Here is a 142,515-nt window from a genome sequence, read left to right on the forward strand (position 1 = left end):
TCCTCCCCACCCTAAGCCCAGGGGTTAGACCTGGATGGGCTGCATCAAGGGACTCTCCTGCATTTTGGCTTCTGTGGGTGCAACAGTTAGTTAGCTTTCTGTGTCAACATGGCTGGGCCGCAGCATCCAGCTCTTTGGTCAAACATTATTCTGGATGTTCCTGTGAAGGTGTCTTTGGATGAGATGTACATTTAGATTAATGGAGTTTGAGTAAATCAGATTGCCGCCTCATAATGTGGTGGGCCTCATCCAATCAGGTGAAGGTCTGAATAGACCAAAAGACTGACTTCCCCTGAGCAAGAGGGAGCTCTGCTAACAGATTGCCTTTGGACTCTTTCCTGGGAATACATATATTCTCTATCCTGTTGGTTCTGTTTCTCTGGAGAACCCTGACCCATACAGTTGGGTTTGGTCGTGGGGAGTGCCAGCAGGCCTGCAGAGGGAAGGTGTAGAGAAATATCCAGGGCAGCGCCCCCCTTTCAGAGTCATCAAGTGTTGAATGTGTCCCAGGAATAGAGGTGCCAGCCCCACTTAGGCCTCTGTCCCTCAGAACTTTTGCTGGGAGGTTCACCCTCCCACTATTGAGGACTTTCACTTTCCCTCCTGGTTTTCCTCACCCTCTGCCCACACCTTGGAACTAGGTTCCAAGCTTCGTTACTAGGCTGTCCTCAAATTAGTTAGTCCCTGTGCTTACTATTTCCTTTGGAGACCGTGCCTATGACATCTTACCTCTCAGATCAAGAAACCAAAGTCCAAAACATAAAGGACCTGCTTAACGTCACACGGCATGGGAAGACCAGGAGTCCCAAGTGGCCACTGAACCCCCACTCAGTGGCTTTTATTCATCTTGGTTTTCATTTACCATCACTGGTTCCATTCCTGTCCACCTGCCTGTACTTTGATATATGCGCCAGAATATGTATGTGTGTGTCCGAACCTTCCACCGACCTGTTGCTCATCACTTCTGTGTATTGTGGTGTTTTCCAGAGTGTGTTCCCGTGTTTCACTTAAATGCCACCCCCCCTGGAGGTCACCTAGGTGGCATCCAGCTCCTGGGTACCCCTGGCAACAGTGGCCTGAATATCTTCCTACATCGTCTCCATAGTGACTGTGGGACAATTTTGCTGGGATGTGAACCCAGAAGTTGGAAAAGTGGGCCACCGGGCATGCAGGTTATAAATTCCCCTAATTACTTCCATGCTGCTTGCCAGCCTGGCTGTAGAAGGTCGTAGTCTCCCCAGGAGTACAGGAGGGGGTCAGTTCCCTCCCGTTCCACCATCACTTATTGTCCTCTTGCCTCACTGCCGCTGGTCAGATCAGCGTGTTGTTGGTGGAACTTGCATTTAGCTGAGTTCCCCTTGAACCAGGCCAACTTTGGACTTGAGTTGACCAATAGAATGTGGCGGAGTTGAATTCCCAGACTCCCAAGGCCAGTCCTTAAGGGGCCACATAGCTTTTGCTTTTGCCTTCTGAGAAGCCCACTGTCAGGTTCAGAGGTCTGGCCTAGACTCCTCAGAGGCTTCACAGTCATCGTGTTCATTCAAGCTCCAGCTAAGCTCCCAGCTGCGTGGCCCCGGCCACATCACGTAGAGCAGAGATAAAACCATCCCTGCAGAGCTCGGTCTATATGCAGAAACATGGGGTGCCTGGGTGGTTCAGTGGATAAAATGTCTGATTTCAGCTCAGGTCATGATCTCAAGGTCATGAGATGGAGATCCGTGTTGGGCTCTGCGCTGGATGTGGAGTCTGCTTCAGACTCTCTCTCTCCCTCTCCCTCTGCACCCCTCCCCCTCCAGCTCATAGTCTCTCTCTCAAAAAAAAAAAAAAAAAAAAAAAAGGCAGAAACTAAAGCCAATAAGTTGCTAGCCTTTTGGGGTGGTTTGTTATGTAGCCACAGACTGAAATAGGTATTTTGCCTTGTGTTTGTTCTTTCTGACTTCTGGATGTTCCTCTTGTATTCCAGAGATGAGTCTCACGTATGTTTCCAATGATCCTGTGCCACCCCTGCCACCCACCTCTCTCCCATGCTGCCATAAGCACATGGCTGACTCCTCTGGGTCTCAGTCCAGTGCCACCTCCTCAGAAAAGTCCTCCCTGACCACCCTGGCTGAAGTCTCTGCTGAGTCAGTTTCATTGTCCAGTTTCATCTTCTTCTTAGCCCATATCCTGACCCAGAGTCATTTATTGATTAGTTTACCGGCTCACTGCCTGTCTCCTCAGCTAGAAGGTAAGTTCCACGTGGATGGAGACAGTGAATGGGCACATAACCAGGTTTTAAGTAAATGTTGTTGACTGAATAAGTGGAAGAAGGCATGAGCAAAGAAATTAATAGGACAGACCCCAGATCAGAGGGCAACATTACTTTCTCATAAATTCTGGTATAGATCCACTGGTCAAATATTTACCGAGCACCTGCTATGTATCAGAAACCATTCCAGGTACCAGAGTTAGGGCCCTCGACAAAATAAAGTTCGTGTTCTGGTAAGTTGGTATTCTAGAGGGAGACAAAGTTAATAAACAAGAAAATACATAATACAGTGGCCTGACTAAATACTAAGAAGAAAAATACAGGCAGCCCCGGTGGTGCAGCTGTTTAGTGCCATCTGCAGCCCAGGGCCTGATCCTGGAGACCCGGGATCGAGTCCCATGTCAGGCTCCTGCATGGAGCCTGCTTCTCCCTCCTCCAGTGTCTCTGCCTCTCTCTCTCTCTCTCTCTCTCTCTCTCTCTGTCTATCATAAATAAATAAATAAATCTTAAAAAAAAAAAAAAAGAAGAAGAAGAAAAATACAGCAGAGTGAGTAGATGGAGAGTGAGGAGGGCAAGATTTTACACCACATGGTCCGGGAAGCTTCTCTGGGGAGGTAACATCTGAGCAGAGACCTGAATAAAGTGAGGAAACAAGCACATATTTGGAAGTGAAGTATTCTTGCCAATGGGAACAGCATGTGCAAAGGCCCAGAGGCAGGACAGTATAGGCACGTGGCTAGAGCGGAGAGGAGAGAGCGGTAAGGAAGTGAAGTCGGGGAAGTCAATTCCATGGAATCTCTAGCTCAGGCATTCAGGGCTTTAAAGTTCTCTTATGTTCAGAAAGCAAATAAGCTGTAGGCCCAGTGTTGATTACCATTCTTTATTTTATAGTGTTTTCAATCAGAAGGATTTGAAATCACGATTCATCTGGTTACAAGTCCCTCAGGTTTCTCTGTGAATGGACTTCTTTGTCCCCTGTTTTCCAGAAGGACAACTCCCAACCCCCACGGGCTGTAACTGTGACTGAATACTAAGGTAGTCATATGGGAAGAGGTGGAGCCCAGCCTCCATCTCGGGGGACCTCTCCTGTCTCTTCCCTGCTGCTCCCAGGGAAGCATCCATGACTCACTTGTGCCGTACCGGGGACCAAGGATGAGTTCAGTCTCTGGGTGCCACCGTCCCAGCCCATGCTGCTCGGGGAACTTCATCCCTCAGAGATGTAGGAAGGGGGTGGGGCGACAGGAGGCTTCCGGACCTCCTGCTGGCACCTTTTCTGGTGCCAGGCTAATGGTGGGCCGTTCATTGCACTTCTGGGAGTGCCCGCTGGGCCTCATACTGTGCTGTTCACTGGGGCTGCCCAGATGCTTCTGCTGAAAACAGGGAGGGATCAAATCTTCTAGCACAGCCCCCTACCAGCCACTAGCTCAGGGGAAGTCTCAGTTGGCCCCCTCTGTAGAAGGTGGCTATGATATTTTCCCTGCCTGAGAAATTTTATCCTGGCCTTTTATGAGGCCCCAATTTATCTTCCGACTTTTTTTTCCCCTTATTCCTGAAAAATGGTGGCCTTTGCTAATTAAACATGCTTACCCCGTGGGGATGGGTAGGGAGGTAAAGACTGGCTTCTGGAACAGGTAGCAGCTGGCAGCCACAACGGCCCCTGTGGGCCACATGTAGGAGAGTCCTCCCTGTTGGGACCTTGGGTCACTTGTAAGACAGTGGGGCCGGGGCTTGGCCTGACCCCAGAATTATGGTCAAACTAAATCAGATTAAACAGGAAAATCTTAAAGGGCTCGGGTAGAGATGTTGGCTGGGGTTTCTAGAACTCCCCTGGTGTGCTCAGCACCCAGAAGAGCAGCAAGGAGGATTTGCACAGCCTCCATGTCCTCAGGAAGTCATCGATCCCTTCCCTGTTTCCAGGGATTGAAAATAACCCTGGCTGCTGGGTATCAGCAGGGGTAATATTCAAACAACGGGCACAGAATGGGCATCAACCAAGCAAAACCTACACTGGCTGTGAACAGCTGGAAAAACCATACTGGATCATTGCAGCCCCAAAAGCCTCTCTGAGGAAGGTGGTATCTAAGGGCACGATGATCTCTCCAGAGTGTAACCTCAAGTAGGCCATGGGGGATGTTAGCTGTGCCCAAAGGAATTGATAGCCCCCCCATTCCAACCGTTTAAGACAAATGCCATTCTGGATTAGCTTCCTATTGATGAAATTGGGTTCTCTTGCATCCTAGCCATAAAACAGCTCAGAGACAAAGGAGCTTGTTTCCCTGGCAGCAGATCTGGGAGATATCTGGGCCCTGACCTCCATGAAAGAGAAGGAGAGGATGTCCTAGATGATGAGCCTGTGGGCCCAAGTGGACCACGGGAGGTCACCCTTGCTTCCTGCATACTGGATCACAGAAAAGAACTGCTTGATCGTCCCGTAGAGTCCTAGCAGCAGGTGATGGCAAAAGCCTTCTGGGAGGGCCCAGCCCAAAGAGAGTCCCGGGAGTGGGACTCAAAGGGTCCGAAAGGTGTTGTTGGCCAAGGCGGATGGCAGAGCTGTGATGTTGGCTGAGTGGATGTCGGCCCAGTCCGGGAAGGTGCCCAGCTGGAAGATGCTCTGTGCCCAAGTGTTCATGGCTAAGCTGAGCAGCAGGACGCCCATCAGGTTCATTGGGAGGCCTGTCCGCACCTGAAAGGGAGCCCAGACGAAGGGAGGGGTCAGCTCAGGGCCCATCCTACAGATGGGAAAACGCATGCCCAGAGTCAGGAAAGCATTCATTCAAGATCTCCGTGCCAGGACACGAATCCAGGCTGGCGGAGGCTCAAGACCCTTCCATCTTTACACTACCCTAGGCTGCCTCTCAAAGACCTGCAAATGCCTCTCCGCTCGCTCCCAACCCTGTCCACCAGGTGGTTTCTAGGTGCCAGGGTCTGTGCCATGGAGTTGTCATGGGGATGTGTCATTCAACCCATCCCTAGGACACCCTCGAAGGGTCATTATTACTTACTTCCACTTTACGGAAGATGAAAACGAGGCTCAGAGAAGTTGCTTACCCCCATCACACAGCTTGAACATAATCTGGTTTGATCAATAACACACATGCACACTCACACTCACACACAGGCTCATACACACACCTATCCACGCTACTTGTCTACTTAAGGTTATATGTATTTGTTGTGAGAATTGGTCTCATGGAAATTTCAACCTTTTTAAGTAGCTAGAATAGGTCTGTCCATTAGCTTCCTGCCCCCCCCCCCCCACCTCCGGCTAACCAATTGTGCCATTCAGTCCAACCTTGGGCTGAAAATCCCAGTTTTGCATCTGGGTTTCCCCATTGGTCTACTTTAGCATCGCAAACTGCACAGTGAGAAAAGTCACTCTTTTCAATCCCTTTTTTGGATCACTCACAGAGACAGTCTCCCTTAGGTGCTATCATGCCCTTAACACTTCTCTCTCTTCCTTGCCGATTGCCCTCTGAACCTCTTGAACAGGGGTCCAGAACCTTCTCCAGGCCACCGTTATCAGAGCGAAGGTAAACATTTTGCCTTTTTTTTTTTGGTCTTTGCATTAATTTTTCGACTTACCTCCTATGGCGTACAATACCAGTTTTCCTTGTACAGATACGTCAGAAACTCATCTCTTTAAATACTCTTATTTAAGTACTTTTAAAATGTCAGTAGATGTAGGAAAATTGTTAAGTCCAAATGGCCACGGATGGCTCATGGAAAGGGCATCAGTCATGGAAGGGAGCATGCCGTCCTGCCTCTGCTCTGGGGTGGGGATGGGGGTTCTCCAAGGCCTGGTAACTTTGGAGGATTGGAAGGGGACTGGCCAAAGCTTTGGGGTGGCTGGGAGGAGGGCTGGGCTCCCGGGGGCCTGGCTCCGAATGCCTGGTGAGTCCCACATTGGTCACTTCAGTTACCAATGTCATCGCTCTCAGGAGCGGGCCCGCAGGTGGGCACGCGGGCTCCGGACTGGCTGGCAGCGGGCGACTCTGAAACACCTGCCCCTGCTCCCCGCCCGCCCCCCTGCCCCGTGACCTCCAGCTTCCTCCTGTTCTCAGGACAGGCGTTATGTCTGCATCTCCGGCCTCTTGCTTCCTCCCTAAGCGGCCACCCTGCCCCACACCCACCACCAGCCCCCAACAATCCAATCCACCCCGCCTCTGCTGTTTTTCTGCTCTGCCCCATTTACTCATGTTCCCTACTTTGCCTCTGAATAAGCCCAAGATGTTCCCACTTCAAGGGGGAAGCATGAAGTTAATCATTCTCAGAGTTCTGTCCTCAGCCCCAAACACCTGACCACCCCTAAGATGAGCCAGATCCTAACATGTTCCAGGACATCGGCTTCGAATGAACCCCGGCTGATGCTGGCATCAGTCCCCCCACCTTCAGTGATTTATGCAAGAGCATCTAGTGTTCACCTGACTCCTTTGAACGGACCCTGCCGTGGATTGCTAAAGGAACACGGACGTTCCCTTTTCCAATGTAAACCCCGCCTTCCCTTCCCAGTTTATCCTGGCCGGAGTCTCTGCACCTGGAGATTCTGGACCAGGAATTGGTTTAAGCACATCCTCCTCTGTGATGCCAGCTTAGGATTTGCATTCCCTGAGTGCCCCGGGCAGCCAGTGGAGGGGGAGTGGCAGCGAGGCAGGAGGAGGGAGGGAGAGGTGGGTTCAGCAGGGGATGGAGGGGAGAGAGAAGACACTGGTGGGTCTCCCCCCGCTGCCGCTGCCACCCTGGTTTCTGCCTCGCCCCCAGGGTGCAGCCTGCTGCCTGCCTCTCCTGAAGATTCCAGGCACGGAGCAGTTGGCTGACCCAGTAAGAAAAAGAAAGCAGTGCCCGGAGAGAGGAGGAAGTCCCTGTTCCCTGAGGCAGACTCTGGAAAGTCATCACTAAGGCAGTGTTTCCTGAAATTGTCTGAGCATAAGAATCGTCCCAGAGTATTTACTAAAACTAAAATGGATATTCCTGGTCCCATTCCAATTCTCTCTCTCTTTTAAGATTTTTTAAAATTTATTTATTCATGAGGGACACAGAGAGAGGTAGAGATATAGGCAGATGGATAAGCAGACTCCCTATGGGGAGCCTGACGTGGGACTTGATCCCAGGACCCCAGGATCATGACCTGAGCCAAAGGCAGACAGTCAACCACGAAGCCACCCAGGTGCCCCTCCAATTGATTTAGTTAGAAACTGGGTGGGGGGGTGGTGAAGCATGAGCAGGGGTCCTGCCCAGATGTCTGGCCCAGCACCTGCTGTCCACCCCACCCACGGCCTCTGCTAGGACGTGCCCCCACTCACCATGTCTTTTACCAGCAAGTGTCCAGAGGCGAAGGCAATGGAGTTGGGGGGCGTCGAGACCGGGAGCATGAAGGCATAGGAGCAGCCGACTGTGCCAGGAACCATTAAGTAGAGCGGGTGCACTCTCAGGCGGATGGCCTGGTCCGGACGCCACGACAGGGAAACAGAGAGAGGCCACAGTGACAGATGGAGGTGGTTGCAGGCCACAACAACAGACAGAGACAGAAAGAGACGCGATGACAGAGACGTGTAGACAGAGATTGGCAGAGGGGCGGAGAACAACCGCAGCCGACCAGAAGACAGGTTTAGAGGCACAGAGAGACATGCAGATCCACAGGCGAAAGCAGAGACAGACAAGAAGAGAACCAAAATCAAGGGACACACAGAGAAGACATTCCCAAGGTTAGTGACATTCCCCAGGGCCACATTGCATGTTCACCTGCAAGGATGGGCCGGGGAGATTCATCTAGGACACACCTTCTCCAGCCTGCGAGAGCATCTTCATACCTGGAGGACTTGCTAAAACACAGCCTGCCGGCCCCGCTTCACCCAGGGTTCTGACCCAGCAGGTCTGGGGCGGCCCCGAGAGCCCGCCTTCCTAACAAGCTCCCAGCTGATGCTGGTGCAGAGAGCCACGGCCCCGAAAACCAAGTCACCTTCCTGGTCCTTCCCTCACCAAACGGTCCCCACAGCCCGTCCCTGGGCACCTTTCGTTGGGGCCTCACTAGATTTTGGAGACACAGAGAGCTCGAGGTAGCATCTCTTAATAAACATTTCCGAATTTTTAAGACTGCGTGAATCAAACGTGTCTGTGTGTTGGCCCTGGGTTCGTCACCTCTCCCAAATAAAGGCTTCATCTACAATTCATGTTGGCCTCCACTCTACTAGTGTGTTTAAGATAGGATATTTTTGGCTCCTCTAGGGAATTTTTATGACCTAAAGCATATACATCTTCTCAGAAAGTGCTAAATTCACCCCCTTACATCTAAAACGTTTTAGTGTTGGTGATAAGCAACATTTAGAACCCTGTGTCATTCCCTAGTGTCCTCTCCAGTAAGAGTTGCCTCAACAGACCCGGCTGGGTCCACACTTCCCCTACCCCGTCACCCCTCAGGGACCCCATCTCGCTCAATCGTCGGCTCCCTCAGATCCCCGGAGAAGGGTGTGATTAAGTCATATCATAGTTGGCAAGGTTTGGGGACCCCGCACCCCAGACTACTGGTGGGGATGTAAAATGGTGTGCCCACTTTGGAGGACTAATTTCCTACATGGAGCAAAATTATAAATGCACGTGCTCTTCAGTTCTGGGATCTCAGCTGGGCATGTATGTAGATGGAATCAAAGGTGCACAGCCACGGAAAGGTGCAGGCAGCGTTGCTGGATCACAGCAAAGGCTGGACGCAGCCTACGTGTCCCTCGTAGAGATCTTAAATAGACCCACTGCTATCCACTCATAACAATATCCTCTAGTCCCTGGAAAAGGGTAAATTCATCTCTGTGTGCTAACACAGTGTGATCTCCATTACAAATTCATGCAAAAATAAGCCAGCTAAAACCCAAACCAAAGTGGCTCAGATAAGTGTGCCCGCCATATCACCGTTGGCATACAAAGCACGTAGTTGCAACACTGGCTTAATGTGACCAATTCTGGATTCTACTGAGATGATCATGTGGCTTGGTCTTCTTTAATCTATTTAAATATAGGACAATGCTGATCGGTCCCAGTGTTGATCTGTTTTGAAATTCCTCCTACAACCTCTATTTGAGCGTGATATATTCGTGATCCCGGATTTATTTTGCTATTTGCATCTTTGTTTACCTGTGAGATTGAGTTGTGACTTTTTCTCCCCTCCCTTTGCGGTCCTTCTTTGCTTTTGGTTTCTGGGTTCTGCTAACCTTATTCCTGGATTGAATGGCTTTCTCCATCTTTCTCTGAAATCGTGTGAGTGAGGTGGGAGCTAGCTGTTATTTGAAGGTTTGCTAGTTCTCACCTCACCGACCCTCTGAGGACTGGCTGGTGATTTTTAGGGTGGTGGTTCTCAACTGCGGATGATTTTGTCCCCCTCCCTGCCCAGGGAATATTTGGCAATGTCTGCAGACATTTTTGAATTAGGGTAGTGCTACTGGCATCTAGTGGATATTGGCCAGGGATGCTGATGACTGTCCTGCAATGTACAGGACAGCCCCTCCACACAACAGACAATTGTCCCAAAATGCCAACAGTGCTGAGAAACTCTTCTTTAGAGGGAACTTAGAACTTTGCCCACCATTATAATTTCTTCTGTGGCTATTTGTCTACTCAAATTTTCTACTTTGTCTTAATCTGCATTTGAAAATTTATATTTTCCTAGAAAAGTCTCCAAAGGAAGGAAATTTGGTACACTTTGAAAATGTTTACTCTGCATTCTTTCATAAAGAAAAAAAAAATAGTATTTTTTTTTTTTTAAATTGGGGTCTGACACTTTCACGCCTTTCAGAAGAGGGCAAAGGCACCTGTAGCCCCTGGTGCTCCTTGGGGTAGGGGAGAGATTTCTGAAGTACCCTTCACCTCCTGCCCCAGGACTCTCACCAGCTCTGCCAGGACAGGCAGGAAGATGATGATAGTGGCTGTGTTGCTGGCAAACTCGGTGAAGAAGGCGATGACAACAGTGATGAGCAGCACAGCCAGCACGGGTGGCACGTTCTCCAGGGGGTGCAGTTGGCCACCGATCCAGGCGGACAGCCCCGACTCCTATGGGGGTGAGGGGGGCATCTGGTCATACCCCCCACCCAGCGCCAGCCATGCTCCACAAGGGCTGGGGCTAGGAAGGAGGTTAGGATGGATCACATGATGACAGCAGTGACAACTATGCTTCTTCACAGACAGGGAGACTGGGGTTCAGAGAGGGTAAGTGACAGGTCCAAGGCCACACATTTGAGCTGACTGGCATCAGCTTCTCTGCTTGTTGAACTACAGTCTACTCCAACTCTGTAGGCCCAGGACCCAAACCCCTGGATCCCCAGATAATCCATTTGCTCTAAGAGCACCCCTAAGCTCCAACTTGAGTGGGAGAGGGTAACTGGACCCTCTGTGGATCATGATTAATTGTAAAATATTAACACAATTTTGTATACAAAATATTCATTGTTAATCTTATCATTACATAATAATATATACAAGATATACTATATATCATCTGTAAAACAAATATCAAGGAGCACCTGGGTGGCTCAGTGGTGGAGCGTCTGCTTTCGGCTCAGGGCATGATCCCAGAGTCCTGGGATCGAGTCCCACATCGGGGTCCCTGCAGGGAGCCTGCTTCTCCCTCTCCCTATGTCTCTGCCTCTCTCTCTCTCTGTGTCTCTCATGAACAAATGAATAAAATCTTTAAAAAACAAAACAAAACAACATGTATCAGATATACATTAAATACAACACTATCATCATGATTATCAATAATAAAGATATTTGTGAGTAATGCTAAGGTTGATTATTACAATGATAACACAATATTGTATTATAAGAATCATCATTGCTGAGGCTTTACAGGTTGCTTGGCACTTGCATGAATTACCTCCTCAAGCTCTCTCAGCCTTCCCTATGTTACAGAGGAAGACACTGAGCCTGGCAAAGTTTTCTGACTTGCCTGCAATCCCCAAAAGTAATAACTTGAGATGTATTTCACACTCAGGGCCACATGCTTCCTTTTCTTCTTCTTTTTTTAAGATTGTATTTATTTATTTGAGAGAGGATGAGCAAGCATGGGCAGGGGAGGGGCAGAGGGAGAAGCAGACTCCCTGCTGAGTGCAGAGCCTGCTGTGGGGCTCCAGCCCAGGACTCCGGGATCGTGACCTGAACTGAAGACAGACGCTTAACTGACTGAGCCACCCAGGCGCCGCCCCGGTGCCATGTACTTCTGTAAGCAAACACAGTCCTGCAAAGTTCCCTGTCACTTGGGCACCGTCCTCTGGACACAGCAGTTTGCCCCCCTTAATGTAGGGCAATGCCCAGAGGTGCTGACAGCCCTCCAGGACAGAGAAAGGACAGGTTAGATGGTCCCCTCTCTGGCTCCAGACTCCACCCCCACATCAGTGGTGAATTATCTCTCTGCTCTCTCTACTGACTTCTCCAGGAGTTACTCTACCGAGGAGTATTTAAATAATCACCTGTATCCTTATTATCTTATTTAATCCCCGTAAGAACTCTGTGAGGTTATATAATTACCTCCATTTTGTGGCTGAAGAAACTGAAGCACAAATTAGTGATGATTCACCTAAGTGAAAAGTGAAATGACTTGCCCTAGGATTGCAATCTTGAATTTAGAATCCGGCTCTTACTTCATTAGGCTGCCTCTCCAAAAAGATGATAATACTGATCACCACCACCATCATCATCACCATCATCGCCACCACCATCACCACCATCATCAACACCACCATCATCACCATCATCACACATCATCATCACCTCCATCCTCATTGAGGTGACTCTCCAGCAGGAAATGAGGGATGGGAAGGATATAAGTGTTTCTACTTGCTACAGCATTTGCTCCCTTCTCACTTACTCTCAAGTTCCTATAACCCCAATGTATTTGTAGGTAAGTTTATTTTGTTGGAGATTAAATGAGATACACATGAAGGTGCCAGAAGAAGACCAACTTTTTAATTCATGAGATAATAAAACTATAATAATAATGAAAGTAAGGGGGTTGAAGGTGGTCCTGGTTTTAGCACCTGGTATGTATCAGCTCTGTGCTGGGCACTTTCCACACCTCATGTCATCAACCCTCAAAACAGCCAATCTCATGGGTCATGGCCAACAAATATTTATAGAGCATGTTATGTACCAGGACTCTTCTAGATGCCAGAATAGCAGTGAGTAAGACAAATATGACCCTTGCCCTTGTGGATCTTACATTCCAGTAAGAGAGACATCAATAAGCAAACAAATGAGCAGGATAATCTGGGGGAATGAAACAGGAAGGAAATAGTAGGGTGGCTATAGGGAAAGTGGCTGCAGGGGAGGTTGCTTTAGATCTGCCAGGAAGGGCCCCTGAGTCCCCGTGGGACTGACCAGAAGGGCCAGGACTCAAGATCTTGGGGAAGAGCATTAGGCAGAAAGAAAGCAGATGCCAAGGCCCAGGGGTGCAAATAAGTCTAGTGTGGCTGACATTAAGGGGCCAGGGGGATTGGAAGGGAGCCAACAAGGAGAGAGAGGTAAGAGCTGACACCAGGGAAGCAGGCAGGGGCCAGGCCATGCTGGGCCCTGTGTGTAGACCAAGGAAGACTTCAGACTAGATTCTAAATATATGGGGCATCAGGGGCAGTTTTACAGCAAGAGAAAGTGTACCGAGGACACTAAGCAGGTTTAAGTGAGTTGCCCAAGCTCGGAGCAAGCACTGGGATCTCCTTCCACCCCTTCCGAGTCCACGCAGCCAGGCTCACCCTGGACCCCATCCAAGGACCTGGCCTGGTGAGGGCACTGGGCAGGGGCCAAGAAGCAGGATGTGCCATGAGTGCTCTGGTCCCTCCTGAAGCCGGCTGTGCTGGCCTGGGCAGGGGACGGTACCAGCAGGGGTGGGGGAAGGGGGCAGCTGAGACACAAAGCCCTTGTTGAACAAAACCCCAGCGGCTGCCCAGGGCTGGGCCAGAAGCCAACCTGGCCTCCCAGCGTGCTCAGTGGTCCTGCAGCCCAGCCCCCACTGAGAGTTCCCACCACATCCTGAACTCTCCGAGAAGCCTCTGGGGTACTGGACCATCTCCTTAAAGGTAAAGGGGTAACCCCCTGTCTCAGGGTCAGGCCAGGTTCATACCATCCCGATAAATGGCACCACTGCCCCCGAGTTGCTCAGGCAAGCACCTCCGTGTCACCCCTGAATCTGATTCCCCCTCTTCCCTCACATTCAGTTGTAATAACCAACCCTGTCGGCTATATTCTAAGTTCTCCAGATGCATCGGCTCGTTTAATCATTGTAACCAGTCTATGACACGGCACCATTATTATTCCCATTTTACAGATGAGGAAACCGAACCGCACAGCTAAGAGGAACAAGACCCACAACTCCTGCTCAGGCAGTCTGGCTCAACAGCCTCTGCTTTGCATTGCATGGCCTCTTCAGGACCTGGGTAACAGGGCACTTCCTTTGGGAAGCCTTCCCTGATACATCCCTCCGTAGGAGGCAGTAGTTGGAAAAGTCAGACAGGAGCCCAAATCCCACCAGGCTCTGCTACCTATGAGCTGTGTTACCTAGGATCAGTCAACCTTTCTGGACCTCGGGATTCCTAAAATGGAAATGAAGAAGAGTACTTTTGCTCAGCCATCCTTTTGCTTCTTTTGAAGTCTATACTATTGTGTCTGTATGTGTTATTTGTTGGGGGAAAATGAGTAAAACAAAAATATACGTCATAAAAAGGAGTCGTTGTGTAGAGAACTTGAATGTGCCACCTTGATCACCTTCAGGGAAGGCCTTGTGGCTGCCCCGGCATAACGGTTGAGCAGACCCCGGAGGCTGGCTTGCCCCAGCTCAGGGAGCACGAGCAGCAGCCAGCCTTCACTGTCAGCCCCTGAGGGCCTGTCTCAGACCTGAGAGTCATCTGCCCAAGGTCACACTCGCTCCTGGCACAGCTCACATGCACACACTGATGCAGGGATGCCAGGGTAGGGCCTGGCCATCTCACATCTCAGACCAATCGGGACATCTCTGAAGGGCCAGCTCGGCTCCGTGCTCCCTGTGGGGTTGGTGGAGGTGTCATGGGCTCTGCTTATGGTCATGCTTCCCCTACCCTCATCCTCTCCTGCTTCCCCTCCCTCCAGAGAGGGGAGCCTCGGGCACAGTTGAACCCCTTCTCCCTTATCTCTGCATCTCTGAGCCTGCTCCCCAGAAGTGGGACCCCAAAAGCCACGGGATGAGGATTTAGAGAGAATGCACACAGAGTTCTCTGTGCTTCCTATTTGCTGTGTATCACACCAGCTATTGTGTTCTCTAATTACTTCCAAAACCCCCAAAGGGTAGGAACTTTGATCCAATTCATAGATGATATAACTGGCGCCCAGAAGGGTTTAGAAACTTGCCCCAAGTGCCCCAGCAAGGAGTGGTGGACCAGGGATTTGAATCCTGATACTCGATTCTCAAGCCTGAGCTTCTTACTAGTATACACTTTATGGATGTCTTTTACCATATCGCTGTTGGGAACTGAAAATTAAAATTGAATTAAAGAAAGTTATCTGAGAAGCAGTTTCAGTTTTCCTTCACCTTAATTTCAGATTGACCCTCAATTGGTTGTGTTCTTAAATGCCTTGGCTTGCAAGGAGAGATTTAGGGTGGGGTGGGGCCCAGCATCGTGTGCTGGAGGTTCAGATCCCAGCTCCAACAATCTCCTGGCTGCACAGAGGTATGCACGCTATTTAGCCTCGGGTTACCTCCGTTCCCTCATCTTTGAAGTGGGGGCAGCAATCACATCTACTTCAGCGCTGTTTATGAAGACTAACCGAGTCCCTATTTGCAAAGCGCTTCACACAAGGCGTGCACTTGGGAAGTTCTTGAAAATGAACCATTAAGGGGCACCTGGGTGGCCCAGTCTGTTAAGCATCTGCCTTTGGCTCAGGTCATGATCCCGGGGTCCTGGGATTGAGCCCCACATCGGGCTTCCTGCTCAGCCGGGAGTCTGCTTCTCCTTCTGCCCCTCCCCCCACTCATGTTTTCTCTCTCGCTCTACAGTCTCTCTCAAATAAATAAATACAATCTTTTAAAAAGGAAAGGAAAGGAAAGGAAAGGAGAGGAAAGGAAAGGAAAGGAAAGGAAAGGAAAGGAAAGGAGAAAAGAAAAGAAAAGAAAGAAAAAAGAAAAGAAAAGAAAAGAAAAGAAAAGAAAAGAAAAGAAAAGAAAAGAAAAGAAAAGAAAAGAAAAGAAAAGAAAAGAAAAGGAGCTGTTAGGAGGCTGGACTCTGAAAGCAGACTGGCTGGAGTTTGGAACCCCAGCTCCTGAGCAGAGTTCTATTATGTGACCTCAAGAGAGTTGCTTAACTTCTCTATGCCTCGGTTTCCCCACCCATAAAATGGAAATACAAATATTACCCAGCCCCTAGGGTCAGCCTGAGAGTTTGAAGAGATAACCCGGAGGCCGCACCTCCTCTGAGCAAGGCCGGCTGACTCCGCACCTGCACAGCAATGGGAGCCAGTGTTTCCTGAGAGTCTGTGCTCCCCTCCCCTCGCTCTAGCCACAGCCCTGCCTCTGAGCCCACAGAGCCCTCTAGAACAACATTCATAATAACACTAGCCAATTAACATTAGGAATCTCTAACACTTACATCATAGTGGTTAAGAGCATGGGCCGCGGCACCAAACTCGCTGGATTCTAATCCTGAATCCACAGCACTGACCTTGGGCAACTCACTTTACTTCTCTGTGCCTCAGTTTCTCAATCTATAGAATGGGGATTGTAATGGCACCTCTTCCATAGCTGGTTGGGAAGTTTAAGTGGGTTCATGTGTGTAAAGCGTGAGGCATGGTGCCCGGCCCAGGGGGAGCACCATGTGGTGGGATTCCTCTGTGCTCAACGGAACCCCTGGAGCCAGGCTAGTAGGAGCCAGGATAGTAGGATGGATAGAAGCCCCGAGCTCATCTTGAGCTCCTTGAGAGTCGGGATCAGGCCTCACTCCTCTTTTTTTCTCCGCAGCACCAGGCCCTGGGTATGGGGCCGTGACACAGGAGCCAGGATTATCCCGATCTGGCAAAGGAGGAATGTGCCGGTGTAGCCTGTGCGCTCTGACCCGGAGCAGCTGGGCCAGGGCCCTGCGCCCACCCCCAGGCCTGCAGCCCGCTCGCTGCTCTTACCTCACAGCCTTTGGCCATGGCAAAGCCCCCGCCCAGGAGGAGGATGACGTTCCAGGGCACGGTGTCCTGGGCCTTTTTCCACGTCAGCAAGGGCTCTGTCTCTGCGTTGGAAGCTGAGTGGAGAAAAGACGCTTAGCCTGAAGACGGGACATGGGTCCCCTGTGACACACACTCGGGACACTCAGCCTGTGGAAGGGTCACCGGGGGATCCCTGGGTGGCTCAGCGGTTTAGTGCCACCTTCGGCCCAGGGCGTGATCCTGGAGTCCCGGGATTGAGTCCCACGTCAGGCTCCCTGCGTGGAGCCTGCTTCTCCCTCTGCCTGTGTCTCTGCCTCTCAATCTGTGTCTCTCATCTCTCATGAATAAATAAATAAAATCTTAAAAAAAAAAAAAAAAAGGAAGGGTCACTGGCCCCCGCAGCCCCATCTTTGCGGGGACACTTGATAGGAGGGAGTCTCCAGGAAGCCACAATCTGGCTCCAGTTTTTGATTTTGGAGCTTTAAGGGAAAAAGCCCCACGAGCATCATGAGGGGCCTCTGTTCTCTGCAGAATGAAAATAATTGTCATGGTTCCCACAGCGTGAGAACCTCCTAGAACCTGGACCCCCACATGTCCGTACAGGACCTCCTTTCAATTTCCCAAAACCCCTTTTGGGGCAGTGCTGCCTTCATCCTCATTTACAAGAGAAAAGGCTCTCTTTGTCACTGACCATGTGCAGAGAGGAAAAAAGTGGAAGGAAATTGGGGGAAAAGAGAAGCTAAGAGTATCTTTGGTTTATGGAATTCTGGGAGGATTTTTATTTCCTCAAAAGCAGCAGTGTCTGCATGCAGTGGTTAGAATGGGGACCAGCAAACTTCTGTAAAGGGTTAGGGAGCAGATACTTCAGGCTTTGCAAGCCTCTGCTGAACCAGGCTGCCACCAGAGCAGCCACAGGCAAGATACAGGTGAGCGGGGCAGCGGCGTTTCCAGGAAACCCTACTTAAAAAGGGGTGTGTGTTTGGCCACTCCCGTGTCGGGAGTCTAGGCCTTGAGACAGACCCTCCGGGGTGTTGGCTCACTGCACGCCCTTGAACGTGACCTTGCCTGCCTAAGCCTCCATTTCCTTGGCTGACACATGGCACAGAAACAGTCCCTGGAGGGCCCTTGTGAACACTGACGAGGCAATGACGGAGCAGCTGGTCTAGAGGGACGGTCCCGTCTAGTTCACATCTGAATCCCTGCGTCACTGCCTGGCACCTGGTGTGCACTCGGAAACGCTTGTCTGCTAATGTGATGTGATATGCATAGCCCAGTGTCCGGTGCAGAGTGAACACTCTTGAAATGGAACTGTCCCTGCAGGCAGCCACCAGGGAGGTGGGGAGGACAGGTCTGGCCCATGGTGGCAGTTCCCTACTTCTTAGGACAATTCCTTAAATTTTTTTTTTTTTAAGATTTTATTTATTTATTCATGAGAGACACACAGAGAGAGGCAGAGACACAGGCAGAGGGAGAAGCAGGCTCCCTGCAGGGAGCCCGACGCGGGACTCGATCCCAGGTCTCCAGGATCAGGTCCTGGGCCAAAGGCAGTGCTAAACCGCTGAGCCACCTGGGCTGCCCGACAATTCCTGGTCACATAACTGTTGATGTTTTGTTTCTCCAGCTTTTTCCAAATTTCGAATTCTAAAATCAAAGCTGGAGATGTTGGGTGGCTCGGTCTGCTGCCTTTAGGCAATGAAGTATTATTTCATTAAAGAGGCAGACAAGGCCTGAAAAAGCAAAGGGACTTGCCCCACCTAGGAGGTAAGGGTCAGAGAGGGTGGGAGAGGCCCTGTCATCACGCAGATTGAATGAGGGACATGGAAAGCACTCGTGAGGCCACCTGTCCCACGAGAGGCACTCCACCTTCGCTCTGATTGTTTTCACTATGTTCCCATCCAACCATGCCCTTGCTGCTGTTTCTTAAAAGCACAGCCTCTAACTATGTGAATCTCACACTTCCAGCCCCACTGTATTCGAGTGAGCTGTCTGGAGCAGTGGCCGAAGGCACAGGCTCTGAAGCTGAACTAGATTTGAACCCCAGCTCTGCCCTTTGGCTGTGTGATTTGAGCTGCTGACTCTCTGAGCCTCAGTGTCCCCATCTGCAAAAGGGAGCAATCATGCCTCCTTGAAGACCCACTGGGGAGAAGAAACGGGTCCATGTGAGCAAAGGATTCAGCTCTGGGTGTGGCCCAGAGCAAGTCCTTGGTCATTCATTTCACAAATATATATTGAGGACCTACCATGTATTAAGCACTCCTCTAGGCACTTGGGGATTCAGAAGTGGCCAAGACAGAGAAAATCCCTCCCCTTAGAGAACTTACATTTCCAGGAAGGGAGGCAGATGAGAAACCAATAAATATCTCATGTCAGGAAATTTAATGTGTTATGAAGGAAAGAAAATAGGGTCGCGGGGTGGAGAGTGACAAGGGAGGGATGCTCTTCTGGGCAGTGCAGTCAGGGATGGAAGGCTTCTCTGGGGAAGTGTCATTTGGCCACGGTCTAAGCAAAGTGATGGGAGTGAGCCATGCAATATCTGGGGAAAGACTTGGAGGACAGAGAGGAAATGGAAGTCACCAGTGTCATCATCATCATCCACGGGCACAGTGCCCAGCACATAGTAGGCACTGCGTCGATACTTGCTGAGTGACCACAAAGGGACAGAAATGCAAGTGTAACTCCAACCCAGGCAAGGATGGAAGACAGTGGGTATAGTAAGAAAATCAAGGTTGTCCTGGACGCCTGGGTTCTACCCCCTGTCTCTGTTTAGCTAGCTGTGTGACCTTGATCGAGTCACTTTCCATGGAAACCGGCCGCTCCCAGGCTCCATGTGAGTCCTGAGGGCTGAGCGCTAGAGCGCATCATTTCAAGGCTGTGCGAGCCCACTGGTGGCCAAAGCACAGGCGGTGTTCGTGGAGGGCCCCCTCTCTCCTTCCACTGGAGGCAACACCTGAAACTCCAGCCCGAAGAACCTTCTGCCGAAGTGGCATGCTGTGCCCCACAGACGGGCCAGACCCAACTCCTGGATGGGCTTTAACGCTCCTGTTCTGGGTCCACACCGTGTTTTCAATTCGAGTTAGTTGCCAATGTTTAAAATCAGGGAGATTGCATAAAGTGTTTTGCTTGTCTTGATAAATCAGGAAACCTGGCAAGATTAGTCCTGCTGTCCCGCATGGTGACACTTGGTGGAAACTGAGTCACAGCCGCCCTTTTATTTAAAGGGCATTGTCTTGCCAGTTCTCCACGGACCCCACAGCACCCTGACCCTGAAGTGAAGGGTCTTGCCACACACGAGCAGCCTTTGCTGCTCTTTTCCTCATATTGACGCTCTTCTCTGTTTCAAAAACTCTAAAGGAAAGCTGGGTGGGGGCGAGGCAGTGCAGGTGGTGGGTGTCATGAAGCACATCTTCCTGCCCCCAGTCGCTGCACCCAAAGCCATTACCTCCCTGTGGGCATCTGAGTTTGCAAGCTTTGTTCTATCAAACCACTAAAGCAAGAGGTGAAGAGTGTCCAAGGGACATGTTCGTCCTCTAAGTGGGAAGACAAGGCCCAGACAACCAAAGAACTTACTCAGGGCCACCCAGCAACTTAGTACCAGGGCTGGGCACCAGACGTCCTCGTCACAGGCCCTCGCCGCAGCCTCGGCTGAGGAGGAGCTCTGAGCCTTCTGAGCCCACCCACAGGTGACAGAGCCGCGGATGGGACCTGACCAGGGCAGCCAGTCCACATGAGGGCTACGAGGCGGCCTGGTGGGAGAGCTGGCCAAATAAAAACAAGGCCGACCAAGCAGATTCTTACTCTCAGAGGTATGCATGGCAAGTGGAGCGACAGCAGGTGCACAGAAGTGAAGCTAAAAGTGAAAGGACATTAAAAAAAATAAAAGTGAAAGGACAGAGAGAAAGGGAGGCCTTGTGCTACGGGGGAGGGGGGGATGAGCAAGTGGATGCCAGGAGAACGTGGGCATCGTGACAGACGAGACATGGGAAGGGAACCCAGGTTCTAAAAAAAGCAGGAACTATACAGAAGCAGAAGCTATAAAGAGACCCAGAAGCAGTAGAAACCGGGGAGAGGCCAGGACGTGGTCTTCGGGGAGCATGATGAAGCCAGCTGGGAGGAAGACGGAGGAGCAGAGACGAAGCCTGCCCGGTTGCCCAATCTTTACCCACAGCCCGAGGCTCCCTGGACCCAGTGTTCCCTCGGCTGCAATAACTATTTCCGGGGCCCTGCGAAATCATCTACCTACTGATCCCCACGCCCAGACCTCCTCCTCCTCCTCTGAAGCTGGAGCTAACCTGCCCTAGACTCTAGATGATGAACCTATTTCTGACTCTGGGTGCAGAGCTCATCCCACTGCCCCAGATGGAGCAGCCACTGTCACAGGTGGTAGGTGACAGCACCTTGTCTGGCAGACACACCTGCTGGGGACTCAGTGGGGGCACAGGCTGGCCATCTGAAGGCCAGCTTGCAGAGGTTTTGGTTTGGGGGGCTCAGTGGTCCTTTTAAACTGACCTGGAACGCTGCTAGGCTGTTGTGCCTCAGTCCCCACCACTTCCTATATCTAGCTTGAGATTTGTACGTCTGGTCCCTTAGGCGACGGAGTCAGAGTCCCAACTCCTGCCTTGGGCCCTGGTGTGGTGTGGGTTTTCTGTAAAAGAGTCAGAAAGTAAGTATTTTTTTGTATGGGTTTTGTGAGCCAAGAGGCAAAATCGAGGCTTTTGTGTAGATTCTTATGTCACTGAAGAAAATAAATGTCCACAAATTTCTTACTGAAGAAATAAACTTTATTTGTGGACACTGAAATCTGAATTTCGTGTAATGTTCATGTCATGAAATAATTTTCTTCTGATTCTTTTCAACTATTAAAAAATGTAAAAGCTAGTCTTTCCTCACAGGCTGTACAAAGCAGCCATCTGGATTGGCCAACTGTAGCTAACTCCTACCCTGGCCTGTCACCTCTGGCAGCCCCAAGCGCCCAGACTAGCTAACGCCTTGGACAGAGAAGAGGGAAGAAGTGGGACCACATAGTTAGTACAGTGGGGTTCAGGTCCCCGGCAGGGGCCCCGCCTCGAGGTCACTGATTACCATGTTCAGTCACAGTTCTCGCTGAGCCCACTGAGACCCCAGCCTTGACACCTTACCTTTTAAGTCAAACCACCACTTGAAAGAGGGCCTTTGGGATGGGAAGAAGAACAAGATGGTGACAATGGCCACTCCGGTGACAGCATCAGAAAGAAACCTACAATGACAAGGCCCCAAAGCATGTGACCCTCGGGCATCTCAGCAGGCTGCCAGTTTGGCAGATTTGCAAATGAGGATTTGTGGGAAGGGGGCATTGTTGGGGGCCACTCAGCACTGATACAACAGCCCCCTGGGATGCTGGAGCCCTCTCTCTATCCAGACTCCCTGAGGTGCTTTGAGGCTGCCTGTGACAAACAAAGGCTCATCCTCCTAGGAAGAGAGACTTGACCAAAGAGGGAAGAATCTAGGCATCTCCAAATATGGGATCTATGGAACTCCTGCCAATCACCATAACCAGGGCTTCTCTAAGAGCTTGTACGGATTTGCTCAGCTTCTGATTGCATCCCTCCTGGGATGGGCAGCCTAGTCCACAGATGCAGCCCCTTCACACCAGCAGAATGAAGATGGAAGCAGGCTCACGGCCCCACAAAATCTAATTACTGCCTTTGAAGGATCCACTGCGCATCTTATGGAGACATTAAGCTCACAGAAGTCCCAGAAACATCCCTCTGGGGCAGGCAGCTTTGATCTCAGATGAGAAATCTGAGGCTTAGCTCGCAGAAGCAACTTGCTCAAGGCCACACCATGGTCCATGCAGGAGACCGCCATTGAACCCAGATTTGTCTGGCTCCAGGCCCAATGAAGCATAGAGCCCCATGTCAACAAAAGCCCTTTCAGCCCACACATTTGAGAAGAGTATTCCAATGACCAAGAAACTGGAAAAGATAGTCAACATCACTGTATCAGAGAAATAGAAGCCCACTGCTAATGGAGCATCACTCGTCTGCTAACAACAGGCAAAAGTTGAAAGGGTAACGATAATACCTAATGGACAGGTTGGAAAACATACACTGGTGGTGTGAAAATAAACTGATTTAACCTGCTGGAGGGCAGCTGGCAACATATTTCAATATTTTACATGTGAATACCCCTTGATCCAGGTGTTATACTTCTAGGAATTGATCCTCAGGAGAACTGGCCTCCGATATACAGATTAGGTGCAGGGATATTCATTATGGATAAAAGGGGAAAATAATGGAAGATTTTTAGTACAGACATGTGTAAATAAATTGTGTATGATAATGTATATGTAACAGTGTATCTATAATGAAATACCCTGCATCTGTTTTTTTTAAAGATAGATCAATCTTTACGCATTGACATAAAAGTACAACCAAGATATTTTGTAAATAAAAAGACAGTTTTATTTGCAGTATTAGACACGATCCAAAAGGAATTGTTTAAATAGATTAAGATACTCTCATTCTATAGAATACTATGGAGGGTTTATTTATTTTTATTTATTTTGTTTTTTGTTTTTTATTTTTTTATTTTTATTTTTTTACTATGGAGGGTTTAAAAAGAGTGAAGTAGGTCAGAAATAGCAAGTTGCTTGTGATGATGTATTTGTACTTGCTAGTTTTTTGTAACATGTGTACACATGTCTGTGTGTGTATATCCTATATGTTAGACACCAAACTCTTAATTTGATAATCTCTTCATTTACTAACTTTTACTTTTTCAATTCAGCATTGTTTGAATTTTTTATAAGGAGTGTGCATAACATATAGTTGAACAAAAAAGAAAAAGGCAGATCACAAATAAATTGTCTACAGTAATCACATTTCTTTAAAAAAATCTTCTGTTTAGATAGGTTTCTTTTTAACTAGTTTGCATGTATTTTTACAATTAGCTTTATTGAAATATATTTAACATGTAATAAAATGCACCCATTTAAAGGACATAGCTTAAATTTTGGCTAATGTATACTGTCCTGTAACCAACCACCAATGGGATTAAGATATAGAACAGTTCCTGGATAGGCATTTTTAACTCAGAATTGGAGACTGAGTTTCTAGGTGATTTTTGCTTTCTTTGTATTGTTGGAATGTTTACAACACCTACTTTTCATTTGAAAAAAAAATACAGTATCTACATTTTGGAAAATAAGACAATAGTAGTAAGAGCCACTTCTCTTGGCTCTGTGAAATGACATTGCTTCTTCCTCATAATAACTCACATGAGATCAGAACCTTATTCACCCATTTACCTGGGGTTGTTTGAGGCTCCAAGAGTCCCCTGTGTAGAACTGCTCTATCCAACAGGGCAGCCAGTGGCCACATGTGGCTAGTAGACACTTGAATTCTGGCATGACCAAACTTAGATGTGTTACCTTATAAAAACACACACCAGACTTTGAAGATTTAGTATGAACAAAAATAAAATATCTTGATAATTCTTTATATAGATTCCATGTTGAAATAATATATTGGGTTAAATGAAATATATTACTAAAATTAAGCTCATTGTTTCTTTTGACTTTTTAAATGTGGCCACTAAAACTGGGAAATTATGTATGTGGCTGACATTATATTTCTATCAGATGGTGCTGATGGAAATCATCAGATCTCACTGAAACCAGAGGACATATGTCCTATCTAATTCTGTTCTGACACACCAGAATCTGATGTGGTGGCTCACTCACTCATCTAAAAATGCTTCCCAATCTTAGCCTTTGCTCATTTGTTGCACGGGGTTTTCTACTTACCTCACTGCCTGCTTCTTCCAGGTCTCTCCTCTACCCAGCCCCTAAATGTTGGGGGTCCTCAGAGTCTTCTACACTCTCCCTTTACTCTTCCCTAGCTGATCCCATTAGTTCCTATGGATTTAAATTTCAAATTTATGGGATGACTCCTGGATTTATACCTGCAACTCAATACCTCCTTTGAGCTCCGGGCTTGTGGTTCCAGCTGCCGGTTGCAGTATTTGAAAGACATATTTGACTTGACAAGTCTAACCCAAGTCCAAAATCAAATTGTTGATAAGCTGCCCACTGTCTCCTAAAGAAGGTTCTTCTCCAACTAACCACCACCCATGTAGGTGCTCCTTCCCTCACGTCCCCAAATCCTATTGGGCAGCAAGAGCTATCATTTCTAACTTCCAAACAGATCTTGATGGTTGCCTGTCCAGTGCTACCATTTTTATCATGCCGGCAAGACCCAGTGAGCATCTTCTGTAAAGGGGCGCACAGTAAGGCACGCACAGTAAAGGGGCACACTCTTGACTTTGCAGGCCATGTGGTCTTTGTCCTGACTCCACTTTAATGTTGCAATATGAAAGCAGCTGTGAGCAATACCTAAATGAGCCGGTGTGGCTGAGTTCCAATGAAACTTTATTCATAGACACTGACCTTTGACTTTCATATAATTTCTATGCATCGTGAATATTTGTCTTTTGATTTTTACCCATTTAAAAATGGAAAAGCCATCCGAATACAAGTGGTGGGCCAGAGTTGGCCCATGAGCCTTAGTTTGCCAGCCCTGTCCTAGATGACAGAGGGTCATCTAGATGGTGTTAAAGCTCTTACCTCTTTTCCCCAATCCATCCCCTAGCAAGTAGAGCTAATCCTTTATTGAGTTCATTCCTGTGCCATTCTAATCACTTGACATGAGCTACCTCATTGATCCTTGGAACAATCCAATAAGAATTGTACTTTGATAATTCCACTTTACAGATAAGAAAACAGAGGCACAGAGCCTCCCTCACAGAAAAGTTTCCCCCCCCCAAAAAAGAAAAGTTTTCCTCATCCAAGAAGACTCTCCAGGACCTGGCTCTTGCCTGCCCTTTCTGTGATGTCTTGCTGATTTTCCTCCCTTCCCACCGAGCCTTGGTCACATGAGGCTTCCTTCCGTTCCTCAAATTAAGTTCCTGCCCTCTGGCTCTCAGTAGACATTCCCAACATGCCTCCAGTGCTTATTTCTACTGGGAACTTTGCTTCCTCCCAGAACTAGCCACAGTCAATGCCCACGCCTCATTCCTTTATAATATAGTCCTCTTGCTCTTTCTTTCTTTGTGCTCATTGCAATCTGCAGGGGTTTGCTGTTGAACTATTTGCTTTTGTCTGCATCCCCAGCATCTAGCACAATATGTAGCACACAACAGGTGCTCCATAAATGCTGACTGATTGAACAAACTCATGAGTCAATGAATGAATGATGTGCTCAGGGTACCACCATTTACAAGCTGCAGAGCTGGCATTTGAACTTAGTTTTGCCTGACTCCAAAGGCAAAGCTCCTGACACATGAGAACCCAAAATGTTTTATCATCAGAACCTAAATTTTTTAGAGGGTAAAATTTATAGTCACAGGGGACCAAGGATATACGCCTAGCCCAGCCCTTTCCCCTCACCCCCAGCTACACTGTCTCTCCAGCTCTTGGTGGCCCATCCCAGAATCTTCCCTGTTGGGGCTCCACCCTCAAGTTCCCCAAGTCTCACCCAGGGGTGAAGAAACTGGCCCAGCCAGGGATGAACTTCGGATCCCGGGAGAAGAGGAGGATGGCGAACATGCAGAAAAGGGTGAACACAGCCTGTTCGGCAAACCTGTGGCACAGATAAGGCAGGCGCTATGCTGATGGCAGGCTTTGGGCGGACCACCGCGTGGGGAGGTCTGAGGCAGGTGCCTGCTGGCTGTGACCTGGCCCCTGGCCCTGCCTCTGAGAAGCTGCGAGAAGTAATCTACTCCTCAGAGTGAGGGGAAGGGTATCCTGAGAAGTAATCCACTCCCCAGAGTGAGGGGAAGGGTATCCTGGGGTGTAAGGGGATTCCTGCAAGGGGCTCCCACACTCCCCCAAGCTCCTACCTGAGCATCAGTCACCACCTTCCCCCCAGGTTATTTATATCATTCCCACCAGGAATTTCCCAAGGTCCTAAGGAGAATCACTAGAGAGAAAGGAAAAGCAAAGTAGAGGCAGAGTCAGAAAAAAAGGAAATAGAAACAGAGGGAGGCGAAAGAGAGAGGAACAGTCATACATGCAGGGGAAGATGGATGTGCAGAGGAAGATGGATGTGCAGAGGGCAGACACAGACAATCTTCAAAAGTCGGAGTAAACATCTACCCAAAGTGGCCATTCCACGGACTGGGGAGTAGGGCCCAGAGAAGGTTAGTGCTTTGCCCGAGGCTACACAGCAGTTCGTGGCAGGGCCAGCTCCTGGGCGCAGACCTCCTAACTCCTAGGTATTCTCACTGAATGGAAAATGTGCTCTGAGAAAGGTCCCAGGAGGTTGTGTTGGGGATCCTGCGTGCCAGGAGGGAAACAGCGCCCAAGCTGGACAGGTGGCAGGTCCCCACCCCAGGTACACCCTGAGGGGCTTCCTGGGCCAGGACAAGAGGCTGACTGGCTAAGCCACCCTCTTACCCTCCATCTTCAGGCTGCCAGGCCATCGTCTTGATTCCCCTGGAACTCAGCCCCCAGGGATCCAGAGGTCGGGGTGGGAGGTGGCTCTCCTGAAAGTCTACGCTGGGCTCCCCCCCACTACCAGGAACCCCGGTACCACGCACTTGATGGGCCCCAGGTTCTGGAATTCCTCCCGAATCACAGCTCGAGCCCTGTCTTCTGCAACACTTTTGATCTCAGATTTCTTCTTCCTCCAGCCCCTGAAATGGAGTAGGGAGATTAGGAGCAGCCACTGCAAATGTGAATAACCCCTCGACTCCCCACCACTCCCTGGCCAAGCCTCATTTTCTCTGTTCTGGAGATGAACAGCCTGCTGCTGAGTGGCCTCCCTCCCTGTGTCTTCCCTTTCTAAAGTCTGTTCTCCCCACTGATAGCCTCATTGCCCTTGTAAAAATGTGGATCTGCTCATAGGACTCCCAGGCTTACAGTTCTTCAGGGAGTCAAAAGGACACGTGAATAAAACCAACGGAACAAAGTCAGAAGTCCAGAAATAGGCTGGGGATTTAGTCTATGGTCAAGTTGGTATCTCAGACTGGTGTGGAAAAGATGGTCAGTGGTGGTGACATACAGATCAATGGGATGGAATTGGGAGTCCACATATAAACCCATACTTCCATGCTCAACTGGGTTTTGGTAAGAGTACCAAGACCATTCAACCAGGCAAGAAAAGTCTTTTCACATATGATGCTAGGGCAACTGGATAGCTACGTGCAAAAGGATGAACGTGGACCCCTACCTCAAGCCATATAAAAAAGTTTTAAACTCAAAATGGATAAGACCTAAATATAAGGGCTCGATGTATAAAAATTTTTTTTCTTTTTCTTTTTTTATATAAAATTCTTAGAAGAAGATATGGGGCTAAATTTTTCTGGTTCTGGATTAGGCAACATTTCTTGATATAATAATGCTAAAAGCTCAAGCAACCAAAGTAGATAAATTGGACTTTGTCAAATTTTAAAACTTTTGTGTGACAATAAATAGCACTGGAAAACTGGGTGGCCACCTGAAACAAAGAAATGAAGTTGGATCCAAACCTCACATTGCACCCTAAGGATAAACTCTAAACAGGGCAGCCCTGGTGGCTCAGTGGGTTTGGCACCACCTCCAGCACAGGGCGTGATCCCGGAGACCCGGGATCGAGTCCCACGTCAGGCTCCCTACATGAAGCCTGCTTCTCCCTCTTCCTGTGTCTCTGCCTCTCTCTCTCTCTGTGTCTCTATGAATAAATAAATAAAATGTGTTTTTTTTTAAAGGATAAACTCTAAACAGGTAAAAGATTTCAGTGTAAAAATCAAAAAGCAAGCAAAAAACTAGATTAAAACATGAGATTATTTTTTTACAACTCCTGTAATGGGAAAATCTGGTACTGAAAATTCAGAAGTCACAATGAGAAAGATTGAGAAATTCAGCTATAAAAATTTTCTAGGGGCACCTGGGTGCTTCAGTTGGTTGGGTGTCTGCCTTCTGTTCAGGTCATGATCTCAGGGTTCTGGAATTGAGCCTTGCATCAGGCTCCCTGCTCAGCAGGGAGTCTGCTTCTCTTTCTCCTTCTGCCTCTTTCCTGGCTTGTGCATTCTTGCTCTCTCTCACACTCACTCTCTCTCTCTCTCTCAAATAAACAAAATCTTTTAAAAAAGTTTTTTTTTCTTTTTTTGAGAGATTTTATTTACGTATTCATTAGAGACACAGAGATAGAGGCAGAGACATAGGCAGAGGGAGAAGCAGATCCTTGTAGGGAGTCGGATGTGGGACTAGATCCCCAGACCCCAGGATCATGCCCTGAGCCAAAGGGAGATACTCAACCGCTGAGGCACTCAGATGTCCCTTAAATTTTTTTTTTTCTAAGAAATTCTTCATGGAAAAAGCACCATAAGCAAAGTAAAAAACAAATCAGGAAAAAATATTTGCAACTTATGTTGCAGAATAAACACTAATATTTCAATATATAAAGAGTGCTAGAAATCAAGAAGATCAGGACCAATAACCCATTTGAAAAAATATACAGAGGATATAAACACACAGTTTAATAAGCCACAAGAAAGAAAATACCAGTGGCCCTAATGAAGATTGGAAAACTTTTCATGTTGCCCTCCAATATGAAAAGTTACTCAAAAAAAAAAAAAAAAGAAAAGAAAAGAAAAGTTACTCAAGTGACTCTTAATAAAATGAATGCAAATTGTTTTTCTCTTATCAGATTGGCAAAAATCCACTGCTGCATGGAAGCAGATACTCTCATCCATCATAAACAGGAGAACAAATTCATATTTGTACAAATTCGTAGGAGAACCATCCATCATAAATAGGAGAACAAATTCTCCAAATTCTATGGATAATGACTTGATAATATCTATTAAAAGGAAGATGTGTTTATAATGAGACTCCAAAGTCTCACCTATGGAAATTTACTTTAGAAAAATACGCGCTAATATACAAAATCGTATCTGTATTGGGAGACTAGTCACCAGAAAATATACTACATCTGCTTCTATTTATTTACAGAAACTCTGGAGGATTACCCAAGAAACCAATAAAAGTAGCTGCCTGTTTTGGGGGAAGTATTGGGTGAATGGGTAAATGAAGACATGGTTGGGAAGAAGAATTCTCACTGCCTATCTCTATGCATCGTTTTGATTTTTGAACCATGTGTATGTGTTGCTTATCCAAATTAAAACAACAACAACAAATGAATGTATTTTTAAAAAATCCTCACTATGGCTCTTTTGTATGAAGATCAAACCTCCACAAGCCTCTCAATGATCCAGCCCAGGGTTTCTCCACCTTGGAACTAATTAATATATTGGGGCGGGATCTTTCTTTGTTGTGGGGTGGGATGATTCCTTGCTGCAGGAGGCTGACTTGTGTTTTGTAGATCCTGTAGAATTGCAGAATGTCTACTCACTAGACGCCAGTAGTACTTCCTTAGCAGTGACAACCAAAATGTTGGTAGATACTGCCGAATATCCCTTGGTGAAGGAGTTTGGGGTGGGGGTTTGGGGTTCATTTCCAGGTGAAAACTTCTGCCTTGTTCCCTGACCTCATCTCCCACAGGTCTCCCTCACCCCCTCAACTCAGTCACTTTAACCTTTCAGTTCCAAAACATCCCTCACTACCTGCAGCCTCAGGGCCTTTGCACTCACTGTTCTGTCTCCTTGGAATGTTCTTCCTCATGCCCACATATCCTTTCCTTCCTTTACCGAATTAGGTCTATTCATTCTTCATGTCCCTTCCCCAAAGAAGCTCTCCTGACCTCCCAGTGAGGAGAGAGTCCTCCAGGGCATATCTTCACATCTCACTGTCTTTTCCTTCACGGCACTTCCAACTGGCATTCCTGCTACACTTGGCTGTTCCCTGTCTGTCTTCCCCACGTTGAGTGCAAGCTCCCCAAGGGCAGGGATGTTTCTGCCTCGCCCACTGCTACATGCTCGACACCCGGAACAGTGGTAGGCACACAGGAGGTGCTCAGTAGATATTTGCTGAGTGAAGATGGTGTCACGACATTGGCCTGAAACTTCTCTGTCACCCAGAAACACGTCTGCCACTGAACTTCCCTCTACCTGCGTTTCGTCCATCCTCTCGTGGCTGAGTTCTGCAGATGCCTGCTAGATTGAAACAGGTAGACTGGACAAACAGGCTCTATTTCTGGCTCGCTCCTGGACACTTTGTACGTCCTCCCTCATTCAGACTTGACTTTAGCTGAAGCTAACTTTTAGCCCCAATCTAAAGTGAAGACATTAAACCTCGGGGGGGGTTACCAAATTGCTCGAGGTCACATGGAAGCGTGATTTGAATTCTGATCCATCTGAGTCCAAGGTCAGAACTTGCTTCTCTGAGCTAACTTGGGTCTTGAATCCCGAGTTTCTGCTCTGAGGATTTCTGGAAGGCATCTGAGTCAAAGAACACCGTGATCAGAGCCTTCCTATTCTCAAACATCTACACATCCCTTTGATCTAGAGTAGCATCTACTGGTTCCATTTAACAGATGGACAAATGAAGGCCCAGAGAGATGAGGGGATGGAGTCGGAGAATGACTCCACGACATACCTGCTACCTTCAGCCCTGAACTGTGTAGTTCCTACATTAGGATGCCCCAAACTCCAGGCATCCGTAGCCTGCCTTCACAAATGTTCCCATAACCACATACCACCTGGGCTCACATTTGCTTAATATTTTCCTCCAAATAGATTCATCATTTTAGATTCTTCATTTTAATGAACGAAATGTATGTAACCAGAAAACTTTCTATCACTCCCATAAATGGAAAACAAGAATCATTTGTCATAAAAAAAAAGTAATCGTAAAAATAAATACATGATAGCAAAGCGATTATTACACTCTGCCTAGACACCATTGCTGGCTTAGGTCTCTAGAACTGACGCTTGCTCTTTGTTTGAAAAGCTGATTTGGAAATGTTAGAGAGGTATTACAGTTTCCCCACCACCCAACTGAGACTCGTTCCATTCTATGAGAGTTGATAAAGGATTCTTTTTCTCACAATACGAGCTGATGTTATTTAATACCTTGTCCTCACGCCACCCCAAATTATCTCCAGTACCAGGGCCCCATAAAACGGGAGAGAGTGCTCCTCTCTCTCCTCCCATAAGAGTGTTTATCATACTTAAAGGACAGGGCTGTCTGTAATTACCAATGATGGGTGGTCTGGGTGTAGGAGGCAGGTCACATCATCCACAATCCTCACATCCCTGGGAGGTGAGGTCTACTATAGTCACCACATAAGAAAAGAACATGAGGGTGCCTGGGTGGCTTAGTGGTTGAGCACCTGCCTTTGGCTCAGGCGTGATCCCTGGGTCCTGGGATCAAGTGCCACATCAGACTCCCTGCAAGGAGCCTGCTTCTCCCTCTGCCTATGTCTCTGCCTCTCTCATGAATAAATAAATAAATAAAATCTTAAAAAAAAATAAGGGAACATTAAATTGCAGTGACGATCCTCCATTTCCGTAGGAGGAAACTCGACTTGAGAAGACCACTCTCTACCCAACGAGAAGGAACCTGGAACTCCAGCTGGGCTCAGCGCTTGAAGTAAGCTTGAAGGGTACCTCAAGGTCATTCCTCCATACAGGAAGGAGATCCACAGCCAGCCCACCAACAGGAACAGCACCATGAGGGGGAAGGCGAAAATGAACCAGGAGCCGAAATTCACCACATCGCACTGTGGGAAGAAACTGGGGAAAGGGGAGCGATGAGAGCCAGCCCAGGCCAGCCAGGCCGATGTATAGCGCATACATACAGGTGGCTATTTCCGAGCTAGAACACCGAAGTTTATATATAGAAACTAGAATATGCTTAATATTAACAGTGGATTGAAGGTATTTCAATTTTTTTCCTGACATTTTCTGAGTGTTCTGTAACGTACCTATATAATCAGAGTAAAGTAACAAAATGTATTTGGGGAGCAAAGGCCAAGGGGGTTGCCCAGGGTAGCTCTTTTCCCACCTCCCCACGCTCCTGGCTAGAGAATCAGAACCCCCTGTTACTTGGCATTCATTTTAAATCCCCCCCCTTCTAGACCAGAAGGTCCAAGCTTATGCAATTAAATGTTGCATGTGATTCACATGTGATTTGCATGTGATTTGTTCAAAATCCTTCACATTTGATATTTTTACTTATACCTCCAGCATTTTTTCCTTAATTTCTCTTCAAGCTGGAACAAAGTTCTGCTCACATCAGGGTGGGCAGGCAACCTGAAAACCCTCTGGCAGCAACTGCTCCCCTGCTCTGTCCATTCCTTCCTATGTCCCAACTCGGTATCTGCCCCAGGAGGCCCCAGAGCCCACATCTTTCCTGCCCAACCCTGGGGATGTGCTCCAGCTTTGTCCTCTAGGCCGAATGGCCCTTTGCTGGCACTTCTCACTGAGGACACTAAAAAGCCAACCCAGATTGTCTCCACGTCTCAAGCAGGAGGCCCATCTTGGCTTCCGGTTTTTCAATCCTTAAGCAAAAAACACAAAGCACAGCCAGACCTTGCTCAAAGATGAAAAGACACCAAAGGTGTGCTGTGGGCTTAAGTCAATCGGGGCAATAGTGATGCCTGGCCCCCATCCACACCTCCTGAATCAGAATCTCTGCAACTGAGGCCCAGGCATATTTTTTTCACCCTCCAGGCTAACTCTAATATGTACCCCTGGCTGAGAATCACTGGCTTCTATCATCAAGTCTGAAAATCAAAAAGATTTTAGAACGTGAGAATATGGTGGAAAATTAAGGTTTTAAAATTGGCTCAGGAGGTACCACATGGGTGTACTTAGAATTTCTCATGAAAATCACTTGATTAAAAGTGATAACGAACCTGCTTTCAGGAAGTCCAGCCTTCCCTCATCATCCTAGGAAGTCCTTGATTCTTTGGTTGATTACCGGGATAAAGAAGTTGGCCAGAGCCTGGGGCCATGTTGCATATTAAATACTTCTGTTGTGTTTGTTTGCCAAATGCTTACGTTTATATTCATGTGGATTAAGTGAACACATGATGCATCTCCACTGCAGGGGAATCTTAGAATCCCCACTTCTCAAAATCCTGGAATCTGAAAATCTTAGGAACAGAATCTTTTTTTTTTTTTAATAAATTTATTTTTTATTGGTGTTCAATTTGCCAACATATAGAATAACACCCAGTGCTCATCCCATCAAGTGCCCCCCTCAGTGCCCATCACCCAGTCAGTCACACCCCCCCCCCCCCCCCCCCCGCCCACCTCCCCTTCCACCACCCCTAGTTCATTTCCCAGAGTTAGGAGTCTCTCATGTTCTGTTAGGAACAGAATCTTGAAATACTGGAATTGTTTACATCTGCAAATGAAGAGGCTTGGGATAATAGAGTTGACGACTCATGCCATCTGAGAATCCTTCTCTTTTATTCTCCTGCCCTGACAGCCAGCCATCCAGCTACTATTTGAACCACTTCAGTGCTGGGGAAACATAGCTCCTGGCCTGTGCACCTGGTTGCGAAGCTTCTTCTGGGACCTTACAGCCACATCATGTCGTTTCTTTGCTGCCAGCTTTCCACTGACGCCCCAATCTCACTGTCAGGAAAAGCTGGGGTCCTAACAACTTACCTTATCTCCTCCCACAATTCCCTTTGCCTCTTGAACCCCAGCCTCATCGGTTTTGTGTGGCTCACCTTTGAACAGGCTAGTCCCTGTCTGGAATGCTCTTCCCTCCTATGCTCACATAGCTCCTAGGTCTCAGATGTCACCCTGTTAGAGAGGTGGCACATCCCTGACCAGTCTATATAAAACAGCACCCACTCCTGTCCCTTCCACACCCTCATCCCCACTTTATTTTATTTCATAGCTTATCGCACCGACATATTATATATCCATTTCCCATTTCCTTTATTGCTTGTCTCTCCCACCCAAATGGAACTTCCCCAGGGCCAGGACTTTGCTGAGTCTGTCCACTGCTGGGTCCCCAGAAGTCTGGCCAATAGAAGGCATTCAGTACGGATTTCCCCAATGTTGAGATGGAGAGGGAGAGAGGCGGGAGGAGCAAGAACTCGAGTGCCAGCCAGGGCACACTTGCCTTTACCTTTTGAGCTGGCCAAGTAGGATGAGGTTGGGGGCCGTGCCTGTGAGGGTCGCAGTGCCCCCAATGCTGGCCGAGTAGGGGATGGAGATGAGGAAGCCCTTCCAGATGTTCCTGCGGTATTCCTCCTCCTTCTTGCAGTCTGCCAGAAGGTCCAATGGAGCCTCAGCTTCGGGACAGTCTTTGCTTTAAACAAACCCAAAGAGAAGCCATTCAGAACACAATCAGAATTCCTGGCCTCCTGGGGAAACAAACCAGTCGGGTTGGGAAAAGGAAGTGGTCTTCCTTGAAGGCAGGTCAGCAGGGCATCAAAAGCCTCTAAAGATGTGCAAACTTTCAGCTCAGGTAGTCTAAGAATTTATCCTAAAGAAGTAACTGGGCAGGTGCCTCAGGTGTGGGTATAAGAGACTATCCAGAAATAGTCTAGAATAGTATTCACTTAATTGTTTTAATCTATCTTTGAGAGTGAGATGTGGGGTATATTTTTATTTTTGCTTAAAAGTATTCTTTTAAATTGTGCAATTATAAAATTTTTGTAAGTGGCACTAACTATATACTAGAACAACCTACATCTCCATCCAGAAGGGATTGGCTCAATAAAAATGATCGTCTTTCGGAATGGGATGTCAGCATAGTTATTAAAAAACAAGATCTAGGTGGATGTTTATTAAGATGAAAGATGTCTATTATGTAAAGGGGAAAAGGGTCAGTAACTGCACCACTTAATTTTTTTATTTTTAAAATTTTCACATATTGGGGCGCCTGGGTGGCTCAGTCGGTTAAATATCTGTCTTTTGCTCAGGTCATGATCCCAGGGTCCTAGATTGAGCCCTGCATTGGGCTCTCCGTTCAGTGGGGAGTCTGCTTCTCCCTCTGCCCCTTCCACCACTTGTTCTCTCTCCCTCTCGCTTTTTCTCAAATAAATAAATAAATAAATAAATAAATAAATAAATAAATCTTTTAAAAATTCACATTTTTTGAATATATGAGTATTAAGAAAAATTCAGAATAGAGTTTTTTGGTACCTTTCTAGGGGGTGGAAATAGTGGATTCCCCCCCCCCCTTTTTTTTCTTTCTTTGTATTTTCTGGTGCAGTGAAAAGAGTATGGGGAAAGAAGGAAATTAAAAATTGTTAATTATATAATTAAAAGATATTAATGTTGCTGTAAATTTATTGAGGTGAAAAGATGTACATTCCATTAAGTGAGACAGCAGGTTTGAGAAGACCAGATACAACATGATGAATGTTTTTATTTTAAAAATGCACTTAGGTACATAGAGAGGTATCGAGAAATAGTCTAGAATAGTATTCACTTAACTGTTTTTAATCAGTCTTTGAGAGTGAGATGTAGGGTACATTTTTCTTTTTGCTTAAAAGTATTCTTCTAAATTGTGCAATTATAAAATTTTTGTAAGTGAATGAAATCAAGAATTGTTCCTGTACAACAAATCATTTTTTAAAAAGAATTAAAGATACTTCAAATATTTTCTGGCTGTAATTACTACATGAGAGGCCCCTTATCAGGAAGGCAATTGGGATATGATTTGGGGTCTAAAAGGATGACAAGGACTGGAGACTAATATTACAGCCCGACTTCTCAGGGTGAAGATTCTGGCAGGAACTGTGGGCTCCCCCAGACCTGGGCACCCAACCAGACTGAGCCTCATGGTGAGAATGAGAGAGCAGAAGGGACCCTAGGGCTCCTCTAGTGCAAGTCTCTCTTTGTTCAGTTGGGGAAACTGAGGCCCAGAGAGAGGACTTTTATTCCAATGAATATAGAGTCTCCATCCAATGGATAAGGTTTTCATTCAGTGGACATGGAGTTCTAGAGAATGAGAAGTGGGCCTTTTCCAATAGACTCAGCACAAGCTCTGTGTGGGCAGATGGTCCAAAGAGATTCCTAGGTTGAGTGGTAGGGAGTGGCTGGGCCAATCACAGAAACCATATCTCAAAGCTGGACTCAAAGCCCCCAGGTATAGTGCCAGGAAGGAGCAGAGACCATGGAATAAGACCATCAGACATAAGATCATGTCCCTCCTCTGCTAAAAGCCTCCACTGGCTCCCCCGTCATTGAAAATCAAGGCTACATCATTGGACAATGAGGTCCCTCACGCTCTGTCCCTCTACCAACACCCCTCAGCACAGAAGCAATATCTCTGACCCTGATTCCTACCATCCACTCACCCAACTCCAGCCGTACTGGTTCCCTGGCTGCTTTGGACTCTCAAGACCTTTGCACCTGCTGTCCCCTGTGCTGAGAACACTCTTCCCACAGATCATCCCCTAGCCCCTCACCTCCTACAGGTGTTTGCTTAAGCGGAACCTTCTTAGAGAGGCCTTTCCTGAATACTCATTTTAACACTGCCTTTTCACACCCCACAGGCACCCTCCCTAGCTTTCTTTCTTGCTTTGTTCTCCTGCAAAGCTCTCAGGACCATCTGACATACTGTGACTTTTACTTATGTGTTTGTTTCTTGTTGCTGGGACGTAAACTCCACAAGGGCTGGATTTTTGTCTGTTGCTGCATCCCTGGCAGTTCCTGGCTCATGGTAAGGTATCTATATTTGCTGAGTGAATTAAACAGACCTGACTGATGTCCAGCGATGCCTTGAGCAAGTGACTTTACTTCCTGCTGTTTCATCGATGACCCAAGATAACGACGCCCTGAATAACAAGCATTGCCATCCATGCATGTAAGGGCCAGCATGATCGATGCTTGATCAACATTGTCTCATTTAATCTCAAAATAACTCTCTAAGGTGGGTTCCACTATCATGTCCAGTGGGTGAAACTAACAGAGGCTCAGAGAGGTTAAGTGTCTTGTCCAAATCACACAGCCGGTAAGCAGCAGAGCCAGGTTCAAAGTCAGGTCTGCAGGGCTCCCGACCTCAAGATCTTAACCACGCTGCCAAATGCAAAGGACACCAGCCACTATGTGTGCCATCAATGTGAAGATGCTTCCTAAGTCACGCAAATGTGAAGGACTGTGATTGTCTCTTAGGACACTTTTGTCTTGAGAGCCTCTTGATGCCTGTCTGCATCCCTCTCCTCCTTGACTGTCAGGCAGTCTTTGTGCTCCTACTCCTCTGGACCCTCCTTTCAGATGCTCCACCTCATCAGAAGGACTTAATGTGCTATCCTGCCCTTTCTATCCATATCTGCATTTTGTAAGGACGTTGGGTGTGTCCATGCCTCAGCCAAAGGGATGGATGGTAGAAACCTGGGCATTAGGTCATTTGGAGAAAAATCTGGGGATGGGGGGAGGATTGCTTGTAGCATTAAATTCTTGTTCATCATCTCCTTGAACCAAGCACTGGCTCCTCCATCAATTGTACCAGGAACTCACTCTTCTGTGCTGGCAAGAAACTGCATCTCCGTGGGCACGGGGTGTAGGCCATTCCTCCGCACAGCAGCTAGGGAAAGAGCATGATGTCTTTAGTAACGTAATGAATGGATAGGAGTGCTCCTATTCTCCTGTAGCGAACGGGAAGGGCTTCTCAGGTTTCTCTCCTATACTATTAGTTGTTTTTTTTAAAGGCACTCAAAATTCCATCCTCTTGTCTCATGAATCTCTATTTGGAGATGGCCTAGGCCAGTGGGCAGGGATTAAGTGGCAAGTCCTCTGGACTAAACTCACCTGAGCTGCAATTGCCAAAGGGATATTTGGGAAAGATTAGCTATAAATAATAGATCAACAATGGGCTGGGTGACCCCGCTGTCATTCATTCATTCATTCATTCATTCAGTATTTGTTGAGCACCTACTATGTGCTATTGGCTATGAGTTTGCAGTACACAGTGAATAATATAGAACAAGTTCCCTGCTCCCATGAAGGCTATATTCTAGAAGGGGAGACAGGCAATAAGTGAATAAAGGATAGACATCTCAGGTAGTGATGGAGGAGAGGAAAGTGGGTGATGTGATGGAGAGTGATCGCAGAGTGGGGAGGGGAGCAGGTGGGCTCAGTCAGGTCAACTGAGAAGACACCATGAGCTGATAGCAGCTGATCTGAGACCTCAAGGTCTCAAGAAGAAGCCAGTCTGTGAGCTGTAGGAAGAGCTGTAGGAAGAGGGTTTTGGCAACAGGAGCAGCAAGTGCAAAGGCCCCGGGGTGAGAGTATATCTGGTGTGTTGAGTAGAAGGGAGAGCCATGGGGCTAGAGGGGTATGAGGAAAGAGCAGATGGCAGGAGGTAGGGTGAGATGAGGGAAGGGGGAGAGATGAGGAGGCCAAGAGGTAGGCTCAGTCATGCAGAGGTCTTGGGGCTCATAGTAAGGACTTTGGCTTCTACTCCAAATCAGATGTGAGCAGAGCCAGGGGAGTGTTTGAACAGAGGAGAATAGAGTCAGGACAGAATCTGACTTCCTTTTAAAAATATCCCTTGCCTGATAGGTCAGTTTCCCCAAAAGCCATCAATAGCATTTTGGAGACAAGAAAGATTGAGAGGACTAAAATTTTTTTGCAGCTGAAACCATCAGAGCAAAAAATCCGATCCCTGAGCATTGAGAGTGTGACTCATAGCTGAACACATGGGTTCTGGGTTCAAATCATGAATCCATCACTTACTATGTAACCTTACATCAGTGGTTCCCCGCTGGGGCCAATTCTGCCTCCAAGAGACACTGGGTGATGTCTGGAGTCATTTTGGGTTGTCATAACTGGAAGGTGGGGTGGAGGTGGGAGTCTGTTACTGGCATTCAGTGGGAAGAGGTCAGGAATGTTGCTAAACATCCTACTATGCACAAGTCAGCCCCCACAGCAAAGAACCATCCCACCCAAAATGTCATAGTGCTGGAGTTGAGCAAACTGGGTTTAGATAAATCCCTTAATCTCACTGTACCTCAGTTCTTTAATCCATAAAATAGAAGTGATAATTCTCCTAGGGTTGTCAAGAGGATTAAAGAGTTGATCCATTTGCTATAGGCTGAATACTTGCATCCCCACCCACCCAAAATTCATATGTTGAAACCTAATCCCCAATGTAACAGTGTTGTGAGGTGTGGACTTTGGGAGGTGATTATGTCAGAAGTGAAGACCCCTCATGAATGGGATTCATCCCCTTATAAAAGATGCCCCACAGTGTAGCCTTACCCCTTCCACTATGTGTAGACACAGTGAGAAGATGGTCACTCATGAAATGAGAAACAGTCCCTCACCAGACAACAAATTTGCTGGCACCTGGATCTTGGACTTCCCAGCCTCCAGAACTATGAAAAATAAATGTCCAATCTATGGCATTTTGTTATAGCAGACTGGACTAAGACACCCTTTAAAGCAGGGGCTGACTCTGGAAAACTGTGTGGAGGTTCCTCAAAGAGTTAAAAATAGACCTGCCCTATGACCCAGCAATTGCACTGCTGGGGATTTACCCCAAAGATGCAGATGCAATGAAACGCAGAGACACCTGCACCCCGAAGTTTATAGCAGCAATGTCCACAATAGCCAAACTGTGGAAGGAGCCTCGGTGTCCATCGAAAGATGAATGGATAAAGAAGACGTGGTTTATGTATACAATGGAATATTCCTCAGCCATTAGAAACGACAAATACCCACTATTTGCTTCGACGTGGATGGAAATGGAGGGTATTATGCTGAGCGAAATAAGTCAATCAGAGAAGGACCAACATTATATGGTCTCATTCATTTGGGGAATATAAAAAATAGTGAAAGGGAATAAAGGGGAAAGGAGAAAAAATAAGTGGGAAATATCAGAAAGGGAGACAGAACATGAGAGACTCCTAACTCTGGGAAACGAACAAGGGGTGGTAGAAGGGGAGGTGGGCGGGAGGGTGGGGGTGACTGGGTGACGGGCACTGAGGGGGGCACTTGATGAGATGAGCACTGGGTGTTATTCTGTATGTTGGTAAATTGAACACCAATAAAAAATAAATTTATATATATATATAAAAAAAGCAGGGGGTGGCAAATTTCTCCTGTAAAAGACCAGATAGTAAATATCCTAATCTTTGGGGGTCATATGGTCTCTGTCATATTCAACTCTGCCGTGAAAGCTGCCATAGACCATACATAAATGAATACATGTGGCTACACCTTTATTTTTGGACACTGCAATTTGAATTTCATATAATTTTCACATGTCACAAAATCTTCTTTTGACTTATTCAACCATTTAAAAATATAAAAACTATGCTTAGCTCACAGGTCGCACAAACAACAGGCAGCAGGCTAGATTCGGTGGGCCAAAGTTTGCCAGATGACAACTGAACAAATTTAACAGGAATCTGAACACTAGCAAGGATTTAGTGGATGTGGGTTACTCTTGAGAAAGAAGAAAGCAGTCCTTGAAGTCCGGAAGTGGTCTGACCCAGATATACGCTGTGTTGTCCTCGTGTTGGACCTAAATAATCTTAGACATCCCCAACATCGGCCAGAGTTGCTCTCTGACACTGACAAAGGGAGACAGAGCAAAGGCATTTCATAATCTTGCCTTAGCCCAGAGCCACTGGACACCCACAAAATGCCAAACATCCCCCTTTTCTTGCCAATTGAATGGCCGTTACTTCTCCACTCATAGAATCACCTGTGATTTCTGACATCGTTCAATCTTGAGCAAGGTTCCTTAGACCCCCACAAATGTCTCAGCCAAAGTCCAAAGCCCATGAGAGGTCCTTTCTAGCATCTCTGACTGAGTGATCCTGGCTGCTGGGGGCATGTGCCCTCTCTCACGGCCCACCTGTTCAACGGCAGGTGTGTGCTTTGGACGGAGGGTCTGGACTCCAGGCTCAGCTCTTTCCTGTCACAGCAGGTGGCTTGAGGAGGCCGTCCCCTCCCCTCTCCACTCTGGGCTTCTCCTTCCCCGTCGGTTGGTACCCAGAGGGAGCAGGAGCCATGGTGGCCCATTGCCATCTTACTGAGGCTGGTCCTGCTGACCACCTGCAGAGAGGTCTGAAGGCTAACGGCGGATCAGCTCACCCGGGGTCAGGGGGACTAGGGCCCCAGGCCTCTCATCATGGGAACAAATGTCCACATCCAATGCATGAGGCCAGAGGCCAGGGCAGTGAAGCAGGAAGTGAGAGCAGCTATTAATGAGACACCGGGGCTGGTGGGCAAAGTCGCTCTCCAGGGAAGGCCAAACAGGAAGAACCTGGACCCAATCACCCCCAGTCCCAACTCACCTCCAGCCTCCTCTGCACCCTTCCCACTCAGGTTGGGACCACAGCCGTCACACAGCATCAGACCTCAGTAGAGCTTGCCGGCATCTCAGGCATTAAACCCAAGGTGGCTCTGGGCATCCTTGGATGAATGGGAGAATATTCTAGAAGTGTCCCTCCTGGCCTCACCCTAGGAATTCTGGCTTAGTGGCTTGAGAGTGGAGCTTGGGCCTTGGTATTTTTGAAAAGCTCTGCAATTGATGGTTTTTTCAGCCAGGGTTGAAAACCCTCGCGTCACGTGATAGGTGGGCAGCTGCAGCCTCCAGAGGCTGCCCCTGCAAGAGGGGCCAGTTTGCCACAGACTGTCCCCACCTGGCCCCTGTCACTCATCCATGGGGTCTGGTTGCCACCAGCACCCGAGCTGGAGAGCCCCAACATGAGGCTGTCCGCACTATGGCCCGGGCAGAGGAGAGCTGTGCGTGCACAACAGCAAACCGCAGTCATCAGTAGCATACACCATCCGGAAGGAGGAGTTTTGCGTCTTTATACGAGTAAGACGGAAAGATTTTATGCCAGGAATCATTTTTCTAATAATTATGATGATAGTAAACCCAATGAAGATAAAGTTGAGAAAACAGGAAAACCGAGACACTGAATGTTCTTAACCATTTACCCAGGATCTGCCCCTCGGCTCCCTGTGACCGCAGTGACCCAAGTGATCACGCAGAAGAAATGGGCCAGTGGGGCAAAGTCTCCAAGACGGCTGGCTGGTTAGGAGCTGGGAGCTTACGGGAGGTCTTGCTGAGATAATACGAGTCCCTGAGGGGCACTGAGGACTTTCACGCTTGTAATCTGGCAGTTGCCTCCCGACAGCCTGGGAGAGCTAGGCTGGGGTTACTACCTTCTTCTTTACATCTGGGGAAACTGAGGCCCAGAGAGGGGGCTACAGTCTGGATCAAGATGACCCAGTGGGTCAGCGGCAGAGTCAGGCTTATTCCCAGGACTACTGATCCTGCACCTCTTGAATCTCCCTCCACCTCCCAGGGCTCCTACCTGGCTCTCAGCAGGTCTGACCTGGCCCTGCTAACTCTAGTCCAGCCTCCCCGGGGTGAATGACATGTTCTTGAAGTTCAGGACACTCAGGAAATAGTTCTTGTATCTAATTAGGGTAAAGAGCACCCAGGGAAGGTCAAAGCACCCCCCCAAAGGTAGGGAAGGTTGACATCCATGAACTCATTCAGAACTTAGAACAACCTGGACAGGAAGTAGTGAGACCTCATTTTATTATTATTTTTTAAGATTTATTTATTTGAGAGAGAGAAAGAGAGAGAATGTGTGGCCAGGTTCACAGGAGCCAGGGGAGAGGGGTGGCGGGCAGAGGGAGAGAAACTCAAGCAGACTCCCCGCTGAGTGCAGAGCCGAACAACTTGGGGCTAGATCTCACACCCATGAGATCATGACCTGAACTGAAACCAAGAGTCAGAGGCTCAATCAACTGAGTCATCCAGGTGCCCTCCACCCTCCACACCCCCACCCCACCATTTTATATCGGAAGATGCTGAGCTTTAGAACAGCATTCCTAACCCATTCATTCATTTATTCATTAGTTTCACACATTTATTGAACACCTACTATGTGCCAAACAGTGTTCTGGGTGAACAAGACTCCACCAGTGGAGGTTGTTCATGGCAATGAGAAGACTTGACACAAGTCCCCATGGAGCTCAGAGTCCACGGAGGAGACAGGTTACATACAAATAAATCCCTCTTGACCAGGCCTTGAAGGAAACATAAAGGTGCTCCAAGGTATAGGATCTTATCACCAGCTCCTCCCTAATCCCAGAAAGCTTACAATGGCTTTTATACAACTGCCACATATTAACTACATCCTGTGTGTCAGGCTCTCCTGTCTCATGGAAGCTTCACAGCAATATGTACGAAGTGGGGAGTGTTGTTCTCATTTCACAGATGAGGAAAGCGTCTCAGAAAGAGACCGCCCTTTGCCAAACTGCTTCTGGCCTCGTGAGTGAAGAGTGAAGCAGGAGGGCAATGCTTAATCCAGCCTAAAAGATGGCTTTGGGAATGATGCTGTCTTGAAAGGTGGCAAGTTGGCCTTCTTTGGGCAGAGAAAAGGACAGAGATGGTGATGGAGTTTAGATTCAAAAATCAGACGGACCCCCTGGCTGAGGGACACTGGGCAAGTACTCCACCCATTTGAGCACCAGTTTCCTCCTCTGTAACATGGGCATGATGACAGGGCCACCCCTGCAGGGCTGTGGTAGGGGGTCTAATGAGAATGCACGTAGGGTGCTGGAGAAGCCACCACCTCCATGACCCCTCAGTCCCTCAGGCAGGATGGGGAGCCAAGCTGGGAAGAGAAACTGAATGGAAACATCAGGGCTGCCCTCCAAGATTGAGGATGCACCCCTCTCCCTCCCCGGGTCTTGTCCAGCAAGTTTTGCCCTGCCCCAGGCTCTGTCCCGTTCTGACGTGATGCTTACAAGCACAGGTTCTAGATCCAGGCAGAGATCAGCAACTAACTCCACTGCCTTGGGGAAATAATTTTGCCTCCCCAAGTCTCAGTGTCCTCATCTGTAAAATGGGGATCATTTACCTACTTCCTAGCACATTTCATTATGAAGATGAAATGAGCCAATGGGTATGAAAAATATAGCACACGTCTGGCGTATGAAGGGTCTTCAGGGACTGAGAGCTCACGCTGTCATCACTGTTGTTGCTGTGGGTGTCCCTCGTGGACCTAGAGCCCCCAGGAGCCTCCCCAGCCCTGGCCTGGCCCACTGACAGTCTCTACCCCCCTCCACGGGTCTTCACGTCCTGCCGTCACGACAGAGCACACATACTGTGTGAAAGGGCACATCTCTTTGCCCTGGAATTAGCCTTGTTTTAGGTCTTAGGGCTGATCATTAATCAGTCCGTGCTCTCTGATCCCACTGCTTGCGAAAGCAGGTGTCTGCCCCAGCTTCCCAGGCTCTCTTAACCTCCTGACATCTTGCAGCATTTGGGAGAAGACTCTGGATTTCAATTTGCACCCAACACTGTGTGTGACCCTAGGCAAGTCCTTTCCTCTTCCTGGGTCTCAGATTTTCCATCTTTATAATGAGGGACATGGCTTTCAAACCTTTTTTTCTTTTTTGGCCCCTAGACTTTTTGAAAATAAAGAACAGAGCAAAACAAAACAAAACAAAAACAACTCTTGAAAATGAGGCAGAATGGCAGAGATTAAATCACCTTGGATTCAAAATCCCATAGCCATGGAGCCACCCAGGTATTTTGAATGCCTCTCTCCCCTGCTCATGCTTGTGCGCTCTCTCTGCCTCTCTCTCTCTTTTTACTTTATTTATTCATGAGAGACACACACACACAGAGAGAGGCAGAGACACAGGCAGAGGGAGAAGCAGGCTCCATGCAGGGAGCCCTATGTGGGACTCGATCCCAGGACCCCAGGATCACGCCCTGAGCCAAAGGCAGATGCTCAACCACTGAGCCCCCCAGGAGGCATTCTCTCTCTCTGTCTCAAGTAAATAAATAAAATCTTAAAAAAAAAAAAAAAAAGAAAAAAGAAAAAAGAAAACACACAAAAAAACAAAATACCGGAGCCACTATTTTGAAACTGTGACCTTGGAGGCTACTTTATCCTCCTTTTTTTTTTTTTTAATTTCTTCCCCAGTTTCCAATCTTCTAAATGAGGTCTATGCAGGCTTCACCTCCTGTAGACATAAAGCGCTGCGAAGAGCCCCAAGGCTCAGTAAACATCTGTAATTGTTTCCCTGGAAGCCCAGGGTTTAAACTAGGTAAAGTGGAGAAGCTGGGGTAGAAATGGGAGAAGGACCAAAGTCTTCACCACCTGTCACCACTCAGGGTGATGATGACACAGTTCTCTGGAAGCCTTGAGACTTGGGGGGAAACAGTCTGAAAACGAAGGAAGCAAATTCTGGCCTATGGGCTGAATCTGGCCCACAGCCTACTGACTCAGAATGGTTTTTACATTTTTAAATGGCTGGAGAAAGCCAGTAGAAGCAAATACTTCATGATGTAAAAAAAAAAAAAAATTAAGATTTTATTTATTTATTCATGAGAGACACACAGAGAGAGGCAGAGACACAGGCAGGGGGAGAAGCAGGCTCCCTGTGGGGAGCCCGATGTGGGACTCGATCCTGGGACCCCAGGACCATGACCTGAGCTGAAGGCGGATGCTCAACCACTGAGCCACCCAGGTGCCCCTCATGATGTAAAAATTACATAACATTTTAATTTCAGCACCCATAAATAAACTTTCATGGGCACCCAGCCATGCCCACTTATTTCGATCTTGCCTGGGGCTGCCTTTTCTCTGCAAGGGCACAGTTGGAGCAGTGGTGATGGTGTGGCCAGCAAAACCTAAAATATTTTACAGTCTGGTCACTTACAGAAAAAGTTTTCTGACCCCTGGTATAGAACATCTCTTCCCTTCCATGTGGAAGGCTTTGACCTTCAGAGGCTCTGTTACTTTACCAACAATGTGATTAATTCTGTTCATATCACTTTACCTCTCTGAACCTCACCAGTCAAGTACTTATAATGATCATTTCTAACTTGCAGGGCTGATGTGAAAATAAGACAAGCAAGACCCCTTACTGCCTGATAGGCAAATACCCATACCGCAGTGAATGAGATGAACTTAGATGGTACATGGATCAATATTTAGATTTTTAACATATATATTAATTCTAACACGCATTCAAAAAAAAAAAAAAAAACCCCATAACTAGCACTCAAAGCCCACGGTTTCATGAATCATGCTTGTTGTGTTATTTGGGATAAATGATCCAGAGTTCCTGGGCTGATCTGCCATCTATCCTACAACCTGTGCCTGGTCCTCACATCATATGCATGTTCCAGGCAGCAGGAGTAAAGGGCAGGAAAGGCGGGACCCAGGAGCTGCATGGACCGTTCCCACTCAATACTGGGGATAAACTAGAAATTTCTGCCCACGTTTGAATCAATTTAAAGCTTCCTTTTAAAATACATTTATGTAAATAGGGGTGTCTGGGTGGCTGAAGTTGGTTAAGCGTACAACTCTTGGTTTCAGTTCAGGTCGTGATCTCAGGGTTGTGAGATCGAGCCCTGCCCAGGCTCCACGTTGAACATAGAGCCTGCTTGGGATTCTCTCTCTCCCTCTGCCCCTCCCCATGCCTGCACACTGGTGCTCTCTCTCTCAAACATACATATATAAATAATATACATTTATGTAAATAAAAAGAAAGACTTTTTTAAAGCAGACCATGTGGCAGCCACTGCCACCATGAGGGAAAGACCAAGGGAATCACAGAGATGCCAGTGAAAAGTTCTGATATCTTCGTGCCTCTGAATCAATCCTGAAATTGCCTTTCTCTGACTTCTTGATGTGTGAGGAAAACGAACCCTTATCTTTCAAGCCACCTGCAGACAGACCTTCTTCTGCCTGCATTCCCACCAACACAGCTGGTTCCACGGGTAAGAGGGCACACTCTGGAGCCAGACTGCCCGGGTGCAAAGTTGAGCTCAGTTATTGATGTGCTGTGTGACTTGGGGAAGTGACTTCCCCTCTCTGAGCCCTTGCTCAGTCCTAAGAATGCAGCAGCTACTTATATTTTGTTTTGTTTAGAACAGTTTCTGAGGTTTAAGTGAAAAATCCTTCAGTAGGTGGCATGTTCTCACTCTTTGTTGTAGGATGCCCCTTTTTGGTTCTTTCTTTCTTTCTTTCTTTCTTTCTTTCTTTCTTTCTGTCTGTCTGTCTGTCTGTCTTTCTTTCTTTCTTTCTTTCCTTTTCTTTCTTTCTTCCATCTCTTGGATTCCCATTTCCCACTCCCAACCTTCCCAGAGCAACCATGCAGATGGGTTTAACCATAGCTTTTCATTTGCTGGTGTTCTTGCAAAATGGTCACTTGTGTGAATTTTTAATTTACATAATGGTATTGTCTTCTAGATCTCACCCTGGTTTCTTTTTCCAATCATGACTATGTTTTGTGAGATCCATTTCTATAACTACGTTCCTCTGATTCTTTGCTCCTACAGCTGCATGGTGCTCAATGGAACACACTTGACCTTTCCCCTCTACTGGTGGTCATGCTCATGTGGCTACTTAACTCATCACACCACAGAGAATGCTGCAGTGAACACTGTCACACCTGTCTCCTCGTGGACCTCTGTCAGAACTCCTTTGGCATTTGTATCCAGGAGCCAAACTGCTAGGTGACAGGGTATCTGCACTTTTTTTAAGGGTATGTGCACATTTAATTTGATTGAATATCTGCAGAATTCCCTTAAGAAAGGCTGACCTAGTACACACGTTCTCTGGAAGAACACAAGGGTTCCCATGGCCCCATTCTTGCCAACACGGGGCATTATCCAGCTTTCGTATCTTTGCTGATCTCACTGAAGTAAATCACATTGCATTTCAATTTGCATTTCTCTAGGTATTAATGGTTTTGAGCAACTCTTCAAATGCTCTAAAGCCAGGTTTAAGTATTGTATCTACTTCATAGATTTTTTAAAAGATTTTATTTATTTATTCATGAGAGACACACAGAGAGAAAGACACAGAGACACAGGCAGAGGGAGAATCAGGCTCCATGCAGGGAGCCTGACATGGGACTCAATCCTGGGCCTCCAGGATCATACCCCAGGCTGAAGGCAGCACTAAACTGCTGAGCAACCCGGGCTGCCCTAGATAGATGGTTTTGAGAAGTAGAAGAGATACTGTAGGCAAAGCGTTGACCTCATTACTCAGTACACAGTAAGCACTCAATAAATGAAAATCTTTTAAAAACCAAGGTATCAAGTTTTGACTTAGCTAATTCTCAGTTTTTATTATTATTTAAACACTTGGCACATAGTAGATGCTCAATAAGTGCATTCGCTTCACCCTCCTCTGCACCCTTTGGATGTCCTGCTCCAACTCCTCCACGTTGGTGGGGCCGCCCCAGTCCCTTTCCACAGCCTCACCTGTGTTCTCGTCACTCTGCCAGCTGAGGTCTTTCTGAGCCTCCTTCTGGCTGAAGAGACTTTTCAGGATGGCACTGGCGATGGGCAGCATCATGGCGGTGGAGGCAGTATTGCTCAGCCACATGGACAGGAAGGAGGTGGTCACCATCATCCCCAGGATGAGCCTGGGAACAGAGGGCATTAAAGGCACACCCAGAACGGGGGCCCAAGAGATTCTCTGGTTCTATTTTGCCGACCCTGAGGAATCCAGCCCACTCGTTTTACAGATGGAAAGTTAAGGACCAGAGAAGACAAGCCAGTGACCAAGTAGGGACCAGATTCACTTACCAGCCTTATTTCAGGTCTAAGGAAACTGATTCCACACATTTAAGTGAGCTGGCCACAAGCACCCAAGGTAAAAGTATCCAAAGACACGCCAACCCTGAAATTTTCTCTCCCTTGACCCCCCAGTCCTTGATGGCTTCCATTACAGAATAAAGTTGCCTTGGTTTGGCACCAAGACAGTCCACCATATCCCTCCAAACCATCTTCCCAGCCTCTTCTCCCACTTCCCCTCCCACTCCTACCAGGCACCTTCTTAGACTCCCCTGATCTCACCAACACACCCCAATAGGCCCCGATCTCTTGCCTGCCTGCCATTGCTTGGCCCCTCCTAGCAGCAAGAATCCAAATTCCATGATCTTTTTCCTTTACATTGAATTGTTAACCTACCTGGAATTTATCTAAATGGATAAGATGAAGTAAGATCTAAGTAGATTATCTTTTTCAAAGAATAAGCCAATTATTCCAACCCTCACCATTTACTGAATAATCCTTTCCTTTCCCATGAATTTAGATTTCTTCCAGAATATGTATCCAGCATTTAAAAATCTATTTCTGGACTAGTGTCATGCTGTTTTCATTGTTCTAACTTTATCATATGTTTGAATAACAGCCCCGCCCAGTCTTCAAGGTCAAACATAACCTGCTCCATGAAGTAGTCTACCGCTTACCTCTCCTGTGTGTTCCCACACCACATGCGCCCCTAAGGTTGGAATTCCGCTTTGCATTGGAATCAGTTCTATGGATAGTGTCTCTCCCACAGGACTCACAGTCCCTCCATGAGGAAACACAGCTACAGAACCTAGGAAAGGGCTTGACGTAGAGCAGATACTAGACACTTAGGAGTTATCTAGAACCTTCTTCTCCCTAATCACTACTATCATCGATTTTATCAACCCAAGAACTCTCAAAGCTATTTATCCTGTTCATCTCCACTCCCACCGTTCAAGTCCAGGCTGTCACCATTGCTTGTCTGGACACCCAGAACAGTCTCCTAACCAGGCTGTATTGGGTGTGTCACTCCTAATCTGCTCTCCACCTAGCAGCCTAGAGGAATTTTTTTTTTTTTAATGCAAATCTGGTCATGTCATTCCCCAACTTAGAACCTTTAAAATGCACAGATTCATAACCAGCAAGGATGTGGATGTGATTCAGGATGGAAATGAGGAGAAAAATGCATCTTTATTTTACTTAACCTCTAAGGGAAATTAAGCATTTCCTTTGGTGATAAACAAAGGCAACAAAGTTCAATAGTATTAGAAGTGCCTGGGACTAAAAAAAATAAAAATAAAAAAAAAATAAAAAAAAAGAAGTGCCTGGGACTCCGTTGCAATTAAGATCACAGATATTTTCAGATCATTTTATAATAGATGCAAATATCTTAGAATTTCACTGACACTCAAAACAGTCTTAAAACTGTGGCTGTTATTAGGCACTGAATCTAGTCACTGGATCTTACCATTTACTGTAAAGGAGTACAAATGGTACTATATCACAAATTTATCTGTTTTTAAAGTTTTATTTGGATAACTGCATTTTGTTGTGGCTGTTGTTTTAAATCCTGTGTGTTATGTGCTTTATACATTTAAAAACATTATTCTAGTAACGGATCCTTAGGTTGCAACAAATTGTAAAGGAAAAAAAAAAACACCAAAGGAACAGTGAAACCCGATTTTAAAGGCCATTTAATCTTCTTAGAATAAAAGTTCAAATCCTAGCCAGGAAGCGGAGGCCCTGCAGGAATGGCCCCTGCCTCCCTATCTCTCCGGGCCATCTTGCCTCCTACTCCCCACCTGCTTGGGCTATTAAACAGCAAAATGGGATGATAATGGCCAGGATTTATTGCACTTTACAGGTCTAAGTTATTATACTTTCATTTTAGAGGCAAAGAGAGAGAAGTTAAGTCGTTTCCCAGAGCAGGAAAGGTGGGTTTCAGACCCAGCAGTCTGGGAGTCACACTGCTAAGATGGATCTCTCTAAAGCAACTAGACACTAATCCCTGAGGACAAGGCCTGTGATAAGTATTTCAATTGGCTCCCCAGGTGATTCTTATGCGCTTTTGAGAACAGCCTAAAAGCCTGGCACTGGTCTGGCACACAGAAAGGGCTCACAAAATATCCAGGGAATGAATGAGTAAATGGAAGGTGGGATATGATGAGCTTGTTGGCCTGGGTGACCAGACCAGGAAGAGTGAGTTTGGGCTCCAAGAGATGCGGTCCCTCTGCCTCCCCACCTTTGGACTGGACCCATTACCTGGTCTTACCTGGCTGGCTGGACCCCAGCGAGCATTAGGATCTTGAGGGCGATTCTCCGGTGCAGGTTCCACTCCTCAATGGCACTGGCCATGATCAGCCCACTGAGGAAGAGGAAGTTGGTGTCCAGGAAGTACTGGGGGCAGACTTTGTTGGAGGGCAGGATGCCCAAGAAGGGGAAGAGGATGATGGGCAGCAGGGCTGTCACCGAGAGGGGCAGGGCTTCCGTGCACCAGTACACCGCCATGAGCAGGATGACAAACAGGCAGCGGCCTTCCTGTGGGGAGGGTGGGGGTGAGATGCAGCTCAGAAGGGTCAGTGGAGCCCTGAGTGATAGGGGGAGAAGAGATCCTGGGGTAGCACCCTGTGTTCCACAGGGAAGCTATGGAGAGGATGAGCACCCAAAGTTTTGACCTTGAGCAGTTAGCATCACCTATCTAAGCCTCATTTTGCACAACTATACAATGGGAAGGCAATATCTGTAGATTTTATAAGACTGTTTGAGGATTAAATGAAATATTCCATTGGGTTAGAAGTAGACCCCAAGACGAGCATGAGTGTGAAAATAGTTTACTTGAGGGAGGATCCCAGAAAGTTCTGGAAGGACGACAACAGAGAAGTGAAACAGAAGGAAGCCAATACAGACAGTGTATTAATGAGAAGAACACCCCTGTGGCCAGTTGGGGCTCAATCCTGATGGGGGCCCCTGAGAGAGAGTGTAGATCATGCTTCAGGGTTGTCCTTCCGGGAGACAAGGGAGGTGGCTTTTTACCTGCCAACTCCTGGCCATCACTGGTTGAAGGCTGCTCCTGAGAGCATTAATTCCCCCAAAATTCTTGCCTGCCCTGCATAGAGTGAGAGAACACACCAGTACAGAGCATCTCAGGTTCAGTAGGAGGCCACTGGCACGTGCAGAATGGTGAGTGCCAATGGAGACGTGGAGAGAGCACCAGTAGCAGTTACCACATCCATGCACAGCACTTACACAATGCCCAACACAGAGCTCACACTCTGTTAACAGTAATAATAATAAGCAATATTTGTGGGGCTCTAAAGTACTGGGAACTGTTTAATCCTCACAAAATCCCAGAGGAGTAAGTACCCCCATTTTATGTAGCAGAAAGCTAAGATGCAAGGAGGTCACTAGCAAGACAATGATTGTGCAGAACATGTCAATCTGCATCCAGAGCCATCGCTCTTAATCAAGTACCCCCCAACTGTTATTAGCTCAATACTAGAACCTATGACAATTTGAAGGGCAACATTGAAGATTCAGAACAAAATAGCTCAGTGGTTGCCAGGGCTTGGGCAGGAGGTGCATGTATTGGGGAAGGGGGGCTGCAAAGGAGTTCAAAGAAACATTTTAGGGTGATGGAAATGTTCTAGAAACAAGAGTGTCGTAATGACAATGCCTTCACTTCTGAAACATCAGCGTCTCATAAGATCCATCGTCAATAGTGTCTTATTGTTATTCACATGGTCACTATTTGAATAAAATTTCTTACTGTCCTGACCTTGCTTTCTTATGGTCTTTCAAGGCAATGACCTTGCATGTTCCAGGAAACACAGACTATTTCTTGAATTTGATGCTGTCTGGTACCATTTTATGCTTCTTACTTCTTACTCACAGTAGGTTTGGTTGACTTTATTCAGTGTCCACAAGAAATTGAACTGAATTTCATCCTAACAGAACATGGCATCGGCTACATGCAGACACTAGGACTAGTTAATCCATTTACCAGATGGGCAAGGGCAGGATCCGAGGGACTGACGGCTTTGGCAGCAATCCAAGCAAAGATTACCAGTGCCTAGGGTCTGGGAGAGTGGTAGAGGTAGTGAGAAGTGGTCAAATTCAGGGTGTATTTCCAAAATACAGGCTTCCAAAAGCCTGACAGCTTTGCTGAGGATCTGCTGGGTTGTGTAAGGGAGAGAGGGCAACCAGGAGGAATTCTAGTTGTTGGCCTCAGCAGGGGGAAGAAGGATGTAGTCACTTACAAAGCAGGGAAGACTGTGGGATACATCCATACCCATTTGCATACCTTGAGAAAATGCATCCTGTTTTCTCAAGAACCTGGCTGGAGTTGAGACCAGGAAAATGAGTGAGACATAGAGACTCCCTTGAGCCAGCAAATCTGACCATGCCAATTATAGAACGATTCTCGGTGGCTAGTTGTTCTCAAACTTGAGTGATCCTCGCAGACTCAGTCTACCAAGTCTCCCTCAAGCAGAGGTTTGCTGCCAAGTGTTTAACAGCTGGCTCTCTGAAAAGCTCTGTATGTGTGTATATGTGTGTGTGTGTAGAAATTTTTGATTACTATTCAGCGTGGTTAGGAAGTCACTCATGTCATTGACCCATGAATTCAGTTCTACTACGAATGTCAGTTTATCTTTTTATTTATGCTAGTGATTAAGACAAGAAGGAAACAATGAAGTATGTCAGAAATTCACTTGTTCACCAATGATGGGAGTGACTTCTGTACTGAATCAAATGATAGTTTTCAAATACTGGCAGATACTTCTTCTTCATTTTGGGGGGTGTGTGCATAATGTGTCCACTGTTGACGCAACATATTTTAAGTTTAATCTGCACTAGTAACATTTTCCGTCACTTTCTTAAATCTAGACAAGCAAAGGGCTCCTGGGTGGCTCAGTTGGTTAAGTGTCTGACTCTTGATTTTTGCTCAGGTCATGATCTCAGGGTTGTGAGATTGAGCCCCACATTGGGCTGGCGGTGGGCATGGAGGCTGCTTAAAATTCTCTCTCTCCCTCTGCTCTCCCTTGCCCCCCCCTCAAAAAAATAAATAAATAAAAGTCTAGACAAGCAATAATAAACTAAGCCCTATTTGCAGTGTTTGCCAACTTCTATGGTATAAATACCTCCACGTGGTTGATTTCAAGCTATCAAGTGAGCACTGAATGAGATAGGCAGAATCACACCACTACGTAGTACTTCCTCCATCCATACTGAGATAAATAACGCAGATACAGATACTCTCAAGATCTTAGATACTAGTAAAATAATCAGGAAATGGTGAGCTTTGAGTATCTATTACCTTTGTGTTAATATATTGAATCACAAGTTTGTATGATTTCATTTTAAATATCTATGTTCACGACTGGCTAGCAAAATTTATGAAAACTTGACAATCAGATCTGAGAGCTAGGACACATGCTCCAGGACACTGTTGCAGGCTTTCAAGCAGAACATCTGTGCAAATCGCTACCAAGAAATCTGAGTCACGTTCTGTTGCAAACTGGACATTCTTCAACCCATGCTTGGTATCATGTTCCATAATGCAACTATTTTTTTAAAAATAAACTACTATTTTCTGTCAAGTCTTACTGCTGGCTCAGGAAGACATGCCACAGCTATCTTATTTTTTATATACCACCTGACAGACCGACAGGTATCCTGGCTTAGAAGACATATGTCTACCTTAGCTCAGGCTTCTATAACCAAATCCCATGGGCTTAGTGGCTGAAACAACAGACATTTACTTCTTATGGTCCTGGAAGCTGGAAAATCTAAGATCAAGGTGTCAGCACATTTGGGTTCTGGTGACAGCTCTCTTCCAGGCTTATAGATCCCATCTCCTTATTATGTCCTCACCTGGTCCTTACTTGGTGTGTGCACACAGAAAGCTCTCTTTCTCCAAAGGCTATAATCCCATTACGGGGTCCCATTCTCATAAACTGATCTAATCTTATAGTTTCAAAAGGACAATATAGGGGTTATATGAATGACTTTCTACCATTAACTTTGATAACCTAGAAGAAATAGAAAAACTTTTCAAAAAATATAACTTATTCAACTATTAGAAAAAGAAAAAGCCAAATGTTTCAGTATCTATTAAAGGGGCAAAATCAAGCATCAAAAACCTTCCTAAAAAAAAAAAAAAAAAAAAAAAAAAAAAAAAAAAAAAACCTTCAAAAAAAGGCCTGCTGGCTTCAGTGGTAATTCTACCAAACATTTAAGGAATAAAAAAATACACATCTGGGCAGCCCCAGTGGCGCAGCGGTTTAACGCCACCTGCGGCCTAGGGTGTGATCCTGGAGACCCTGGATCGAGTCCCACATCAGGCTCCCTGCATAGAGCATGCTTCTTCCTCTGCCTGTGTCTCTGCCTCTCTCTCCTCTGTGTCTTTAATGAATAAATAAATAAAATCTTAAAAAAAAAATACACATCTTACATAAGCTCTTCCAAAGAATAGAGAAACGAGATACAATTCATTTTATGAGGTCAGGGTAACCCTGCTACTCTCTTACCCTGACGAGGGCATTGAAAAGAGTAATGCTTGAGCATGATGGGACTTGCAAAGCCATCTGGGAAACCAGTTTCCTTGTCTCTCCTGCCTCTCATCACCATGCAAAAGAATTATGGAGACGATGACAACCAAAAACACCAACATTTTCATGTATTAACTCATTCAATGATGGGTACTAATACTATCCTCTACTTCATCCACATTATAGGGGAAGATCGTCCCCTACTAAAAACACTTTAGAGCAACTGCAGGAGAGAAAAATAAATGTGACTTTTCAAAAACTTGCTTTAGAGCGATAATTCACATACAATGAAGTATATCCATTGCTAAGTAACCAGTTTGAGGTTTAACAAGTGTACATACCCACAACCCATCCCAATCAAGATAGAGAATGTTTTTGTTACCCTACAAAGTTTCCTTTTGCCCTTTCTCGGTCAATCCTCATGCCCCTTTGAAAACACTGCTGATTTTTTTTTTTTTTTTAAGATTTATTTATTCACAAGAGACACAGAGAGACAGAGAGGCAGAGACACAGGCAAAAGGAGAAGCAGGCTCCATGCAGGGAGCCCAACGTGGGACTCAATCCCGGGTCTCCAGGATTAGGCCCTGGGCCGAAGGCGGCACTAAACCACTGGGCCACCCAGTCTGCCCTGTAATTTCCATCACTGGAAGCTGGAAGCTGGTATTGCCTGTCCCTGGACTTAAATGGAATCGCACAGGATGTACTTTTGTACTTTTTGCTCGGTACAAAGTCTACGAGATTCATCCACGTGGTTGTGGGTATCAGCGGTCCATTCTTTGTTACTGTTGGGTAGTATTCCACTGTGTGACTATACCACCGTTGGTTTGTACCTCCTTCTGCTGATGGACATTTGGATTGTTTCCAGTTTGGAGCAATATGAGTAAAGCTGCTGTGGACATACAAATGCATCTGCTTTGGGGGTGACATCCTATGCATCCTTTTGTTCAGGGTACATATATGACACATTATGTAATGGGGGCAGGAGTGAGGGGTTACTGATAAATTCTGGCTCTAAGGGGTTGCCTTTCAAAGGCTCCGAGTCCCAGGCCTGTTTTCTCCCCCTTCCTCTTCTTCCCTCCCGCTCTCTCTCTGTTTCACTCTCTCTTATCTCTACTCACTCCCACTCCCACTCCTCCCTCCCTTGGTGCTCTCACCAAGATGTCAACACCAGTCCTTTGCGGAGGAACAGATAACAGCACATGTCGGCTGGGGAGGTGACCCAAGGAGAGTGGCAGGAATTGGGAAGTTGATCCTTGGCCAGAATGGGGGCTTTGCCAGTAAGTGGGTCAAGAGTGTGTTTCATTACCTCGCAGGTTAGTTAGGGCTTGGAGCAGGGCCGAGGTGACCCCAAATAACTTCCCTGCCCTAGCTGGGCTTCCTGTGGGCAAATGGATTCAGAATTGCCAGTTGGATGCCAGACATCTGGTGGGGAATTAATACATACCCCTGCTCCCCACACCCCCCGCCCCCATCCCTGTCAGGCTTGGAGGACAGCACTGACTCTGAGAGCAAAAATCTCCCAGGAGTCTTGGGGGCAAGGCCTGGAGAGTGGGCGCCCATACACACTGAGTGGTGGGCTCTCAGAGATCGGGCAGGCCGAACCAGTTCCCACCTCCAGGTCTTTGCAGCTGCTGTCGTCCCCTCTGCCGGGGCCCCTCCACCCCCATCTCTGTCCAGCTGGCTCCTGCTGGTTGTCTGGCCCTCATCTCAAAGGTCACCTCTTCAGGGAGCCCCTCTCTGGCCACACTATCGATTGTGGTCAGCTTTCCATTGTCTGGCCTTGTTCTTGTCAAGCACTTCCCAATCACTGAAGTACTTCTCTTTTGTTGCCTTATTCCCCCCTTTCATCCACCAGACCATGAGCTCCATACAAACACGACCCTTGTCTTTATTTGTTCACCTCTGTCTCCGGGGCCTCAATGGATATTGGCGGGATGAATGAATACATGATCTAAATCAGGCAGCACAAACACAAGGGCAGGGGACAGCTTAAGGAGTGAAGTGGGTTGGCAGAAGAAAAAAAAAATCCCATCGTTTTCTTGAGTCTGATTTGCACCTCTGGCAGTGCCGCTGTTTTAGTAGCAGGGAGACGGCTCTCACTTGACAGTAAATCACAGCTGGCACTAGGCCTCAGCGTCAGGAGTGCAATAGGGAGGAGTGGGGACTGTGGCAAATGGGGGTGGGTATAGGTTCCTCGAAGAATAACCACTGCTGCCCAGCTTCTGGTTGTTGTCATGAGAACAGGAACCCCATGATGCCAGATCTCCTGATTCTTCAAAAAAAGCTAGAAACCATGCTTTTATGTGAAATCTCAGAGTTTTAAAAAGATTTGCTTCTTAAGAGGAAAGTACAGGCAAAAAAAACAAAAACAAAAACAAAACCCACATCTGCAAGCAGTATCAAACCCATGGTCACCGCGTTTTGATCTCCGGTCTAAATGGTTTTAATTGGTATAACATTCCAGTAAAGTGCTCACACACACACAATTCCGAATCTAATGTCAAGTTGTTCACAGAACAAGAGGGATTATGGGAGGCTATATTAAAAAATCTCTGCTCCACTTTAAAATTCCTATCTTATATGCATAGAAACTCAGGTCTGGTGAGGAGCAGTGATCTCTTGAGGACCATGCAGAGCACCAGAGCAGAGGTCACCGCACCCAGGCCTGGTTACCACTTAAATGGTGGGCCAGGGAGTGGGGTCCAGGCAGATCCACGATTTTACTCCAGCCCACAGCACCTCTGTGCCCGCTCTGCCTCTTCACCTCCACCACCCCCTCCTCCCCTTTCATGAACTCAGACCAGCCACTTGGACGCATGGAAGTTCGGCCTGCAAACAGAGACTTCTTTGATCCCTCAAAGGCAGATTACGGTAGAAGCATCGAGTCACATGATCCCAGGGCCTTGTTCCTTTGAATTTTAACTTCTGGAGTTGAGGTTGGGGCAGGTGTCTGATCCTGCAGAAATTCATTTTCTGGGTCATCTCCAAGTCAGCAATTTGCCCCTTTGCCGCTTTGCTCTGCCCAGAGGCTCCGCTTCAGGAGATGGAATCTTGCTGAGGTGGCCCAGGATAGATGGAATCATGGCTTCTAGTGAAATAGCTCTTGGCGACCCGGCCCCTCCCCTGTGCCTTTAGAAGCTGGCACCGCTCGGCTGAATCCTCCAGGAGTGGATGAGCCTGAAGCAGGCCGCAGCCTGGGGAGACAGGTGCCGGCAGCTCTTGCCGATCCTGATTATCAAGGTTGACACAGCAGCCAGATTTTGGATGAACCTGATGTGGAGGGGGTTGGGGGATGCTGAAATGGAAGGGAAAAGAATGCCAAGGAAATCTCCAGAGCTGGGCCGTCCACACACAGAGCTTCTGCCCACACCTGGCTATAGATGTTTGAATTCATTAAAATTGAATGAAATTTGGGATTCCAGTTTCTTGGTCCCGGGAGCCACAGTAGCTCAGTAGCTCAGTAGCTACTTGAGACTAGCATCCACCACTCTGAATAGAGCAGATAAGAACATTTCCATCATCAGAAAATTCTGGTGGACAGAGTTGCTCATTTGGCCTGAGGCCCAGGAAGTCTGGGTGTGGTGGTTCTGCTACAGAATCCGAAGGCCACTGAACCCCCTAAGCGTGAGTTCCTTCACTTGCAGACCGAGAAGAATATGGTACATCCCAGGGGACCCCATTAGACTGAGTGTGCGCGAGAGCACTTGCAATATGTACTTGACCGGCAGGCTGCTGGTCTTAGGAGTGAGATTACGAATACACTTCTATTTCTTCATTATATGCCTTACTTTCCAAATTTCAACCACAAATATGGTATTTTCTTAGAGAAGACATTCTCTGAATACACCAGTAATATATCTGTAAAACTCTGGGGTTGCACTTTCTTTCTCCGAGGATTACTAGATATTTCATTGTTAGTGGAAATTTGAGGCCAGCCTGATTTCTTCCTCCGTATAGCTCACCTGAAGTTCTTGCCTTGATATCCATAAGATTTTTTATTTAAACCCGCCAGTCCATTAATGCACCATGAAATAAATAAATAAACTATATATATCAGTGTTGATGAGACTCTAGAAGTTTTTTTTTCTGGGACACAGAAAATCCGCATATGTTTTACTTTCGTCTTAGGGAAGTTTTCCGCTATTAAAGATTCTAATACAGATGGTCCCCAACTTTCGACGGTTCAACTTCTGTTTTTTCTGCATGAGGATGGCATGCAAAGCAACACACACACGGCAGAAACCATACTTTGAATTTTGATCTTTTCTCTGGCCAGCAATAATCAGTGATGCCCTCTCATGCTCTTAACAGATGCTGGGCAGCAGCCACGGGCACGCAATCCCAAAGGGCAACCACCCATGCACCTGCCACCATCATGCACCCATGCAACCATTCTGCTTTCCATTTCAACACTCGGCATTACATGACTCTGCCCAACTATAGGCTAACGTAGTGTTCCAAGCACTGTTTAGGGCAGAAGAGGCTGGGCTGGGATGTTCGGTAGTTTAGGTGTAGCAAATGCATTGGTGACCTACGATATTTCCAACTTACAATCAGTTTGTCGGGATGTAACCCTGCTGGAAGTGGAAGAAGAGCTGCACTGTTTTCTGTTCTATTTCTTTATTTCGAGCAATGCCAATTATGCATTAGTTGGATTTCCTTTGTATACCACACTGGTCATTTCCTCTCCTCCTTTCTTACTTTTTTTTTCCCACTTCATCTTGCTCTATCTTCTTCAGCCTGCATATCATGTCCCTGAGTATGCTTTTATTTTATATTTTGTATTTTTTTTCTGACTATGTGTTTAACCTGTCTCCATCTTGCTGTTTCTAATATGGCTTTTATAAAAGAGCAGCTGTATTTTTCTCTTCCTCTCCTTCCAGAACCCTGCTTTCTTCACGTCCTTCTATTTTTCACTGCCTCTCCTTTGACCCTTTTATTTCACGTCTTGAGATTTATATGAGGAAGGCCATGATTTCTTTAATTTTTTTTCTTATTTCACAGAGAAGTGTCTGTTCCACAGTTTCTCCTCCTTGATAATGCAGCTCTTCCAGTATTCATTCTTTACTTTGTATTTGATATTCTCTGTTATCTTATTTCTCATACTGCCTTCCTGCAGGTCCCATGCTGGCTCCTCATCACAGAACAGGGCAGGGGGCCATTCTTCTCAGGTGAGTTCTTTGTGAAAGGTGAGTGTGAGGAGAGGGGCTGGAGGGAAAGCTGAGGCAGCAGGGGTCTATGCATTGGCAGCGCTGATCTTCCCAGAACCCTGTCTTACCAGCACTGCCTGAAATATGTCTCCACTCTAAGCAAGAATATCATAGTTCTTTGGTGTCTCTTTGAGCTTTACATCACTTAAAAAAAAAAAAAGATTTTATTTATTCATGAGACACACAGAGATAGAGGCAGAGACATAGGCAGAGGAGAAGCAGGCTCTATCCCAGGACCCCGGGATCAGGACCTGAGCCAAAGGCAGACCCTCAACCACTGAGCCACCAGGCGTCCTGAGCTTTACAACTCTTTGACTAAGAAAGTGAGAACCACTGAAGCCACACAGTGGGGCGCTATCGATCCTTTCTCTTCCGCCTGCCACCTGAACATCCCGCTTTGTGCCCAGGATCTTCAAGCCTCCTCATCCAGTTCATCTGAACTCTGTATTGTCACATGTGTCTTGGGGACACTGCCTTCCCCACTGTGCATGGCTCAGGCTTTGCCAGCATTCATAAAGGGCTCAGAAGGTTTGAAAAATACTTCAGAAGTCTGGACGCTGCCCAGGAACTGCTGAGGCTCGAGTCACTCCCGGCCTCCTGCAATGTGGCCCAAACCCCACCGCCAGCGTCCGCCTGTCTTCACACCCTGGGGATGGCACTGCGATCTGGCGTCTTTCCTCAGGATGGCGGGTTCCTCTCTCTCTGCTGCTCTGTTGCTGCTTTCAGACTGCTTCAAAAAGGTGAATGGAACAGAAAAGTCTGGATCCCAGCAACTTGAACCAAAAGTGCCTTCCACCTAGGGCTTTGGTCATCAGAAAGGGTTGTCCTGCCTTTTTGCTTATTTATATTTATACGCGCAGGAGAAGTAGCACAGGCTCTGGAATCAGGCAAGCCTGAGTTAGAACTGCAGTACTTCCATACTCTGGCTGTGTGATCCGGGTATTCAACTGGCCTCAGCCTCAGTTTCCTTATCTGCTGTAGGCACGTAATAATAGCACCTACTTTGGAGAGTGATTTCTATTTACACCTGGAGAGAATAAGATAACCACTGACCCAGTGAAAGTTATGCGAAAGCACTCAATGAATATGAGCTGTTGTTATGTTTTCTTTGTTCTTAGTAATCATGGAGTCATGGTGTTACTACATTCTTAATAACACAAATTTAATTCCTTGCAATTAGGCTTCGGAAATGCTGTTCTTAATTCTTAAAAAAAAAAAAAAAATCTTAAAATATCAGAGAATGGGCCTGAGATCATTTAATTCAGTGGTTCTCAACAGGGAGTAATTTTGTCCCCTGGAGGACATTTGTCTGGGGACATTTAGGGTTGTCATGATGGGGAGGGTGCTTCTGGTGTCTAGTGGGTAGAGGCTTGGATGCTGCTAAACACCGGCCAATGCATAGCACAGCCCCCCAAGAGAGGATTATTTGTTTTTGTTTTCAGTACTGTCAATGTCATTAGTGTCAGGGTTGACACGCCCTGGTCTACACTTCCCCCAGTACAATGATCATCCAGAGAAGGAGAGTGTCTTGCCTGAGGTCACACAGCGAGTACAAGGGAAGGACTTACCTTACCTTGTTTCATTGAAAGACTGCTGCCTTGAGCTTTACCAGGCAGGGGATTTGGGAGCAGGGCTGGAAGGGGTGAGGCAAGTGCCCCATCTGACAGCAAGCCCAGCTTAAACGTTGCTCCCTGGGTGCCTCACCAGGCTTACGATGGTCCCTGCCCTGGGTGGGAGCAAGAACGGGGGCCACAGGGTTGGTCAGGACAGTCCCTGACCTGACCTCGTCATGCCAAGCTAGCCTCGGCATTTCTTACAGGAAGCCTTATAATCCCCCCACCAAGGAAATCTCAGCTTCTTGGGTTTAGCCAATCCATTACTACAGGGATTAAAGTCTGCAGACAAAATACGAAGAGATGAAGTGGGGGAGAAAGAAAAAAATGCCATGTCAGGTGGTTAATTTTTGAGCTGGGGAATGATTTTCCAGGCAGACACAAGGCCATTTTTTTCCATTGCCCCCAAGCTTGCCCTCCCGCTTGCCCCGGCAAATGTTCTCTGAGGCCAGGGCAGGAGCGGTGCAGAAACCACCCCCCCGCCACCACCATCCCTCCTGTGCCCCATCTCCCTACTGAACTGCGGCAGGCGTTTTTGTCAGGACACTGAGCCATGGCCAGGCTCCCAGCGGGCACCAGAGGTGGCTCCCTGCCAGGCAGAGAGCGGCTTGGCCAGCCCATCAGGGAGTAGGACTGAGGCCAGCAGCCCCCGGTGGTGCCCTCCAGCTAAAGGCCCACTAAAGGCCCATTCCCTAGGGGGGCGCAGGGCGGACTGTGGGAAGCCCCAAACTCTAGAAAGGCAGAAGCGATGCCTTAAACCGCTCAGTATTCTCTCATGACCCCCAGCTCAGTGCCTGTGCAGTGAACAGAACCCTTGCAGCCACTGGGGGCTAGAAGCTTCGTAGCTCAGACACTAGCTACTGGTGTGAGTGACCTCAAGCAGGCCACCTCCCCACTCAGAGCCTCAGTGTGCACACAGATAACATGAGAGCGATGGCATCACAGTCACCAGGGTGGTCCGGCACCTGGAGGATGACCAGCCCCCAAGAGGCAGGAACGGTTGGGATCAGCAGAAGCAGCAGCACACAGGGAGTTAGGACACAGTGGTGGAAATCTGGGCCTGGCCCCAAAAAGCAGAGGACCCTAGGAGTCATGCTCTTGGCATCCCGAGCCAGAGTGCCTGGGTTCACATCCTGCCTTGACTGCCTCCTGGAGTAGGTGACATAGCTCTATGCCTCAGTCCCCTCATCTGTAAAATGGGGATGATGATAATGATAAGAATTTCAACTCCCGGAGTTATTGTTACAGGGATTGAGTAAGTTAATGTAGATAACGTGCTGGGAGCCACACCTGGCACCAAGTCAACGCTTCACAAAACGTGAACCACTGCTGACAAGCTCTGTTTCCCTGAGCTCATTTCTTGCCCCTGTTGCTTTTCTGTTACTTTCCTACCCTTGGAAACTAGAAATTTCCTCCCAAGGATCTGCGAGGTACTTCAGGTCTGCCAAGTAAGGATAAAGGCAGTGATTCTGGGTGACACACAGACATGGATCCCAAAGGGAAGAGAGTTTGGAGCACACACACACCACTGGCCCCCCAGGGAAAGGGAAAGGGCCTGGTCAAGTAAAACAAGAGAGAACCCAAGAAACAGAGTTGCATCTAGGCCTGCGGCCTCCACTTGCAAAGGGGGAGTTAACCAAAGCAGGCGAGGCCCAGGGGTGCAAGGCTGTCAGGAATCGCATAGTTCTGGGGGTGAAGCCTGGTCTAGCACTCAACCAGCTGCAAGCTCTGGACAGACAGGTGTCCCTTCTGGGCCTCTGGGTCCTCATCAGTACATCGGGAGGCATGTTACGCCATCCTCAGAAAACTGGGAGAGAGATCAAAGGGAGTGTGGCCGTGGCCCTTCTGTGAAAGCCCCACAGACTGGGGGCACGTCCCCTCTCTCCTCTCTTCTCCCTTCCACTCCCCACCCAGTCTCTCCAGCGACTCTCGCTCATTGGCTCAGAGCGATACCACAGCTGTGGCATGGAGCACTGTTACCGGGCCAGGGAGGTTCCCAGGGATTCCCTTGTTCAATCCTACACACAGCCCCATGAGGCAGCTACAACTGCCGTCCCCAGCCTGCCGTGGCTCAGAGAGCTTGGGTGACTGGCCCAAGGTCACACTGCCTCAGTATGAGCCCTAGATGAGGACTATAAAGCTACCATCTACTGAGGGCTTCTCCTGGCAGCTGCCGAGCACGCCCTTGCCATGCATTAATTCACTTGCTCAGCACACGAGCCCGTTTGGAAATGAGAAAATAGGCACCGAGAGGTACCCCCACTTTTTGATTCATGGGTGCGCTTCTAGGCAGAGATGGAGTGGGACTCCCTCCATGTGGTCTGAGCCCAGGGCCCTGGACCAGGCCCAGCAAGGAAAATAGCAGTGACAGTAACAGCCAGCGCTTACTCTGCGCGGGTGCTGCGCTGAGCTCCTTTACATGTATTGTGACTTTTGTTCCATACACATTCTGGTATTAAAGAAAACGAAAGGACACTCAACAGAAAAGTACTTTATAAGCCCTGTCTCATCCTCTCTGGGTCTGTTCAGCCTTGAGGATACGCAGAGCTGAGGTTAGTGTGCCCATTTTCCAGGAGGAGACTGAGGCTTAGAAGGTTAAGCCGGAAACAAGCCCAGGGTGATCCAGAAGGAAACAGTGGCGGCAGCCCAGAAGTCTGGTCTGGTTTCCCACCAGGGCTCTCCTCTCCTGTGCCTGAAAACAGCCGAGGAAGCAGTTAAGACCCACCTGTGTCCATCTGGGCCCAAAACTCAAAGGGGGAAAGAGGAAAAAGTGTGTGTGGGGGGACTCGCCTCGGGAGACCTCCGAGGCCAGCCCCCTCACCCTCCTACCATTCCTCTGGACTGGATTGGTTAGACCCCTGGACTCATTAGCAGATGTTCTAACAAGTTCAAGTTCTTGAAGACATTCATTAAAAGTGTTCCTGGGGCAGCTCACACATCACGGCTGTCCAAGCTTCACTAATCATTTATTAGTGGGGGGGGGGGGGAGCCCCATGGGACTCGGGAGGCCCCAGCGGCCGGGCTCAGCCCAAGGGGGATAGAGCACATTGTTCTGAAAAAAGAAAGCCACCCACAGTGTGACCTTGGGCAGTTCCTTCCCCTCTCTGGGCCTCAGTGTCCCCATCTGTCCAGAGGGCCCTTCAGTTCCCAACGTGGGGTAGGGGTACACTTAAAGCCCCCCTCAGGGCTTCCCTACCCGCCCTGCTTCTCAAGAGCCCCTCCCCACGTCTTTGGAGGCCTGTACTAACAGGAGCCCTTTCTCTGGCCAAAAGTGAAATCTGGCTTGAAGGCAAGAGGAGGATGTGACTCTAAATCCCAGCTATGCCCTGGTACTTAGTGTCTCCATGTTCAGGGGGCCAAGGGCCTGTCTCCTGGGAAGGGTTGTCTTGAGGCCCAGGAAGATCATTTGATGAACACCTGTCATGCTCTTACCTCAGTGCCCTTGCACCTCCGTCCCTTGCTCTTCCTTTATATGTGCTCAGCTTTGTTCAAATATCTCCATCAGTATTTGTTCAAATATTCCCTCCTCAATGAAACCTTCCTGACTCTACAATTGCACTACCTCCATTGTCAACTCCCCGCTCCCCTTCCCTGATTTTATTCTTATCACCATCTGCCATACCATAGATCTTATTTTTCTGGTTTCTTTTTTTCAAGGTCTCCCTCCCTAGAATGTCAGTTCCATAAGTACAAAGACTTGCAACTATATGGTTCACTGCCATGTTCCTCTGGAATAGTAGGTGCTCAATTAATAGTTTTTGACCGAATGTATTAATCACTTGGGGACAGTGCCTGGCATACAGGAAATAGTCATTTTATTCCACATTCCTTCTGGACATATTTATTAAGCACCTACTGTGCGCCAGGTGTTTGTTGGAAGGTACATTGGTGAATGAACAAGGTAGATGGGATCCCTGCTTGTAATTTACTATTTGCAGAGCACTTTACTGTTTTCTTTAAAATATATATTTTATTTGTCTGAGAGAGAGAGTGCAGAGAGAGAGAGAGAGAATGAGTAAGGGTGAAAGGGAGAGGGAGAAGCACATTCCTCACTGAGCAGGGAACCCAATGAGGGGCTCCATCCCAGGACCCTGAGATCACAACCTGAGCCAAAGGCAGCCACCTAACCAACTAAGCCACCCAGGGGCCCTGAGGCACTTTACTGTTAACAAAATCTTAGCTTTCCTGGATCCTCACGATGGCCACATGAGGTAGGCAGGCCCATTAGACAGATGAGGAAACTGAGTCTGGCACATGCTTTGGTCACTCGTGGAGCAAGTTCTTGGCCACACCAGCGGGCAACCCGGGTCAGCTGAGGCCATATCCTGTGCGCCCACTACTTTGCACTAGGAGTCTGTCCTGCTCCTAACACTTTCAATTCTCTACTATTTCCCATCATTCCACTCATACTCTGGTCAGGCAGGCCCTGCTCCAGGCATCCTGGGAGCCCCAGTGGCACACATGGGGAGTTGGAGGAAGCTGGCCCCTGCTGCAGAGGCCTGACCTATGGAGTTTCCAAGCCCCTTTTGACAACGACCCTCTGTTGCCCACAATCCCTCCCTTCTCAGGCTTCTGGGGTTCCAGACTTCAGACTAAGAAAAAGAGGTTTCTCTCTGATAAGCTCTATCTCATTGAATCTCTGCAGCCCCTAGGAAAAGCTTATTCTGTTTTATAAGGGAGGAAACAGAGGCTCAGAAGACCCAAGAACCCACACAGTGAGTGCGGGGAGGAGGCCAAGAGGACCCAGGAGTAAGCCTCATACTCTGTAAAGCACTTCCAGAGCCTGGATCCCCAAGCTCATTTGTAATGCAAATATTACTACCACTAGTAGTAAAATAACACTAATAGCAACTATTGACCTAGTACCTCTTATGGGCCAGGCACAGCCCCAAGTATTCAAGGTATATGAGCCAACACCCTTACGAGGTAGGTCCTATCAGTCCTCATTTTACAGAGGGGGAACTGAGGCACAGAGAGGCTAAGTCGCTTGCCCACGGTCATACAGCCAGGAAGAGAGGGAGCAAGAGGACTCCCGGAAGTTTGGTGTCATGTCAGTGTTCACACTTTCACGACACTGCCCCTCTCCCCCAGAAAGTGGTTCTGGGAAGGACACGCCAGCCCAGGGATTCCAGGCAGACCCCTCTCCTAAAGGAAAAAAGCCAAGGTCTGGAGGAATCTAGGTCCCCAGAAGAAAAAAGGTGGGGAGCAGGAAATGGAAACAGGCCCCCTAGGTGGGCGTCAGGTTAGCAGAGGTGAGAAGTGCCTTCAGAACAGGTCTCAAGCCCCTGGTCCCCCAGCAAGAGGAGGGAGATGACCCTCGAGCAGGGTGCAGCCCCAGGCCTCTGCCGGGCTCCCTGGCCTGGACACCCCATGTTCTCGGCCCAGATGTCAGCGCCCCTCAGATACACTTGCCAGCCAAGTGCCAACACGTCTAGGTTTGGGGTTCAGCTGTAAAACGCCCTGCTCAGCACCCACACACACACACACACCCCTCACCGAGGTTTTGCTAAGTTCCAGGCCTTTCAAAGAGAAGGGGCCGCAGAGGCGGCGGGGAGAGCAGTGTGTCAGGAGAGGAAGGTGCAAGTGCGAAAGTATGGGGACAAGCAGCTGTGAGTGGCAGAGAACAAGGGCCTCTCTTGTTTCTCCCAACGGACCAGTGTGTCGCCCGCTGAGAGCCCTGGGGCAGAGGGGACGAGGGGTCAGCTCCACCCAGCACAGCCAGGAGCAGGCTGGGCGGCAGGGGTATTTCCAAATCCTCCCCACCAGTGAGGCCTCTGCAGCCAGGCTGTGGCCCACAGGCAAGCACAGACCCCCAGGCCTGCTTCCTTTTTCTTTTGTTTTTTTTTTTTTTTAATTTTATTTTATTTATGTATTTGAGAGAGAAAGAGAGAGAGAGAGAGCAAGTCAGGAGAGAGGCAGAGGGAGAAGCAGCGGGGAGCCCCATGCAGGACTCGATCCCAAGTCCCTGGGATCATGACCTGAGCCGAAGGCAGCCGCTCAACCACTGAGCCACCCAGGCACCCTCGGCCTGAGTACTGGACAGAAAATGGGATTTGACTGTGCCTGCCTCACAGGCCGGCTGGGGGATCAAAACAATGAACACACAGAAGGCGAGCTTCTGGAGCACCACACCACGGAAGTTCGGGGCCTGAGGTCGCTGTAGCAGGGGCGTCCCGTGCTGTGGGATGTTTAGCCCCATGCCTGGCCTCTACCCACTCAATGCCAGTCACACCTCCATCATGTCGTGACAACCAGTAATGTCTCCAGACTCTGCCAATTGTCTCCTGTGGAGCAAAATGCTTGAGACTCACTGATTTAAAGCAGTTCCCAGAACCTGGAACGTAGTAGGTGGTTTGCCCATGAAATCAGGTCAAATTTGTTGAGACCTTTACAAACATTATTGGTTATGACACTATCAGGTTATAGGTGAGGCACAGAGAAGTTAAGTAACTGGCCTAAGGTTACACAGCATATTAAAAAGCCAGGATTTGAACCCAAGCAGCCAAATCCAAGCTCCCATCCATCATGTATGACCACCCCATGTTAGTTCCTGTCTTCAGAGAGCATCCTGAGACTTCCAAACTCCTACTCGGGCCAGGATGACATCTCTGTCTTCTGGAAAACTCTTCCTGAGGTCCCTGACAGCAGGCGGCACAATCACTTCCTTTCCCCTTTGCCTCCACCCAACCAGGCAAGAGTGTGGGCCTTCAACAAGGTAGGCCAAGGGTCAAATGCCAGCCCCACTACTCATTCAGTGACTGTGAGGTGCTGGGCAAGTGGCCTCACTTCTCAGCCTTGACCTTTCCATCTATAAAATGTGTCCATCATCCCTGCATCACAGGTCGTGGCTAAGAGCACAGATTCCAGAGCTAGAATGCCAGGGTCTGCAGCTTCCAAGCCTTGGGAGTGTAGACAAGTGGCTAAATCATTCTGTGCCTCAGTTCTCCCATCTGTGAATGTGGGCAAGAGCAGCACTTGCCCCACAGAGCCGTGGTGAGCATAATGAGCTAGCAAGCATATGCTGAGTGCTTTGAATTGGGCCTGGCACTTAATAAGTACTGGAGAGGTGCTGGCTACGACTCTTAGGAGCCTCCTGGGGCACGGATCAGGCATGTGGCCCAGGCCATCAACAAGCTTGAATTCACTTCCTGCAGCCTCCCAGGGACCTCAGCACATTCCTGTAACAGAGCTTATACGGTTGAAATCAAATCCCCATCTTGGCCCAGACTGCTGATAAGGACCTACGCAGGAGAGTAGAGCAAAGGGACAGGCGGGCCAAGAGAGCCCCCGGGCTGGCCAGCAGGGGCCTGTGGTCCCCTCAGCCCTCTTCCCACTTCTTTATCAGCTGGGGATCACTGTTCCGTTCTGTGTGTTGGTGCTTCCCTCTACCCAACAACACAGGCTCATCCCCATTGGTTACCTCTCGCCCTGTAGGTTTCAGGGACAAGGAGCAGAGCCAAGAGCCTGGTACCCCCATAATGCAGATAAATAGCAACAGCCAGGCTCCTTTCCTGAGCACCTACTCTGTGTCAGATGTTTTGAAGTCTTCCCAGCAAGTAGGCTTTGATATGCCCACTTTGCAGATGAGAAAATTGAGGCTCAGAGGAGGGAAGTAACCTGGCAGGAGGTGCTTTGAACTGTGTCCTGGTGTGTCTCTCCCCTGATGCATCTCAGCGGGAAAGAACAGCTCAGGAACACGGGTGTGACTTGTTCCAGGCCCCAGTCAGGTCTGGCTCTGCTAAGGTGTTGATTCTGTGTCTTCAAGGTCGGGCAAGGGTGAGGGGGGGGAGGGGAAAGGGAGGGAGGGCAGAAAGTCCTGCTCATCAGTCCAGAGGGCACTGTCCTGTTGCGTCTGGTCGGGAAACGATCTTGCTCCCTGCTGCATCCCCAGGAATCACATCGGCCTGTTTACACACCTGGCAGGAGCTCCAGGAAAGTGGAAAGTTGGCCGGGCCTCAGAGGAGCAGCTCCGAGGCCAAGGGGGCCATGTGGGCAAAGGGTCAGACCCTGCCGGAGAGCGTGCAGGGGCAGGGATGAGGGTTCTGGGACCACCTGGCTGGGAGCAGCTGGGAAGGTCCCTCAGGCCCTCTCTGGGCCTCGGTCTTTCCAACTTTAGAAAGGAGAGCCAGAATGCTGCCTCTAGCTCAGGTCTTCCACAAATGCCACAGTCTGGAGTTTCTGAAAATTCATGTCTTCTGAAATCAAGGCCACCTGGGTTCAAATCCAAGTTAAATCATTCACTGGTCTCCTGAGTACCTACTACATGTCTGGTGCTGTCCCAGGCACGGGGGATGCTGTGGGGAACAAAACAAGCTGTGCCCTTCCATTGCCCACTGCCTACTTTTGAAGGCAGACAGTGAGCAAATAATGACCATAATTCAGACTGTGATGAATTCCACGAAGGAAATAAAACAGGAGGATGTAGAGAGTGACCGGTGGGGTAAGGAGGACAAGTATTCTTGAGGAGGGGTAATCCGGGAGGACTCCTCAGAAGAGGTGCTTGTTAGGGCTAAGACTTGAATGACCAGAAAGATCCAACTGTGGCAGATCAGCAGCAAGAGCAACCCAGGCAGAGAAAACAGCAAGTGCAAAGGCCCCGAGGCAGGAACAAGCTTGGTGGGTTTGAAGAACCAAAAGAAGGCCTACGAGGCTAGATCAGTAGCCTCGTGCGAGAAGAGAAGACTATGGAAGACCAAATCAAGTGTGTGTTCTAGTTTCTGAATTTGACGCTCTGATATCTTGGGACCTTGATAACTCTGAAAGGTCAGCCCCTCCCAGGGCTAGCTAGTTCCTCGTGATAGTAAATAACTCAGGTGTTTTTCAGATGCAAACCTGCCCAATCCAAAGCCCACACCCGCAACCACCTCTCTTATTTGGCTCTCTCTGTCTCCAGGCCATGATCCACCCACCGGCCTTAATCACTGAGGGTCAGGTACCAGACACCTAGGGGACAGCCTGCGCCCCAGAGCCCATTGAAGTGATTTGCACCAGCCAATCCTCAGCTGCTTACCCTGACTTGCCCATTCCTTAAATGCATAATAAACTGACAGATAGTGATAAGGTAAGGCAGGGAAGAGAATGGAGGATTTTTTGTTGTTGTTGTTGGTCAGGGAAAGCCTTTGAGGAGGGTCATCTTTGAGCGGAGATGAAGTGAGAAAGCAAGCCTTGCAGACATCTGGGGAAAGAGCAGTTCAAACAGAGGCAACTTGCAAGTGCAAAGGCCCTGGGGGTGAGGACAATTTTGAGATATGTAAGAAAGAGGCAAGGTTAATGTGGTAGCAGAGGGAGCAAAGAGGCCAGAGCTCCTGGTAAGTGATCAACAAATATTTGCTGTTTATATTCTCTGATGAGGGCCAACTGTGATCTGAACAGAAGTAAGGGAGCTTGACCTGGATTCCCCTCACCCCTCACCTAGAAGTTAGGCTCAGAGATTAAATATTGCTAGTTAACACATGATAGCCAGAAGCCTAAGATGGGGATCAGTGGACAAAGACAGGGCGGAAGGTGCTCCCCCTCCACCCTGCCACTCCTTCACTGTGACGCCTCAGGCAACCCACTTGCTTCTCTGGACCGCAGTTACCTCTTGGTGGCAGTTGAGCTAGTATGAGCCCCAAATTCTGAACCGCAGTGACAGGGGCTGTAATAGCAGCAGCTGACATTTACCGAGAGCTTACTACAAGCCAGCACTCAAGCATGAACGCATTTCAGTAGGATTAGACCCAATCTCCATACGAATAAACTGAGGCTCAGGACTGACCATGTCAACTAGCTCATTCCACCAAACACCACAAGCGTCTCTCCTTCCCCCACAGTCAGCATCAAAGATCTCTCCATGGGGGAGGGGGGGCATGTACAGGATAGACCTCAAAAGAAACAAAATGTATGAGCATCTGAGATGGAGTGTTTGCAAATAAACCTATCTTTGATCACAAAACCCCTGCAAGGAAAGGACTATGAAGAAATCCTCTTATCAGACCGGGGACTGCGTCAGAGTCAGAGAGTCAGAGAGCTTCGTGAAGGTTTTCTGCAGATTCTTTACTCCTCGGATTCTTTGCTCCTTCTCATTTCTTCCAAAGCCAAGTCTCAGTTTGGTACTAAACTTGTCTTCAACGCCTCTCCTGAGCGTTTGCCTCCCTGGGCAACACAGAAAGGATAGGTCTCAGGCCCTCAGCTTCAAGCGGGCAGCGCGTGTAGCCACAATCGACCAACACTGGATATTTGCTGCATTTCTTCTATTGGTCATTCGTGATCCTGGTTCCCATACGTGGTCTTGATATTAAATTTTCCTTTTAAGTCACTGGATTTAAGTTTTTTGAAAAGGAGGGGTGAAGGGACGCCTGAGTGGCTCAGTGGTTGAGCGTCTACCTTCGGCTCAGGGTGTGATGCTTGGGGTCCTGAGATCAAGTCCCACATCAGGCTCTCCCCGTAGGGGAGCCTGCTTCTCCCTCTGCCCATGTCTCTCTCTCTCTCTCTTTCTGTGTCTCTCATGAATAAATTTAAAAAAATCTTTAAAAAAGAAAAAAGGAAAGGAGAGGCAGGTAGTAAGGCAGCAATAATGTAAAAAATGGGGGGTAGGCATGATAGGAATATAATTAAGTAAGTAATACTGAGCAGGGGAAGGGGACCTGGCAAAAATGTTGTGGGCAATGATTTGGATGATGGAAACAAAATCGGATCCTAGTCCATTTTGGGGGTTCCCTGTCTGAGCTCTCTGGGTTCAGTGAGATAATACAAGTTTAAAGCACTAGGAAGGTACTGGATCCACAGGGCTGGATCTATGGGGTTTTTCTGGGAAGTCCCTGTTAAGGAAAGACTCAAGGTCTCTAAGAACCCTGGCCATGCTGTCTTCATTTCAAAACCCAGGACCAAGAGAAGTGAACAAAGTAATGTTGAGGAACTGTGTGACTTCAGGAACATTACCTAACTTCTCTGTGCTTTGCTCTCCTTATCTGTAAAAATGGGGATCATCCTTATTCTCTCTTCTTAAGGCTGACGTGAAGAGTAAATAAACAAAATTTGAAAGGTATATAAAACAGTATAGGATAAATGGGGAAAATTTTTTTACAGTTATTATTATAAACTCACACTACATTCAGCACAGCACAGGACAATTTCCATATGTTCTCTTAATTAAGGCTCATAAAGCCCTTGGGGGAACGTGTGAGTCCTCGCTTCGCAAATGAGGGAACAGAGGCTCAGAAATGCAGAGCTGCCCATCTGAGTTTCAGAGCCAAGACCCAAATGCAGGCCTTCTCAGTGCTATGGCCCATGCTCTATCCATCCTTTGACTTCTCTGGGTCTCTGTTGCCCAGGTCCGGCTCAGGAGAGGTGAAACAAACCTTGAGCACTGAACTTAAAAGCAGGAAGTTATGGCACAGGTACTATATATGATTTCACGGGACCCAAAAAATAACCAGGGAGCGAGGTGATCTTGTGGCCATGTTATCAAGTAAAGAAACTTGAGCCCAAGGTCACAGAGCAAGTATGTGGAATGAGAATCCAGTTCTGATTCTAAAGAGTCAAGACTGGGAATGAAATGACCATTTTCCTCATCATCCACTTAAATCCCACCCACCTAAGAATTAGGCAAATGCAAAAAAGTGGGCCTCTGACCTTCCAGGTATACTACCATCCTCTAAAAAGATCCACCACCCCAGAACAAGTTGGCTGCTAGCAGCACATTAGGAAAGGAGGCTTTCCTTTTTTTCCTCAGGTAGATCCAGCACTGCACCAGGCAAAATGCACCTGCACCAGGATACACAGTTGGGCAGGTGGAGTGCAGGAAGGTCCAGTCTCTTTTTGCCAACTCAAGGTCCCTTGTGCAGTGCACAGCCTGTGCAACACCCTGTAGCAGTCCTGCCTAGAATATCTCCCCAGTACTTCTTCTTCGAAGCATCCTTAGAGTCACATGTGAGTACCCATTGCAAGAACTCATCTTGGCCACATTGTTAGTCTGGCTACATCTGCATTCTGTGGGTATGGGTGCAAGATGGGAAAGGCGGCAAGATTCCCCTGCAAACACATGGATGGAGCTAGTGCTCACTTGCAAGCTGCTTTAACAGTCTCACCTATCCCCACTAGCTGCCCAAGGCCAGTTCCCAAACTTCCATCTCCCAGGGTGGCCATTCTTGGAAAATGTTGAGGTGATCCTTCCAGCAGCATCCGACTTCCTATGTTTCCAGCACTCTTGTAGCAAGAGCTGGAACCTCCAGTGGCACTGGAAATTGCAATCACTGCATTCCAGAAGTACACCCCACTCCTTTTCATCCCTGTTCTGTTCCAAGCCAGGAGGACATAATGTAAGAATTGTTCCCCGCCCCCATCCCTCCACTTCCATCTGCTCATCAGATTAACTCTGACCTCCCCGCAGACTGGCTCACCAGTCTCCAGGGGACAGGTGCACAAGGGCCAACGCTGTCAACCACACAGACTCCTAGGACATCAGAGCAGCAGTGGTTTGGAGGCATCATCAAGCTGGACAACCAGGACCCAAGATAGGGCAAATGGCAAATGCCCAGGCTTCTCCACTGTTTTTCCTGATCTGACACCTGCAAAGTTTTTGGGAACCCATACGTACAATATCACATGCATGGGTGGTTCTAGAATTTCTGTATGAGAGAGGCTTAGAAGTGACATTGGGGGTTTTTCTAGAATTTCTGTATGAGAGAGGCTTAGAAGTGACAATGGGGGTGGGAGTTGACACTATGGATGCTTGCCTTGAAACTACATTTGCACAGCAAACATAAAGTTTTTGTTAGCCCCCCAGCCCTTGTTTGGTGAGGTTATCACAGGGTTGAAATTGGATAAGATTACCACCGAAATTGTCCGGAACCTGTGTTTGCATAGCACACCCACTCTTTGCTTTAAACGTATGTCCCCGATCAATAAAAACAGCAATGTTCTCTGTTCAATGTTCTCTAAAGATGCCGTGACTCACATTGTACATCAGATTGAGAAACATCAGTGATTATGAGCCAAGAATGAAATAATGATAATTACATACATATTATGTGGGGTGAGGCTTTGAGGATACTGAGAAGAGATTTTTGAGGGAGGCTAAGATCCCCCAAGAAGCCAGACCTGTCTCCTGGGAGCAAGCCCTCACTGATCAGCCACTTAAAGAGGGCCACACGCAGGATTCTCCCGCCCCCAGCATCTGTAGGGAACCAGGAGAGGTTCTTATTCAATGATAACGGAGGAAAGAGTATCAAGTGCAATGGTTAGAAGCACACTCCCTGCCTTCTGGCTCTGTCCAGGGTATGTGATCTTGGGCAAGTCACCTAATCTTGCTAACGTCCATTTCCTCACCTGGTCAGTCGGGATGCTCAGAGAGCAGCTGTCTCCCCAGCTCTGTGCACGTTACCTAGGACGATGCCTGAGAAGCTCTTCACGTGGCGCCTGGCACATAGTAAGAGTGAAGCGTCCCACAAATCCTGACTCATCAGCCCCACCACCATCGCAGAAGGCTACTGGCATGTTACTGGGGCACTTGGGGTTCAAGTGGAACCCCACTCGAACTTGTATCATCTCACCCAACCCAGTGAAGTGGATTCACTGTGAAGCTAATGACGCTTAAGATTCAGAGCTTCAACGTGGATGGAACTGGAGGGTATTATGCTGAGTGAAGTAAGTCAGTCAGAGAAGGACAAACATTATATGTTCTCATTCATTTGGGGAATATAAATAATAGTGAAAGGGAACATAAGGGAAGGGAGAAAAAATGCGTGGGAAATATCAGAAAGGGAGACAGAACGTAAAGACTGCTAACTCTGGGAAACGAACTAGGGGTGGTAGAAGGGGAGGAGGGCGGGGGGTGGGAGTGAATGGGTGACGGGCACTGGGGGTTATTCTGTATGTTAGTAAATTGAACACCAATAAAAAATAAATTAAAAAAAAAAAAGATTCAGAGCCCCTCCCAAGCCCTCCGTGTACTTTTTCTTACAAAGCACCCTTCCAGTACTATATGCTTCAGGCCCCGTAACACTTGGCTCTGCCCCTGGGTTCAGAGATCTTGCTAGAGGCCAGAGCAGAGAGAAGCCTGCAGAAGCCCCTGCTGGGGAGAAGGATGCTGCGTGCTTGCTCTCTTTTCTTCCCTGGGGCTCCACCTGGGACCTCACAGGCCCACCCATCCTTCCACCGGTGATGCTCTACAAAGTGAGGCAACTTCCTCACCCAGCCCTTCACATCAATTCTCAGAAGCCAGCGCCATGACGGCCCCACTTTGCAGACAAGGAAAGCGAGACCCAAAGAAGAAAGGAAGTTGGTCCAAGGTCCTGAGGTCAGCAGCTGCCCCGGAATGGGATGGTTTTTAAAAAGTGACCTCATCTTATTCCGGCATTTGTCGTTTCTCTCTTCAATGTCAAAGAAGTCCAAGAGCCTGGATCATTCCACACCAGAAAGCTTGTTTGTACATTAGACCTGGATCTCTTTGGCACCAGCTGGTATCACCTTCTTATTCCCTGTGCCCAAGGTGGGCTCCCTCCTCCATGCAGCCCTCTCTGAACACCTCGCCCAGCTCCCCTGGTCTCTGCTCATGGTGCTGGGTAATGTACCACTAAATTCCACCCTCTACCTGCTTTTCTTTTTTATGAACATTTAATAACGCATTGAGAGGTAGTGAAGCAACCGCCTGGTGGTAGAAGCCTTGTCCGTGCCCTCCCATAATGCCCCAGATGGGCCAGGCACCGTTGAGGGACCCGATCCGGGCAGGTGAGGCCATCTTCTCCCAGGCCCCACTGCTGTTGACTTACATCGTGACATTCCTGACCTCAATCTGCAGCCTTTGGTGGAGGGATTTACTTTCTCTGAGAGTGCAGAAAGTGCTCAAGTTCTGGGTTCCGGCAAGCCAGGGGCTGGATCCCCACTCAGGCACGTGCTGTGTGATTCTGGGCAAGTCACTTCATCTCTCTGAGCCTCATTTTTTCTTCTCTGGAAAATTGAGCTAAATAACCCTCCCCCCCTGCAGGGCACGGAAAGGCTGAAACAAAACGATGCCCGCAAGGCAAAGCTTCACTGCCAGGCTCCCCGTGAGGGTTCCTCAAACCCTGGCTCTTCCCATCAGGAAAGGGGCCTGGAGTAAAGCCAGCCCGCGTGCCTGTCGTGGGCACTTGCTGGGCACCAGTTCTAAGAGATTTACATAGATTGCCTCGTCTGCACAACCCTATGGGTCGACGGTCTCATTTCCTCCCTTTTCACATGGGAGTTAAATGACGTTCAGAGAGGTTCAGGGACTTGCCCCGGACCCTACAGCGTGGCACTCCTTCAGGGGACCGTGGTGACTGTCGGGTGAAACGTTGAACACCGCGCGCTCAGCGCATCCTCAGAGCTCATCAGAGGAGAGACTCACTCCCGGGCCAGTGAGGACATCCCGGCGGCTGCGTGGGACGCGGCTCCAGGCGCAGCGGGGAAAGGGTTAGAGGGGCAGGGTACAGGGGGGAGGGCCGGGGGCGCCCGGGAGGAGGAGGCGTTACCTTGGGAGGGAGGCCGAAGACCACCGGCAGCAGCGCGAGCGGCGCCAACAGCAGCACGAGCAGCCGCCGCGCGCTCCACACCTTCTTGGCCACTGTCGCCAGCGCTGCCATCGCGCGATCGCCCGGACTGCCCGCGCCTGGGCCCCGGCGCCGGCTTAAAGCCTGGGGGAGGGTCCGGGGAGGGCCCGGGGAGGGGACTGCGCTCGGGACCCGCCCCCTCCCTGCCCCTCCCGGAGGAAGAGGGTGGGGCCTGCGCCCCTGGGACTCGGGCGGGGGGCAGGGGACGGTGGGGGGGGCGTGGACTGTCGGGATAGTTAGGGAACTTTAGTCACGGGAACAAGGAATGGACTCCAACCCTCAAGGCAGCGTGGCCTCGTGTTTAACCTGCGGACACCTGCGGAACCTTCCCTGGCCCCCCTTGCCCGCCCGTGGAAGGGGCGGTAAAGACGATGCGAGGATCAAAGCACTTGTTAGCATCGGGTTCCAGTCCTGACTCTGCACGGTCTAGCTGCGTGGCCTTGAGCGATGGCCCTGGAGCCTCAGTTTATTCATCCGCAAAGCGGGGCTGATGATAATGGCCTCTACCAGACCAGAGGTCTGTTGGGCAGTTTAAATGGGATGATGCACGGCGCCTGGCACCGAGCGAGCGCTCACTGGGAATCTCCACGGCTGTTCGGCTGTTCGTTTTGTTCTTACTTCCTCCCTGGGGTCGGTTGAGTCACCTGTAGGTAGGAGCCTGGAGGCATCTTTTCCTTCCTCCTGGATAAATGCCCAGGAAGGAGCACAGCTGCTGAGTGATGTGGTAATTGCGTCCTTAGTTTTCAAAGAAACTGCCAAACTTTCTCCAGTGTTTGCACCACTTTCCATTTCCATCCGCAGCGAGTCAATGATCTAGTTTGTCCATGTCTTTGTCAGCATTTGGTGTTGTCCCTATTTTTGATTTTAGCCATTCTGATAGAGGTGTGGCAACATCTCACTGTGGCTTTAATATTTAATTTCCTAGTGACTGAGGATATTAAACATTTTTTCATGTGGCTTCTTTGCCATCTGCATATCCTCTTCCGAGAATCATCTTTTCCTGCTGTTTGCTTGCCAGTTGGACTGTTTGTTTTAAGCTACTGAGTTTTGAGAGTAATTTATATATTCTTACATATGTGGTTTGCAAATATTCCTCCCCCCACCCCCAGTTTGTCTTTTCATCTCTTCAACAAAGCATTTCACAGAGCAAACATGGTAAGGGGGTGGCAGGAGATGAAGATCCTTACTAGGCCAGGAAGGACGAAAGTCCCAGCCCCCTCCTCCACTTCCTCTGACACAGCCCTGGGAAGGAAGCTGGGACACACTGTGACAGCCTGGTGAGGTTGGAAGTCAAGGCTCCTCAGGCAGCCTATGTTGGTGGGGGTGAGGTCACAGTTTTTTCCGTGGTGTTCAGCTGGAGTAAAGTCGGATTGTCTGATAGAGGTCTGGCTAGGCTGATCTTTCCCGGTGCTTTGGCTATAGAGTGCAGGTTCTTGTCGGGGCTTTCTGGGAGCTTCTGTGGGCATTTCTGGGTAGCCTGCTTCTTCCAAGTCTAAGATAGAGGAGGCAAAAATAAAACCCAATAGACTTTATCACCGGATTGTTCCTTGGGTCCCAAGGTACTGCCTTTATCTCTCTACTTTGCAGAGTCTTCTTGTTTTATGTGTATTGTACAGGGTTTTTCAGTTGTATTCAGCAGCAAGTAAAGAAAATTATGTCTACTCTGTCTTCTCAGAAGTGGAGGCTCCTCTGTTCTTTTTTGTTATTTCCCATGTGGGTCACACTGCCATGATTCCCATAAACCCCTAGGGCAAGTTATTTCCCAATGGACCCTTTGCAGGCTGTGATGAAACTTTCTCCAGTGTCCTTTCAAATTGGGCACCTGACCTTGAGCCAGCCCAATCACCGGCTTCATCAAAGGTTCCAGCCAGGTTAGTGGCAGACGACCTCGGATGGAGGGTGAGGCCCTGCAGGGAGCACTTTGGACATTCGAAGCCTGGGTGTGGGAGGATAGTTCTCCAAACCAGAGAAACTATTCCTGGAGATTTGGGCCAGCTGACATCATAGAAACTGTGGCCCATTCCCCAAAGCCTGAGTGGAGGTAGTTGGGACCAGGATATATTGCACCCAGGGTCCCTGGACTGGCTTCCTTGTTCTGGAAGGAGCTAAGAGATAAAGAGGACAGTATTTAGTATTACGGCAGAGGTTTCAGTCTAGTGGCTCAAATGGAATAATAATAAATAGCAAGCACATATACTGCACTCACTATGTGCCAGGCACTGTTTTCAGAACTTTACATGTTTTAACTCATTTAATCTGTACAATAATCTGTGTGCATTACCCTTCTGAATCTGTCACCCTGCATTAGACAAAGCTACATTCAACTTCTGGCTGTCCCACTTGACTTCTTATGTAACCCTAGACAAAGGCTTTAACCCCAGTGGGCCTGTTTCCTTATCTGAAATGGAAACAAGAGTATGTGGCTCACAGGGATGTTGGAAGAATTAATAAGCAAGGCTGTAACATGGTACTTACACAGAGTAAGCATTCAACAATTGACAACAATTATGATCATTCTGCTTGTGGCAGATTTTATTTTCCCAGGATGGCACCAACATCTATCTTCCATCCTCCATGGGCTTCCCATATGCTCCTCTTAAAACGTGATTGACACTCTTCCCACTGAGAGCTGGAGGTCCATGTTCCCACCTGTTGAAAGTGGGTGGAGGCTTGTGCCGCGCCAACCAATAGAACACGGCAGAACTGATGCTATGGGATCTCCAAGGCTGAGCCATAAGGAGGGTACAGCTTCTGCTTGGTTCGCTCAGTCCTGGGATTCCTGTCCTTGAAACCCAGCTACCATATCTGAATGTCAGACTAAACTAGGCACAAAAGCCACAGAGAGAAAGCAAGGCTCTAAACGAGCAGCCAGCAACAACTAACTGGCATATGAGCAAAAGAGCCTACAGATAATTTCAGCTCCTAGCCTTCAAGTCTTTCAGCTAATGTCCCAGACATGGTGGAACAGAAACCAGACACCCCCACGCTGCCCTCTCCAAATTTCTGAGCCACATGATCCATGAGCATAACAAATAGTTGTTTCATGTCATTGAGTTTTGGAGCAATTTGTTACATAGCAATAGGTAACTATTAGTATCGGTATTACTTTTCTCACCCAGAGTGAGCAAGTGGGGGCAGAGTAACAGAAGAAGGGATCAAACTCACAGAGGAAGTTGGTGGCAGAGATCACCCAGAACTTGCAGAGGCTGAATCCTCTAAGAAGAGCTTCTTACAGGAAGCAGAATCCACACAACATGAGGCCCCTCGTTGGATGACTTGGACTTTAGCACCCTACAGGAGAAAAGGTGGCTCCCAGGCTGGATCCACTCACTCCTTTTCTTTGTTTTCCCCCCTTTACACTGAGAAAGAAGTAGAATGTGGGAGGGAGTTCTTAAAGAATTTCCACAGTTGATGGATGGTTTGACTACCATTTATTTTCATTCCCTGCTAGGCTTGTCAGTTAGACAGATGAGGAAACTGAGGCTCAGAGAGATTAAGACATTTGCCCAAGGTCACATAGCTAGGGCATGATAGAGCTGAAATTCCTGTGATACACACCACCACTCCCCTACCACATTTTTAGAATTATTATTTTTTAGAAGATTTTATTTATTTATTATAGAGAGGAGTATGTGAGCAGGGGGAGGAGAGGGGGAGAGGACCCCTCACGCAGACTCCTTGCTGAGTGTGGAGCCCAATGTGGGATCAATCTCATGACCCTGAGATCATGACCTGGTCGAAACAAAGAGTCAGATGCTTAACTGACTGAGCCACCCAGGCGCCCCTCCCCCCATTTAATAGGAGCGCGCATACATATTGATTATAGTCACCAGCCCAGGTTTTAAGGGCTTGCTGTGGGTCAAGCACTGTGCTGAGCACTTACATGAATGACCATGCCATGCCTGATGACCTGCCTTCTCCTTGATCGCTGAATGCCTCCCTCTTTGCAACCTTCCTCCTACTCCTTGAACATGCAGAGTACTTGGCATGACAGCTCCCTCTGCCTGGATGTCCCCCTGCGCCCCCTCCCACCATCCCATCTCAATGGTTGCTTCCTTCTCTCAAGTCTCAACTCAAATGTTACCTCTTCAGAGCACCCCCCCCTCCCCATCTACTGGAACATAACCTTCCTCAACTCCTCAACTTCGCGTCATACACTCTATAAAATCCCCGGAGTTCTTTCCTTCACTATGTGAGTCATCGTTTGAAGTATTCTCCACTAGATTAAACTCCATGAGAACAAAGAGTCCAAATTACTCCCTGCCACATTCCCAGCACCTGGGACAGTACCTGGAACGTAGCAGAGGTCCAGTAAGTCCTGAAAAATTGAAAATGCCTTAAGTCATTGTACTTTATTATTATGAACATCAACCAAAAGCATGACTCTCATTCATTCACAAGTGTTAACTAAGCATCTACCATATACTGGGTATCATTCTTGGTGCTGGGGCTATAGCAGTGGACAAACAAGATTAAAATCTCTGGTCTCATGGAGCTTTCATTTTATTAGCTCTTTAATAAGATGAATGAATGAAATATGTCACATCTCCCATAGTGCTCACTGCTCTGGAGAAAAATAAAGCTGGGAGAGGGGAGAGTGCTCGGGGAGTATTAGTACCAGCTTTCCACTCCCCCTCCACAGAAGGGGAGGACTCAGTGCCCCCCTCCTGCCCCCCTCACTAAGTCACGCACCGCTGTCAGCATTTTTCAGTGGGTCATTTTGGTCAGGCCTCTATAGCTCCAAGAGCAATATTGGCTTTGAATCCAGTCCCAGCAGGTGGGCCTCAGGCTGGGGTTGGGATTAGTTACCCCTTTTAGCTCTCTGGCTGGGTTTGAGGGGAGGGAGCAAGAGGTTCAGCCGTGCAGGGCCTTTCCTCTCTATGGGGGAGGGGGTAGGCCCAGAGTACCCCCCCGTCCCCCTCCCCCACCCCAGCCAGTGGGCTCATCTAACTCTGGGTTCTGGGCCATCCCCTAACCTTCTGTGTCCCAGGCAGGAGAGGAAGGTTTACAAATACTAGAAGGCCTTTGATCTTGATCGGCACCAAACCCCCAGGGTTCTGAATGTTTTTTGTTCCAAGCTGCAGGCCAGGACCATCCTCTGTTTTGCCTCCAGCAGGGAAGACTGTGGGTAGGTGGTGTGTGCGTGTGTGTGCATGTGTGTGTGTGCGTGTGCATGCGTGTGTGTGTTTGGGGTAGTGGGAGGAAGCCTCATGTGGCTCCATGATTTTCTTTTCCACAAGCAGGCTGCACTGGCATGAGGGAATTCAGCTCAGCAAATTTTACAGAGCACCTACTACCTTCTAGGCACTATTGTAGAAACCGTAGCTGGAGTAGGGGACAAACCAGGCCCCTGCCCACAGGGTAAACATGAAGCAATCAAGCAGATGAATGTGAAAGACAGCAACAGGTGCTCAGGAATGGGATGAAAGTCAGGCTGGGGGGGAAGCCTGGGTGGCTCTGCGGTTTAGCGCCACCTTCGGCCCAGAGCGTGATCCCGGAATCCCGGGATGGAGTCCCATGTCAGCTCCCTGCGTGGAGCCTGCTTCTCCCTCTGCCTGTGTCTCTGCCTCTCTCTCTCTCTCTGCGTTTCTCATGAGTAAATAAATAAAATTAAAAAAAAATAAGTAAAAGAAAGGCTAGGGAGGGCTGGGAGGGGGTGTCACTTTTACATAGGGTGCTCACTGGAGACCTCTCAAAGTGGCATTTGGCAGAGACCTACAGGAAGTGAGGGAGGCAGCCACATCAAGATCCATAAGGAACAGTGTTGCAGGCAAAGGGAACAGCAAGTACAAAGTCCCTGAAATAGCAGCAGGACTGTCTGTTGGAAGAACGGGGTGACCAAGTAGAGGCAGAGGAACAGAAGGGGCCAAACACACAGAGGAAGCTGCTGGCAGAGATCGACCAGGTCTTCCAGAGGCTGAATCTCAGTCCAGGGGTCTCACCTTCCAGCCCGTGAAGGGAAGGGGCTGGAGTCTGCCTATAATGCTTCTTCACTTTGATCTCAGTAGACAGGCCTGTGCTGCCCAATATGCCAAGCTGACCCAGGAAGGCAGCAAGATGCCAATGAAGAAGTATGACTTTAGGGGACGGGTATCTGTGTTTTGGTTAGGAATTATTTTGGCTTCAAGTGATAGGAAACCTGGCTAAAGCACTTTCAGCTTCAAAGATGCTTACTTATACAAGTCATAAGTCAGGGAAAAGAGGTCTGAGGTGTGACATCACTAAGGATGGACTCACATTTCTGCCCATTCTTTATTCCCTTGTCTTCCTCTCACTGATGCTTTACCCAAAGGGCAGCCTCTGGTCCCTAGAAGGCTGCTGAACCTCCAGTTATCACCACTGCACTTAAAGGGAGGAATTGCTGATTGGGGGTGTGTTGGAATCAGGGCATAAAGAGAATTCTCACACCTTTCCTAACTTCTCTGCCCCAGAAGCAACTTCTGCAGATTTGCTTTGTGTCTTATTGGCCAGAAAAAAGTCACATGCTCATCTGTATATCAGGGACCAGGCCGACATTCCCTGAGATGAAGCCATTTTCACCTACTAAATACCTGAACAAATAGAGGCTCTGTCCAAAAGGAATCAAGAGGGTGGCTTTTGGTTGGCAAATGACAGTGCCTGGCATAAGCTCTATCATTTATAAGCTGATGACTGGGCAAGTCACTTAGCATCTCTGAGACTTGGCTTCCTCATCCTTAAAATGGGTACAGTAAATAACTGCTGTTTCTGCCTTCTTAGCATCTACCTGCTGTCCTTCTCAGGAACACTTGGATTTTCTTTAGGGCAGTGGTTCTCAGAACAGCATCACTTGGGAACTTGTTAAAATGCAAATTCTCAGCTCAGGCCCAGAACTTTGGATTCGGAAACACTGGAGTTGGGGCCAGCAGTGTGGGGAAGTGTACCTGTGTATCTTTGGCTTCTAAGTGGAGCAAATGATGCTTTATTATAATTGCCTATTTGTTGTTTGTAAAAATTGTATTAATAGGTCATATGATAATAACAGTTGCTAGTCGTTACAATGTGCCAGACACTGTGGTAGCACTCTACATGCATTATTTCACTGATGCTTGTGCTGGGCATCGACCTGCAGCCCAGGTCCCCAAGACAAGCCTGCTTGCCCTAAATGTAGGAAGTATGGTCAGGAGACAGCCACCAGCTGTCAGCCCTTCAAGGATGGTGTCTCTGCAGAGAATGGCCTCACCCATGTTCATGTCCTTCCAGGGGTGGCCCACCAGTGACTGTGTGATGGGGGATTATGAGGGCCTGTTCATCTCAGCCCAACTTGGGACATCACTGCAGGGCCACTGTAGCCAAAACCTCCCCATGGGGTCAGCTGAGGCCATTGCTGGGTCTGTTTTCTGATCGTACTTCTCCCCCTGCCCTCTCTTGCCCTCTCCTGCCCTTCTCTTCCCTTTTTCCTTCCCTTCTGTGAGGGATGACCCTCAAAGGCACACTTTAGTAAACATCCCACCTTCACTGCAGCTCACAGTCTGCTTCCTGGGATTCTGACCCATGACAACGCTCACGGCAGCTCCACGAGGTAGGCACCATCATCAATCCATCTTACAGATGGGGACACTGAGGCTCCAAGAGGTGCGATGAGTGGGTCCCACGTCACACAGCTGGTAAGCAAGGAGACATGAGATGAGAAGCCATCAAGTTTCTGATTAGAGTAGCAGCATAGATTGGCTTTACAAGGGTGCCTCTGGTTGTTGAACAGGGGAGAGTATGGAAGGCAGGTCAGAAGCAGGGGGAACAATGGGGACACCGTGGATTGCAGCAGTGTCGAAAGGGGGGGAAGGGGCTCCAGGGTGGAGCTGGGCTCCGTCATCCCTGTAGCTTCTTCAGGGTCCAGCACAGAGCCAGACACAGCCAAGGTGCTCAACAAATACCCAGTGAATGAATGAGTGAAGAGGTGAGGGAGTGAATGACACAATTAAATCAGGAGAGAACTAGACAGCCCCACGCAGCCCGAGTGATTAGCACAGGGCCTGCCAGAGAGGGATGCTCAGCTGAGGTGCTGAGTGGATAAATGAACCAAGTTCCAAGTAGGGAGAGAGATGGAAAGGAGGGAAGGAGAGGAAGAAGGAGGGGCAGAGGAGGGAGGGGACGAGAGAAGTGGGGGAGGAGGAAGACGGAATGGGAGGGAAGCTTCTTCACACTGACAAGGACAGTAACTGGCGACCTCTGCTGGCAAACAGAGCCACTCCTCTGGGCCCCAGAAAGGGTGGTTGGGTCGTTTGGAGTGGCAGCACTGTGAATTCAGGGCACTAGAGGAAAGTCCCAGTGCCCTGTCAGCTGGGTTCTCACCGCCAGGGGTTCTAGCGGCCAGTGGCAGCAGGGTCAGGACCAGGATGAGGCAAGGGAGGCTCTCCTGCAGGCACACGTTTAAGGGAGCACCTAAAAACTCAATAAATCAAGACAAGTATCTTAATGTGGTATTTTAAAAAATCAACTTGGCTGACTATGGCCCACAAGTTGGCTGCCTGGCTTTGTAAATAAGTTATCGGAACCAGGACCCATCCCAGCAGAGATGAGACACAGGTCCCCTCAACGGTGCAGGGGTTGCCAGATCCTCGTGGCAAGCACATGCCGTGAGTGTGGTCAGTTTACCAAACAAGAATGTACCTGCTGGACAGGGCACTCACTGTGCCCAGTTTGGGTAACTCTACTCCGTGGTCCATAGGCCAGCCACAAGAGCTCTTCTAAATGTTCTATAAAGATGTGGGCATTGTGTCCTTGGCAGTGTTGGACATATCACAATGTCACATCATATTTTCCTGGCTATGCCACTCACTATCTGTGTGACCTCAGCCAAGCAAGGCTCCATTCCCCTGTGCTTCAATTGCCTCCTCTGTCAAATAGGTTAATGCATGCAAAGAACTTAGTAACTGCTCAATGGTGAACTGCTAGGCTTAAAAATGTAGGATTGAATCCCAGCTCTGTCATTTATGTGACCCTAAGGACATGATATTTTGCATTGCTGAGCATATTTCCCCATCTGTAAAATGAGGTTTATAACTCCTGCCTGGGAAGGTTCCCATTGGAATTCACACGGAGCTGCTAGTGCCACTGGCTCACAGCTGCAAAGTACCAGCTGTCCCCACGAGGACTTTGAGGAAACTGGAATTGCGGTGGGTTGCTCAGCCCTTTGTGAGATAATGAACCAGGGGTGGAATTCACGGCTCGTCTAGGAATGCTTTAATCCATTACTTCCCGTCATGGGCTACAGGCTGAGCATACAAAGGGACAGTTCTCCTCCTGGGAACATTTGGGGTTTCTCCAGTATTGCCCTCTCCCTCAATGCTTACAAAGATCATTTTAACTTCTCCACTGCCGCTGGCCACAGTGCCACACACACCAACAGGGCCAAGCGGTTCACAGCACATGCGCCAAGTCCTCCGCTCCAAGGCCACCACCATCACTGACCTGGCTAGTGGAGCAGCCTTCCCCCTGGTTTCTCGCGTCTCTGATTGCCCTCTCTGAGCCCCTTTTCTACCAATGTAAATGTCTCCCTGTTTAAAAGACTGAGATGCAGTGAGAACAAAACCCAGGCTGGTTACAAGACCCTGTGTGATTTGGTCCTTCCCTCTTCCCCCATATCATTCCCTGCTCCTCCTCCACTCTGCTCCCTGCAAACCCGCCACCCTGGCCTCACTGCCCAAGGATGCTCTGCCTTTGCCAACTTTGTCCCTGTGCCTGGACCATGCTCCCCACTTCCCACTTCTGCACACAGCATTTCCAGTGTCAGTTTGTTTCCTTGTAAGAGTAAGGACAGCCTCGTGTCTCCTCTGTAACTCCAGTGCCTGGGCACACAGCGAGCACCAGGTATTTGCTAACTTACTGCCTGCATGTGCATGTGAACCACTCACTCTCCCCACAAGGCAGATACCAGCCTTATTAGCCTTATAGTACATGTGAGGAAATGAGCCCTCTCAGTCATGCTGAAAATAGTCATTGAAAAAATTATTGCCAGCTCCTAGGGCCCCTGAAGTTTTTTGAAAATGTTATAGAATGCCAATACATACTATAATAATATAAAGATAAAATTATAACTATATAAATACTAAGTATAATATGACAATATATATAAAATAATATTACAAATAATAATATAATCATAACCAGCATCTCATTTCTTAAAGAATCATGAAGAGCATGTGGGCTTGGGAATCATGTAGAAGTATCCCTTGCTACCTGTGACATCTTGGGCAAGGTCACCCCTCTTGGAGCCCATTTCTCCATCCACAAACTGGGGAGAAAACCTTAGAGTTGTTTTAAATACGGTATAAACACTCCTGGCACAGTATCCAACAAGCAGTAAACAGGCAACGATATTAACACTCCTCTCTACTGGTCATCACTACCCAGGAAGGGAAGTTTTTGTTCATCCCTGGGCATCTGCCACAGGCAGAGTTGACTATGGTGAAGGAGACACAGCCCCAGACTCCCAGGAATGCTCACTCCCCATGCACACCCCAGGATCCAATATGATACCAGCTACATATAAGGCACTCAAAATATTTATTTGCTAACCGGAGCTGGCAAGGAGGAAAGGTACTTTATTATACCTCCCCACAGCCACACACCTCTAGGGGAGAAACTGAGGACGGGCAGGGATTTAAGTGTAAGTTAATTTGTGGCATCTTGCACCTTAGCTCAGTTTTCCTGCCCCTTCCCTCAAATCAGGCTTTATCAAATTCTAGTCCTTTCGAGGCCACTTCACCTCTTTTGTTCTATATACTTACTACCTGTGACCAAAATGGACTCATCTACATAAACTAAAAGGAACTTTCTATCAGTCAACTTTTTGACAGAGCAAGAAAAACAAAAACAATTCTCTATAAAATTATGTACATTTCAGCTGCCTGGCTGCTATGAGCCTGCTTTTTTTTTTTTTTTTTTTTTTTTTTTTTAACAAGACTAATTGGAGTAAAGCAGCATTTTTCCTTTCTTGACTATGACCCTCAAAAAGAAGTATACTTTATATCAAAACCCGGTATATACCCTTGTCTACATACACCTTTGAAACAAGTTTTCTAAAACAGTACTTACATGTCATGCACTCTGATTTCCTAGTCTATGATACTACTTCAGTTTTAAAATGCTGGTGATATTCCATATATTGGTTTCCAAAGGACTAGGCCATGCACACAACAAAAAATGCTGGATTAGCAGGCTGATAGAGACATCCGTCACCAACTGAGACTTTGTCTTTGTCTCACCCAAAGGACTGAAAGGCAAATAACATCCTCATTATGTGGTTCAATGTTCTGCAATGCCATGTCCACGTACCCAACGTATATATGGCACAGCGGGAGAAAGCCTGTCCTAGATTTCTTTTAGATACACAATTCTGCTTAGAATGTGTTGAGAACTGTAGACAATAATGATACTTAACAAGCATGATCACAGACAGCACTTAAAATGTCTCAACACCTTTATTTAGGTCTAATCTCGTATTTGGAGCACTCCTTCACGTTCCTTTTGACATAAATGGCCTAAATGCCTGTACGCATCAAACAGACCCTTCTACCCAACCATGGACCTCTTTCTTCCTCTTAGGCGAACTTCATCTAATTTTTTTAACACTGGCCTGGACTTTTTGGAGAAGGTGGAGTAGCTTTTCAGGAAGGCTTCAAACACAGTCTCAGTTTTGGGGTGGGTACTGAGGAAGGCTTTCTCTAGCACGTAGAGGTCAACTCCCTTATCTTCTGGAAGTGCTGAAATGAAACTCAGCCCAAAGTCTATGAGCACAATGTTCAGCTGTTCCACGGGGGGTTTCAGGAGCATGTTCGAGGTGGTGAGATCACCATGAATGAGGTCTTCATCGTGCATTCGAGCCAAAACCTGCCCAACTGTCTTGGCTAGGCTGAGGAGACTTTGAGGAGTTTTTTCAGTCTCCATGGTAGACTGAATATAATCTCGAACAGTCACTGAGCCTTCGATTTCTTCCATGTATAAGCAGTTGGATGCATAGTCTACAAAAAAGACAACTGGAGCAGATATCCCTGCAATCAAGATATAAATGGTTATTGGATTCAATTCTTTCCTAATGTTAAGTTTGATTTTCAAAGACTGAGCCAGACTTTTACAGTGCACATCTGCTTCTTCTAGGAAAAGAGATTTAGGAATGCTGCAGAACAGTACAACTTAAGTCATCTGGAAGTTTCTTTCCCTGTTCATGCCCTGCAGGACTGTGCCTTACGCTACCCCACAGCTAGGTTTAGGAGTGCCAAAGCGCCCTCCTCCTTTCCACTCTTTATGACTGGATTTCATGTGTCATACTTCTTCCCTAAACAACAACAGCAAAGAGCCAGAAGGGTAAGCATAGTCAGAGTAGGTTCTTGTATCCTCAGAAGGATTCAGATGGGCCAAACAATGTGTTGCCTGAAATATTCACCTTTACAGTCAGAAAGGGTGGATTCAAATCCTGGCTCCCTTCCTTATTAGTTGTTTGACCTAAAAGTCAAATCAATTCTCCAAGCCTCTGCTTCTGTTTATAGAATATGAATCATTCAAGAATTCATTGCATTCAAAGACTGAATGACAATCAGGCCCAGCACGCTTTTCTACATACTGGAGCCATCTCAGTTGAGGATACAGCAGGAAACAAAGCAGCTATGATCCCTACTTAATGGAAATTACGTCCTAGAGAGAGTGAAAATAGAGAACAGGAGCACACAAATAACCCCATTAAATCCATGCAAGGGCAGATGTCTGCTTGCTGGCTACAAAATTTCTCCAGCTCTCCCATTACCTAACAATGTCCTGGTGTAAAGCAAGTGCCTAAAGAATATTAATAGGGCAGCCTGGGTGGCTCAGCGGTTTAGTGCCTGCCTTCAGCCCAGGGTGTGATCCTGGAGTTCCGGGATCCAGTCCCACATTGGGCTTCCTGCATGGAGCCTGCTTCTCCCTCTGCCTGTGTCTCAGCCTCTCTCTCTGTGTGTCTCTCATGAATAAATAAATAAAATCTTTTAAAATATTATTTTTAAAAAAGAATATCAATAAAAGAAAGAAAGGACATGTAAATGTCAAAGGCCAGTGTTTGAGTCAGAGTAATGGGCTGAGAGCCTGGCTGGGTCACTAACTGTGCAACCTTGAACAAGTTACCTGAGCCTCAGTTTCTCATCTGAGGACAAGGCATACCCTGGTGGTGTACAATGGTGTTTTATTGATTTATTTTAAAATATTTTATTTACTTATTCGTGAGAGAGACAGAGGCAGAGGCAGAGACACAGGTGGAGGGAGAAGCACCTTGGCTCAGTTTAGCCGGGATCCCGAAGCCAGGACTCGATCCCAGGACCCTGGGATCGTGACCTGAGCCAAAGGCAAATAAATGCTCAACCACTGAGCCACCCGGGCGTCCCTTAACGAAAAAGCAAGAAAGGATTCAATGAAATCTAAAATGGACTGAGTGCTGTGGACCAGCCATACATTCCAACGTACTGTGAATTCCCTTCACAGGGGAGGACGCCTAAGCCGTTTGTTGCAAGCTTTGCATAGGAAGCGGTGGGGGGCGGGGGGAGGGGGTGTCGGTATTTGAACCCAGAGAGCCTGGCTCCACGGCAAGCATTTGTAATTCCACCTGCTCCTTAATTAAAAGGAAGGAAATGAAGAGAGAATGCACGGGCACGGAGACGGTAGAAATGGGGAAACTGAGGCCCGGGGCGCTCGGCGTCGCGTGGAGTACCAGCGGTAGAGCAACGGCTCCAGGACACATGCTCGCGGCCGCTAGAACCAGCTGCTAAGAAACGCGGCTCCCGGAGAAGGGATGAAACGGAGAGCGAGAGCGGAGGGCAGAAGTTCAGGCAGGAGGTGCACGGCGGGGGGGGGGAGACCTCTCTCTCACGGAGACCCCCGCCCCGCCCCCGGCCGCCCCGCCCCGCGCCCGGCCCGCCCGCCTCACCTGCGCGGCGGCAGCGGAGCAGCGCCCGGGCCTCCTGCACCGTCCGCCGCCGGCCGAGCCGCGCCTCCAGCGCCGGGTGCCGGTAGCCCTTGGGGAAGCGGTGCTTCACCACCGCCGCGCGGCCCTGGAAGCGGCCGCGGAACACGCGCGCCTCGGCGCCCTGCTTCACCAGTTCCAGGCCGCTCAAGAAGCGGCCGTTCCGCTCCCGGGCCGCGGCCAGCGCCTCGGCCTCCCGCGGCGGCTCCTCGCTCTCGGCGCCGGCAGCGGCGTCGGGGGCCGCCATGACTGCGCCTCGGCGCCGCCTCTCGGAGCCCGTCGCCTCTCTCCGGAAACTGCCGGCGATGTTCGGCTCGCCCCGTGAGTCTTCGGGCCTCTTCGGCCACTCCGAGGCCGACGCTTCCGCCTGTGGCAGTGGCCCCGCCTCCCACATCTTCGGCTATCTCCGTGCGCCCTCGGCAACCCTCGGCAACTCTCGGCCGTCCTGGGCTCTCTCCTGAAGTGCCGGGTTTCTTGGTCGGCCTTGGTGCCCACGCCTCCCAGTTCTTGGGCCCTTTGCGGAAATCGTTTATTGATTGTATCCCCTCTTCACTCTTTTTTTTTTTTTTTAAAGATTTTATTTATTCATTCATAGAGACAGAGAGAGAGAGAGGCAGAGACACGGGCAGAGAGAGAAGCAGGCTCCATGCAGGGAGCCCAACGTGGGACTCGATCCTGGGTCTCCAGGGTCACCCCCCGGGCTGCAGGCGGCGCTAAACCATTGTGCCACCGGGGCTGCCTTCTTTCTTTCTTTCTTTCTTTCTTTCTTTCTTTCTTTCTTTCTTTCTTTCTTTCTTTCTTTCTTGTTTCTTTCTTTCTTTCTTTTCTTTCTTCTTTTTTTCTTTCTTTCTTTCTTTCTTTCTTTCTTTCTTTTTCTTTCTTTCTTTTTCTTTCTTTCTTTCTTTTCTTTCTTCTTTCTTTCTTTCTTTCCTTCCTTCTTTCTTTCCTTCTTTCTTTCTTTTCTTTCTTTCTTTCTTTCTTTCTTTCCTTTTTTCTTCTTTCTTTTTTTAAGAATTTATTTATTTATTCATGAGAGACACAGAGAGCGAGAAAGGAGAGACACAGGGAGAGGGAGAAGCAGGCTCCACGCGGGGAGCCCAACGCGGGACTCGATTCCGGATCCCCAGGACCACGCCCCGGGCCCAAGGCGGTGCTAAACCGCTGCCTGTCCCCTCTTTATTCTTAAAAGCGTGCTAGTTTGGATGATAAATTATATGGTCACCCTATGGGTCGTAGAGTGGTGGCAGGGGATGGGTAGTGGTACAATTTCAAATAAGGTAATTAAGAAGGCTTCTTTGAACAGGTAATGTTTGAGCCCTGTGAATGGATGCCTGCGAGATGAGCATTCTGGGCATAGGGAATGGCAAGTGCAAAGGCCCTGGGGGAGAAGTATGCTTTGCATGTTTGGGGAAGAGCAAGTTTTTTAACCTCTCTGTGCTTTAGTTTCTCATCTATGTATAAGATTATAAGTAATATCCATCATGGAGGCTTTGTGAGGATTAAATGAGTAACTAGAAATAAAACCCATAGTACCATGCCAGGCACATGATAAGCATATCATCTATGGAGGTGAAAGCTAATATTATTTATGGAGGGCTTAATACAATAGCTATTATAAAAAGACTCCCAGCATCCAACACTATTCAGGGGGATGGGCCTCCCCATAATGTGATATCAGAGCCACATTGCATTGTAGATGACCCCCGTTACCCCATGTCTTAGCTGCCAGTGCTCAGTCACAGGAGCAAAGGGTTAGTGTGGCTTGCTGCAAGAGCCCTGACTTGTACCACCTGGGGATGGCTGTGTGTTTTAGTGATTGTATTAGTTAGGGTACAGGATAAGCTGCTATAACAAAGTGACCCAAAAATAGTGGCTTATTATGAGAGATCTTTCTTTCTTATGTAGGGGCATAGCTCTGGCATCCTCAACTGAGTCTATTCCAGTTGTACCCCTACTCCAGTTGGCAAGAAGAGGAATTAGAGTGAGGATAGGCAGCTAAGAATTTGATCCAAAGTTCCACACATCGCTTCCACTCACATCCTCTTGGCCAGAACTGAGTCACATGGACCCTGAAGCTAAAAAGGAAGCTGGAAAAACCTATTCTCTAGGCAGGGCAGCCATGAACTCAGCTAAAACTTTGGGAGAGTATTACTAAAAGGAAGTAGGGGAGGAATTATAACAGGAGAAAATCAGTAGGCTGCCACAGTTTTGGTATTTTAAGCTGCAAGGAGCAGAGATTTGTCAACTAAATAGCTTACTTAGGATAAACAATACGTTCATTTATTATCCAACAGAATAAAATTTTAAGAAGTCATGGGTCCCAGGTATCCTTCAGTTACTTCATGATTTTAAGAACCCATGGTCTTCCCATTTTTCTACCTTCATGTCTGTATTCATACCCTTTACCAGCCTTAGCTTTGGTCCTTACACTTGTCATCTTATGGTCACAAGACGGCCACCAAAATTCCACACATGATATGAAGTTACAAAAACATCTGGCTAAAGAAGAGAGGTGCTACATCCTATGCACCACTCTTTGGGAGAAAACCCTTTGCTAGAAGTCCCTCCTCTCCCACCAGCCTTCCTCTATGGGACATTGGCCACAATAGGGCCACGCATCTTTGCTTTAGCTCCTGAGGAAGATGGAAAAGTGAGAATCTGGCATTTTTGGCCTGTGCAGATGGAGACCTGCTCTAGAAGCAAGGAGGAAGGGAGCTAGGCATAGCCACTGGGGAGGCAGCCACAAATGCCTGGTACACTGTGTGATGCAGCCACAAGCACCATTTCTTTGAGATTCAGATTCATCATCCTCAGAATGAGGATAATTAGTTTGACTGTGACAATTGCTTATTAAGATTAAATAAGATGTTGCTCGTGAGGGTTGCCTGGGGGATGGCAGACACCGTTTGCTCATTTTCCTTCCCCCATCATTGGGACCCTGTTTGAAATACCAAAGAAAGACCCTTTCGTCCAAGGGTTGCTATGACACCAAGCCTCAGCTCTGCAGTCCCTGCATTCCATTCATACACAGGGCAAGCCACCTTTTCAGGCATCAGACCCTTTGTGTTGGCACAATGTGGTTTCCAGCACCTTTCATCAGCCCAGACTACTCAAAGCTCACCCAGAACCAATTCTATTTACGAAGCCCAGTTTCCCAAGTTTGTGGCTTCATTATCATCATTGTTAGTGGCCACATAGCCATCTCCATGGTAACCAAATCTGTCTGAACCCCTCCTTTGGAAAATCCACTGTGCAAACATATTTACAAGTCCCAGTTGCTATGGTCAGACTGGTTCTGGCTTCTATGGTAGGAAAACCTAGTTTAAAACCTTTCAATGCCTCTGCATTATACTTAAGATTAAAGACCCACGAGGTCCTGCGTGGGACCCTTCCGTCCCTCTTCAAATCTCGTCTTTGCCAAGCTCCCATTTGCTGTCTGATACCCAAACACATTTGCCTTCTATCAGTCTCTCAATTCTTGCAGCCTCTCTCTTGTGAGAGGGCCTTTGCACCTGCTGTTTCCCATGCCAGAAGTGCTCTTCCCTCCCTTTGTTGCCTAGACCCATCCAGATACCTTTCCATGCTCAGCTCAAATGTCACTTCCTCAAATGTCCTTCCTCACTTCTTAGGGGAGAGAAAACCCAACTTTGATCAGTTCTGACATCCCTTTTTGGCATCGTCACAGACTTTCCTTTTTTGTTTGTTTTTGTGGCGATTTAAGTCATGGCAAGATTTAATTTCTCACTGGTTGTTGCTTGGAGGCCACCCTCAGCTCTTGCCACTTGGGCCTCTCCATCACGCAGCTGACAAGCTGGCAGGTGACTCCATCAGAGAGGGTGAGTGAGAGATCTGGAGAGGACGAGCAAGGTGGAAATCACCGTCTTTTATAATCTAATCTCTGAGATGACATCCATCACTTTTGCTGTATTAGAAATGAGTTAGTTGGTCCTGCCCACCTTCAAGGGATACCATTTTTGAAGATGCTTACCAAAAGGACCAATTAAATCATTTCCTTTCTCTTTTGGGGCCAACAAATGAAGAAGGATTCTGTATTATCTAGGAGAGACAGCGATCCTACACACATCGTCATGACTTTAATATGAGCCACAGAGATCTAGGGACGTCATGCTCTTTCTATCATACAACTTCTATAGGTGATCACATAGGAATGGAGTGGTCCAGACCTTGCTTATGAGGTCCTCGTGTCATCAATCTATCATAACCACTAACTCAGGAGACTGAGGAGTGAGCACTGCCACAGCCAACCATTACATCCCTGTGGGACATGGACAGATCAGAAGCATAGCTCTTGGATGGGTCTGCCAACACTGCTGCCGAACAAACAGGTTAACTCACTGCAAGAGAAGCCAATAACTCAAGAGACAAGGAATTGGAAAAGAGAAAGGAAGAAATTTGTTTGGGGTGTGGGCAGCCGAGGGAGGTGGTAGGCTCAAACGTTAACAACTACCCTCTCCCTCCCCAAGATAAACACCTAGGGTAAGACCTAGGTAAGGAGAGGTTCAAGGGGGTACCACAAGAGACCTAGCAGAGAGCGTGTGATCATGAGTGGGGGTTGGTATGTGCTCAGCACGTGATCACGGGCAGAGAAGGGGATGTGGTCTTTTAGGCATTCCTTTGCTCTCAGGGCTTTTCTGGCCTGTTCCAATCATTGCAAAACATCTTCGTCAGTGCAGAAAGGGCAATAGGAAATAAGAACAATGGGTTTCAGAGCATGAGTTAAGGGGTCTTGTCTATGTCTGGCTTTAACCGTTGGGGTCTGTAGTTGAGCAAGAGGACTTGCTGACATCCAAGTGACAATTCTAGAGGAGGAATTGTCATTGTCATGTGACAACAGTCATCAGGCCATTCTTGGGCTCTTCTCTATCCCAGAAAGGCAGTAGAGTGTGATGGCCAAGAGCCTGATTTCCCCAGGAGTGGGCTTGACTTCCTGCTCAGCTCTATACTATTGTGTGTCCTTGAGCACTACCTGTCTTACTTATTTATTATGCAAGCCACTTATTTTATCTCCCTTTGTCTCAGTTTCCTCATTTATATAACGGGAGTAAATTGTCATAAAGTTACTATCTCATCGAACAGTTGTGAGGGCCAGTAGTGAGCTAATGCACCCAAAGTACTTAAAGTGTATAATTATCATTCAGTAGTTTATTGTTCCTATTATTATTGCTGCATTAACAGTGTGCTTTGGAACTTTTTACCTTAAAAACATCCATTTATTACCCTCGTGGAATTTGTGTGTCAAGAATCCAGACTGGAAACAGAAGGGATGGCTTGTCTCTGCTCCACTGTGTCGGGAGCCTCAGCTGGAAAGATGTGACAGCTAGGAGTTGGAATCATTTGAAGGAGTGTTCTGGAAACAGTGCTGGCCGACGTGTCCACACGTGGCCTGTGTGCCTTGGGCTTCTCCACAGCATGGCAGCATTGGGGTAGTTGGACTCTTTAGGGCTTGAGATGCCAGTGTCTCAGTGACCCAGCCTCAGGAGTCTGCAGGGCCACTCTGTGCCACCTACTGGTTGAAGCAGTCACAAGCCCATTTAGATTTCAGGGGAGGGAACAAATAATTTTGGAGCTCTGTTTTCAGGCTGCCCTAGTTATTGTTGCTGTCAGAACTGTACAAGGGTCCCCTGGCTCAGAAGGTCCTTCTTCTTTGCCCAGAGGGCCATGTGTGTCTGTGACACACGATCCCCGCGGGGTGAGACCGTGGTGACCGATGCCCCTGAATGAGTGCGTCTGTGTGAACACGCCATGAGAGACTGGACAAGCCTGTGGCCATGCGCTGACCTCATACGTGCATTTTTGCCTGAGAGGGAGATTTGTGGGGGTGTCCGCAGCCCGGTTCCTTTCTAGAGCTCATATATGGAATGGCCCACCTATATCCACATGGATGCCTAATGAGACCCTAGCCGTCACACAGCCAGAACAGAGCTCTGCCCCAAGCCACTCCCATCCCAGTGGGCAGGTCCTATCTGAGTTTATCTGCCATCAGCCTACTTTCCTCTGTCCCAACTGCTATCCCTTGAGTCCAGATCAACCTCCCTCTCACCTCCTGACAGCCTCCTCCACTTGGGTCACCCCGTTTCTGCCCATGTTCCCTATAACCTACTAAAACTCTCTGATTATTTCTTGTGTCCTTGGGAATAAGATCCACATTCCCTACGCTTGCCTCCCAAGGACTTAAATGATCTGGCCCTTGCTGACCCCTCCCTCGGACTCCATCTCCCTCCACTGTCCCCACCAAGCCCTGGGCTCCAGACACCACGACTTCACGTCGGCTCTTCTTTATATTCCACGACCTCCTTCCACCACTTCCCGGCCTTGCCTCTGCTTTCTTTCCCCTGGAACCTCAGGTCTCCGCTCAGATATCCCTCTAGAGAGCAGCCTTCCCTGCTGCTTCCCTGCGGCCACCTGCACCTGTACGCCCCAGTGTCCTGGTTTACTTCTCCGCTTGGCCTTTACCACTGCAGCGGGGTCTCCCGCTCCTGCAGGCACGTATTTCTCCTCTTCCCCCACTGGAAAGCAAGCCCCACAGGAACAGCAAAGAATCTGTCCTGTTCTTCCAGCCCATCGCCAAGGCCTAGCCCTGTGCCTGTGGTGGGTACTTGGGAGCTGCCCCAACCCAATCGTCCACCAAATGGACAGTAATCCAGGGGAGAGTGAGTGGCTGAGTCGGGCATGTGAGTGTCCGGGTTGGCCAGTGTAGACGCATGAGTGTACACACACGCTGGAGAGGCAGGACTAGGAGTGTGGACTGCAGTGATTGAGGATGCTCCTTCCTGCGGGGCGCACAGGAGAGGGAAGCGTGCGGGGTTCCCCCCCAGCGGGGATAACAGGGGCGGGGGGCCCAGAGCAGGATAGCTGGGGGGCCCCCAGCCAGGCCCGGGGCGGTCCCTGCGCCCCTCGGTCCCGCCTCCAGGCGCGGGGGCGCAGGGCTGGCGGACGTGGCCGGCGGGGAGGAGGGACGCAGGCGGGAGGCGGGCCGGAAAGTTTGTCGGGCGGCGGCGGCGGCGAGGCGGGGACTCGGGCGGGGGTGCGGGCCGGTCCCGGTGCCCCCAGCTCGCAGGGGACTCGTGCTCGCCATGGGTAAGTCGTGAGCGGGCGCTGCGCCGGGAGCCCCTGCGGCCTCTCCGCGGGGCCCCAGCCCGCCCCCGTGGCACCCAGTCGGGTGGGGACAGCAGGCCCCGGCTGCGCGCTGGGAGGGGACGCGGGCACACTGCCTTCCCTGCTCCTTTCTGCCTCCCAAAAAGTGCTCTTTACTTGATACCAAGTGCGCACTCGGGGCAGGCCCCGTCCTGACCGCCTCAAGCCTTACAACCACCCCGGGCAAGGGAAACTGCTCCTATTCGGCAAAGAAACAGAGGCTCCGAAAGGAGCAACTGCAGGACTGTTTGCTGACCACTTCTGAGTGTGGCCAGGCCTCAGGATGCTGCCAGGAGCAACACAGACAAAACCTCCGCTTTGGAGGTATTCGATGAGGGGAGATGGATTAGAATCCGGAACTGGGAGGGGTGGGGTGGGGTGGGGGAGGAGAATAGGGAATTGCTTTGTTGCTGCAGGGAACTAGGATTTCCATTTCTCTGTGGATCCAGAGCCTCACCCTGTCTCTCAGTCATTCATCCCTCTACTATGCGGCAGGGGCTGGGGACTCAGTGGTGAGCAAAGCAGACAGCAGCCCTCTCTTCCATGGAGCTGACATTCCAGTTGAGAAGCTGGAAGGGAGTAAATGAATAAAATGATTTCCAAGAGCGATAAGATGCTGTGGAACACATAAAATGGGAAAATGTTGAGGGAAGCAGCTTTGTTAAGTAGGTAGGTAGGTAGGTAGGTAGCCAAGGCCTCCCAGGGTAGGAGGCGCTGGTGCTGAGACATCGCTCAGATGAAGTATGTGTACGAAGATCTGGAAAAAACTACAAGAGGGCAGGGATAGCATGTGCAAAGGCCCTGAGGCATGAGTGGGCTGGTGTGGTCAGACCAGTGTGGCTGAAGCACAGTGGGAAAGGGGAAAAGGGTGAGAGGGAGGTCAGAGAGTTAGACAGGGGCTAGACTGTGTAGAACTTTGTAGGCCGTGGTGAGAAGTTTGGGTTTTATTCCAAATGGCATGGGAAGCTGGAGAAGAAGTTTAAGCTGGAGTGGGACATGACCTGAATTGTGTTTTAAAAACTTGCTCTGGATTATTCTGTGGAGCAACATAATAGCCAACAGTGGCTATAAGGTAGCCACGCTACAAGGTGGATACTGCTATTATCCACACTGGTAGATGGGGAAGCTCAGAGAGGTTAAGTGAGCTGCCTGAGGCCACACAGCTATGGAGTAGAAGAGCTGGGATAGAACCCCAGCATTCTGGCTTCAGTCTGCATTCCAACCACTGTACCATCCAGCCTCTCATGCACAGAGTCATGGCAGGAATGGTCACCAACTCCAGCTCTGACTCCAGAATCCATGCTCTTAACCCTCAAGGCACCCTGCCCCAGAACCTGAGGGAAAACAGAGACCCAGAGAGGTTCTCCCAACAACATTCAGCTTGACCCTGGTCCCTTGCATCTGCCCCTCCTAGCCCTTTGCTGCCTCCTACGTTAATTCACAGCTATTGATTGAGCGTCTCCCAAGGGCAGAGCTGGGCCTGGGTGGAAGTAGGGAAGGGGGGGAAGTACAAGCTACCTGGGCTAGCTCTGCCTTCCACAGAGATCCCAGGCTGCTTTCCCGGGCTCCCTGTCTCAGGGATTGGGCCCCGGGGTGTAGACCTGGATTCCAGCCCCCGTTCTCCTGCTTCTGGTGTGCATCACCTAGTCTACCTTTCTGACGCTCAGCATTCTCACCTATGAAATGACCCCCATAAGATGCTTCTCACAAGGCGGCCTTGAGAACGACATGAGCAAATGAATGAAAGGGGCTCGGCTCACCACCTACACCACCTACACATGGTAAATGATCTGTCAATGTGAGCTTTGCTTTTTTTTTTTTTTTACCCCACCCAGTGTTGGGACTCTGCTCTTGTCACTTACACACTGTCACCTCGGGCAATGTCTTCACCTCTCTGTGCCTCAGTCATTTCATCTGTAAAATGGGAATGACAGCTGAGCCTGTGGCATAGGTTTGCTGTAAGGGTTAAGTCACCTGATGCAGATACGGCTTCCAGAAGGGGAGGTGCGGCTGGCTGTGGGGAGTGCTCTGTACATATTAGCTGTGTTAGGATGTTTGGAAGCCAGCCCTCTGGGTGAGGATATTTGCATAGTTCAGTTTAGCTCTGGTTTCTCCCTGGAATTTCAGGGAAAGCCATGGCAGATCTCTGGCGGGGGAGGGACCCAGTGTGTTGTGACTTCTGGTTGAAATGCTATTCTGGTGTCACCAACAGGAGGCTCCCTGGGACTTGCAACTAGCTGGTGATACATGCATCTGAAACCTGACTTCTTTCCCCTTCCCCTGATCCTTGATTCTCTCCCTGGGAAGCTCTGACCTCCACAGTAAGGGGCTTAGGGGATTAGGGCATTTCCTCCAGTGTGAGACAGCTTCACATACAACTTTTTTTTTTTTTTTTTTTTTTTTAGAGAGAGGGAAGGAGAGAGAGTGTGTGTGTATACAGTTAAAGGGAGGGACAGAGAGAGGGGGAGAGAGAGAATCTTAAGCAGGCTCCACACTCAGCAGAGAGCCCGTTATGAGGCTCAGTCTCACGACCTATAATGACCTAAGCTGAAATCAAGAGAGGGACGTTTAGCCGACTGAGCACCCCCGGGTGCACTTAGACAGATAATTCATAGAAAGGGAGACCAGTTCCCAAACCCAGGCTGGGCCCTCCTTTGGGGGCCAGAATTTACTCTTACTTCCTGTGGAGTGTGGTCCCTTTCAGACCTTAGACCTCTCCAAAGAAACGTCTCCCTCAAGAGCCAAGACCCTTCCTCTCTGGATTCCCAAAGCCCCCAGAGTCCCTTCATTCAATCATCTGTTTATTCAACAATTATTCCTGAGCTCCAGGAACTGTCATCAGCGTCAGGGAGTGGCTAAGGACAAACGATTCCTGTTCCTTTTGGGACTGGCACTCTGAAGGATAAATATGTAAAATACATAGCTTTTTCAGATGGTGAGAAGGACTATGGAGAGCAAGCAGGGAAGAGCATGGGAAGTGATGTGATGGGGAGCTGGGTGGAGAAGGCCTCAGGAGAAGGCCGTGTTTAAGTACAGACCATTGGGCGAGAGGGGAGGGATGGAGGGAGAGGGCTCTCCTAGCAGAGGGGACAGCTGGTAAAAAGCCTTGGGTTGAGTCAAACAGGAATGAGGAGGAACAGCAAGGAAGCTGGCATGGCCGAGCTGAGAGAGAGAGAGAGAGAGCGAGCGAGCACAGGCAGATCCAGCAGAGCATTGAAGGCCACTGTAAGGACTTCAGCTCTTGAGGGCTCTGAGCAGAATGACTTAGGCTGTCCCAGGAGGCCCCTGGCTGTCATGTAGCATCCTGTGATGTTCACATGTGCCTGAGGCAGTCCTTGCAATGCCAAGTGGTGACGCCTCCCTAGTCTCCAACTCAGTCATTGGCTTATTTGACAGAAGGAGCCCCTCTGGGGTGTCAGGTCGGGGACTGGGGCTCAGGAGGCACAGACAGTAAGTCTCCATTGCTGCCCTGCTCAGTTTAACAAGGAAGCCGCACCCACAAACCTGAGATGGTGTCAGCAAGGGACAGGGCAATGCAGAGGTGGTGGGAAGTGAAAAATGTGGCTTGAAAAAAAAATGTGGCTTGGAAAGTGGAGGAAGATGTACAGGAATTAGCCAGGGCCTCCCCTGAATTACCTTAAGAAGAAAGGAAAGGAAAGGAGAGGAGAGGGGAGGGGAGGGGAGGGGAGGGGAGGGGAGGGGAGGGGAAAAGGCAGGGGAAAGGGAAGGGGAAAGGGAAGGGAAAAAGTAGGAAGAAGAGAAAAAGAAAAAAGCTATTTCTTAGTCACTAAGACATTCATGGCTTCAGGAGCTGGGGCTCAGGCAGTGTTGTCGGGGACACCCCCCTCCAAAGGGGAAGATGGCCCCCAGCTGCTCCAGACATGTACACTACCAGCTTTGCATTTTTAGTGAGTAAACACAGTGGCCCAGCCCAGGGTCAGCACGTGTTCATTGCTGCCCAGGGCCTGGGAACCTGCTGGTTGTTCAGATCTGGGTCATGGATGCCCTGGAGCCAGGCCGGGGAGGTGGGGTGAGGGGAGGGGAGTCATTTCTACCCAAACCAGGAAACTGAGAGACAAAGCACAGGGAAGGGCAGCACCCCAACAGAGAGGGGGGATGCCAAACAGCAGACACATACAACTCAAAGCCCTTTGGAGAGGTGACCACGAGCGGGGCCTGAGAAGGATGAGTGGGGACCCAGGCGATGCAGGGAGAGCAGAGGGGCATGAAAGTGGATGGTTGTGCTGGGAACAAGTGTGCACTGGGCTTGTGGGAGGCAGGAGGGGAAGTGGGGACAGAGCTGGGGAATGGTATGACTGAGGAGTTTGGCTGGGGGCCACCAGCTAAGGAGTTAGGACTTACTAGAGCAGAGGATGGGAGCCATGGCTTAAGGAAGGGGATGTGCTTCCCTAGTCTATCCAATGGCCCTGACTCCCTGGGGGCTGTCCTTCCTAGTTCCTTGGGGCACTGTTGGTTTGCAGTGCTCTGTGACTGGGTTTTCCTGAGAGCTATCGCATCTGTCTCCCCCCACCACCCCTGACGCTGTACTGCTGCTTCTCTCACACCCCACCTACCTTTGATTGTCCTTCTTACTTGAAGTCCATTCGGCAAAGCTCTTAAGTATATGGGTTTGGGAGTCAGATGGATCAACGTTGGAGTCCTGATCCTGTTGCCTCCCAGCTGTGGGAACACTCTGAGCCTTACTTTCCCCATCTCTAAAATGGGGATAACTGTAGCTATACCATCTAGGGGTTGTTACAAAGATGGGTTGAGAGAAGGCACTGAAGTCTTTACATAGGGGAGCTACTCAATAAATGACACCTGTTATCATTACTATATTATTTCACTATTATTTTTGCTGTTCTGCTCTTTTTTTTTTTTTTTTTTTTTTGCTGTTCTGCTCTTAAACCACTGTGACCAAAGCTGCCCCGATGCATTTTCCTTTTTTTTTTTTAATATTTTATTTTATTTATTCATGAGAGACACAGGCAGAGGGAGAAACAGGCTCCATGCAAGGAGCCCGATGTGGGACTCGATCCCAGGAATCCAGGATCATGCCCTGAGCCAAAGGCAGATGCTCAACTGCTGAGCCACCCAGGCGTCCCCCCGATGCATTTTCCAACGAGACCTGTGGACAGTCAGCTTGGCCTCTGAGCTCCTTGGCTGGGTTCCCTTTCAGCTCCAGAGAACTGAGGAAATGGCAAACAAATTCTGTTTTCACTTGATTGCCTCACATGGCCTGGAAGTACCTTCCCTTCTGGCAGTAGGCTCCAGGAACCAAGGGAGATGGGGCAAAGGGAGGTGAAGACAGGGCAGGACCTTGGTACTGTCATCTTCCTAGGGTGCTCGTTGATGGTCATGAACAGGAGGTTCATGGACCAGCCAGGGAAAGGGAGGCGGTGATTTCCCAGAGGCAGGGTGGGAGGGAGAAGGGTGAGCAGAATTGGGAGCTGAGCTTTCCACCCGTGAAACTCCACTCCACCCCCTACCCCCCACACCTCCCACACAAGAATTGCCTAACAGAGATGCGGAAAGGTAGAGGTAGGAGAGAACAGCGCAAAATCATAACATGCCAAGGGTTTGTAATGGAGTGGTTAAGGGTGTGGATTGTGGAGTCAGACTGCCCAGCTTTGAGTCTGGGCTTAGCTACTGACTACTTTTGACCTTAGACAAGTCACTTCCCCTCTGATGGTCAGTTTGTTCATTCATAAATAATTCAAAAGCCCACCACATGAAGTTATATTAAGTCAAATGTGTTACTGCATTTAAGTGCCCAAAGCAGTGCCTACTTCAGAGAAAACACTCAGTGAATCTGACTGTATTATTATGAATATTCTTGTCAGGTCCAGGGTGGGTGTGGGTATGATACTGCTAGGTTACTCCAGATGCTTCTAGAAATATCTAAGTGTAAGTATGTGAATTAAGAGTAACCTGTAAGTGCACTGCCAGTATGGTGGCTGGCTGCTAGCCACATGTGGCTATTTTTACATTTAAATTAGTGAAAATTAAATAAAATTGAAAAATTCAGTTCATTAGTCACTTTAGCCATATTTTAAGTGCTCAGGAACCACATGTGCTGGTAACTGCTCTCTCTTCCCAGCTCAAGCCTTCAAAGACTGCCTCCATCCACTGAGGATGAAATTCATTATTATCTTCATGACCTAAAAAGTTCCATGTGATCTGGCCCCTGCCTGCTTCTCCTGCCTGATTATCTCCTATGGCTCCAGCCACCTTGGCCTCCTTACTGAAAGCACTGTGATTAAAAGCTTGCACTCTCTAGCTGCATCCGTCACTCACTTGCTCTGTGACCATGAGAAAGTTTTTTAACCTCTCTGAGCTTGGAGGATGGTACTAATAATAATATGTTATAGGGTTGTTTTAAGAATTAAATAAGTAAATGCATATAAACTTTTTAAAACAGGGCCTAGCACTTAGTGTCATATAAGCACTAGCTATTAATTCTCAAAACTATCTTGCTTCAGGGCTTTTGTTTTGCTATTCCCTCTGTCTAGAATATTCTTCTCCCAGATTTTATATGGCTTTCACGCTCACTTAATTCAGATCTCTGCTCAAATCTTCTCTCTTTGAGAGGCCTTAACTGACTACCCTATTTAAAATTGAACTCCTCCATCATTTTCAATCCACTTGCTTTTTTAAATGACACCTATCACCTGAAGTTATATATGTATTTATTTATCGTCTGCTTTTTGCTACTAGAATATCAGGTGCTTGACCACACTACTGTATTGAAAGCCCCACGAACAGTCTGGCATGTTGTAGATGCCAGATAAATAAGTTTTTGAATGATTGGATGAATGGATGCATAGACAGATGGGTAAGTGTGTGAATGGGTACATAAGGGATGGAATACAAAGATTGGTGGATGAATGGATGTATGTGTGGATAGATGTGTCAATAGATGGATGGTGAATTAAGGAGTATGTGAATGACCAAATGGATGGATGAATATGTGGTAGATGGAGCAAATGGATGGATAGAGGAGGAGATGATGAAGGGATGAATGGATAGATTGATTAATAAAAGCTGGATGAATAGATGTAGTAGATGGATGGATAGATGGATGGATGATGCATGTGTAAATGGATGGCTGGATAAATGGATGGAATGGATGGATGGATGGATGGATGGATGGGGGATGAAGGAGAGATGGATGAAGAATGAAGTGGATTGATGAATGGATGGATAGATGCATGAAAGCATGCATGAGTAGATGGATGAGTGAATAAATATATGGAGTGGGTGGGTAAATGGATGAACTGGATGTATGTAGGGAGGGATGAGGGAAGAAGTGGATGGATAGATGAATATATTGATGAATGGATTGATGGATGGATGAATGGATCAGTAGATGGATAGATAGGTGAATGACAGTAGATGGATGGAGGGGTGGGTAGGTGAAGGAAGGAGTGGATGGATGAAAGATGGATGGATCAATGAATGGATGGGTAGATGGACGGACAGGTGAATAGATGGAGTAGCTGGGTGGATAGATGAGGGGTTGACAGATGGATGATGCTCTGGTAAGGAACCATCCTGAACTCTGCTCCTGTCACTTTTGTTTTCCAGGCCATCCCCAACTGCTCCTGCCCCTGTGTGCCTCTGTGTCTTTGCTGGGTGGCCTGACCTTTGGTTATGAACTGGCAGTCGTATCAGGTGCCCTGCTGCCCCTGCAGCTTGACTTTGGGCTATCCTGCTTGGAGCAGGAGCTCCTGGTGGGCAGCCTGCTCTTGGGGGCTCTCCTCGCCTCCCTGGTGGGGGGCATTTTCATCGACCAGTATGGCAGGAAACAAGCCATCCTCGGCAGCAACTTGGTGCTTTTGGCAGGCAGCCTGAGCCTAGGCCTGGCTGGCTCCCTGGCCTGGCTGGTCCTGGGCCGCTTGGTGGCTGGCTTTGCCATCTCCCTCTCCTCCATGGCCTGCTGTATTTATGTGTCAGAGCTGGTGGGGCCACGGCAGCGGGGAGTGCTGGTGTCCCTCTATGAGGCCGGCATCACCCTGGGCATCCTGCTGTCCTATGCACTCAACTATGCACTGGCTGGTGCCCCCGGGGGATGGAGGCATATGTTTGGCTGGGCCGCTGCACCTGCTCTTCTGCAGTCCCTTAGCCTCTTCTGTCTCCCTGCTGGTACCACCAAAGCTGCAGCCAACAAGGACCTCATTCCTCTCCAGGGAGGAGAGGCCACCAAGCTGGGCCTGGAGAGGCCGAGATACTCCCTTCTGGACCTCTTCAGGGCACGGGATAACATGCGAGGCCGGACTGTGGTGGGGCTGGGGCTAGTGATTTTCCAGCAGCTAACGGGGCAGCCCAATGTGCTTTGCTATGCCTCCACCATCTTCCACTCGGTTGGCTTCCGTGGGGGATCTTCGGCTGTGCTGGCCTCTGTGGGACTTGGTGCGGTGAAGGTGGTGGCTACCCTGGCTGCCATGGGACTGGTGGACCGAGCGGGCCGCAGAGCCCTATTACTGGCTGGCTGTGCCCTTATGGCCCTGTCAGTCAGTGGCATAGGCCTTGTCAGCTTTGCTGCACCCATGGACTCTGGTCCGAGTTGCCTGGCCATGCCCAACGCCACTAGGTCAGGCCTCCCTGGAGACCCTAGCCTGCCGAGGGGCATCACTCCACTTCCATTGCCAACAACCAGTGAGAACCAAGGGAAGCCAGTCTTGTCAACCTCTAAGAAAATCAAGCTTCATCCCAGAGCTGGGAACCCCACAGGCCCTCCCCTGCGAATGGCCTTAATCACTGCCTCCCCTGCACCCCATCCTGCCCCAGAGCATGCCTTGCTGCACTGGACTGCACTGGTCTGCATGATGGTCTTTGTGAGTGCCTTCTCCTTTGGATTTGGACCAGGTAGGTGGGAGTTCTCTTGCAGGTAACTCTGCAGCCTTTTACCCCACCCAGCAGAAAGGTTGGGGACCGTGTCAGTCAGGGTCTCAGATGGACACTAGAGGTGGCTTGACCATGAAGCCAATGAAGCTTACACTTTAAGGACTCCTTGCTTACTTGCAGGCTCTCCTTCCAAGGGCCTAATTTTCTGTTCCTAGTGTGGGGCCCTTTCTTATAAAGGTCCCCAAATTATTTAAGCTTTGGGCCTCATGAAACCTGATTTGCCCCTGGATAGATCTTTCAAAAGGTTTACTAGAAAGGGGTTCTTGCAGGGGTTTTGGGGAGGCAGTGGGAGGACTGGGTGTCAGGGGCCTGACATTCTGCTTGAATCACATTGTCATGGGGCTGTCCGCTGAGCCATGGGAGCCAGGCCCCAGTTCCCACCACAGCCCATAAGTCCTCCCTGCTTTCCTGTCCTAGTGACCTGGCTTGTCCTTAGCGAGATCTATCCCATGGAGATCCGGGGCCGAGCCTTCGCCTTCTGTAACAGCTTCAACTGGGCCTGCAACCTGCTTGTCAGCCTCTCTTTCCTCGACCTCATTGGTGAGTCCTCTGGCCTAATTCCATGGTCTGATCCCTTCTAGATCCAAGAACACTTGTCTCCAGACAGCCAGGACTTCCATATCTGTCTGGGTCTAAGTGACAGAAAAGCCAGGGCAAACTAGCTGATAAACAAAAGGGAGGATTTTTGTCATAAATCACAGAAAGGTGGACAGTGGCCAGCTTCAAGCACTCCTGATCACTGGGCTGCCATAAAGCTGCCGCCCGGCCCCGCTCTCTTTCTGCTCTGCCTCCCATGCTGTCAGCTTCTGTCTCAGCCAGACCCACCTCATGGTGGCAGGGGTGGCACCTGCAGATCTTGAAGTATGGCATTCAAGAAAGAGTATTTCTTTCCCCGTGCTCTTGCCCATGTCGTGGCATGGGCTCCTGTTGGCTCAGCAAGACTGCATGCCCATCTATGGCTAGAAGGCTGCAAGACTCTGATGCCCAGGCCTGGGGCATTTAGCACCCCCTGGAGTCAGGGCCGGTGGGGAATGGCTTCACCCAACCACACGGACAGAGGTACAGGGGTTGTCTCCTCAAAATAGAATCAGAGGCTAGTATCTTCAAAGGTGGGAGGAGAGGCTGACAGACAAAGAGAAGACATGACCTTCCAGGCTTCTACCTTAGATGGTTCCAGGCCCCATCAAGGAGTGGGCCAGCTTGATTGACAGCCTGGAAATTGAGGCTGAAGAAGGGGAAAAGCCTCCATCTGGAAGCCATCTGTGATTGCTGTGGTAGGGGAGAGAACAACTCCCTGGGGTGATGGGGTGGGGGGAGTCTGGAGGCCTGAGGGTGGGGCTCTGGTATTCACCCACCCCCCATCTTCTTCACTGTAGCTATGAGGATTAAGTGGAGGCCCAGCTGGTCAGGGAAGGTCACTCAGAGGTCCTAGCCTCTAAAGGTGAGAACGGCCATGGCTCTGGAAGGTCATCGATGCTTCTGCCTCAACAAAGCCCTCCCCTCACTGTCTCCTTTCTCTGATCTGGACTGATGGCCTTCTAAGGAGCCAGAGTCACCCCGGTGGTCCAGGTTGCTGGCCCTGAAACCCTGGCTCTCACCTGAGTCTCCAGGAAGAGACAGGGGCTGGGGAACGATCTGGGAGTCAGACACAGGCCAAATGGGCTGAAACCTTATTCCCTGGATACTCAATTCATTCACCCAATAACCAGTTTATGGAATTTCTGAGGATCTTTTTTCTTTAGGGGCTGGGCTGGGCCAAGCCTGCAACTATTTTGCTGCTAAAGGAAGGGCCATTTCCCCTCCATTCCTGTTTTCAGATTATGAATTCAGTCCTCTGGGTAGTGTTTTAGGTGTGGGTGAGTGGGTTTCCCATGCAGACCAGATGTCCTCATCTGTGTTTGCACGTCTGGGCCCGGTCCTTTGCCTGCCTCTGGGATAACCAGTCCTACTTATCTGACAGCTTGTTGTCTTCATTCTGCAAATCAGACGTCTGGAGAATTTGCTTTTGGGGAACTGACTTGCAGTGCCCTCTCTGGAACCAGCCGGCTAACCAGGCTGCACCTCTGCTCACGCTCCCGCCCTCCTGTTCCCAGGTACCATTGGCTTGTCCTGGACCTTCCTACTCTACGGGCTGACCGCTGTCCTCAGCCTGGGCTTCATCTACTCGTTTGTCCCTGAAACGAAAGGTCTGTCATTTGCAGAGATAGACCAGCAGTTCCAGAGGAGACGGTAAGAGGAGAGAGGGCGAAAGACTCACATCACACCCTGAGCAGATCAGTTCAGGATTTACTTCTCGTACTTTCCCTTTGCAAGAGACTGATTTTCTCCTCCTCCTGACTGTCTTAGTGCCCGGACGCTGTCAGTTTTGTCTTGTCTTCGTGCAGGAGCTGTTTTCCTGGAGTTGTTTGTGTCTTCCTCCAGCAGAGTTTCATTTGACTGTGAGGCCCCAGCTCATGAGAATTTTAAGACCATGCGGTTATGGAATCACATAAGGTCAGAGTAGTAGAATCTTAGAGTTATAGAAGCTTAGAGAAAATAGTCTAACTGTGGCCTTTGAAAGTCACACACAAGGACCTGTGGGCTTAATCTACTGATTCATTAGGAGTTTATTAAATCCATATTATGTTCCAGGCCATGTCTGGGCCTTAGGAGACGTGGCCAAGAGTACGATGGGCAAGGTCCTTGTCCTCCTGGAGCTTCCATTCTATTGGAGAAGTGGGAACAGAAAATAAATAAGCCAACAAATGCAGCAACAAGAGCATTTTGGTTAGTGATATGTATCTGGGAGAAAATGAAACAGAGTGAAGTATGTTGAGAAGGCCTGATTGGCAGAGCAGGGGACAGAGGGACAAAGGGTTGTGGCTAAATTAGAGTGGGTAGTCAGAGAGGGGGGACCTCGGAGGAGGTGCAATTTAAATGTGTGAGAAGGAGGGACACCTGGGTGGCTCAGCAGTTGGGCATCTGCCTTTGGCTCAGGTCATGATTCTGGGGTCCCAGATTGAGCCCTGCATTGGGCTCCCCTTGAGGAGCCTGCTTCTCCCTCTTGCCTGTGTCTCTGCCTCTCTCCTGTGCGTCTCGTGAATAAATAAATAAAATATTTAAAAATAAATAAATAAATAAATAAATAAATAAATAAATAAATAAATAAGTGAGAAGGAGACAGCCATGTAGAGATGAGGGGGAGGAGCATTCCAGGTAGCGGGAACAGTATGTGCAAAGGTCCTGTGGTTGGGAGTGTATCTGGCATATGCAAGGAACCACAAGGAAGCTAGTGTGGCTGGAACAGAGGGAAGGAGGGCAGGAGGGGTAGAAGATCAGCTCAGCCAAGCTGGTAGGAGCTTGATCATGTAAGGTCTTTAGGTCATAGAGAGAAGTTCAGAATCTTAGCGTCATGGAGCCTTGGGGCCATTCAAATAAGAAATGAGAGGAATAGGAGCATCAGAAGGGACCTAAAAACTCTACAATCCTAAATATCCTTGGCAAATGCCCCTGGTTACTTCTTGTAGTAAAGGGAGTCGCCAGCACCTGGCTGCCCTTTCTACTCCTGGGAGGCCCTAAATGACTAAAAAGATCAACTTCTAATATGGAGTTGGAACTTGCCTCCTGCATCTCCTGCCAAGTGCCACCCCAACCTGGCCCCTGAAGGGATGCAGCACTAGTCTAGTGCAAAAGCCTGTAACCTGCTCCACCCCAACCCTGAGGATTCTCTGCTGGTGGAACACCCCCAATTTGTTAGATGGCCCCCCTGCAGGTCACTCAGCAGCCCAACCCTATTGGTTAGGAAATAGATCTGGCTGCTCAGAATGGTCTGGATGTAGGGGGTCCAGGGCTGGGGTGGCGGCTGTGCTCTGAGAGGTCATCCAGGGTTGCAAGTTCCTTCTCTGGTGGCTCCACCCTCCCTTTGATAATTACCTTTCCCACATGGCCTGTGACAGTGAGCCACCACGGTCCTGCAAGAGGGAAGGTGGGAGGGGACACACAACCTGAAAGATGCTCACGTCACTTCCACCTGCATCCTTTCGACAGAATCTGGCTACACCTACATTTGGGGGAGGCTGAAAAACAGAGGCTATAATCTGGGGAGCTGTGTGCCCAGCTAAAAATCAAGGTACTGTTACTAGGCTTAAAAGGGGGGAGTCCAGGTACTAGGAGCCACCTGGAATCTCTGCCATACTGGCTTTCTTGGGAGAAGATTCCAGAACCCCTTCTCTGGGATGAGGAGCTAAGGAGGCCGAAAGGCAGGTAGAAGCCAGCTTTGGGGTAAAGCAGGTTGTGATCGCAGCCAAGGGTAGTGGCAGGCTGGACCTGGGGACTCAGGGGTCACGTGGTGGAGCCTGGGCCAGCCTGTGGGGCAAGGAAGCTGAGTCTGCTGTGACCTGAGGAGGAGACTGAAAGTTAGGGGCTCTGACAGGGTCTGGCAGTCACCACTTCAGTCCCTGACATCAGAGGCCACAGAGACAGACAGAGACACCCCACCCCACCCCACTCTCTGCTTGACAGGTTTGCTCTGAGCTTTGGCCACAGGCAGAGCTCCACCAGCATCCCGTACACCCGCATCGAGGTCTCTGCAGCCTCCTGAGGAGTCCATCTGCCTGGAACATGCTGGAACCGTGGCTGTAGCAGACTCCTCAGCTCCCTGCTTGTCTGGCCCCTGGAGCACTGTTTTAGGTGGCTCCGTAAGAGTCATCTCTGCTCCAGAAGAGGTCTTTGGGGCCCAGGTGAAAGAGGAGAAAGTTTGATAACCCGAAAGTCTTTATTTTGAACCTCAGGCTCTGAGAGGCCCTGAGGATCCACCTTCTTGCCTCAGTTTCCCCACTGTCCCCACACATCCCCACAGTACGTATAATGAAAACATCTCATGGAGTCTTTTGCTCCATGGGCTTCCTCAAAGAACCTCTAGGGTACCAGCACCTGGAAGGAAGTCTCCTCTGGTGTCACCCCAAAATCTAGACAAGGATACTTCAGTCTCTGTTCTTTTCCCTTCTGGCTGGGACTTTCTGGTGAGGCGGAAGCCTGCTTCTATCATTCACCAACTCAGATTGGTGGATAAGATGTTGAGTTCCAGTCCTGCTTTTCTGGAGTCCTTGCCGTAGGACCATAGGCCTCAGTTTCCCCATATGTACAATGGGGGACCCTGACCAAGGAGTTCTTAAGATTGCTTTTGATGCCAATCAGCTGGAATTCTAAATGCTGCTCATAGAATGTGTATTCAGCATGGGCCCTGCCCTCAAGTGACTGGCCACCTCTTTAGGGGATGTGAGTTTTAATTAGGGGAGCAATAAATAGAATTCCAGAATGGTGTGCACTAAAACCCAAGGTGCAGGAAGCAAGCTCCAGGAGCTGTTTCTAGGATGCTGCAGGAGAGCTATGCAGAAAGGAGGTGGGTTTGGGGGGCTGCCAAGCCGGGCTTGTTGGCGTTGCCTCGGTCCCCTGGCAGCTGTTGACCTTGGGTGGCTAACGGCTCTCACTATCCTCAGTTCCCACATCTGCAGAATGGGGATGATTAGGCCCCTGGGCGTGTCCTTAACCCCTGCCTTCCTGCAGGAGGATCTTCAGTTGGTCCCATTCAGCTAGTCAGGGCCACGGGGTCAGGGAGGTTTCTGCTCACCCTCAGCTACCCAGGTCCCCACCTTTGGGACATTGTTAAGGGTCAGCTCCTGAGGGGTGAGTCAGATGGAGACTGAGCAAGATTCTCAGATCTGAGGTCAGCAGAGGAAGAGACGGGCAAGAATGAGTTCCTGGATGCCAAGGAACATGAAGAGCTGGTGTGGGACGACGCTTCGTCATCTGTGCCTGCTCCACGCCCAGTGGACTCTGGCCCCTCGACCTCTCTCCTCTTGTTCTAGATGCTTCCCTTGTACCCCGTAGTATGCTGGAGGCCCCTCATACTCGCTTGTGAGGGCCCATTATTAAGTTTTCGAGACTTTTGCCAGCTGGTTGTTAAACATAGCCGTTTATAGATATTAAATTATTGAATATTTCAATAAATTATATTAAAAATAAAAGTAATAAATACTAAAAACTCATCGCTTCCTTATTTTGCTATATTTCACCATCATCTGTGCTCTTGAGACTACTTGGCGTCTAGGGTGTCTAATGAGAGACATGGGGGAGATCCTGCACATCTCCCGATTCTGTGTACAAGACGTCATGCTGGTCACTCAGAACTGCCCACGGGGAGTGAACTTGGACCACAGGGATGGGGGGGGGCACTACAAGACAGGGCTTGACTTATTGTTTCTTTTTTTTATTGTTTAAAAATTTTTTAATTGAAGTATTGTTGCCACACAATGTTAGATTAGTTTCAATTATACAATATAGTGATTTGACCCTACACAATACTATTACAAATACCATTGACTACATTCCCTATGCTGTACGTTTCATCATTACTGTGACTTACTCGTTCCACTTTGCTTGTTCTGGATATTTCACATAAATGTAATTATACATCAGGTTGTCTTTTTGACTGAGTTCTTTCACTTAGCACAATGTGTTCAAGGTTCCATCACGTTGTAGATGTGTGAGGCCCATTCATTTTTATTGTCAAATACTATTCCATTGTATGGACATATTGTATTTCTTTTTTCTTTTTTTTTAATAAATTAATTTTTTATTGGCGTTCAATTTACCAACGTACAGAATAACACCCAGTGCTCATCCCGTCCAGTGTCCCCCTCAGTGCCTGTCACCCACTCACCCCCAGCCCCCGCCTTCCTCCCCTTCCACCACCCCTAGTTCGTTTCCCAGAGTTAGGAGTCTTTATGTGGTCTATGTATACAATGGAATATCACTCAGCCATTAGAAACGACAAATACCCACCATTTGCTTCAACGTGGATGGACCTGGAGGGTATTATGCTGAGTGAAGTAAGTCAATTGGAGAAGGACAAACAGTGTATATTCTCATTCATTTGGGGAATATAAATAATAGTGAAAGGGAATATAAGGGAAGGGAGAAGAAATGTATGGGACTTATTGTTTCCTTGATGTTCCCACCTTAAGAATGCAATGGATAAAATTTGAATAATGCAAATTAACTTGGTGAGTGTGACTGTCGCATCCGTAGCTGAGACATTGAAGCCCTAAACATTGAAGGAATATTTTTCCACTCCCAAACACTATTACCCAATGCAACAGACAGGTTGCCCACATCACTGGTGAAGGCGTTCTGAGCAACATCATTGTTTTACTTTCGTCTTACTCATTAACATAAACAAAAATTGCAACCAGAGTTCATGTCTGCAGAGACGCGAGAGGCCCCTTTGCGGAGTCAGATTGTTGTCTGGCATTTATTCCTAGTCTGATTTTGTCAAGTCATGGCTAAACTGCAGTGATAGTTGGTTTTGGATACAAGAATTTGGCAAAAAAAAAAAAAAAAAAAATCAAATCAAGTCAAATCAAAATCCTTCTATGACAATTGGCTTCATGGAATTTATAAAGAATACTTACAACAAAAATATGTATCACTTGTAAATTTGTAAATTTTGTTCAACAAACACATCCTTTAGCCCCGTAAAATCTATACACACACATACACACGTGTTTTCCTGGAGAGCAATTATTGAACATTTATGAGCGCACCACTTCTTTTATCTGTCCCTATGGCATCTTCAGATCCCACTCTCTCTGAAAAATCCCAAGCCTCTCTCAAGTCCCCTTTCCTGTCAGCCTAGGGAATGCTTTTCTAGTCTTAGACTGGACTCCTTTTTTGGTCACTGTCATAAACTCAGTGGTCAGAAAGGGAATGTAAATCTAAAAATGTGCGGTACCTACTAGGTGCTCAGGGGTCTTTAGCACCAACCAGAAAAGACATGTGGTCTGTTCAGTGATCTGCAGAGTGGGGGGTGGGAAGTTCTCTTTCTCCCAGATAATCTCAGAATCACTTCAGGAAAGCATTTCCCAAACCCCAGTATGATACGTAGCCTTTTCATATGTGTGCCCATCACATAGTACCTTCCTGCTGTTTGCCAAATGGTGCTACACGGACTACTTACTGAACACTTTTCTTTAAAGTGATTTGCTTTTCAACTTAAATATCTTTTAAGAGGAAACGATATTAATTTATTTTATCAATCAAATGCAAACTTCCTGAACTGTACCGTGTGCCAGGCACTGTTCCAGACCCTGGGGGCATGGCAGTGAACAAGACAAGGCCATTCCAGTGGGGGAGTTAAATTAGAAATAAGAAATGATAGAGAGAAGGAAGGATGGAGAGAAGCGAGGAAGGGAGGAGGGGGGAAGGAAAAGTAGATGGATGGATGAATCGATAGGTGTATGTCAGGAAGTGAAGAGTGCTAAGAAGAGATAAGTGCTAGATGGGGATGCTTGCATACCGTTTTAGCTAGAAGAATCAGAGACAGCCTCTGAAGTGGTGGCATCTGAGCAAGAGCATGAAGGACTAGAGTGCAAGAGCATGCAAGAGCATGAAGGACTAGAGTGAGCCATGGAAAGATCTGGGCAGGGGGTGTTGGGTGGCACAGTCAGTCAAACAACTGACTCTTGGTTTCAGCTCAGGTCATGTTATCATGGATCAATGAGACAGAGCCCAGGGCCAGGGTCTGTGCTCAGCATGGAGTCTGCTTGAAAATTCTCTCCCTCTGCCCTTCCCCACACTCAGCACTCTCTCACTCACTCTCTGAAATAAATAAATACATTTATTAAAAAAAGAAAGAAAGAAAGACCTGGGGGAAGAGCATCCCCGGCAGATGGCCCAGCATGTGCAAAGGCCCAGAGGTAAGACTGAGTTTTCCCTATTAGAGGGACCTCAAGGAGGGAGCCGAGGGTAGAGCGATGGTGGAGGAAGAGGAAGAGGTCAACAGGAGTTGGATCATGGAGACCTTCCTTTTTTTTTTTTTTTTTTTTAATTTTTATTTATTTATGATAGTCACAGAGAGAGAGAGAGAGAGAGGGGCAGAGACACAGGCAGAGGGAGAAGCAGGCTCCATGCACCGGAAGCCTGACGTGGGATTCGATCCCGGGTCTCCAGGATCGCGCCCTGGGCCAAAGGCAGGCGCCAAACCGCTGCGCCACCCAGGGATCCCTTTTTTTTTTTTTTTTTTTTTTTCATGGAGACCTTCCTGACCACAGAAAGCATTTCAGAACTTCCTTCCCTCCTTCCTCCCTTCTTTCTTTCCTTCTTCCTTTTGATTTTATTTTTAAGTAATCTCTCCACCTAATGTGGGCTCAGACTCACAACCCCGAGATCAAGAGTTGCATGCTCTACCGACTGAGCCAGCCAGGCGCCCCCAATTTTCTAAATGCAATGGGAAGACCCTGGAAGATTTTGAACAGTGGGTTAACATGATCTGACGATACTATCAAATACTTATTGTTGGTGAAGTTGGTGACTACAGAAAATGAGTATCAATTACTGAAATAAGAAGAAATCATAAAAATACTATGAAAATGACATGGTTTCACCAAACTCTCACTAGATACTCTTATCTTCCGTGGGCACTGACTTTAAGGCCTCCTCCATGATGAAAAATGGAGCTTTGCAAGTGTGAGGGAGGCATTTTAAGACACAATAGCACCAACCTAAGATTTTGTCTTTGTTTGGCTTGAAACAACAATGATGTGATGCAGCATATTTGATGTGGGAAACAAAGGCAGAAGAGAAATTATTAAATTTCCTTACTACCTAACAGCCCATTGACACGTCCTTGAAACAGGCAGAGTGATCCTCCTCTAGGGACTCAAGTGCCTTGATGTTAATACTTGGCTAAGGGCAACAGGCAATCTTAGCCTGACCCCCTGGGATCCTGTAAGTCTACTTTAACATATAAGAATTCCTTCAGAAATTTCCTTTATCTCTAAACTCCCCAAGATACATGGCAGCAATCATCCCCCAAGCATATGGCCCACTGATATGCATCTGAAGGGTCTCAGGACTCAGGTTTTATTAGACAGTAATAAATGACATTTTCCTAATGATAGCTAGCCCCCTCAAGGTCCTGGAAACCTGGCTTCCAAAATTCCTTAGGGGGCGCCTGGGTGGTTCAGGGGTTCAGCATCTGCCTTTGGCTCAGGTTGTGATCCTGGGGTCCTGGGATCGAGCCCCACATCTGGGTCCCTGTGGGGAGCCTGCTTCTCCCTCTGCCGATGTCTCTGCCTCTCTCTCTGTGTCTCTCATGAATAAATAAATAAAATCTTAAAAAAAAAATCCTTAGAGACTTACACTCTCCCTAATCCCCTCCCAACTTGAGAGTATATATATAATGGGCCACTCCTCATGACCCTGGTGCAGCTCTCTGACCACGGGTCCTGTCCCCACGTCTTAAGAATTCCTTCTTGGCCGTAGGCTTCAAACTCTAATAACTTTTCCTACATCATATTTATATGATGTTTGTGAACCTAAAATCATTACAAATGCCATGGGTCACATACTTCCCACACCAAAGGTTAGGAAGTCCTAAGTATTAAGAAAGAGACAGGTGGCCTTTGCTGCTCCCACATCAGAGCCTCTTGGGGAGCAGCATTCACAGTGTTACTGTGGACACCATTTGGAGCGAGGTCCCTGCTACAGGTGCCCTCCGAGGAAGGAGCACCTTAGATTCCTCCGAGGGGAAGGGGAAGGGGAAGGCTGTGTAGATGTCATTATCTTCCTGCTTCTTCTGAAGGGCTGGTGATCCAGAGGGAGAGGTGAAGGAGGAAGAGAAGAAACAAGATGTGAAACCAAACCTTTCCCACACCTGAGATCATCACATCGGGGAGGGGACATTCCATGCCTGTCTGTAGATCAGGGAACCGAGGCTTATGAGTATGCCTCTCCTCTCCAGGCTCCTGCCAGCCTCCCCAGTGACTCAACATCCGCTTGGATGACCTCTCACCAGTTTGGCCTCTCCTGGTAAGTAATCTCTGTGGCCCCATGTTGCGCTTGACCTCTTCTACCTTAAATGCATTCAACAGCAAACATACTTTAAATGTTTTATTTCAAACATCCCACTTCCTGACACCATATCCTAACATTTCTGCTAATATCCGAATGCCCCTCAAGGTAACAGTTCTCTGATCTCATTGAGACCTTTGCCCTCTACATGCCAGTGCCTGACTCTACTGCTTTTCCAGCATCCATGGAGAGGTTCATGGGCTTCATACTCCGTCTTGTCCAACCTAGATCCCAAATCCCAACCTTATAATCACCCCGCACACAGGCCCTTCTGCAGACTTAAGTCATGCTAATCCTATATTCCCTCTGTAGGCAGAGAATGCTGTAGGAGAAAAGTCATAAAACCTGACAAACAAGTTTCACTTGAAATCCATGAACTCAAACAGACTCACCCTACAAATGCTCCCTCTGTACAGCAAAGGAAACAATACATTTAAAAGGCCATTTGTAGGGCTGCCTGGGTGGCTCAGAAGTTGAGCATCTGCCTTCGGCTCAGGGCATGATCCCACGGTCTCGGGATCGAGTCCCACATCGGGCTCTCTGCATGGAGCCTGCTTCTCCCTCTGCCTATGTCTCTGCTTGCCTCTCTCTCTGTGTCTCTCATGAATAAATAAATAAAATCTTTAAAAAAATAAAAAATAAATAAAAGGCCATTTGTAGAATGGGAGGAATATTTGCAAACCATAAATCTGAAAAAGGGTTAATCTCCAACATACATAAAGAACTCATAGAAATCAATAAGCAAATAATCCAATGTAAAAATAGGCAAAGGACCTGAACACACTTTTTTCCAAAGACATGAATGGCCAATAGGTGTATGAAAAGGTGCACGAGGGCAGCCCGATGGCTCAGAGGTTTAGTGCTGCCTTTGGCCCAGGTTATGATCCTGGAGACCCAGGATTGAGTCCCACGTCGGGCTCCCTGCGTGGAGCCTGCTTCTCCCTCTGCCTGTGTCTCTGCCTCTCTCTTTCTCTGTCTCTTGTGAATGAATAAATAAAATCTTAAAAAAAAAAAAGGTGCACAACATCCTCATGGAAATACTAATCAAAACTACAATGAGATAATACCTCACACCTGTTAGGATGACTATGGCCATCCTAAAACAATATGGTGGTTCCTCAAGATATTAAAAATAGGACTACCATGGGATCCCACAATCCTACTGCTGGGTATATATACAAAGGAAATGGAATCACTATCCTAAGGGGAAAATGTAGCGTTATTCACAACAGCTGAGATATAGAAACAGCTTAAGCATCCGTTCAGTGGATGAGTGAATAAAGAAAATGCAGCATATGTATATATATATATATATATATATATACACAATGGAATAGCACTCAGCCATGAAAAAGAAGGGAGTTCTGGTATTTGCAACAACGTGGATGAAGCTGGAGTACATTATACTAAGTGAAATAAACCAGACAGACAATGACGAATATTGTGTGGTATCACTTATATGTGGAATCTTAAAAAAAAAAAATTTAAAGGCCCATTTCATGAAAACAGAAAGCAGAATAGTGGTTGCCAGGGGCTGGGGGTCAAAGGGTACAAACCTTCAGGTATAAAAAGAGTAAGTAAGAGCAAGAGGCTTTATTTACAGCCTGGTGACTAGAGCTAATGATGTGGCGTTGTGCACTTGAAAGTTGCTGAGTATAATAGACTAAGTATTCTCTCCACACACACAAAAGAATGAACTCTGAGCGATGGCTGTGTAACCATCTTGATCCTGGCTATCATTCCACAATGTGTATGTATATCAAGCTATCATGCTGTACACTTGAAATATATACGATTTGTCAAGTTTTCCTCAACAAAGTAAATGTAAAAAAAAGGACCCCTCAAAACCAAAAACACAACACAAAAAACCCATATGCTCTCAGACACATTTCCCCACTCCCTGACTCAGTGGCTTCCCTCCATTCCCCTGGTTGAAACCTCTCCCATCCCTTCTGTCTCCTCCACTGTCAGCTGCTAACCTGGCCTCATACTTCACTGCATGAGCAGAAGCTCTCAGAAGTGGGACAGACCCCCCTGTCCCCAATATCTGTTATCTCTTTCATGCATTGCACTAGAGCCTCAACATATAGCTAGAAATGCGGCTGCCCAGACCCAACTCTGCAGCCCTCAGACACCTGGCAGCCAGAGGTGGCCAAGGGACTGAGGGTAGGTCAAGGGACCGAGTGAGCAGAAGGGGTGAGTACAATATCCAGGTAAGCCGTGTGGCAGAGAAGACTCATTGTCCCCTCAAATCCACCCTCTCCTTTTTCCTTTTAGCACAGAAATCCCTTTGTTTTAACTAGATGCGTGACCATTTGGCTAACGATGACATTTCCTAGCTTCCCTTGCAAGAGAAGGGGTCATACGACTAAGTTCTGGCCAACGGGCCCCTCTGTCAAGGTCTTCATGGCCACTCCACCCATGCCCTGTTCCCCAGACGGGGCCCGGAGGCAGATGGAACCAGGGCTGGAGGGAACCCGGTGGCATGGGAAGACAGAGGAACAGCATCACCCACGGAGGTCAAGGGGCCGCGGCTCCCCTGCGCTCACCCCAGGCAGGGAGCATCCCGAGCCCAGGGGAGGAAGCCACGGACATCTGTTGTGAATCTGAAAGAAATTTTTCTATCACGTAAAAAATAAAAAACAGGTTTCAAGCCACCATGCTAAGGATTTTGTTATCTTTTAATTATCTCTAGAGAAAAGGATCTTGTGAAATTGTTGTCTTAAGAAAAGAGTATGTTACCAAAAATGTAGTAAAACAAGAAGAATAGAGAAGAATTGGGCAGATCATAGCAACAATATTGATTACTCGTTGTTTTTCTTGATTTGGGGGTGTTTGTGGTATTTGCCAGCTTTTTGAACATGCCAGATTTATGGTGATTTCTTTTCTTTAAATAAATATTCATTTCCAAGTTTAATTTTGTATCCATAATTTACAAAACTACTATATATTTGTTTGTTTGTTTGTTTAAGTGAGAGGCCCTGAAATTGGGTCAGCCTGGGTCCAGAGAGGAGCTGTGAGCTCAGTGTCCTCGGGTCCCTGGAGCCACACCTTGAGAGTGCCCCTCATCCTTCCTCCCTCCCCTGGCTGCCCCTAGGATCCCCCCAAATGGCCCAAACTCTCAAGCTCAGAAGCAGCAGTCACAGGTGGCTCTGCTGGTAGTCTTTTTGGCTTACAAGGCTGGGTGGGAGATTTCCTCCCAAATACCATCACACGGATATATCAGGGTCCCTGAATCTTCCTTTCTCTGCATAGGAGAGCCCCTCACATTCCCTCCAGGACATCAGTCCTCCACTTCCTTCCCCCAGCCCTTGCTCCTGGGGCCAGGATGAGCTAGGATGAGTTGGTAAGTCTTGGATACATGTTTGTGACATGGCCTTCTCAGTTATTTGCCTTCTTTAGGAGTAGGGTTGGGGAATGGCCAGAACAACCCAGAATTTGTTTATTTCTAGGCTCATTAAAAGAGATGGTCAAAAAAAGGAAAAAAAGAAGCAGCCCAGATCCTTGGGGCTGTTTGGACCACATCCCTGTAGTAGTTGGGAAGCTCTTACACAGAAATTGAAATCGAGGGGCACCTGGGTGGCTCAGTCAGTGAAGCATCTGCCTTTGGCTCAGGTTATGATCTCAGGGTCCTGGGATCCAGCCCTGTGTGGGGCTCCCTGCTCATGGGGAGCCTGCTTCTCCTCCAGCTTGTGCTATCTCATTCTCGAATGAATGAATGAATGAATGAATGAATGAATGAATGAAAAAACAAACTGAACAGGCTTAAGTTACAAGGGAACTTGTTCTCGGAAATTCACAGGTAAGTCTAGCGTCAGGCTCTTCTTCCAGCAGAGCCTCTGGCTGCACCCTTCCTGGGTCACACGGTGTGGGGACCTTAGCAAATACCTCCCAGCATTTTATTAGATCTGATTGGGTTAAACGTCCACATCTGAGCCAGTCCTGATGGGCAGGGAGATGAGGACACAAGTTAGCTGAAATCAAGCAGCAGCTGGCGATGGGGTCTTACTAGGGCTGCCCTAGGACAAAGTACCACAAACCAGGGGGCTTAGAACAACAGACATCTCTGGAGGCTGGAAGTCTGAAATCAAGTGTTAGCAGGGCCACATTCTTCTCTGAAGCCTTTCAGGAAAAATCCTTCCTTGCCTCTTCCAGCTTCTGGCGGTCACCCACAGTCCTCGGCGTTCCCGGGCTTGTAGCTGCTTCCCTCCAAACTCTGCCCCCGTCTTCACGTGGCCTCCTTTCTGTGTCTTTGTTAAATTTCCCTCTTCTTAGTAGGACACGGTCACTGGATTGAGAGCCCACGCCCATGCAATATGACCTCCTCTTGACTTGATTACATCGGCGAAGACCTTATTTCCAAATATAGTGACATTCACAGGTTCTGGGTGGATGTGAATTTTGAGGGGACCCTATTCAACCAAGTTGAGGAGCTAGTCACCCCAAACCCTGTGGCTGAGAGGGGGTAGGACGTGAACATCTCAGAAGAAAATCGGGGTACCCCTGGCCTGGGAAGAGGGTTAGATGCTGGTTATCACTCAGCACACTTCTCCCTATAACATGATACCCATGTGTGTGTCCAGCTCTGCTTGCATACCTCCATAGATGGGGGGATCACTACTGAATCATCAGTTTGCAGCACAGGTGGGTGATCTTCAGGGGGTGACCCTACCCTGATGTCCACCATAGGATTTATTTACTGCCTTGGTTATTATTTGACCAAGAATCATGGGCTTCCCTCTCAAAAAGCTGATCCGAGAGGAGTTGCAAAAGGGAGGAATGGAGGTACAATGGAGTACAGAAATAGGAGGTGACCTGGTCAAGAGGGAAGGCCCAGAAAGTGCACAACATGTGAGGCAGGTCTGCCTCAGCTACTTGCTAGTTCTGGGACCTTGGGCAAGTGATTTTTTGCCTCTGTGAGCCTCAGCTTCCCCATCTGTAAAATGGAGGTCGCAGAAGGCCCTACCTCAAAGATTTGCTGGGCTGGTATTTCTAAATAGAAAATTACTTTCCAAGTAAAGTGGGGATCCTCCAAAACTTTCCCCTCAGAAGTGGGCAGGGCTTCCTGCCTCACAGCCAGACTCAGTTTCCATATTTGCTCATTTTGCTCTCCAGCACAACTACTCTCTCATCAGTGGCACAGGAGGAGGATGGAATTTCGACACGAGACATACAATCTTCACAGAGCCATGCTTTGAAAGTGTTTCCAGACCCTCACATGCTGGATCACGTCCAGGATACAAATGAATTATCATGGATGGTTTGGTACTTGGTTTAGGAGATTTTCCACCTCGTGAAATTTTGAAGTGGAAAAGCTGACATTTTCCTTTTAATTGATCTTCACAAGATGTGAAAAGTTCCCAAGTAGGTTATTATGTTGAAGCTTCATATTCTAAATAAAATTAAATAACTTTAATCAAATTTAGTTCTTAAGAATTATTTTTTTAATGTTATAAAGGGTGGCATACCAAATATTACACAAAAAGCCATATTCATATGAGTCTTTTTTTTATGATATTGGAGAGTCTTTAACAGTTTTGCACATAAGAATATAGCATATAAAATCAATACCTTCCATAATCTGTGTGTGTGTTCCCCACTGGATTTGGCACTACAAAGTGGCTAAGTTCTTCCAGATTTGGGGTGTGATGCTGGCCCAATTCTTTTGATTTGACAGACTGGATTGGTGGTTACTGAGATATGATCCCCAAAGCTCTCTCTGCCACATTGCTATTCTTGCAATAATAAATATTACATTTATTTTTAAGTTTATCAATACAATGTCAATATATCAAGCAATAAAGAGATTTTCTAAGTCACCAATTTACATGTAGAAAGTAAATAACATGCACTGTGTGCTTCATTGATTAGATGGATAGATATCTACCCAATTACAGAACCACCAATGATGCATAGTTTTAGGGACGCCAGAAATAACTCTAAAGTGGGTATTTGTCTCTTCAACTTTCCGAAAGCCAAAGCTAGACCTAATGCCAAATGCCCGTTATTGTCTGAATGCCAGTCACTGCTGTGTACACAAATTTTCTACTCTGCATGGATATTCATCACAATATGAATACTGTTTAACTTTCTTGGTAGCAAAATAAGAGGGAATTTTAATTTGGCTAATTATGCTTTTCTGTATCATCAAAAATTTCAGAAATAACCATATAAAATTTTATAATAAAAATTTAAAAGAAACTCAATAAAATCTACTACAAACAATAAGATCAGAGTGAGGGGGACCTGGGTGACTCAGTGGTTGAGCGTCTGCCTTTGGCTCAGGTAGTAATACTAGGGTCCTGGGATCAAGTCCTGCATCAGGCTCCCTGCAGGGAGCCTGCTTCTCCCTCTGCCTATGTCTCTGACTCTCTCTGTGTCTCTTATGAATATATAGATAAAATCTTAAAAAAAAAATCAAAGTGAAGTTGTGGTAGATTCCATTATAGTTCAGCAAATATTCACTCCCTGTCCACTCTGGCCGTTAGATGCTTTTCAGCCTCACTGAGGGTGAGGTTGATCATGTGGCTTGCTCTGGCCAATAGGATATGGGCTGAAGCCACAGGTGCCAGTTCCCAGCCTAGAGGCATTAGATGTTTCCTCTCTCTCCTCTGGGAACTCCCACAGTGGCCTTGCTCCAGCCCATCTAGCCTGGATTGCAGAATGAGAAACCTGTTACAGACCTGAACCTGACCTGCAGTCTGAAGCAAGGCTGTACCAGCCGACTCAAGCATCCAAAAGCAAAAAAAGAAACGTTAATTTAAGATTCTGGGATTGTTTGTTATGCAGCAAGTGTTGGTTAAGACAGAGTCCAATCAGGTAGGAAGTGTTTTTACCTCACTTCCTGAGTCTACCCTTGCCATGCCCAAAAGCCTTAAAATAAAAGAATACAGTTGTGTCTTTCAAAAATTGAAAATCCTGAAAAAGATAGAGAAAAATACAAACTACCCATACACGACCACTCAAGTGTAGCTACTTAATAACAATTTGATGTACATCCATCTAGCCTCCTGTCTGTGATGACAGATGAAGCCTGTTAGATTAGGAAAATAGATAAAAGGTAACTCTGTCCTTCAAATTGTTCAGGTCGAAACCTTGGAGTCACCCCTGAGTGCTCTTTCTCCTGCTTCTCGTCTGTCAGCAAATCCTGCAGGCTCTGCAAACTTGGCCTTTCTCATTATCCCTCCATCACCATTACTGCCACCACCACCATCTCTCACCTACAGGATTGTAGTAGCCTTATAACTGTCTCCCTCCTTCCACCCTTGACCTCTCATCTAGTCTCCCTGGAGCAGCCAGAAGGATCCTTCCAAAACCTAAAATTCGGTTCATGTCATTCTTCTGATCTGAGGCCCCGTGGCTCTCCCTCTTACTCAAAGGACCATGATCTCATGGGCCCTGCATAGATGCCCCACCTTTTCCTCTCGGGCCTCAGTTTCTCTCAGTCTCCTCCTTGCTCAGTCAGTTCCAGCTTCCACTGTGCCCCCAACACATCTGACACACTCGGCCTCCCGTCCTTGGCTCCTTGGCTCTTTCTGTACCTTTTGGTGGACATGTACACAGAGCAGGTACTTGGATGGCCCACCCCCTTACTTCCTTGTCTGTGAGTCAAAAGTCATCTTGTCACACTCTCATGCACACATACACTCACATATGCACGTGCACATGTGCACACACACTGATATTTCACGTTCCCGTGTCCCTACTTTTTGTCTCACCTTGGACTTTGCCTCTTTCTGAGATACTGTATATCTGAATTCTCACTTATTTGCTAATTTATTAACTGTATCCCTTCCCTTGCTAAAACATAAGTTCCATGAGGGCACATCACTTTATCTGTTCTGTTGACTGCTATATATTCTGTGTCTAGAACAGTGCCTGGCACATGAGTAGACACTCAATGAATATTTTTGTTGAATGAATGAATAGATGAGTGAATGTCAAGTGTGTAGAATGTTTCAGATACATCATAGAGGGGAACAGCACCACAGAGGTTAAAGATGTTTTCTTTCTCTTAGATTGTAGATGCTGTAAGAAGTTGATAAGACTTTTAAAATGGAATACAAATGTATAAAGTCATAAAGGCCACTGGTAGGATAAGCAATAATAGAACGAATAAAAACAGGGAGGTTAAAGGAAGAAGGAGCAGTGGAGGGAATGTATGTGAACAAAATTCCTCAACTCTTATCACTGAGCATTGTTTAGGGTGGATAATTTAAGACAGTACTTTACATTTATTTCCTTTTTTAAAAAAAGATTTTATTTATTTATTCATGAGACATACAGAGAAAAGCAGAGACATAGGCAGAGGGAGAAGCAGGCTTGCTCTCGGGGAGCCGGATTCAGGACTCTATTCCAGGACCTGGGGATCATGTCCTGAGCCAAAGGCAGTTGCTCAACCACTGAGCCACCCAGGTGCCCCCATTTATTTCTTAAGGCAGAGGCCTCAGTGCTGTAAAAACTGACCCTCAATTCTGTATTCTGTATGTCCCAGACAGTACATTTAAAATTTTCTAGTTAGTTGCCAAGTTTTGAAATTTGGAATATTATATATATAACTCTCTTTCTCTAGAAAAAGATCCGGCCACTCTGGGCCTGCATTCTGAAATCCAGCCACCAGATGACGCAGGACAGCAGCCACTCCCTTTAGATGTGGCCTGAATCTTTGCTATGGACTGTCCTAGCTTTTCATTCCTCATATAAATATTTAATGGTCAAGAATCTTACCAAAAAAACAAAACAAACAAACAAAAAAGACAGAAACAAAAAATTCTAACAGTAGTTATCTCAAATAAGTGAAGCCTAAGAGTGTTGGAAAGATGGGGAAAAAGTAGCTCATTTAGAACCTTCATTTATAAGCATTTATAAGGGTTCAGGTACATGTGCCTTGTTTATATAACGAAGGCACCAATTCGGTTAAAAAAATTCCCTTAAAATACCTTTTTCACTTTAGAAAACTCGCAAAACACTGAAAAATATACAGATCAAGAATAAAAACTGCCCATGCCCTACCAGTTACTAACAACATTTTCATGTATATTCATCTAATCTTTTGTCTGTTATGAATCAAGCTGGTTAGAAATGAAGACAGACACCTGGAGAGGTGGATACGTTCACCGCATTGAGATCACACTATGTGAAGTGCCGCGCTGCTTACCATTCTAGATTGCTGAGTATTTCACATGAGGCCGAATTCATGTGCATATTGCATTGCCTTTGCCAATGTCAAAGACTGTATCAGCGATTTCTCCCCGCATCTGGCTTTTTCTTTACTTCTGAGTGTGTAGAAAATTGAATTAAGTGCGCACCAAGTCAACATTCCAGTTTTCCTGGCAAAGACTGATTCTGCCAATGGAAACAGAGTGTTTTCATTTTCCTTCTCTCTCCCCGTCGTCCCAGGCTTTTCTGGTTTCTCTGTGTGCATATTTTCCCTCCGGATTTGGCACAGTGGGGCCGCTAAGTTCTTCCAGATTTGGGGTCCAATGCCATCCTAAATCTCTGGGTTTGACAGGCCGAGTCGGTGGTTTCTGAGATACGAAGCAAAAAGCTGTCTCTGAGGCCGTCTCTCAAACCGATGACATCTCAGGAGGTGAGAGAATTTGGTGGCCACGCTGCACGTGGCCTCCCGAGTCACCCAGGAGTGTGCACAGTGCCGGGCACAAAATAAGGCCCCGCTGGACTCTTGACGGTTGAAACCAGATTAGGTAGTTTCTGGCAGGAGATATAACCGTTTTGCTCCAAATACAGGGCCCTCCTCACCAGCATCCTCCCATCCGCACAGCATTTAAGGCTTTTTTCTGACATCCCAGCACTAAAGGCCATACCAACTCCTCTGACTTCATCGTGGGTTAATTTTTGAAGACGATAGTAATGTACCCCTCCTCCCCCCAAGTCAGCCCCCTTCCAGCCTTCGGGGCCTGATCTAAAGCCTCATTCCAGACAATGTGGGCAGGGCCCACCGTCACTGCATCTTTGAGCTTGCTAGCCCGGCTTCTGTGTCCTGGGGGCACTGTCCCTCCCCCTTCCCACCCACTACACATTCCTGGTCCTGCTCCCTACAATCCGGATCCCGGATCCCGTAGCTTAGCTCTCCTGCTTACTTCTAGATAATGATAGATAACAATATGATGGGGACGCCTGGGAGGCTCAGCGGTTGAGTGTCTGCCTTTGGCTCAGGGTGTGATCCTGGAGTCCCGGGATCGAGTCCCACGGGCTCCCCAAGGAAGCCTGCTTCTCCTCCCTCTTCCTATGTCTCTGCCTCTCTGTCTGTGTCTCTCATGAATAAATAAATAAAATCTTAAAAAAAAAGAAAGCCGATGTGATGACAACAGTCACATGCCTTCCAGTCACTTCCAAGTGTAACAAGGATCTAAACTCAGCAATTAACACCTCACATCAAAGTTCTGAATTTCACTCGTTTTACACCTCTTCCTTACCCCCCTCTTCCTTCTTATCCTCCCCATCCCCCATCAGACTCTGAGGAGGTGAGAGGGGCCTGAAGGCTTCACTTGGCTGGCGCTGTTAGTGGCATTGTGCTCGGTGGGTGTTTGTAGCTGATTCCTTCTTGGGTGTGTGTGTGTGGTTCTTGGCAACTCCACCCACTGGGAATCTCCAAATGAGCTCCCTCAGGTGCAAGGGATGTGTCTCCTCTGGGTGGCCTTTTTCCATCTGGCCCATAGCCTGACCCTTGGCCTCCTGGGGTCCAACACTTTCACTTGGATCCTTCCCATTTCCAGGTAGGCCTCTCACTGGGAATCCCAAGTGACCCCAGCCCAGCTGTTTCTAAGGGATTCAGAACCAGTTCCTTCGACCCTTCTAGAGCTACTTCCTACTGCAGCTGGGAGTAATCCACCAATCTGCAGAGGCTGAGGAGCCACAGCCACAGTCTCAGACTCCTAGACTTTTCTAGGCCTGGACTGTTCAGGAGACTGAGGGTGCACAGCGTGGTCCAAAGCAGTGTTTCCCCAAATCAGCCCTTTCTTCAGCTTCTCTAGCCTCCTCAAGGTAGGCACTGAGCTAGGGGTCCCAAAGCCAATTCTGACCATCCCCTTTGCAATTCCTGCACAGGTGGTGGGATGGGCACGTTGTTACCCATCCTTCACCCTTCTCTTTTCCTTAGGGGCCCACCCTGTTTCCTGCCTGGCCAATGAGGGCACTTCACCTGTACCTTCCTGGTAGGTGATGGCTCAAGCCTGGGGGCGTGGCCAAAGCCAAGCCAACCAGAGGCAGCCATCCTGCATCCTGGGAATGATTGTTGAGTCTGCAGAGACTCTCTTGTTTTACTGGATTGCTGAGGGCATAGGTGGTAGCCTGGAGAGGTGCCTGCCTTTGTGCTACCAGCAAGGAGAAGCCTGGTTGAGCATGAGGCCAAGGCCCCGGGCAGAGTGGGGATAAGGAGCATGTTAGGTATGAGTCAATAAATTTCTTTTTGTTCATGTAAGCCAGTTCACATTATTTTTTTCTTTCACTTGCAATCAGGAGACATGGTTGATACAGAAAGGAAAAAAATCACATCCCAGGAGGAAAAATGATGAAGCATTTCATCTGAAACATACCTACTCTTTTTTTTTTTTTTTTAAAGATTTTTACTTATTTGAGAGAGGGAGAGAGAGGGAGAGGGAGAAGCATCTTCATCCTGAGCATGTAGTCCCACACAGGGCTTGATTCCCATGACCCTGAGATCATGACCCCAGTGGAAATCCAGAGTCCCCCGCTTAACCCACTGAGCCACCCAGGCGCCCCTGAAACATGCCTCCTCTTGAATATCTCCTTCGCTTAACTCCCATCAAGAATTTCATGAATTTGAGATGCCTGGGTGGCTCAACAGTTGGATCTGCCTTTGGCCTAGGTTATGATCCTGGAGTCCTGGGATCGAGTCCCGCATTGGGCTCCCTGCAGGGAGCCTGCTTCTCTTCTCCCTCTGCCTATGCCTCTGCCTTTCTCTCTGTGTGTCTCTCATGAATAAATAAATAAAATCTTTTAAAAAAAAGAATTTCATGAATTCATCCAGTCAGCAAATATTTTTGAAGCACTTCACGTTCCCTGACACCCCACAAGCAACTGCTATTACTCAGATTCTATAGGTAAGGAAATTCAGGTTTCTGCAAGGACACGATACCCATCCAATGTCATCCATGGAGTGTCAGAGCTGGGGCTTGCCACCAGCTGCGTCTCACTCCAAAGTCCTCGTTTTCCCATCAGGCAGCACCAACTGCTCAGAGAGATGCTGCCATTAGCAGCCCATGTCTGGTTGGTTGTTGGATCACATCCCAGGAACGAGCTCCTGGATCAACAGGGCACAGACTGCACCACCCCCAGGGGGTTGGCAAGGCCCTTCAAGGCAGGGGTGGGCAGCAGCTTCTCTTCCTCCTAGAGAGCCTTGAAATCGTGTCTTTGTGTACCGGTGAGTCTGATTTATCCTGGAGTCTCTCGCACAACTTAACACAATGCCTCACATCCAGGAGGTGCACGGTCATAGTTTATTGAGTGAAGGAAATAATGGGGGAAATATCTGCCCTGCAATGAGCGCCAGTGCTATGACCCACGCAGTGCAGATTGTCCCCCCAGAAAGGACTGCAGACACATGCCATTCCCATTCTGTGTTGACACATTTATCCTGCAGCTACATTTGCACGTAAACCCCTATCAGGGCAGCATCACAAGGTTGGGCAGGTTATGCACTGCCCAACACTGAGAGGTTGAAAAGCAGGACGCCTGGGTGGCTCAGCGGTTGAGCGCCTGCCTTCGGCCCAGGGCATGATTTCTGGATTCTGGGGTTCGAGTCCCACATTGGGCTCCTTGCATGGAGCCTGCTTCTCCCTCTGCCTGTGTCTCTGCCTCTCTCTGTGTGTGACTCTCATGAATAAATAAGTAAAATCTTAAAAAAAAAAAAAAAAAAAAGAGAGAGAGAGAGAGATTGAAAAGCACCTTACCCGGGATCCCTGGGTGGCACAGCGGTTTGGCGCCTGCCTTTGGCCAAGGGCGCGATCCTGGAGACCCGGGATCGAATCCCACGTCAGGCTCCCGGTGCATGGAGCCTGCTTCTCCCTCTGCCTGTGTCTCTGCCTCTCTCTCTCTCTCTCTGTGTGACTATCATTAAAAAAAAAAAAAAAAAAAGCACCTTACCCATCATGGGAGACAGAGTAAGAGGGAGCTAGCTTTTCACTGTCTACTTTTGTGTGCTGTGTGAATTTTTTTTTCGTTTTTAGTATAGTCCTATGTAACTTCGTCCAAAGAAAAACTTGTATCAAAACTGAGATGGTTTTTACATTTCCTTTTTTTTTTTTTTTAAGATTGTATTAATTTATTTGAGAGAGAGAAAGAAAGCACAAGTAGGGCGGGGGAGAGGGAGAAGCAGACTCCCCGCTGAGCCCATGCGGGGCTCAATCCCAGGACTCTGAGATTATGACCCGAGCTAAAATCAAGAGTCAGAGGTTTAGCCAACTGAGCCACTCAGGTGCTGGGAATTATTATAGCTAAAGAAAACCCCAGATGTTATTACACCACAGGGACACATGAGGGCGCGCCAGGCACCTTTTAGGGTTTCACAGCCCAGGTCCTTGGAGGCTGGAATTCTCAGAGTGCGGGTGTGGGGGAGAAAATCCTGGGGGGTCTCCTAAGACTAGGGCATCCTTGGCTCCATCTTGGTCCACTGGGCCAGCCTGGTCAGTGAAAGGCCAGGCCTCGTTTCCTGAGTGCCTCCCTGATGGGAATCACGGGGAGATCCCGTTGTCCAAGGTGGTGAGGAGGAGAGCTGGGGTGGCTGGAGCAGCCCCCAGATGCTCCCCTTACACCCCCACTCCGTGTTCTCATCTATGCCCCAGGGCTAATGGAAGGAACCCACCTTGCTGGGCTGCTGTGAGGATGGAGCAGGGACTCAGAGACGAAGAGAAGCCTGAACCAGTACTCTCCGTAGTGATAAACTGGAAGGAAAAAAGAGAGAGAATTACAGAAGGAAAGGGAAAAAGAGCCCCAAACAGAGTTACCAAAAGTGAAGTCACTTTCACAAGGTCAGATTTTAAGACTCATGCCTCTGTCTCTCTCTCTCACACACACCCTATAACCCCATAGTATTGGGTAGAGACAGAGATGCTGGGATTCACTTAAAAGTAGCAATTGACGTGGTCTGACAGTGGGCTCAAGTTTAATGATTATCTACAAACTCTTCTATCAGTTCTGGTGGCACTTCTCTGTGACTTGGGTATAACCTTATTGAAAGACGACACATGACATACTTCTCCGGGGCCTGCGGCAGACAGATTGCTTCTCTGCCCCATAGCTGCCCCCCTTTCTTCCTGGCTAAGAGAACTCCCACTTTGTTCCAGCATAGAGCAGATGGCAACGTGCTCGATGGAGAGATGATTTACCCCCAGTCCCAGGAGGTGAGCTGAAATTGGTCTGAATCATTCCCTTTTGCCTGCAGTTGGTTTATTATTGAGCATATGCCCTGGTTAAGGCCAATGGGAGGTAAGTGGATGTCCCCTGGAGGCTTCCAGGAGAGATTTTCCTACATGATAAGACGGAGACACTTGAGAAAATTCTCTTTTACTTCTCCTATCTTTGGACATTGTCAGAATATCTGGAGCTACAGCAGCCATCGTGTGACCATGAGGAAAAGACCAAGAGAATTGCAGAGGCTGTATCCTCATCTCAGGTCTAACGTAACGGAGATGCTGACTTCACCAACCCTGGGACCATCTGATTTAGGACTTCTTGTTATATCCATGCTTTCTGGAAAACTTCACAGTTTACACTTCTGGTGGACGATGTTACTGGCAGCCAGAAGCACATTTGAGGATATAAAGCTCGTTATGAACAGAATGAGGCAATGCAAATGCCTTTTTTGGGCAGAACACAAGCATTTGCATTTCTAACAAGCTTGGAGAACCCCATTTTACACAACATTTGTCTCAGCTGTTTCTTAGTCTGGAACAGGAGCCTGCAGGTTGAGTAAAACCCAGGAGTCATGCAGATGTCTTTCAAATCTCATCTCAAACCCCTGCTGGCTGTGTGACCCCGGGCTAGTGAATCCACCTCTCTGGACTCAAGCTTCCTCATCTGTAAATTAGGGATGATGAAGGAGCCCCTATCCCCCCACCCACTGCCCCGTTTCTCCACCAGACCTCCCCATCTCTGTATGTGACAGATCCATTCTTCTAGAAGTTCAGCCCTGATTACTTGAATCATCATCATTGTGGGCGTTTGTTCACTCACACCTCACACTCGAGGTGTGAAAACCTGTTGGGTTTTTTCTGTTGGGAAAACCTGTTGTTTTTACTTTCTAGGGGCACCCAGAATCAGACCACTTCTCATCACCTCCGTTGCTATCACCCTGGTCCGAGCTAGCATCACTTCCCTCCTGGACCATGGTGGTCACCTCCTCACTGGTCCCTGCCTCCACCCTTACCCCTGACATTCTATGCTTCACACATGGCCACAGGGATCTTGGGAAAACAGAGAAGCGTCCTGTCCCTGATCTGCTCAGGAGCCCCCATGGCTCCTACCTCACCCAGAGTAAGAGCTGAAATCCTACAGTGGCCTTCAAGGCTCCTGGAGATCTGGTTCCTCAGCTCACTCTGCACTACACATACTCTGTTCCAGCCACACTGGCTCCCACCTTCTACCTGGAACAGTCTTCTCCAGATAGTCACCTCCCTCCCTCCCTCACCTCCCTCTGACTTCTGCTCAAATGTCACCTCCTCAGTGAGGCCCACCTTGATTGTTCACCTAATAACCCCCCCCCAACTTCTGTCCCCTTGACATCGCCTCATGCTGCTCCATACCCTGCCCCACTGAACGTATATTTGTTGCCTAGCTGTTTACTTTCTCTCTCACTATTAAAATGTGATCTCTATGACAGCAAGGTCCATACCTGAGTGTTTTTTTTTTTTATTTTTACATATGGTAAAATTTGCTTTTTGTGGTATGGTTCTACAAGGTTTGATAACACATGGAGTCGTGTAACCACCACTACAGTCAAGACACGGGGCAGTTCCGTCACCTCCCAAGATATCTGCCCTTTTGCCAACTCCTCCTTCCACCCCATCTATTGATAATCACTGATCTGTTCTCTGCCCCCGAAGCTTTGCCTTTTCTAGAATGTCATAGAAATGAATTGTGCAGCAGATAGCCTCTTGAGACTGGCTGTCTTCACTCAACACAATGCTTCTGAGATTCATCCGTGCTGTTGCTTCCATCAGTGGTTTATTCCATTTGTACTGTTGAATTTTGGTCTCCGGTGCTGTTTGTCTGTCCCTTCTCCAGGTGAGGGTGTCTGGGCTGTTTCCCGATTGCGGTGATTATGAATAAGCTGCTCTGAAAGTTCATGTACAGGTCTTTGCATGAACAGAGGCTTTCATTTCTTTGGGTTCAATATGCAGGAGTGGGATCGCCGGGTCATGTGGTAAGTGCGCCAGACGGTCTCCCAGCTTGGCTGTCCCACTCTCCATCCCCACCCACGTCGCAGGAGACCAGCAGCTGCTCTGCAGCCCCACACCTGGTATCTTCTCATCCTCATATCTCTCCTGCGGAGCATGGGCCTGGCACACAGTAGGCGCTCAACAAGCATGCGCACAGTAGGTGCTCAGCGAGTTGTCTGCTGAATGAATAAACGGATGACCGGAAGCTATCGCACTGGATGGTTACAAAGGGTTTAGTGCAATAATGTTTGTAAAGTGCTTGGCACAGTGCCTGGTCCTTAAAGGCACGCAGGACCTGAAGGTCACTGTGAACACCAGAGGCCACCTCCCCAGGGGCAGAGTCCCCAACACCAGAGGACAAGGTGACCCCCCAGCTCAGCCACAACCTCTGTTTTGATCTCTGGCTCCCTGAGCTCCAGGCTTTGGCGACAGAAAGATCTCCTCTCCCCAGGAACTGAGGAGGTAAGAGCCTCCCCTGCCCCTAGCAGAGCCCCCATATCCGCAAGTGCTTCCTGAGCCAATGTTGTGGCTCTCTCTGCTCCAGCCAAGGAAGAACCCGGGGAGACTTGGATCCCACTGTATTTTCCTTGCCTCCGCACCGGAGGATGGAAGGTCCCCGGGCCCAAGAGTGGAAGGAGGGGAGCATGTCTGTTTTCCTAGCTGGCTCCGTCCCCTGGAGGAGCAACCCGTGCCCCCACTCTGCCGAGGTTCTTCCCAGGTTGGCCCAGCCGCTCGGGGGCCCCCCTCCTCCATCCCCATGGGGACCCGTTTGCAGAATCTTTTCACCACCTTTGCTTTTTCACGATGACCCTGACCCTTTCTGCTATTGTTTTTCTAGGTTAATTGAATACGTTCTCCTCTCCTAGCGGTGGAGGCCTGCAGACAGTGCCAAGCACAACAGGCCCAGCATGAAGGGGGCCTGGGAGGCCCGTCCCACCTCTGCAGCCCGGGGCCTGTTCAGGCAGGGCCAGGGGGACACGTGTGGGGGACCAGGAATATGAGCTAACCTTGCAGGTGGGGCCACAGCCAGCTGGGGTGGGGACGCAGCAGGGAGGAGGGATCCAGCTCCCTTTCCATCTCTCTCTGCTCTTCTCCCCCTTCCCCACCCCATTTTCTTATCAGAGCAAATAACCCCTAGATGATTCTTCAATAATTCACGTTGGTATTTTCTGAGCACCTAACAGAAAACTGAAGGGAGGTATGGGACGTATGATAATAGAAACCAGGAGTGCATGGTTCTCAACCAGGGATGGTGATTGTGCCAGGGGCGGGGGGTGGGGTGGGACATCTGGCAATATCTGGAGACCCTTCATTGTCATGGGCTGTCATGACTAGGGGGCAGGGGGCTGCTGGCATCTAGGGTCAGAGGCCAGGGATGCTGCTAAGCTTCCTATAGTGTGCAGGGCCCAGATGGCAGGAGAGCTGAGGCTGATGGACCCTGATTTATCACCATCCCATTGCGCGGATGAGGATGCTGAGGGCCAGAACAGTTAAGTAATATGTCTAGGGACACACAGGCATGAAGGGTTCGTCCAGGCTATTGCAACCCAAAAGCCCGACCCTGCTGTCCTTCTGTGGGTGGGGGAGCTGGGAGGGAGGGGCTCATTCAGAGTGGAGGAGAAGGAGGAGGAGGATGAGGAGGAGGAGGAGGAGGAGGGGGGGGGGCATTCCAGAGACATTGAGGACAGAGGAATTTGGAAAGATTCCCAGGGGACTGGGAGTCTGTGACGATCCTCCTCCTCCTCTAAAGATTTTATTTACTTATTCGTGAAAACAGAGAGAAGTGGAGACACAGGCCAAGGGAGAAGCAGGCTTCTCACAAGGAGCATGATGCAGGACTCGATCTCAGGACCCCAGGATCACGCCTTGAGCCAAAGGCAGACGCTCAACCGCTGAGCCACCCAGGCGTCCCTGCTATCCCTCTTCTCATGCACTTGAGTGCTGGGAAAACTGGCTCCACACTTGGTTGGGACACCTTCCCCTGCCACCGCCCCCCCATCCCCCACCCCGCCCCCCGCGCCCCCACTGCGCCTCTCGGGGCCTGCAGTACCAGACACCGAGCAGCAGAGGGCGCGAGCGTTCCTTCGCAGCCTTGCCATTGCTCTCCTTTTCGTTGTAAATAGGTGTGCCCCCAAGAAAATGCGGAAAATACAAAAAAGCAGAACAAAGAAATCGACATTGTCCGTGTTCCCACCTCCAGGGACAGCTAAAAATGTCAGTAGAGAGCGTTTTCTTCCTAGCTTTTTTCCAGGCCAAGCTGTTGACGCTTCCTGTTTTCCAACACAGGTGTACTCATCCCAGACACATGATTTTGTAGCCTGGATTTGCACAGGATGTCGTATCAGAAGTCTTTTGCGTTGTCTGGCAAGCTCTTTAGATCCTCTGCAGTCGCTAAGTGATGGCTGTGGAGTGGGTGTGTTTCAGCGGCAGCAACCAGGGCAACTCGGGGGGGAAGCGGGTGTAAGATCTGGGGAGACAGACAATACCCAGGGCCACCTCAGATCTGGAGCTTGCCACGGTGGGAAACACCAGGGTGACGTGTTGGGGAGCTCCTGGGAGGTGACCTGGGAGACTCTTTCAGAGGAGGGGACATCCAACTTGAGACCTGGATGATGAGGAGTTGGCTGGAGGCCCCGTCAAGCGGGGAGAGTGAGCAGCAAGCCAGACCAGGCCAGCCTTGTGGCCAGGACTTTGGTCTTCATTTGCAAAAGCAGTGGGGGCCACTCTGGGGGCTTTAAAGACAGCAGTAATGTGCTTTACATTTTCTCTTAGGGCAAAGGAGCTGCGGAAGGAGAAAGCCAGGTGGATTATAACAGGTGACCTTTGCTTGGGCAGGTCAGGGCAGTGGCCAGAGACGTGATCAGATTTAGGATGTGTTTTGGAGAAAGATCCCTGGGGCTTGGTGAGGGATGGGAAGGGGTGCCTTCGGGTTTCTTCTCTGTACCTGTGGAGAAGGAAGATGCCCCTGCTCACCGCTCACCTCCCTGCAGGCCCGAGCTCAGCAGCCCAAGGAGGGCATTCTGTTTTTCTGCTTGCATAGTGAGAATAAAGAGCAAAGTGCTGAAAGAGGAAGATAAAGACTCAGTGCAAGGAATCCCTTGCATTTCACTTCTAAAAATTATGATGTTTGCTCTTTTAGATCGCAAAAATAATGACTAGTCATTGCGGCAACATTTGTAAAGTACAGGTGTGCACAAAGCCGGGAATGTGAGGTCTCTGTGATCCCACCGTACAGGGACCCTCAGTAAGCATTCTGAAGTATTTCTTTTTTTTAAAGATTTTATTTATTTATTCATGAGAGACAGAGAGAGAGAGAGAGAGAGGCAGAGACACAGGCAGAGGGAGAAGCAGGCTCCATGCAGGAAGCCTAATGTGGGACTCGATCCCAGGTCTCTAAGATCACGCCCTGGGCTGAAGGCAGACGCCCAGCTACTGAGCCACCCAGGGATGAAGTATTTCTTGACGCTGGTATCAGAATCTGTCTGTACCCATGCCTGTGTTTGTTCATTCAACAGATTTTTTTGAGCACCTACTGTGTGCAAACCACTTTTCCTGCTGAGGATGTAGCAAGAAATACAAAGGCAGAAATGCTTGCCCTCATAAAGCAGATGTTCTAGTGGAGCAATAAGCAAAGCAACCAGTGAATTATAGAGTATATTATAAGGTGGCAGGTGCTGGGGGAAAGCTATTATCATGACTTTGAAAGTTACCTATGAGTCCAAAGTGTCACCAAAAATCCAGTGTTTAAATATTCCTGATAGTCTAAGTTAGTTTTACAGTTCATTTGTTCAAACTCATATCCCCCCAAAAAGTCTAGATTCTGCAAACGGTTGATCTGGCCCCTTAAACCTTTTTTAATCTATGGGTTCCCCTCCTTCTGTTTTTGGTTTTTGGTTTCTTCCTTGTGTTGCTTTCTTGTTTGATTTTGTTTCGTTTCAGTTGCTTGTTTTTTCCTGCCGTTTATCTGTTAAGGAAACTGAGCTGTTTGTCTCCCAGTGTTTCCCCCATTCACAGCACTGGCCTCTTCCTAACATCCTAATCTATTTTACTTTTATTGTTTTTTAAAATTTGCCATCTCCCATTAGAAGGTCATCCCCAGAGGGCAGCAACTTTGGTCTGTCTTGTTCAGTGCTCAGCACCGCGCCTGCCATGGAGGTGACGCTCAAGAAAAGGATGATGAACACCTGACTACCTATCGCTATCCTTGCAACCAGGAAGAGAGGGATCTGGGGTTCTTTGAACTCAATTCTTTGAACTCAAATGTCAGGTTTAATGATCCCTTTAACCAGCATACTCCATTCTGTCTTCAGTGACTGGCCTCCCTTCTTCCCCCAAAGGTGGTGGCCATCTGTGCAAGGGCCTAGGCCCCAAGACAATTCCCCAGCGCCCCCAGCCTCCTACCTCTGGGAGGTGGAGGCCTGCTGGTGAACCAGGCTGTGCTGAGCCACCAAGGATGCTTGTCCTCCACGAGATGGTCTCAGCAGCCTCATGTGTCTCAAATTCCCCTGAATTGGCACAGAGCCCAGTGGCCTCAGGGGAAGTGGTTCCCAGGCCTGGTGGGGCATTTGGTGCTGTTCATAGTCAAGAAACAAGAGAAGGCCCAGGAAAACTGGCAGCAGCATGAGGCCCAGACTCTATCCCCTGCCCTCCATTCATTCATCTTTCAGCCCAGTGTGGCTCACGGGAAGATCCTGACGCAGCAGCTCCAGCATCAGCCGGGCCCTCGTTGGAAAGGCCAGTTCTCGGACAGTGAATGCTAAGCTCTGGATGGACCCCAGCGACCGGGCCTGTACTGCCCTCCAGCAAATCTCTTTGCAGGGAAGTCCTAGCTCTCGGTGCTCTTGGCAGGACCTCCTGTGAGTGTAGGGGCCAGAAGGACGGACTCGTTGGTTTGCTCATTAGCAGGGACCACTGTGCTCCTTCTAAAGGCGCTTAGCCACTTCTCTAGGTACAAGGAAGTAGAATTGCAGGGAGCCGAGGTGCAGGGTTTATCTGGGCTCTGAGTCATCAGCATGAGCCTCATGCTGGTGTCTGCTGAGTTCCCTGCGTGTGGACTCAGTCCAGCATGCACCTAGGCAGAGCCTGTGTGTGCCAGACCTGGGGGCGCAGCTTAGAACATCTGTCTCCAGGTCACTCTGAGAAAGCGCTGGGTTCACAGCTAGGTTGGCTCCTCTGCCTCGTGGCTGTGTGACTGAGGCAATCAAGACATCCCTCTGAGCCTCAGTTTCCTTATCCTCTGAGAAGTCTTTGATTCCTTCAAAACATTTTTATTGAGCATACACTACATGCCAGGCACATCCCTATTCTAGCATGGGGGGAGCACACATGATAAACAAATACATAGATTATGTCAGATAAGGGCAAGAAAATAAAACCAGGTAAAGGCAGACAGTGTGAGGAGGGGGCAGGCAATGTTCGGCAGTCAGGGAAGGCTTCCTGAAGGAGGTGACATTCAAGTGGGGATTTAATGGCTGAGGAGGAGCTGGCCATGGGAAGAAGTGGGTTTAACCATTTTATTTAAACCGCAGTCATCCCCCTTCCCATGCTTACTGCACTTCTCACCTTCTAACATAGTATATGATTTCTGTATTTGTTTTACCTATTGTCTCTTTTCCTTGGAATGTCAGCTCCCCGAGGGCTGTTTTGTTTGCCAGGGAACGCTAAGTGCTAAAACAGGGTCTGGACACAGTAGGGGCTTAATGAATCTTTGCTGGATGGAGGAATGCTGCACTTGGGTGCGGCCTGAGGCTTCTTGTCGGCTGTGAGTTCCCAGCCGCCCTGAGGGATCATTCAGAAGCGGCCAAGGAGATCAACCCAACTGCCACAAGGATTCAACAAGAGGGGTCTGAGGAGCTGTCGTTCAGCAGTGAGGTTCCAGCTGAAACCCAATCCACTGGCTTCTCCATCAGATGGAGTTTGCCTTAAACTCAAGTTAAACCCATTACATAAGCTGGATGCCCTTGGGCAAGTCAACTAGTCTCTCTGAGCTCATTTCTACATCTGGAAAATGGGGATGGGTAACAGGTGCCTCCCAGGGTTGTCGAGAGGGTTGACTAGATAACGTAGCCAAGAGTTCCAAAGATCACAGGTTAAATAGGGAGCAGGGGTGTTGAGTTCCATCCTTAGAAGGACTCACCTTGGGTCCAGTGTAGGCAGGATGGCAGCCTCCAGGAAACCAGGGAGCTGAGGAGGAGGAGCAGGGTCATTCCTGTCACCTTCCCTGTCCCACTGATCCCTTCCTCTGAATCCTTCTAGTGATTCAGGTCTCACGTCGATCATCAGCTCCTGGAAGAGGTCCTCCCTGGCCAGCCGGTCCCCTCCTGCCATCCTCGCTTCCACCATCTTCTTGATCATCTTCTTGATCAGTTCCATGGCTCCCGTCACACTCGAGAGCTCTCCTTAATCTGTGTCTTGTTGAATGTTTCTCTCACCCTCACTGGCCACACCAGTGAGGCCAACCCCCCAACCAACTGTAACTCCGTGAGGATGGGATCCCCGGTTGGCCCACGGTAGGCCCTCGGTGATAGAATGAATGAGTGTTGGAGCAGGGGAGTGAATGAATTAGAGTGATGAGGAGAAGCCATGGAGCAAGAGATCGGGAGTGGAGGGTGATGGAGAGGTTGCATGCACCACCCCCCACCAGCTGGATTTCAGAGTTGCACATCTCGGAGGATGGAAGTGTAGGAACAGATCCCCAGGAAATACCACGCATCCATGCAATATTACAGGTTTCTAAACGGAGCCTTAATGTGATTTTTGCATATTGGGAGTAATAAAACGTAGGCGATGTCTGCTCAGAACACACTCGCCGATTCAATTTCCACTCTGCTCCTGAGCATGTTGTTAAATGGTCTGGTCCCCACGGCTGAGAACGCTAGCTTCACCGTGTGCTGGCGTTGGGATGCCCAGAGAGGTGATCCACTGCAGAGCTTTCCAGTCTTGACAGCAGTCCACGACAAGAATTACAATTTACATGGTGACCCGATACAGGCGTGAGCACACACACACACACACACATACACGCACATGTTACAGGAAACTTACAGTTATCCTTCATGCAACGCACTCTATTTTCTTCTATTTCACTTTTTTAATGCGGGCAAAACCCACCAGCTTGATTGCATGATCCATTTAATGGGTCACAGCTTGAAAATCAGCAGGGTTAGTGCCCTCAATTTGCAGATGCAGAAACTGAGGAAGACCCAAGGTGGGCCAATGATCTTGCTAAGCTTGCGTAGCAAGTTCATGGCAAAGCCAGGGTGAAGGAACTCCCACTTCTCTTCCAGTGTAGACCTCTGGGAGCCTGGGAGTCTGGGGACAGTACAATGGGGGAGTTCCAGCATCAAGGATAGTGATTTGCTTCAATGTCCTCTCTGCTCCATTGAACCTTCCCCTGACCCCTGCCCTATAAAGCCCCCCTCTACCACCTGATTGTCTTCACAATGCTCATCTCTCACTGACAAGACCATATTTATTTCCCTGGGTTTTTTTTT

At 48.4% G+C, this 142,515-nt stretch overlaps 3 protein-coding genes across 9 annotated transcripts; 1 reads left to right on the forward strand and 2 right to left on the reverse strand.

Moving 5' to 3' along the window:
* Positions 1-3,112: 3,112 nt before the first annotated feature.
* SLC13A3 (solute carrier family 13 member 3) lies at positions 3,113-77,788 on the reverse strand. Of its 2 annotated transcripts, none has more exons than XM_072801314.1 (13): positions 77,630-77,788; positions 51,061-51,326; positions 48,477-48,640; positions 37,730-37,796; positions 34,386-34,568; positions 31,904-32,029; positions 26,954-27,049; positions 25,891-25,995; positions 21,514-21,611; positions 16,361-16,473; positions 10,118-10,279; positions 7,549-7,686; positions 3,113-4,931 (listed from the first exon to the last, which is right to left on the reverse strand). In XM_072801314.1, exons 1-13 carry the CDS (start codon positions 77,738-77,740, stop codon positions 4,755-4,757), a joined length of 1,806 nt encoding a protein of 601 aa, XP_072657415.1. In that variant the 5' UTR covers positions 77,741-77,788; the 3' UTR covers positions 3,113-4,754. The 2 variants fall into 2 exon arrangements, with proteins under 2 accessions (XP_072657415.1, XP_072657416.1); XM_072801315.1 differs by lacking the exon at positions 77,630-77,788 and adding an exon at positions 76,910-77,064.
* Positions 77,789-89,129: 11,341 nt separating this feature from the next.
* Positions 89,130-91,922, reverse strand: TP53RK (TP53 regulating kinase). Its single transcript, XM_072801316.1, has 2 exons — positions 91,617-91,922; positions 89,130-89,718 (listed from the first exon to the last, which is right to left on the reverse strand). Exons 1-2 carry the CDS (start codon positions 91,897-91,899, stop codon positions 89,240-89,242), a joined length of 762 nt encoding a protein of 253 aa, XP_072657417.1. The 5' UTR covers positions 91,900-91,922; the 3' UTR covers positions 89,130-89,239.
* Positions 91,923-98,637: 6,715 nt separating this feature from the next.
* On the forward strand, positions 98,638-113,736 carry SLC2A10 (solute carrier family 2 member 10). Of its 6 annotated transcripts, XM_072801317.1 has the most exons (7): positions 98,638-98,750; positions 106,395-107,675; positions 108,132-108,254; positions 109,808-109,943; positions 110,139-110,207; positions 111,741-111,822; positions 112,215-113,736. In XM_072801317.1, exons 1-6 carry the CDS (start codon positions 98,747-98,749, stop codon positions 111,787-111,789), a joined length of 1,662 nt encoding a protein of 553 aa, XP_072657418.1. In that variant the 5' UTR covers positions 98,638-98,746; the 3' UTR covers positions 111,790-111,822; positions 112,215-113,736. The 6 variants fall into 6 exon arrangements, 4 of the variants coding, with proteins under 4 accessions (XP_072657418.1, XP_072657420.1, XP_072657419.1 ...); XR_012018646.1 differs by lacking the exon at positions 111,741-111,822 and having other exon boundaries at positions 110,099-110,207; positions 112,215-112,293; XR_012018645.1 differs by lacking the exon at positions 112,215-113,736 and having other exon boundaries at positions 110,099-110,207; positions 111,741-111,811.
* The last annotated feature ends 28,779 nt before the right edge of the window (positions 113,737-142,515 follow it).

Source organism: Canis lupus, chromosome 26 (assembly GCF_048164855.1).
Source record: "Canis lupus baileyi chromosome 26, mCanLup2.hap1, whole genome shotgun sequence".
Lineage (NCBI taxonomy): Eukaryota > Metazoa > Chordata > Mammalia > Carnivora > Canidae > Canis > Canis lupus.

Bases quoted from the DNA above. Each gene is read 5' to 3' on its own strand.
- SLC13A3 (XM_072801314.1), bottom strand. From the start codon at position 77,740: ATGGCAGCGCTGGCGACAGTGGCCAAGAAGGTGTGGAGCGCGCGGCGG. The intron at 51,327-77,629 runs GTAACGCCTCCT...CCCTCCCCACAG, and splicing joins TCTTCGGCCTCCCTCCCAAG to GAAGGCCGCTGCCTGTTTGT. The intron at 10,280-16,360 runs GTAAGAGCAGCG...TCACCCCCATAG, and splicing joins CCATGGCCAAAGGCTGTGAG to GAGTCGGGGCTGTCCGCCTG.
- SLC2A10 (XM_072801320.1), top strand. The intron at 109,944-110,138 runs GTAAGAGGAGAG...TTCCTCCAGCAG, and splicing joins CAGCAGTTCCAGAGGAGACG to AGTTTCATTTGACTGTGAGG. The intron at 110,208-112,214 runs GTCAGAGTAGTA...TCTGCTTGACAG, and splicing joins CGGTTATGGAATCACATAAG to GTTTGCTCTGAGCTTTGGCC.
- TP53RK (XM_072801316.1), bottom strand. From the start codon at position 91,899: ATGGCGGCCCCCGACGCCGCTGCCGGCGCCGAGAGCGAGGAGCCGCCG. The intron at 89,719-91,616 runs GTGAGGCGGGCG...TCTTGATTGCAG, and splicing joins GCTCCGCTGCCGCCGCGCAG to GGATATCTGCTCCAGTTGTC.